Raw genomic sequence first — 144,179 nt, 5'->3', positions numbered from 1 at the left:
TTGGATTCTACAAGACAGGGGCATAGACCTATCTGGCTGTGAGCTTGTGCTTTTCCTAAAGGAAAGGGAAGAAGGACACCAAATTAGATTCTGAGTTCATGAGGACTGCTGCACCCACTTCCAGGGACCCCTGCCCTAGTAGGTTCTGAAGGCAGAGCACCAAACCAAAGAGGAGTTTTCTCAAGCCTTAATATCTGATGGAGTTTGCCTTGCTAGGTTTTGGACTTGCTTAGGACCTGCCACCCTTTCCTTTTTTCCTATTTCTCCCTCCTAGAATGGGAATTCTGTCCTATGCTTGTCCTACCATTATATATTGGAAACACATAACTTGTCTGTTTTCATAGGTTCACAGCTGAAGAGGAATTTTGCATCAGGACGAATCATCTCTCAAGTTTCACCTGTATCTGATTTAGATGATGTTTAAATGAGCCTTTGGAATTTAGAGTTGATGCTGGAATGAGTTAGGACTTATAGGGCTATTGGGATGGAATGAAGGTATTTTGCATGTGAGAAGGACATGAATTTGGGGGTGGGGACCAGGGGCAGAATGTTATGGACTAAATGTTTGTCCCCCACATTCGTATGTTAAAGCCTTAACCTCCAATGTGATGGTATTTGGAGATGGGGCCACTGGGAGGCAGTTAAAGTTAGATAAAGTCATGGGGTTGGGGCCTTCATTATGGGATTAGTGCCATTTTAAGAAGGAGAAGTGGGGAGGGGAGAGAGAGAGAGAGAGAAAGACAGACAGAGACAGAGAATAGCTCTCTCTCTGGGCAAGCACACAGGAAAGGCCATATGAGGATGCAGCAGAGGCAGCTGTCTGCAACCCAAGGAGAGTGAACTCTCACCGGACACTGACCCAGCTGGCACCTTCATCTTGGCTTTCCAGCCTCCAGAACTGTGAGAAGGTTAAGCCATCCAGTCTGTGGTATTTAGTTACGGCAGCCTGAGCTGCTTAAGACAGCTGGTGAGTCTCAGTGGGGAAGAGACAGGACAAGAATGAGGTGGGAGTATACTGAAGGCAGATCTGCTCTCTTGTTTTGTTCCAGGCTGGTTGTGCCTTGGAGCAGGAGATCTTAGATTCAGGCAACCGTGTGAGTTTATCAAAATGTCAGTCCTTCTTACCAATCCTCTCCTCCTCATAAGTTCACCAGGCACAGAGAGGCATGCCCCAGCAGAGAGCCCAGTGCTGATGCTGAAAACTTGGCCTCTGTGCATCGGTGCCAAATTGAATCTCAGAGACAGAGTTTTGGGTAAAGTAGAAAAGAATGGCTTTATTGCTTTGCCAGGCACAGTGGGCTTGTGCCTCTCAAAATTGTGTGTCCCAACCCAGGAGGAGTTGGTGAGGAGTTTTATAGCAATAGTTCAAGGGTGGGGTTGCTGATGAGATCAGGGTGTGTGCAGGGCCTGCACTCCTTTAATCTGGTCTCAGGTAATCGCTTGACAGGTGGTCTCCTCTGGAATGAAGAATGCTGACATCTTCCATTTGTTGGGGGTTTTATTTCTGTAAAGAGCTTAAAGATATTGTTATGTGTATCCCTTGCACTATTGTTTCTTGGCTGCTCTTCCCTTGTCTCTGCTCCCCTCCCTTCCCTGATTAGCAATTGTTCTAATCTGCCCTTTTGGAACTCAAGGAATGTCATGAAGGGTGGGGTCTATTCCCTGGAAACAAGGAATGGGAGACACAGAAAGTCTTCCATGCCCAGGAGCCCCACAGAGTCCTGCTCGGTTTCAGTGCTAGCCAGGAAACAAGGCGACTGAAGCGTCACCTGTCCATATGTCCCTCAAGAGACCAAAATCAAAGTGAATATGTATTTGAAATTCTCTGACGAAGAATAATCATGTTCTTTGACCCACATTCCTGAGTTATGAATGTACCATAAAGTATTTGGAGTTATTGCAACTATGCTTGTTTACTTCTATTGATGGTTGCTCAATGACTTCTTAATACTGGAGAGAGGGTGGGGCGTGGGGAGGGAAAGATCATCACCCCCATATGTTTGTATGGAGAAGAGCAACATCTCCCAAATATGCATCCATTTTCTGTAGTTGTACTTTTCAGCAAACATGAGGGTCCAATGACTTCTTGGTGCTGTGTGTGGGGAAACGCTCTTAGTTTGAATGAGTACCTCAAAGGGGAAGTTTCCTAAGTCACATCTCCATGTTTTGTTGGATTATAAAGAGGCCAATCTGAGGGAGGCCTCCTTTTGTGAGCTCCCTCGAGGTGCGGGGGCAGTTTGGCCCTTGCAGTTTGGCTCTCACTTATCTCTGCAGACCTACCTCCTCATAATCCCCTTCCTTTCTCCGTCCTCCACCCTACACAGCCCCTTGCTGCAACCACATTGAACTACTTACTCCCCCTGCCAAGAAAACTGGGGTCTTTGAAGAGTCTGTGCTTTGCACATGCATTTCCTTGGCCTGGAAGTTCCTCTCGCCTTCTTTGTTTGGCACAATTTCTCCAACCTTCAAACACCCCGATATTTTATGAGCTGTGAGAAACCTTAGACATCACATCACTGGCCTGCAATTAAATGTTAAGAAACAGCTCTTGGGAGAATCAAATTTGGTTTCCCCCCCCCCACCCCCCGGGTCTTTTCTTTAGATAGAAAAGATACCATCTGAATTCTTAACTGAACTTGGTAGAAAAATATACAGGAAAGCATTTTGTAAGAGCAGATTCCCTGAGGGTGGTTGACCTTGAGGACTCTTGTTCTGTTCTGTGAAATGCAGTAAAAGAATCAGGAACTCCTGAGTCTTTGCCATTGCAGGCCTGAGCAGTCAGTTGTCTGCTACAAAGAGATCCTTAGAATGTGCATTCTTCTGACCCAGCTGAGCAAGGGAAATGGTAGAGAAGAAAAAAAAAAAGCACATTACTTTTGCTATTATTCATCTACCTCTGGGTTAAACTGAACAGTGAGATCAAAGTGGTTTGTTTGTTCAACTGGTTTGTTTTTTAGTGAAGTACTTTTTTTTTGTTTTGAGGTAGTTTCTTTGGGGGGGATTAAGGGCAAAGCAGAGTGGAAATGACTTGTTTCTACCGTGTAATCCTGTAATAAGTACAGGTTTGTTATAGTCTTTTGGTTCCCATAAAGGGGTCTGCATCCGTGTGTGTGTGTGTGTAGGGATGTGGGGAGACACGAAGCTGAATACAGGGGAATTGTGCCTTGAGAAAGTAAGAGAAGGAAAACGGGGAATGCTGTGGTGAAAAGTGAAATAAATACAGCAGAACCTGGGTAAAGGGATGAGAAACTCACAAAGGATAGTGGCGAGAAAACATAAAGGTATGTAACACAGTCAGAAGGAATTAGAGCTGAGTTGGCTCTTCAGAAATATTGAATCCATTCTCTTTATTTCACAGATGAGGGAACTGAAGTCCAGGGAGGCTCTATGAATTAATGAATTGGTTAAGGTCTGAGCTAAAACCAGTACCTGGGTCTCCTGCCCCATGAAGTACATGGCTGTGTGCAGGGGGTGGAGGTCGGGGGTGGGGGAGAGCTCTGAGCTAAAGACAGGACAGTGATGTGATTTTCCTGTTCACTATTGTTAGAGAATAGTACTTTTAAGTGGCAAAACCATGCCTCTGATACAAATATAAGATGAACATGCATTATAGATTTTAACTCATCAGTTGTTAAGGGAACCAGTAGGATGTTACAGGCTGAAAGAATTCAAAGTAACACACATATACATAGGCAGATAAGGAATGCTGAAATGAATTAACAAATAAATGCAACATGGCATAGATTTTATTGAACTCATTAATTATTGAGGGAACTTGATAAGAAGTTACAACTGGTTGAAAGGAGAATTCAAAGTACCACACACTTATACAGCAACATAAGGAATGCTGAAATGAATTTTAACATTAACAAACACATGTAATATGGATCTATCCACAGGCAATAATCAATTGCTTCTATCTGACACAACTAATTTGCATTTCTGTGGACAAGAATCGTTTGTATTGTTTTCAGCTTTCTACAAATTATAGAGTTGTATAGCTCAGAAACAGTAAAGGGCAGGTATAATCAGGAAAGGTACAATGAACAGGACACACAATAATCTCCTTACTTTTTTTTTCCAGTCCAAAGTCTTCCGTAATTTCTCCCAACAGAAGTGCATAATGGGAGCTGAAAAAGATGCTCCTTCATCTCTTTCGGCTTGCAAAATTGTTAGCAGTGATGAAACCAAGCTGGTAAAATGGGAGGAGTCAGCACTCCAGCCAAGGTCCTGCTGCTGGCGCTTTGGGTCACGGTGCTGCCGCCGCCACTGCTGCTGACAGACACTTGCCACCAGCATTGCTAGATGCCCCATCTTGGACTACCCCTCAGGATTTAAAGTCTAAGGCAGGGGCATCAAGTTGGCCCAGGTCCCACGCTCTCACTCCCGCTGCCACGGGCTAGGGAGAAGGACTATCTGATCATTTGGTTTTACTCTGGCAAGCCGAGGCTCACAAGTGGGGACTTCTCTCCAAATAGGAAGGATATGTGATATGTTGGATAGTAAAAAAAAAAAAAAAGGCAAATATTTATTGCAATTACTATACTAGGGATACACAAAACAATTGGAGAGGCTCTAAGCTTTTTCTGGAGAAAGATAATACAATGAAGTGACAAGAGCAAGGGTGTTAGACCCAGATGTACCTTGGGTCTATGCTGGGCTCCACCATTTACTAGCTAAGTTATTGTAGGAAAGTTACAAACCACTCTGAATTCCAGTTATCTCATTTACACCACTGTTACTATCTGTCTCACAGATACCCAAGACTCTACATGATCTGGTTAATCGCTGTTTCAGTGACCTTATCTACTACTGCTCTTCCCTTGCTAGCTCTGCTCTAGCCCTGCTGGCTTCCTTGATGTTTTTTGAGCACACAAACACCCACCTGCCTCAGGCCCTTTGCGCATGCTGATTTCATATATCTCCCCACATGACTTGTTTCCTCACCTCTTCATTCAGCTCTATTCTCAAATATCATCTTGGCTACAGGAATGTTTTCTCTGACAACCCTATTGAAAATTTCAAAAATTATAATTCCTTCCACCTAGTACTACCTATCCCTTCTTTTTGCTTTCTTTTTCTCCATGACATTTGTTACTTGTCTGTCTCCCTTCTCTAAACTGTAAGATCCACGAGAGCAGGAAGACAAGTCTGTGTTTACATGGCTCTATCCCCAGCACCTTGAACAATGTCTGGCACATAAAAAAAGTGCTCAATAATATCTGCTGGATGAATGAATGGTTGCAAAGTGCATGGCATACAATAGGCACCAAATATATGCTAGTTATTTTTTTATCAGGCTCTTCTTTCTTTTCCCTTTCCTTGGCCAGCTACCCACAAGCTGACCTGCTTTCCCAGAGGACTTCTGATCTGGTAGTAGAATTTTACCAGTCCAGGACCTTAACCTCCAAATTTCCCAGCTAATCAACGTAAGACAGCCAGAATATTACAGTACTCATTTTAGCAGTGATATTTGGGAGTTCATACTCATTCTGCCCCTTTGTCCGTTAATGTATCTGAACTATGGTGGTGGTACCAAATGGTTTATATGGAAGCTGTGCAAAAGCTTGTAAAATCACCTTGAAAGTGTATTTTGAGGCACCTGAGAGACACAACATCTGAACATTAGGACAGCTCACTTATTAGTCAGGATTCTCCAGAGAAACAGAATCTTTCTTTCCTCCCTCCCTCCCTCCCTTCCTTCCTTCCTTCCTTCCCTCGGTTCCTCTCTCCTTTTCTCTCTCTCTATTTATTATAAAGAATTGGCTCGCATGTTTATGGAAGCTGACAGTCCCAAGATCTACAGGGTGCGTTGACAAGGTGGAGGCCCAGGAGAGCTGATGGTGTAGGTTCCAGTCTGAGTCTGAAGGTGTGAGAACCAGGAGAACCAGTGGTGTAGTTCTAGTCTGAAGGCTGGCAGGCTGGAGACCCAGGAAGAGCTGACATTTCAATTAAAGGCTAAAGGCAGGAAAAAAACTGTTGTCCCAGTTCAAAGGCTGTCGGGCAGGAATTCTTTTCTTAATTGGGAGATGGTCAGCCTTTTTGTTCTTTTCAAGCCTTCAACTGATTGAATGAGGCCCACCCACACTAGGGACACCCACACGAGGGAGGACAATGTACTTCATTCAGTCTACTGGTTTAAATGTTAATCTTGTCCAAAATACTCCCACAGAAACCTCCAGAATAATGTTTGACCAAATATGTGGGCACCCTATAGTCCAGTCAAGTTGACATATAAAATTAACCATCTAAGTCACTCTTTTATATGCACCATTAATTCTTTAGTGTCATGGTACAGCTGTTATAAAGAAACTGTGATGACGACAATATCCCAAGTAAAAAGAGATATAGGTCAGCTACCTTATGTAGGTAACCCTATTTAGTGTATGTGTAAAGGCTCTTAACGTCGAAATTAGCACAGAGAGACTACAAGCAAAATAAAATCAAGATTGCAACAACTTCATTCTAGTTACTAACTAGAGATTTGGTCTTTAGCAATTCATTTCACCTTTTGGGAATTTGCTCTCTTCTTTTGAAAACTAGGTGATTTTTACTTTTTTATTTTTTATTTATTTTAAAAAAATCCCCATTTTATGAATTTATTTCATTTTTTATTTAAAAATTTTTTGTTTTAAAAAAATTTTTTTATTGAAGTATTAGTTGATTTACAATGTTGTGTAAGTTTGAGGAGTGCAGCACAGTGATTCAGTCATACATATATACATGTATATTTATATATATTCTTTTTCCCTTATAGGTTATTACATAACATTGAGTAGAGTTCCCCGTGCTACACAGTAGGTCCTTGTTGGTTATCTATTTTATACATAGTAGTGAGTATATATTAATCCCAGCCTCCTAATTTATCCCTCCCTCCCACCCCTCTAGGTGATTTTTAAAGATCCCCGGCAGCCCCAGGATCTTGGGTTCTTGATGAATGAATAAAAGGGGGAGTCCTGTGTGTTGGCCAGCAGTGTCACACACAGTGACACATCCTTGAAGTTGTGTGCATGGTGTTACCTGTATTTGCAACCAAATGACAAAAATAATTCAGCCTGGCCTTTATTTGTTCCCAGTCAGTAGAAAGTGAACAGTTCATGCTAGGAAATATCATGTCTTCTTTATGAATATCCTCACCCCGAGTCTCTTCCTGCCCCAGTTACCCTGCCCTCACACGGAATCCGAAACGGCTTCCCACCTCACCTGATTAACTTTGATTAAAATGTATTTATGCCGCAGTATTACCTCAGCCAGACTTTGGAAATTTAATCTTGTCATTTCCTTTTTTGAAGTGAAAGACTTAGCCCTGGTCTTTAAGAAAATGTGGAACTCTGCAGTCCCTAAATTCACATTTTATTTAAATCAATGGATCAGGAAGACTTGAATACCAGTTTTACTTTGCAGAATGAGAAGAAGGAAGGTCAGAAGGAATGGGGCATAGCTTTCCCACACTGCTTTCCCCAGCCCTACGGTGAGGATGGGGGTGAGGAGTCAGGTCCAGATTGCTGGTGGGAGCGCAGGAGCGCCACCTGCAGGCCCTGGGAAACCACACCCTGGGGCAATTGAACCACCTCTTTTAACTGACTCTATCCTCCCCTGCCTCTCCCCAGGGTCCTCAGATATGTTCTGTGTTTTCAGAAACAACAAAATTCCTTTAGTTTGAGTTTTAGATGGTAACTTAACTGTTTTAAAAAATACATCCATGGATCTCTTATATTGTTAATCCATTGCTGCATAGTTGGGTCATTGGAACATATTCCCTTTATCAGGAAAAATGTTTTTGCCATATATAGAAAGTCAGTGCTGCTCAATCCGCTAAAGAAGCCTGATTGCTAAGAGGAGTCAGAGTTCAAAATAGAGTAGTGAATTTGTTGAAAAGTTAAAAAATTGGCCGAAAAGTTTACACAGCGTATTAACAGTGGTTGTCTCTGGTATTTTAATTTTCATCTGCATTTATCTTTTCCCCCCCCAGTATGAGCAGGTGTTATTTTTGTAAACAGGAAAAAACAGCATTAAAACATTTACAGAACAAACCATTTTATTTTAAGCAAATGCACTTCAGTGAACACCAGCACAATGAAACCTTCTGGGAAAAAATTCAAGAATAAGTTTGCAGTTGAGAAGACGTTGCACGTCCATTTTCACAGATCTGCTGCCCAAGAATTGTGAAAAATTTTGCCCCCTTGAGTAAAGCTTAGATCTCACCTCAGTGCTGAAAAAGATATTTCCTTATCACATTTGGAATATTATTAATTTTATTACTTTTTTTTTTTTTGCTTTACATAACTCCTTAGAAACTAAATATTGTATTAAGTGGGACTTAGTTTGCAAATTGTTTTCCTTATTAGGAGAAACCCAATTTCCTTGAAATAATAAAGCAATTATCAGGAAAGAGAAGAATATATTATTTCTGACATTACTGTGATATAGTTATCTTCCTTGCTTTGGCTCATTTATTGTAGAATTGTCTAGGTGCCCAGGATTTCCGATGAGTTCAGTTTTACTGTATACCAAATTTCTGAAGATGGTAATAACAACAAGGACATGTGATTACAACAGCAGTAACATGTGCTTAGTGTTTTACAGTTTATGGAGCACTTGTATACATATTCTCAGATGATCCACAATATCGTTATGTCCAGATAAGGAAACTGATTCTGAATGGTCAAAAGGTCAGCCCAGTGTCAGCAATGCATGGTGGGCTGAAAAAAGATCATGCACTTTAGAATCAGACAGACTTAGATTCAAAACCAAGGCCAGGCATGGACTAACTGGCAAACAAACCATTTCTCCACTTAAAGACCCGTTTTCTTCCTTTTTCCTAAGGACGTCTTGAGATAATCAACATTAAGTGCCTACAGTAGACTTCCAGGCACAGAGTGGGTTCTCGATAAATCTTAGTTCTCCTGCCTCTTTCCTTTTACCAACTGCATCCTGGGTTCAGAGCATCATTTGGGAAATGGACCTCTTGGTCATGGAGTGTCTGGCCTCTCTGTTCTTTCTTGTTAATTATACTGAGGGACTCTTGGGCACCTTCATGCTCTGGTAGACCAGGACCCTAGGAGAACCAGGTGCCTACTCTCGGCACCTTGCACAGTACCTAGCACATAGGTCCTTGATACACGTTTGTTGGGTGAATTATTGAGCTATTGAGCCAATGCATGTTTAGCTCCTGGCAACAGCACTTGGGACACCCTAGGGTGCCTGACCCATTTAGGAGTTTGCTCTGGCTGGTTAGTTGCACAGTGGCCTGTGAAACAACCCCACCCTCTTTCTGCCTGCTTTCTGCCTTTCCAGTAGAGGTCAGATAATTTCTGCTCTCCATTCCGTCTCCATTAATTTGAAACTCTGATACTGGTGACAACGGCCCTCTTGCCCATGCCCCAGGGATGGTAGCCCCTGACATGGTGGCAGAGGTGGGATAGATATGAATGTCCTCCATTAGAACAGCCATGAGCAGGAGCTGTAAGAGTAGGGGTTTCTGAGGGTATGTTTCTTCATCCAGGCCTGTTGCCCCTTGTGAGCACTGAGGAAAGGAGAACGTTTTTTGTTGTTAGTTCAATACAAATCTTTCTTCATTTGCCAGTAATCTCCTCCCATTTTCCACTTCAGGACCATTTTATCAGTTTTGAGACCTCTAGTTGAGTTACATCTGCTTTCAGCACAGGGCAAAAGGAGTTGGCACAAATACTGATGGAGTCTTGACAGGGACAGCCCAAGAGAGAGACCACTAAAGAGGACAGGCTTTATACCACTTGTTTCAAGATCCCCCTGTCGATGTCTTAAATCTTGCCTCTCTATTTAAAAAAATTTATTAAGACTTTTGGAACCACTTTTCAGGCTTCTGTATTTAAATATCTATCATAATAACAGATTTCTATAGCACATTATAACTTATAGTGTACTTTCATATATATCATCTTGCTTATTTTTTCACAGCAGCCTTATGTGTTAGGTAAAGCAAATGTTACAAAATCTTCACATCGTAGGTGAACAATCTGAGCTTCAGAGAAGTTGGATTATTACCCAAGCTCATTCCACTATTTTGTAGTAGAGCTTAAATTTGAGTTGAGGTATTTTGCTCCTAGAACCAGGATTACACATCATGCTGTCTCGTGTAGTATATAGTACTCATGATGCATTATCTGTGTTGTTTTGAGATGGCCACCCTTCCTTGTCTTTCTGCCCAAAGTAAAACTAAAGAAAAGTGATAGAACTTTTGAAATCATAGAGAACCTTGTGGAGGAGTTCTGAATCTGGGGGGGCTGAGTATGTGAATGGGAAAAAACTGCAATTTTATATTCACTCACTTCATACTGGACAATAAGCATTTCCTTCAATTATGAATGTAGGCAACACACCTCAGTAGTTAGCCAAACCTATGATTTTGTGTTCAATAGAAATCATGGATATTTTAACGTCATATTACAGTTATTGGTAGATCTTTCAATATATCACCTATAGTCATCACTACTTTGAAGTGATGATTGTTATTTGTCCTGCCACTAGATCTTATTATTTAATGTGTTAATACAGAAGACATATGTTGCCTTATCACAAATTTGTTTTTAAAAAATATTCTGTATTTTAATGTGAATGGTGTTCTTATATTATTTTTTCTTTTTAGGGGGTGCAGAGTTGATCCCTAAACCAGAATTCTACCTCCAAATAATGTTTACTGTCATATATGTGGGTGAGGATATGTGTATGCATTCACATACACAGGCATGTATGTTGTAGCTTTTCTAGTCTCCCTAGAAATACATTCCATGTATTTCAAAACTGCATTTAAGAATATTCTTCACTGGCCTCCCAAAGGGGTGCATGATCCCCAAAAGATTAAGAGCCCCTGCTGCGGTCTGAATGTTTGTGTGACCCTCCAAGTTCATATGTTGAAACCCTAACCCCAATATGATGGTATTTGGAGGTGTAGCCTTTGGGAGGTAACTAGGGTTAGATGAGGCCTAGAGGGTGGATCCCCTGTGATGGAATTATTGCCTTTACAAGAAGAGGAAGATGGCCCTCTCTCTTTCCACCATGTGAGGAAACAGCAAGAAGGTGGCCGTCAGCAAGCCAGGAAGCAACTCTTACCAGACACTGAGTCTGTGGGCGCCTTGATCTTGGACTTCTCAGCTCCAGAACTGTGAGAATTAATTGTTTTTTTTTTTTAGCCACTGAGCCTATGGTATCTTATTATAGGAGCTCAGAGCAAGACAGCCCCTTGCACCAAAAAGAACTAGTCACACAGGTGGAGTTGGTGGCACAGTGTTCATTGGACGAAATATCCTGTGTTCAGGTCTCACAAGATTCTTGTAATACTACTTAGCAACATTTTGATATCAGAATTGTTCCCAACTAGCTATTAGCCCCATATCAGACTCAGCTAGTTCTAAGATATGAGAATTAATAGGTTAAACTATTAAACTATTTAACACAACAAATTAAAGTGCTTTCTTGGGAGCAGGACTCTAGAAAAACTTAACCGAGACCCATTGCCTCATAGGCCTTGGCGTCTTGACAGATAATTCCCCCCTTTGGTAAAGACTCTAAAGTCACAGCGAATGGCTTATGTCTCACTATTTTTATGTCCTGTGGGTTTATGGGGAGGGATGTTTCGTCCTTTAAATGTCATTTTATTTATTTTTTTCTCCACACATAAACATTTCTCTTTGGAGAGATCAAAAGATATAAATTATTATTGATTTATTTACATTGAATGCTTTTATTTGGCCTTGTATGCATGCTGAGTGCTCACAGAAGTTATTAGATTAATGAGTCTGGAGACGAAAGTCTTCTGTTTATCTACGTATTTGGGAAACAGAAGATCTCTAAGACATTTAGTGTAAACTTGCCTGCACTATGTAGCTAATTGCCTCAAACTCGACCCAGGAAACTCTAGAGCTTCATCTATGAGTCTGTCATAGGGCCATAAAAACACTAGCTACCACTCTAAATCATTGTATAAGGAGGCCCTTCCTTTTCCTGTCATCCTTTTACCCTCTCCCCTGGTGTTACCAGGAGGCCACAAATTGGTATTTTGTGACTTTCCCTCTCCCAAATACTTACGGTGGCCATAACCATCTCCTCTCCAGCCCTTCATAAATTCATTTTATTCTTCCCTTTACCTCTTCTCTTAGTCCTTATGTACCTATTTTGCTCTATGTTCATGGTACTTATCAACTGCTTCCTGAACTAAACAGAAAAGTAGATAAGTGCCAGCTTACCCATAAAAATAATAATAAATAGTTAACATATGTTAAAAAAAAAAAGTAGATAAGTGGATTTCCAGTAATCTTCTGTGAAGCTCCTTTCTTCATAATCTGATCCAGGATGAGGAGTCCCTGGTCCTTCTAGCTCCACTTCTACCAGAGACACTTTTATCCATTATATTTGTCTGAACACTCCTAGTAAAACTTCATTTGAACAGAGGGTTCTGTGGGTAAAGGAGTTTAGAAACCATTGAACTAGAGAATGTTCTTAGCAAAGTTTACCACTACACTTTGGCTCTGGCACAGGCTAGGGGAAAACTTTAATTGTCCAGTTATCCAATGATGTACACCATGATAAGTGTGTAGTAATACCTACTATGTTGGCCTCTGAAGCCGCATGTCTATGTGGACAAAAGGACAGAGCTATCTGGTTAGTTATTCGTCTTTGGGGACTGTACTGGGCCGAATAGTGTCCCTCCAAAATCCATGTCCACCAGGAACCTCAGAGTGTTACCTTATTTGGAAATAGGGTTTTACAGGTGTTATCGAGTTAAGATGAGCCCATACTGGATTAGATTGGGCCCTAATCCAACAACTGGCGTCCTGATAAGAAGAGGGGAATTTGGACACAGACACATAGACATACAGAGGGAGAACACCATGAGAAGTAAAGATTTGGGGAAAGAAGAAGGTGGATGGACCTATGAGTGTGGGCACAAAAATCTTTGGACTTATAACGGTGTCTACTAGGAAGCATTTATGGCAGAGAAGGCACCGGGCAGTAAGGTGGACAAAATGATGCATCTGGTGGATGTCAGCCAGACGCTGTTGGTGCTTGTGCACTGGGCCCATGAGTGCAGTGGCCATGTGTTCCAATGATCCTTTGCGATGTAACAAACCACACCAATATTTAAGGGCTTAAAACAACAATGATTGTTTTGGTTTTTAATTTCTCCTGATTCTGTGGATTGCATAGCTGGTTCTTCTGCATGATTGATTCTGGTTGAGCTAGGCCTATTGTCTAGGGAGCTTCGGAGCTCTTCCACAAAGCCCTTTGCCTTAGCCAGCTTGGGCTTCCTCATAGCATGATGTTCTCAGAGTATCTTCTGGCTTTTTACATGGTGGCTGGCTTCTAAGAGAAAGCATTCCCAAGAGCATGAAAATAGAAGCTACTGGCTTCTTGCTGCTAGTAAGTCATCCCAAAACTTAGTGGCTCAAACTAAAAGTGATTTATTGTTTTTTATCATCCTGTGGGTCAGGAATTTGGGCCAAGCTGTGATGGATGGTTCTTCTGCTCCCTGTGGTGTCAGCCATGCACTCTGCTGCATTCAGTGGGAAGCTGGTCTGGTTTTGTGGTCCAAGAAGTCTTACTACTTGTCTGGCACCCCAGTGCTTTGGTGCTTCTCTGTGGCCTCTGTTTTAGTTCAGGCTCATCATTCATTCACCTAGATCAAGTTTTGTTTAGCAGAAGATGGGTTTACATTCCCTGCCATTAGTAGTGTCTTATGACCTACAGTACCTGATTTACTGACATGGATTCTCCATAACATTGCCTTAGACCAAGTGACCTAATCTGGGGGCAAAGGACGTGTGTCCATGGGCTTATGACCATAAGATCCATGAGTACTACAATAGACCACATCACTGGGAAGCAACGGTCTGATAAAATGTTGGAAAAATCTATTAAAGGATCAGATAAGATGAGAGCTTGGAGACAACACCCTGTGGGCTTGGGGCACTGTCCCCCAATTCTGAGATGAATAATACCAGGTTCTTCAGAGGGTCTCCAGCAGGACCAGATCCTAGTTACCTACAGATGTCATGAGCTTAAAACAAACCATTTGCTGACTTTTCTTTTTTAACTTTCCATCTCCTATATTATGTTTCCTAGAGTCACCTGTCAAATAAGCCACTTGTCCAAGTCTGTGTCTCAGGCTTTGTTTTAGAGGGAAGCCATATTCAGACCCTTCTTAAGATGTATTACTTTTTGCTAGCATGAAAAAATGGAAATTGACATTGTTAGTATACAACTTGCTTTTCAGATAATTTTTTGGGTAGATTCCCAGAATTGCAATTGTTGGATCAAGATGTGTAGATTGCACTTAAGGCTCTTGCTATGTCCATTGAAAATAGTGTTATTTCTAGAACAAATTTGATCTGTTATGTCTCGCTTTCCTTGTCAATTTTCATTTCTGAAGTTGCAAGAAAAAAGCTTGGGAAATCACTGGCTTGTTTCAAAAGTCATGAAGTAGGAGTGACTTGAAATAATGGTTCTCAGGGCATGTTTCATTAGTCAAGTCCATTTCTCACTAATTGACAAAATACAGCTAGAAACAGCTAAATACAGTTGTCCTTCACAAAAGAAAATTCTCAGAAAAAAATATGTTCATGTGAAAGGAAATTCTGGGACTCTGAACACTTTCTGATAAATCATTTCAATAAAATTGCTGTGGGTGTTAGGGAAACAAATGAAAGTCTCTTCTCACTTAAAGGCTTTACCAGGTAATAAAGTATCACTTAAACCTTTCATCTTTTGATGGGGGTGGAGTTTATGAAGATAGAAAGCAAAAAATAATAAGCTAAATCAGAAAATTCCTTTCCCCCCTCAGATTTATAGTGTTCATTTATCTCTCTATATAGAAACCACATCCTTTGGCTCAAGAAAAATGGACCTTAAAAATAGTTGACTTTCCTGGTAAGTGATGTTTGTTTGTTCAATGGAAAACTCCACTAACTTTGAAGACTGAGAACTTAATTGATATTAAAGTTGTTTTTAATACGAGTTCATGTAAGAAATAATGTGAACATTTTAAGGGGAAGTTCACAAGTGCCCCAGAAATGTATTATTTTAGTGTGTAACTTAAGCTCTGGTGGCTATGACTAAGGTTAACAAATTATAGGGGACCAGATTGTTTTAAAACCAGTATACCACTCGCATATTTCTGATTACGTAAACATTTGTCATTAAAAGAAAGCAGATTTTGGTTCAAATGGACACTAATTCCTCTTCTTCTCAAAGTTTCAAAATAATAGAAAATATACTTTAGAAAAGAATAAGACCAAAAAAATCACTGGAAAGTGAGGAAAAGTACCATTAGCAGCAAACTGGAAGATCTGGAGAATTCCTGATTGAAAGCAGAAGGTGTTTTATTGATGGAAAAGGCACAACAGAGGAAAACCAGAAAAATGCAGTGGCAAAGAATTTAAGGATATTTATTGGTAGAAAAACCTGGTGAAATGCCCAGTGGGGAGTCAGGGCTGTCTCAATGGGCATGTGACCCGCACAGTGGCAAAGTGCCTATGCTTAGAAGAGACCTCTACTTGGTTTAATGCTCTGACATTGTCTTGAAATCCTTAATAATTTTTAAACAAGGGACCTTGCATTTTTATTTTGCACCAAGACCTGCAAATTATATACTGGGTCCTGTTACTATTGTTCTTCCACCCCCTAAATTGGGGCTGTGAGGAGCAGTTGCTTTACTCTTAGGCCCAAGTTAACAACGGCTTTTACTTAACAATGGGTTTGCATGAGGCCCCTAGAGAGATTATTCAGAACAAAAAGTAGCACAGAATTTAAGATAACTGTTGACTTGTGAAACAAAACAAGAAGAAGAAGAATGAGAAGGAGGAGGAGGTGAAGGAAGGAGTTTTCTAGGGGTAAAATACACTAAAAAGTCCTTCATCATTTGATACTTGAAAGTGTTCTTGGCTCCTCACCCATATTGGCTGCCTGGAAACACCCTTCTGTCCACTTACCTGCTGTCAGATTTCAAGGGAGAGCCCACTGGAGAAAGGGACCCACACAACTAGAGAGAAAAACTGTCTCAGTTCCCTATGTTAACTAATATCATCCACCATTGATCAATATGAACAGATAACAGCTCACCAGACACAGGAGGAAAGCAAACAATGGGCAGTGGAAGACTAAAGTTGAAACAATAACCAATCCTAGAGAAAACAGATAATTCAGGGAACAGAAGAGAATTTTTAAAATTCTAAAGACTATCCTCAGAGATATTTAAGAAAATATTGTGTCTATCAAAACCAGGCTGCTACATAAAAGGAGAAAGCAGAGTTTAAGAAAGAATACATGGAAATTAGAGAAAGAATGCCCCCCCCCCAAAAATGTATGGACTAGCTGAGTTATAAAATTAATGGGGAAAAAGATCACGTTGATAGTTTAAGGATAAAATGAGATAAGCTCTTAGAATTTAGAACCGAAAAGAAAAAGAGATGGAAAATATGAGAAATCTTTTCCTTTAACTCTTATGCCCTGCTTCCTTGAGTAAAATAAAAATATAAGTAAATTATAATTAATACATTTGCCTGAATCTTAAAAGACTCTAGTTTTCAGATGGCAAGGGCTCACAGAGCTCCAAGCAAAGAACAACAACAACAACCAAAACAGAACAGAAAAGAACATTAATCTGTTTTGTTCTCAGCTATATTGCTTGCACTCCTATATCACTTGTTTGGTAAAAACTTGTCTAATGAATGAATGGACAGATGAAAATATCCCCATAAAGCCTCAAAATTCCAAGGGAAAAGAGAAAAATCTCAACTGTGACCAGAGAGAATAAAAGAATATCTTACTTCAAAAGAATAAGCATTTGATTGTTAGTAAATGTCTCTTCAACATCTATGGATACTGATGACACAAGCGATACCTTCAAAATTTTGAGGGAAAAGTATTTTGTACCTAGAATTCATTACACAGCAGAATTATCATTCCAATATGAAGGAAAAATAAAGACATTTCCAATACTTTCAAAAGAAAGACATTTTCTCCCATCTGAAAAAATTACCTAAGGATATTCACTAGGAAAAAAAAAAACAACTTAAGAGGAAGATAGAGAATCCAGAAGCAGTAGAAGCCAAGAGTTCAATGATAAGTGATTGCAGGATGGCACTTGTATAGAGGCTTAGAAAGCAATAATCCATAACAGAACAGGAAGACAGAGGCTCTGTAAAGAACATCTTTAAGAAGAAAACTATTTCTAACCACAACTGGTGTGATTAAAAACACAGAGCATCTTAATATCATGAAAGCATATTTCTCTTCAGCTGTCAAAATAATAAAAGACAATTAGAAGGTAAAATGCTTTATCCCATACATAGTCCAAATATATACCGAAGCAAATTTTACTCCTCTTTTGGTTTGTAGGGCAATTTCTAGATAGTTCTGCCTGGTCCCATCTTGGCTGGAAGATGAGGCTTTCTCATTGTGTTACTGTCATCCCACAAAGTATTAAAGTCTCCAAAGGTTGATGAGCATTATTGCAACTGGATACTCATTGATGATGAATGGTGAATGCTCCTCGGTTCATGGCCTGAGTGAATTCATTTTGCTAATATTTTGTTGAAAAATTTTGCATCTATGTTCATCAGGAATATTGGCCTGTAGCTTTCTTTTCTTGTAATGTCCTTGTCTGGCTTTGATATCAGGTTTTGCTGGCCTCAGAAAATGAGTTTGGAAGTGTTCCCTTCTCTTCAATTTTTTAGAAGAGTTTGAGAAGAATTGGTGTTGATTCTTCAAATGTTTGATAGAATTTCACCAGTGAAACCAGCTGATCCTGAGTTTTCCTTTGTTAGCAGGGTTTTGATTATTGATTCAGGCTCCTTACTTAGTATTGATCTGTTCAGATTTTCTATTTCTTCATGATTCGTTCTTGGTAGGTTGTACGTTTCTAGGAATTTATTCACTTCTCCTAGGTTATCCAGTTTCTTGGTATATAATTATTCATAGTCATCTGTAATGATCCTTCACATTTCTGTTGTATCGGTTGTAATGTCTCCTCTTTCATTTCTTTTTCTTTTTTTTTTGGCCACACTGCAAGGCATTCAGGATCTTAGTTCCCTGACCAGGGATCGAACCCGTGCCCCCTGCAGTGGAAGCATGGATTCTTAACCACTGGACCGCCAGTGAAGTCTCTCCTCTTTCATTTCTGATGTTATCTATTTGAATCTGCCAAAGCTCACTCTCACTGCTTCTGTGAGCATGCACAGGGAGCTGGCCATGGGGTGGAAGGTGCGTGTGTGGGTGAGGTGTGTGGCGTGAGGCATGCTGGGGGTGTCTGAGGGCCACTTGGGGACATCTGAGGCAAGGTGTCCCCAGGTGCTTGTGGGCGGGCTTCCTGAAGGAATCTGTGACATGGGTGGTAGGATCTGCTTCCCTTTCATGCCCTCTGAGAGTGTTATCTGCCTCTCTTTCTGTCACTCCCCACTGCCCCCAGTCGTGCATCTCACGACTCAGTACGCTTTTGGTGTGAGCAGGAAATGGGCCTCTTTGGCAGCATCCTGCACAGCTGGAGAAGCCAGGTGCTCACCCACACATTCCCTCTCCCTGCACCGTCCCCCCCACCCCGCCCCCTTGTGGGAGGAGGCACAGCCGAGGGCTCTCAGGGCCTTAGGCTGTGCTATTTTCGAGGAGGGGTGGTGCAGATAAAGTCAGGCTGTTCCTCTTAATCCTCTCCAATGTGTCCAAACTCGGATTGTTTTTTTTTTTTTTTTGGCTTCAGTGGTGTGCTGGCACTTCTCTGCTGAAAACTTGGACTTCCACGAAGACTCTCCCATCTGTGGGTGGCTGTCGAAGGCAGTGTCCTCCAGGGGCTCCCAGACCGTGGCTGAGAGTAGCTGGAGCTGGTTCATGGGCCACTTCAGGGTCCACAGCTGGGACCAAGATCTACATGCCTATTACCCAATGCAAAGTGGTGGGAGGTGGGGCAAGAGTGTTCCTGGATCCCTTGGCCTATGATGCTGAACCCCACAGCTCCCACAAAAGCGCTTTTGTCTGAGGATGAGTGCTACATTGTTGCTGGAGTAGGCACTAAGAGTGGGGGATGGGTTGTTTGGCAGTCTTGCTGATGTCATTCCTAGTTTGAATACTTTTGGAGAGCTCTGGGGCTTAGGGGCTGTCCCAAGTGGTTTGGTACTTGGCTCTGGGGTAATTAGGGCAAGGAGTTAGCGTCCCTGAGTGCGAGAGCCAGATAAAGGTGGTGGTGGAGTGTGGGCTTGGGATTAGTTGCTTGCGTATGAAAGGTGTGCTTTGCAGGCCAGTTGTTTGCTATTTTAGGAATTAGCTAACTCTAAGAGGGGCAGTAGGAGGAGAATAAAAAACCTCTTTTATTTTACCCAATTAGATTCATCTTGTTTAGTAAACTGATGAATTCATATGGTGTTATTTGAGTCGTGGGCCTGGGTTGGGGAGGAAAGATAGACTTTAATTTTTCCTTTTATACTTTCATAATTATTATCATGTTCATGTATTCCTTTTATAAACCAACAAGTATCATTTCAAGAAAAAAGATAATCTTGCAAAAGAAAGAATAAGAAAGTGAAGAAAAAGGTTGCAGAATCCATATTTTTGGGTTTCCCAATGCAAAAAACTTCATAAAAATTGCTACTGTGTGTCTTGGATGAAAACTTTGCATCTGATCTTTCACCGCTATTTAATTTAGCATTTATCAAACTCTCTGCAGGATGGAAGCTAGTTCATTTCTTTCTCTCTCTCTCTCTCCCTCCCCCCCTCCCCCCCTCCTTCCCTCCCTCCCTCCCTCCCTTCCTTCCTTCCTTCCTTCATTCCTTCCTTCCTTCCTTCCTTCCTACCTTTTCTGCTATTTTTCACTTAAGCGGATTTCCAATGACCTGAGTACCATTGGAAGTAGATCTATCATACCTAGAGTGATAACTAGGGTTATCATTCTTAACCAGGACACATTTGAATGTGAAAACGAGAACTGTTAATTAAGAATTACTCTGGGGCAACAGGCATAAACTGGAATAGTCTTGGTCAAACTGGAACATATGTTCACCCTAAGCAAAGCTCTTCTTCATTGGATCCCCTTGAGTGGAGGAAGAAACTTCAAACTCTGCAGAAAGGCACACAGCCCTGTATGATCTGGCCATAGGCTATCTCTCATGTCACTCCGTGCTTCCAGTGCCTACCTGGGCATCATATAACTGCTTGTAGAGCCATCTCTGACCATGTACCATCCCCACCTGCAAGCTACACTCAACTCTGTGCTTGCTTTGGGACTTTGCCCATGCTGCGCCTCTCCTGGAATGACCTCTCTCTCCCCACCTATGATGCCTTTTCCTACTTTAAGATTTTGTTAATTTCCTTCATAAAAGCTTTGAGTGCCCTCCTCCATGCTACAATGTGCTTATTTATTTATTTATTTTTATTATTGTCTGCCACATTGTTTATACTTGTCTATTTGATTCTTTGTCCCTACACTAGAGTATGAGCTCCTCCAGGGCCACAACTGACTTTGTCTGCTCCTGACACACTATTAGACACTTAAATATTTGTTGAATGAATGAATGAATAATACACTTCAGATGCACTTTCTTAAAAGCACAAGAGTCTTTAGAAGGCAGTGTGACTTATTCTTGCCCAAAAATCCATGGCTGTATCCACCTATAACATCCTTTTTACTTTTTCTTTTGATCTTAATGATATCATTAATGTAAAACATGCTACTCAGATTAAATAATTATTTTGGGAGATTGGATATTGGAAGCATTGAGATTTGAGACCTAGTTTTCAAGATCAGTTCTTTCTTTCATATATCTGTGTTCTTTTCTGGTTTCACTTTTTCTTTTCTTATTTTTTTTTGTTTTTTGTTTTTTGGCCATGCTTCGGGGCATGCAGGATCTTAGTTCCCTGAACAGGGATCGAACCCGGGCCCCCTGCAGTGGAAGTGCAGAGTCCTAACCATTGGACCGCCAGGGAATTCCCTGGTTTCGCTTTTTCTAGAACCCCTTCAAACAGGGTGACTCAGGCTGGGACTTTGAGTTTTAATTGTTATGTTTTTTCCTGACATCTAGCAGTTTGAGTTGCAATATGCTACCCAGAAGCTGAGTTAGCTATGCATATATATGTGGACACTTCCTGGATTTAAAAGAAGAAGGATTAATGATTCTATAACTGCTTATGGAAGTTGTAAATATAGGAAAGGAATTATCATAAGAAGGGTAGAAATAACTACCTTCAGTTTAGAGTAGGGGGAATATTGCCATGTTGCCTAGCCTCTGATTTTATGACTCAGGGAAATTAAAATTCTGACCTGGTAGAGTACACAGTCTCTAGAAAGAACAACAACCTAAATATCCATCAGTAATGTGCTAGCTAAATAAATTATAGTAAATCCATACAGTGGAATATTATGGAGTCATTTAAATCAATAAGCTATATCTTTAAGTGCTGACTTAGAAATAGGTATTAATACAAAATGTATTAAATGGAAAAATGTAGATAATGTAAAGCATGACACAATTTTTGTTAAAAATATATAAATGTGACAAGATACAAACATTCAACTCTTCAAGTTATTTTTGAAACATTTTCATTTTTAGGTTATTGTAGAGTCTTATGCAGTTGTAAGAAATAATAGAGGGGGACCCCATATGCACTTCCTTCCGTCTTCCCCAATGGTAAAATCTTGTATAACTACAGCACAGTATTGAAACCATGACGACATCAATACAATCCATTGACCTTATTCAGATCAAACTATTTAAAATTAATTTCTATTTTAATGAAAATTATACATGTACATTTAAAAAATTGGCATTAAAGACTCGCTACTCTTTAGTACTAAAAGACTTAGGTTCTAGTTATCTATCACTGTATAACAAACTACTCCAATATGTAATAAGTTAAATCAACTAATTTTATTATGTCTCATGATTTTGCCCATCAGAAATTCAAGCAGGGCTTGGCTGGTGAGTTTTCTGTTCCACGTGGCGTTAACTGATTGTGGTCCTCTGGTCTGGGCTGGTCTGGCAGCTTGAAGACAAGCTTCATTCACGTATCTGGTGTCTTGGTGGGGTGGGTAGAAGGCTGGGCTTAGCTGGTTATTTCTCTCTTAATGCCGTCTCAGGACCTCTGTATGTGGCCTCTCGAGGGAGTGGTTGGTCTTCTTACATGTTGGTTCAGGGATTCAAGAGCCACAGTGGAATGTTCTAATCAGTTATAGGCCAGCCCAAATTCATTCATGGGGATGCGAAATAGACTCCACCCCTCCATGGGAAGAGTGTCAAAGAATTTGTGACCATCTTTAATCCACCATAGCTAATAATGAAGAAAAGAAGCTCTCTGCCCCATCCTTTACCTCTCCTGAGACCTGCTCCCCAGAGGCAACCACTTTCAACTTTTTAACTGTTTTTACTAGTATTTAACTCCATATTTTTGAACATTGTGGTTACACTGCATTTCCCTAGATTTGTCAAATTTATACATTATTTTTTGGCTTCTTTTCAGGGTAAATGAGGTTTTACCTCAATCAATCTCCCCACCCCCACCCCGCCCCCATCTTACACACACACACACACACACACACACACACACACACACACACACAAACACACCTATATTTTTCCTTTCTCTGATTACTACAATGGAGCAAGGTCATAATTTGGACAATATTAGATCATCTACTAATTCTGTCTTTTTCCTCTGGAGACAAGACCCCCTTCCCAGAACTTTCTGTCCTCCTACTCTCATCTGGACTGGTTGCTCTAGGCCAGCTGCTGCTCGGCTGTCATCCTGGGACTTCTCTTCATCTTATTCTGGGAAGTCTCTTTGTCTCTCTACTGTGTTGGAGCCTCTGTTTTTCTGGATCCCGCATTTTATTTTTCTTGATTAACCATCTTGTTTTACTAGTGTCAATCTCTCTTGTTCACTAAACTCTCTTAGGTTTATCTTTTCTTTTTGGCATTGGTAGAAGTCATTTGTCTTTCTGGGGTTGGGAGTGTTTGCGTGACCTTCTCCAGCATGGGAAGCAAAGCTCTCTCTTCCCTTCCAGGAATGGGAGATCTGGAAAAACTCTTCCTGCTCCTGAAAAAAAAGAACTGATGCTATGGGACCTAGGTTCAATGGATGATCATGACTCTACCTATTAGCCATTAATACTGTGTTAGAAAAAGAGAAGAGAGAACTTTTTTGTAGTGGCAACAGGAGAAGAGGGAAATAGGTTTAACTGGGAGAGGCTAAGGAAGGGAGAAGAACTATATGGGGGGTGTGGAGGTGAACACAGGACTTGGAGAGCCCTGATCACTGCCAGAGAAGTTCAAGGTCACTCCATCAATGGTCCTGGTCACTGGGGAATTTCATATTGCCGGCCTCAGGTGTCCTGCCCGTAAATCACACAGCCACTGTGGGTGTGGAAGCAATGCCCAGCTGAGTCTCCTCTCCTTGACTCTACAGCACATAGAAGAAGCAACTCTCTTATTTGTACTGTACCTCTGCCTCCAGGACAAATAAAGATCAAAGGAATCCTCGGGCACCCAGTGAGAAGGTTTGTGAGTTGAACTAAGCATGCTTGAGCTTCTCAAGCTGGAACGTTAGGAGGGGACACTTGCACTGTATATACAGAGTATGGTTAAACTGGAATCAATCTAAAGTCACTGTGTGACAAGTTTAGCTTCTCTGTTTCTGTACCTGACTTCATCTTCCTCTGCACCTACTTAAATTGCTGGTGATTGTAGAAAATCATTTTTTAAAGCTTACAATCAGAAAGTAATTTATACTCATATTCAAGCAATTTAAAATTCAAACTCCCTCCTAGAGTTGTTTCTCTTCTGGAGAGTTTCCCTTCCTTCTCCTTATGCCCAAGATGGTGTCTGGGTGCAAAAGGGAGCTTGTTTATCTTCATAGCTTTGGGGAAGGTCTCCTTGCCCAGGTGTTACCGTTCTCTGTTTTCCTGTTGCTCACCAGTTGAGATACAGCCTCACCTCTGCAGGGAGTGACTTCTGTCTTCGCTGCATCCACTACTGAAATGTCCAGCCTTGTCCTCCTGGCTCTCTGGCAGACTCTGTCTCACCTGTGGTCTTCAGTGTCATTGCAACTCTCTCTCTAGTGACCCAAGGGCAAGCTCCCTCATCTTGACTCTTGGCTAGCTTTCATGACATTCTCTGGGAGCAAGTGGAACTTCTGTATCCTTTCTGCACTACATAGGAAAGTATGGGAGACTTGAGGATACTTAGTACAATCCTCTCTCTCTAATAACTCATGCTTATTCCTCCTTTGCTGCAGACACCCATGTTGATTTAGGTCAGCAGACACTCTGTGAGGTGGTCTGTTTATGTGTTCCAAATAGGAGGTGTAATGCGCTGGACCTTTTTCTACATAGGGCACGATTCACCATCCTGAGGCTTCTAGCTTGTCTCTCTTGGCCTGGTTTCTGTCTCCATAATCAACAAACCCCTCAACTGGCTAAGTCTTAGGAGTGTAGGGTAGGAGCATTGAAACCCTAAAGAACCCAGGTGGGATGTGCACATAGTTCCCCCCAGACTTTCCCACTGCTCATCAGAAGAGCGTGTATTCTCCCCACGCTGGTGGATACTTCTCTCATTGTGTCTTCCACATGGATTTTTGTTCTAGATGGTATCTGCCCTCCCTTCCCTTCAGGTGATTAAGACTTAATGGTGGAAGGAGCTTCAGGGACAAAAGAAAAAAAAAATCTGGAATACTAAAAAGGAAAATGTTCTGAGAGGCATTGAAAATGATTTCTCTCATTACCTCTTTTTAAACCCACTCTGTAAGTTCAGTCCTATACCTGTTCTGTTGAAATCTTGGGTCAAGTCCGTAATTTTTTGGGTCACTCTTCAACAGTTAAAAAGCCCTTTGTTAACAGGAACAGGCTCATATCAAAGTAAAAATGAACAGGCCAGTGTAAAAATCAAAACCTTTTTCTTTTTTTTGGCCGCACTATACGGCTTGCGGAATCTTAGTTCCCCGACCAGGGATTGAACCCAGGCCCATGGCAGTGAGAATGCCGAGTCCTAACCACTGGATCGCCAGGGAATTCCTGTACTCTTATCAAATTGTCATTATATAGGTTTTAACTCAAAAATCGTCTCCCCAGAAAGACCTTCTCTGACCATCCTATATTAAAAGTAGACTTAAGGTGGCCTCCTAGCCATTTTTTATTGTTTCACCTTGATTTAATTCATTTAACATATACATACTGGGGGCTTCCTCTGTGCCATCCAGAATTATTCCAGGCACTGGGTATACTACAATAAACAAGATAGACCAGGTCCTTTATCTAATGGAAGGGACTAGACAGTAGACAACCTTAAATGAGCAGGAAAAATATCATTCAGCGATATGTGCTGTGCAGAGAATTAAAACAGAGTGAACGATAGATTGAGTGGGTGACTAATTTACATTGTGCAGTCAGGAAAAATCTCTCTGAGGAAGTGACATTTAAGCTGAAATCAGAATGACAACCTTTTTCTTGTTGCATTCTGTGTAATCAACAGAGGCAAGAGCTTGTAAGATCGTACGTCATGCAGCATAAATTTCAGATGAGAGTACTCGAGGGTTACCACACAGTGTTCCCTGGAGTACTGGGACAACCTGGCAGAATGATGACTAATCCCAAGTGTGGTCAGAAGTTACGCCATTATTTTGCCTGAACCAATTCATTGTTCAGTAGAATAGTAGGTTCCCATGACCCTTCAACTTTTTGATTGAAAGAGACCATGGGATGCTGGGCTGATGACAAAAGCCTGTGGCTGGACCAACTAACTAAGCCCAAGGCATTGTGCAATTTACAGTATAGAGCAATTGCTGAATACCTGCAGGTGATGCGGAATCTGAGAAACAGAGGGTCAACGTGGAAGAAGTACTGAACTCCAGGTTGAATTAATGAATTGTGGAAATGGAGCATTCAGTGGAGTGGGAGAACTTACAAAAAGTCTAGCATTTTATAGATTCTCCATGGATACACAGATGAAGGGGAGGAAAACGTGTTAGACCACTTCAGGGCTTAATCTCCACCAGCCATCCTGACTGATCGATTTGGAAGACTGAGAAAGACTCTTTAATGTGGAACAGCTATGAGATTAGGAAATGTTTGTAAAATAAAGGCTTTAGGGCATAGTTATATGGATAGTATTATTATCCAGCTTAATGAAAATTTATTTTCTCTGATAGATTCTCTGAGAAAGCATGTAATAAAATGATTTTGATTTATCTTGAATATTTATTGCATAACTGTGATGATTAATTTTATGTGTTAATTTTATTTTTACTTGATTGGACTAAGGGATGCTCAGATAGTTGGTAAAATGTTATTTCTGAGTGTGTCTGTGAGAGTGTCCCTGGAAGGGATTAACATTTGGTAGACTGAGTAAAGAAGATTGCTGTCAGCAACGAGGGAGGACATCACCCAATCTGCTGAGGGCTTGAATAGAACAAAAAGATGGAGGAAGGGTGAATTTGTTCTCTCTGCTTGAGCTGAGTGATCCATCTTCTCCTGTTCTTGAACATTGGAGGCCCTGGTACTTGGGCTTTCAGACTCAGGCCAGGACTTATGCAATCCCCCTCGATTCTAGGGGCTTTGCACTTGGACTGAATTACGTGACTGGCTTTCTTGGTTCTCCAGCTTGAAGTTGGTAGATTGTGGGACTTCTCGGCCTCCATAATCATGCAAGCAAATTCCTGTGATATATCTCTTATATGTAGCTATGTATGTATGTTCTATTGGTTCTGTTTCTCTGAAGAACCCTGACTAATACAATTGGTACATTGAAGAAAGTTTAGCACTATCATCACCAAAAACCAAAGATAAATTTTCTCTCTTTCTATGTATATGCTGTTTACAGAGCAACACATGTTCATTACAGGGAAGTCATACAGTTATGGTTTCCACTGGCATCTATGGACAGCCTGGAGTGTGGATGAGATGGTCTGACTCTAGCTATGGGTCAGTCTTCCCTGAGTCCATCTAGCGAGGAGCTGACCTAGCTAGCTGAAGAGTTCATTCAGACAGCGCACTTGGGTGGGTATCTTTCCAGGATGTTCCTGTAAGGTACGATTTAAAAGGGACACTCTTCCACCTATACAAGCAGACCTTTTCTTGTTCTTAATATGGGCAAAGGACATTCATGAATAGAAACTCATAGGAAATCACATGCCTGAAGAAACAGATGTTGTTGATTAGTCAGTGAGGAAGAATCCTTCTTCCTTTCCAAGGCTGCCGTTTGCACCTCCTCTGGGACCTTGATCCATCAGTTATCTTTTTTTCATCCATCTGTGATCTCTTCCTATCACGGGGCTAATTCTACTGTTCTAAAAATGCTGAGGTTGTCTTTCTCTTGAAGAGATAAAAACCTTTCCTTTGGCCCTGCCTTCCTCATGCTGTCATCTTAGCTCTTAGTACTCTCACGGGCAAACCCTTTGAAAGAGTGGCCTGTGCTTGTGACCTGCACTTCCCAACCCACAGCTGACTAATCTTGTTACCCGTCTCATTGATTTCCAGCTTCATAAATGACCTAAACCTTCATTTGGCGGCCACTTGGGAGAGGCACGTTCTTCTAAGGGCAATAGCAGTGGAATTCTAATATGAGGAATGTTTGGATACACAGAATAACTTAACAGCCATGTGCCAAAGAGCCTGAAATGGAGTTCCTAAAGTGGTCAATTGGGCCTTCACAGAAAATGGGACTGAGGCTGAGGAAGTCTGGATTGCCAGTTAGCAGAGAGCTCTCATACACACTCAGCTGCCCCAGACAGAGAAAAACTGAAAGAGTGGTTTCAAATACCAGATGCCATTTAGTTTGCTAAACAACCTGACATGTTCAGTGTCTGCAATTTGCCATTTAAGTTCAGCAGTGAGATAGAAATGTGTGCTGTCTTTGGTCAGGTTCTTCCAGAAGGACACCTTGAGCCAGGGATTTGGGTGTCAGTGGTTTGTTAAAGCACAGCCCCCAGAAGAAACCAGTGAGGGAGTAGAAGAGGCAGGCTGGGGAAAGGGAATAAGCTTCCTCACCTTTCTTAGGGTGAGGTTTCAGGTGAGGCTGCTCTCCGGAGGTGCTTGCTGTTTACCCCACCAGAGACACAAGAGCTGGGCTTTTGCACTCACACACTGGTTAAGTCCTTGGCCACAGGTCATGGGTGGTGATCGAGGTGGATATAAAATTCCCAGGCTCCTCTTCTTCTCCTTCAGGCTAGAGGGCTCCAGTGTCCAAAGGCAGGCCACTGAAAGTTACAGGAGCAAATAGTAGCAAAAACACTGAAGGTGGGGATGGGTGAACAGAGCTGGTATAAAGGATCCAAGAGAATCTGGTCAGTTCTCCAACAGTATCTGCTACAGAGACCTAAAGGTATGTCCCCCTCCAGTGTGATGGCGCCCGTGTAAAGAGGAGCAATTTCAAGGCACCCAGAGCCCTGAAATCTTTAATAATGGATCAATCCAAGACTGGTGGGGCCATTGTGGAGACAATCTGGCAGGATGTATGATTCAGCTGCAATCCTGTTTCTCTTTAATTTTCCTAAAGAAATCACACACGTCTCCATGGAGACTTGTAAAAAGATGTACAGTCAGTGCAGCTTGGTTGTGGTAGCAAAGAACTGGATAAATTAAATGTAAGATATTGAAGTGTAAGACATATATATATAAAATGCCCCATGTAGAGGGATTTCTCCCCTTGCATATATGGATTATTCATTAATTATTGTTTTGTTCTGCAAGGACTTTAAATATATCCTACATCTATTTTATATATTATTTTTTATAATTTGAAGAGCAAAAATTATTTTTAAAGAAAAGAATAAAAATCAAGGAATTAACTGAGCTAAAAATGTGAAAAAGCAGCAGAAAATAAGAAGGAGCAGGATATATGAACAGTATCCTTAAAGATGGAGAAAAGAAGTGGTGCAGCTGTTCTCCTTTCCCCCTTTTTCAAAATTAATTAATAATTAATTAATTTTTGGCTGTGTTGGGTCTTTGTTGCTGCACGGGCTTTCTCTAGTTGTGGCGAGCGGGGGCTACTCTTTGTTGCGGTGCACGGGCTTCTCATTGCGGTGGCTTCTCTTGTAGTGCAGTACGGGCTCTAGGCACGGGGGCTTCAGTAGTTGTGGCACGTGGGCTTCAGTAGTTGTGGCTCGTGGACTCTAGAGCACAGGCTCAGTAGTTGTGGCACACAGGCTTAGTTGCTCCGCGGCATGTGGGATCTTCCCGGACCAGGGCTCGAACCCGTGTCCCCTGCATTGGCAGGCGGATTCTTAACCACTGCACCACCAGGGAAGTCCCTCCTTTCCCCTTACTAAGGCCACATGGGTTTTCCTGTGGGAAGTTACTCCCCCCACCCTGCCCCGACTTCAGCTCCAGGAGTTATCCCTTCTTGGCCTAGGCTGGTCAGCAGAATTCCATCCCTCCCAACAGGGTCTTGATTGAGAGTGAGTGATCCAGGCCTAACCCCATTGGGTTGCCTAAAATAGAGAAAAGACTGGACCTGGGAGATCAAATTTTCATTATGTGCGAATGTTTGCCCTGAAAAGCCTAAAAAGGCACATATGTTCCCCTTACTTGATCACGTTTAGTAGATTTTCTCATTTCAGGATACTTTAAAAAGACAAGAATTTAATTGTAGTGAATCCCAATTGTCATACTCTGAGAGAAACAGAGAGGTATAGGTCATGGAGAAATGGCTTATTCTGTAGAAACTTGTGTAAATGGAGGGAGACGAGCTGTGCCTTGTAGGTGCCTGGGGCCTGTGGTTTGGCTGATCATGTGATACTGCGTAGTCTGGCCAGCATCCGTTACTCTCTCCCATCTGGGACAAATCTGTCACACAACACCAAGCACACAGTTGCATCCACCGTCATGGAATCAAATTCAAATAAAAGATGATCAGTTCCATGTACATAAATTAGGTAAGGAGACTGTGGATTAGGACCAAAAAAGGAAAAATCTGTGGAATTCTCTACATTCCCTTAGGAAGATTCATGACTCTTCTGATTCTATCTAGGGTGGCATTGCTGTTCCTAATTTATTACCTCCCAGGAAGAAACACAGGATCAACTGAATATTACTGATGCTAAAATCTTGGGAAACCATGAGCTATTAGGACTTCCGGCTTCATCAGATCAAAAGTGAACTCTGTTAGCATGCTTCATGGGGAAAGCTGGCTTTGCAGTTACAATGTTATTTTCAGTTCTTGATTATTCCCTGATTCTAAGAGCTGTGGCCTGTCTCCTTTCAGTTTTAGAAACAAAAATGTAGAAGTATCTGTGCTGACCAAATATAGATGCTGGTTTTTCTTTGTTACTACTTAGAGAAGAGTGTGACAGAAGCTTCTCTAATGTAGGATTATTAAGAAACACAGGGATTTTTCAATGTGAAGACTCCATTGGAATTTCAGAAAAGATCAACTGCATGTGGTAGACTTGTACCTTGATTTAACTTTGCTTGTTTGAAGTATGGAGAAAAATCAATAAGTACAGTACTGTGCTAGGTTATGTTATAGACAAAGGAATCAGAATTTCAGGCTTAGAAAGGTTTTGGAAGACTGACTGAATTTTCTTCACTCTACACATATATAGTGTTTAATACACTCTCATGGACTAACAATACTACTAAAAATAACAATAGAGGTAATAGACTAGTGAAAGATTCACATGTGTCTTGGCTGTTTCTTGGACTTAATCTCCAATTTGTTTCACTACTGTAATAATTTAAAATTTCCTGGGTGGGTTTATTTTTGGATGGTGAATAACGTGTATTTACAGACTTTTAAAATCTCCTAATGTAGAGACAATGCTATATTGCTTATTGTAATGCCATTGTCTCAGCAGTGACCTGATTATATTGGCTAAAATAAGAACTGTAGAAGCAAGAGCCCTCACACTGTACTCATTGATGTCACTCGCTGAAGTTTAAAGAATTTTGACTGCTTTTGCCTTTGTGCTATTACTGTCCCCGATGCTGATGGCTACAGATTCACCACTAAGCACTTCAGTGCATGTATTTATTTATACATCCGGTTTCACATTCCCAGCAACTAGCACAGGGTAATATGCTGTTGCTACATCTGTGTTGAGTGAAAAGATAAATCAAGAGGGAGGGGACGAGGGAAGGGAAGGTGGAGCACAGGGGATTTTTAGGGCAGTGAAACTATTCTGAATGATACTATAATGGTAGATTAACTGTCACTCTCCATTTGTCAAAACCCATTGAATGTACAACACAAGGAGCAAACCCTAATGTAAACTATGGACTTCAGTTAATAATATCGTATCAATATCGGTTCATCAAATATACCACACTAATACAAGGGGTAGAGAATAGGGGGGACTGTGTATGAAGAAGCAGGGAAAAGAGGGCATATGGGAACTCTCTGGACTTTCCAATCAATTTTTTTTTGTAAACCTAAAACTACTCTAAAAAACATTGTCTATTAATTTAAACAACAGCAATAAGAAGAGATAAATAAAAATAACTTAGATGAGCTGTTCTTAGACCATGTGATTGTAAGCAACAGAAAACCAAATTTAACTAGCACGGGCACAAAGGTAAATGTGTTCGTTGGCTTACTCAAGTCTTGGAAAAGCATCAGGGCAAACTAGACCCAGGGGCTTAAATGTGCTTTTTCATCTCTGTTACACTCTAGACTGACTTTCTTCACAATGCCCACCCTCCCAGGCTTGCAGCAGTGAGAAAGGGCTCTTTCTTACTTTAGTTGTTAGTAGAAAACTCCCCAGGGGTTGCTGATCAGCCTAGCTTGGAAATGTGGACACCTTTAGACCACTTACGGGGGTTGAGAGAGAGGCTCCAGTTAGAGAGTGGTGCTTCCAAGGCTGGAAACAAGTAGGCATGTAGGGTCTGATTGCAGTTATCCTGGCAAGAGATGTTGGTGGTTCAGAAAAGGGAGGTGGGGTGTGTGTGTGTGTGGCGGGGGGAGAGAGAGAGAGAGAGAAAGAGGGAGGGAGAGGGAGAGTCAGATTCTGGAGATAGTCTGAGGATGCGCCTGTCACAATTTATTGAGGAGTTGGGTATAAGCTGTGAGAGAAAGAAGTGGGACAGGACTTCAAGGCTTTTGTCCTGACACCTCAAAAGATGGGCTGTGATGGTTCATTTTCTGTGTAACTTGCCTGGGCTAAGGGACAGACACCCTGTAGCTAGGAATACATTCTTTCTGGGTGTGTCTGTGAGGATGTTTCTGGAAGAGATTAGCATTTGAATCAGGAGACTAAGTAAAGCAGATCTGCTCTCACCAGCATGGGCAGGCATCACCCATCGGTAGACGGCCTGAAAAGAACAAAAGGAGGAGGAAGAATGAATTTCCTCTGTCTCTTCTTGGGCTGGGACATCCATCTTCTCCTGCCTGTGGACACTGGTGCTCCTGGTTCTCCAGCCTTTGGACCCTGGGACTTACACCAGCGAGCTGTTCACGGTTCTCAGTCTTTTGACCTCAGACTGGGAGTTATACCATCGGCTCTCTTGTTCTTCAGGCTTTAGGATTTGGACTGAATTATATTCCTGGCTTTCCTGGTTCTCTAGCTTGTAGATGGCACATCATGGCATACATATCTCAGCCTCCATAATCATGTGAGCCAATTCTCACAAAGCATCTTCTATGTATGTATGTATGTATCTATCTGTCTATTCATCTATCTATCCTATTGGTTCTGTTTCTCTGGAGAACCTTGACTAATACATGAGCAGAGGAATATTACAGCAGCACAGGTTAGAAGGATATAAGGACCCTAGTTTCAGATATAGTAAGTCTATTAGTCATCCAGCTGGAAATGTCAAATAAGCAGTTGTATGTAGACGAGTCTTTCCTCCAGGTATCCACCTGACGTATTGTTTATTGATCCTAATGGTTTATTGTCCAACTCCTTCTTCTAGAACGCAAGCTCCATGAGAGCAGGCATTTTGCCTGTTTTGTTCCCTGCTATATCCCCAATACCTAGAAGAACTCCTGGTGCATAGTAGATGCTCAGTAAAATTTACAGGAAAGATGAAGGAAGGAATGAATGGGAGAGTTAAGTGTTCAATACAACAAAGTTGGTTGAGAGTAGAGTACAGTTAGGAAGCATCTGTTTGAAAGTAAAACTGCTCACCTGGCTATTACTAGGGAGAGTTTGCAATAGGTAGTGTAACAAACATTTCCTACATAGAACTATATACAAATGAAGAGACACCTGCAAGGCTTCTGTAAACTTTTATTTTATATTTATGGGCCACTGCCAGTGCAGGGCCTTGGCTTCTGGCTCATTTCTACAGATTTACTTGAAAAGATGTGATAAAGGTAGAAATTGGAAATATTCCTACTAGTCAACCACAGTCACTTACTGGTCCATAAACAAAATGCACATGGAAGCCTGTGTGGTTATTCAGAAATCTATGACTTTTTGAACTTGTAAAATGCATTTTTAATATGCAAGAGACAAAGCATCTTTAAAAAAAGACAACTGTCTAAACAAAATGGTGTGAACGTATGGCTTACATTATAGGGATATTATCACTGCATGTGACACACCAGTGGGCTAATAGAATTTGACTGCTAACACGTAAAGGAGCCCTGCAATTGGATGACTGGAACCTGATATCATTTTATACATGACTGTGCTAAAATACAGCCCAAAGGATCAGCTGAGCTAATTTATTATCAGCAATCTTTCTGGCGAAGTCTGATAGAAACATCTGCCCACTTGTCAGTCTCATCACCACGTTGAGTTGGGAATTGGGACAATATCATACTTCAAATGTTAATGACTTTTGCTCCAGCACAGGAAAAAAATATAACCCCAAATACTGCTTTTTTCTAACCAACCAACCAACGAACCAAAACCCCATTGTCTACCCATGGCTCGTCCTTTTTCATGCTGCCTGCCACGTTCCATTTGTAATGGTGACACTGTCACAAGATTTATGAACACAGATAGATTAAAACTGACTGAGGCTGGCGGTCGAGAGGAACATCTACCTAGATTCCACTTAGAGTGTGTGCTTTGGCACAACTGCTGGGCATTAGTATTAGATTACGTGAAGTCCGTACAACCGTCCCACCACGTGCAAATACCACACCCACGAGTGCATTCCATAGAGACAATCACAGAAAAATTGGCTAAAAGAACTGTATGGTTGTTTATATATATATATATATATATGTTTATATACACACAGTAAAAGATTTTCTGCTGTACTCACAGTCTGTAAACATCGTGGAAAATGCCCAGCAGAAATCACTGTGGGCCTTTTGAAATGGTGACTATGTGAGGAGTTGGGTTGAGGGAGGTGTTTAGGTGCATCCTGGAAATCCAGAGAACCTTAAGTTCATGGTGGCAATTATATTTCACTGACATGACAAACTCAGCTGGCCTCTTTGAAATTATGTTTCCTATATTCCTATATGAAAAAGGGAATGACCAAAAAAGTCTTACTGCCAGTTAACATTTTAAAAGCAATCAAGAGACTATGAGGTGACTTGTATACATATATATGTATATATGTATGTACATTTGCATACATATACACACGTATACATGTTACTAAAACCAAAAATAAACCTCAGTGAAATTTTCCAAATCTTCTGAAAATACTCAGTCCTTTTCTCCTGGCTGTGCTGTGGACTTCTGTGCATTGCACTGAAAGTCTTGGGCATAGTTAAATGACACATACATTTAAATTTTAGTATATGGTATTGATTTTACATAACATACTTCCATTAAAAAAATTGGGCTTATGAAAAATAGAACTATTTCATTCAAGCATTATTTTTAAATTTAACATAAAAATATGCACAAGGTCTCCTGTAATGAAACACCATTAAAAAAGAAAATATAGATTCTTAAAAATTGTTTGAATAGCAGCTATTAAACTGCCATATGTGGATATCGGTCTGTGCTTTAAGTTCTTGTAAGCTCTTGCAGCTTGAGAATTTATGTTTTAAAAATAAGCCAGTGACGTGAGAAACATTAACCTAATTGCTCACCTGAAGTCCATTTTATGTCTTCTTCTTTTTGGGGGGCAAAATATGTGTAAATAAGCTCAAGTCATCATTTGTATAGGCAACTATGCAGTTAAAAAATACTGGCACTGAATGACATTTCAAATAAAGGAGACTTAAACCCATACCGTGTTTGGCCAAAAAAAACAAAATTACTTTAAAAAAATAGAAAACCTTGTTATAATTTCTAAGCTTTTCATGGTGACCAGTTCTTACGGAACATTCTACAGAACCGCCACGAAAGCTAGCCACGTACTCGAAAACTCTATTTTCATGCAAAGATAGTATATATCCTTCTGGTTTAACTGAACAATCTCCTTCCCCCCACCAACTCCCACCATTTTTTAGGGCTGAATATAACATGCAGACTATGTAAATTAGATAAATCAAAGTAAGATTCGTTGAATTTGTGGGTATAAACCAGTCAACCCTTCAATGTTTTGGAAAACATTTTTCCAGGGGGTGGTACTGAGTCATGGGAGAAGGATGGAAGAAGAGATTTCTGGAGATGCAGTTGCTGTGTTGATTTTTTTTTTTTTCTCCAATAGGATTTGAAGTATATTGATGAATGTTCCTTAAGATGTTTAGTTTATACTGTCCTTATGGCTGCTCCTCTCTGTGTTATGGTTGTTTTGTTCATGGTTCTTCCATTGGATGCTTGTTCCATTCATGGGGACTGAGGTCATCAGACTCTTGGACTGGTAACAGCAGCAGCAGAGGCAAGACTGGGAGAAGGAATAGACTCGAATTAAGACGAGGCCACCAGGGCTTCCCTGGTGGCGCAGTGGTTAAGAATCCACTTGCCAATGCAGGGGACACGGGTTCGAGCCCTGGTCCGGGAAGGTCCCACATGCCGCGGAGCAACTAAGCCCGTGCGCCACAACTACTGAGCCTGCGCTCTAGAGCCCGCGAGCCACAACTACTGAAGCCCGTGCACCTAGAGCCCGTGCTCCACAACGAGAGAGGTCACTGCAACGAGAAGCCTGCGCACCGCAAAGAAGAGCAGCTCCCGCTCACCGCAACTAGAGAAAGCCCGCGCTCAGCAATGAAGACCCAACGCAGCCAAAAATAATTAAAAATTAAAAAAAAAAAAAAGATGAGGCCACCAACCTATTCCCTGCAGAACCTGGAGGCCTACCAACAAGGGGTGAATGTCTGTAGGCATTTGAGGACAGAGTGTGAGCCTTACTAGTAATGTAGGGTAGAGAGTTTGTAACTTCTAGGGAGAAGTTAAGCAGTTTATTCTAGTGCAAAGCAACAGATCCCTTGTTTCTTGTTTTAATTTATTCACCAAGTCAAAGAGGAAGGGAAGGCAGTGTTGGTGGAGGGAGAGTGTTCAATGATTTGGGGTGGGCATGAGTGGGTGGAAAGGGCTGGGAGGGTCCTGGCATTTCATTTTTTTTTTTTAAGTGTTTTTAAAAATTATTATTATTTAAAAAAAATATCTATTTATTTGGTTGTGCTGGGTCTTAGTTGCGGCACACAGGATCTTTCAGTTGCAGCATATGGGAACTAGCTCCCTGACCAGCGGTCGAACCCAGGCCCCCTGCATTGGGAGTGTGGAGCCTTAGCCACTGGACCACCAGGGAAGTCTCAGGCCTGGCATTTCTTCAGTGTGTACCACCTACTTTGCTCTCTGCATTGGCCACCTCATCTGATGCTCTTAACAACTTTTGGGGGTAGGTGCTATTTTCCTCATTTTATGAATGAGAACAGGGAGGCTTAGAGAGGATAATAAGAGGCAGAACTGAACTTAGAACCCAGGACTCTCTCTATTGGGCTCTTTCCCCTGGGTATGCTGCCTTTTTATGAAGATCAGTCAAAACTGTGTTTAATGTCTGAGAGTTTGCACCTTGATTTTTTCCCTTCTCCTCTAGTTAATATGTAAACTAATTAGCAACTGATATTAACTCCAGATTACATCATGTATTTGTTAATGACCTGCATTTTAGTCAATCTTTCTTAGGGCAGAATCTTTCTTAGGGCATTTCATGACTTGTAAACATGACCCAGTAGACTTCAAAAGTGTGGCAACAAGAACTTCCACACCAGGTTTCATCGATTTCTATGATTTTTTTTTTAGTATTTGTCTGTTTCCTTCTAGATTATAAGTTCCACAAGGGCAGTCGCTTGTGTTTTTTCCTCTCTTCTATCCCTAATAATAAGAAACTCATACTGAGCACTCTCTGTTGTCTCAAGCGCTTAACATATATCAACCCACTGCATTCCACCTTATGAGACAGATACAGTGAGCATCTGACTTTACAGATGAGCAAACTGAGGAAGCAGGAGGGGTACCACTTGGAACTGATAAGACAGTTAGCTAGTGCAGAGCTGTTATCTAAATCAAGATTGTTGGCTTCCAGATCGTGCACCCTTGAACTCTATGCTACTCTTTCTAATACGTACCATAAACTGAAGTTAAACATCCTGGCCAAAGATAACAGAATCCAGTTAGCATTAACTCTATGCTAAAATCATTCTAGGAACTGGAAAAATGACACCTCAATAAGAAGTGCTTGGAGCTTCGGGAGGACATGGGTTGGCTTAGGTACAAGGAGCTTTGAAGAATGGAAGGAAACTGATTTCCAATTAAATTACATTAGTTCAGATTTCCAGAGCCATAAACATTTACTTTCCTTGAAAAGGCTATTATTAAGTGTACTATTAAATAGCATTTAGCAAGAGATTTCTTAACAATGAGTTTTGTTGAGATCATGTAAGGCATGAATAAGTTTTATCTATTCTGTTGGCCTAGAGCTCAAGTTGGAGTATTTCTTTTTAAAGCAGGATACTAAATTGGCATGTTATTAAGTTAGTTCTTTTTGCTTTAACCTCTGAATATGTTGTTGTCTGAATAGATATTGCTTTTCTGTTATGCTGACAATTTGACCCTCTTTCTGGGTAACAAAATGTGATTTTTCACTTCTCTACTGAAAAGTACAGCTAATGAGAGTAATATTTACAACTGGAATGAAACATGCCTGTTGGTTACTTAATATACTCATTTGGTTGTTCTTAAAAAATGCTTGCAAAACGTCTTACCTGGAAACAATTTTTAAATTTCTTGCTCACAAAATATAGAGCTATTGGGTTTATACATGAATTCATGGTTGCCAAGTTAATACCAATGTAATCCATGAGCAGCAAGAAACTAGAGCAAAAGAAAATAGAGGAGATAAATTAGAACATGTTTTCAAATCTGCTAACTAGCATTTATCTCTAGAATAAGCATTTTTCTTGCCCAGAAGCCATTTCTTATAGGTGGCAGTCAGAATTTTTTGTTTAAAGTCTTTGTTTAAATGGTAATTTCAGTTCTGCAGAACATTTACACATATACCCAGCACTTGGTTAACCCAAACTATTATGCACAGCCCCAAGAGGGGAGCAGCAGAATTACTGATATGGCTTGCACAAATTTTTGAGATCAGTTATGGGCTATGTCAGCTAAAGAAAAACAATCAACTTTGCAGTGTTAATTTTCAGGGCTATTGAGAATGTAGAGTAGGTGGTTTTGTAAAAGTCTGATAAATATGAAATCAGAGAAACTCCAATTTCCTCCTGAGTACAGAGGATCATACCTAAGTAATTCACATCGGTTCGTGTCCATTTCATCATACACGGTTTTCTTCAAAATACGGCTTAAATGAAGAGGGAACCAGCACAGAGCGAAAATTACGACCAAACAGAAAACTGTTTTTGCCACTTCTCGACGCTAAAGGAAAGTGAGAAAAAAAAAAGAAAAAGACAATAAGTTTAGTGTTTTCCTACTAGAGGAAAGAGCTGCACAAAAGGAAGTAGTAAATTGGGGAAGAGTAGCTCGAAGAAATGCCAGAGCAGCCTGCCCCTCACCATGCCTCCACCTCTTCAAGATTTGGAGTCCAGGGAATTCCCTGGAGATCCAGTGTTTAGGACTCCGTGCTTCCACTGCAGGGGGCACAGGTTCCATCCCTGGTCGGGGAACTAAGATCCTTCATGCAGCACAGTGTGGCCAGAAAAAAAAAAAAAAAAAGAAGAAAACATTTGGAGTCCAATTTCTAAGCAAGGAGTTGCTAGTGATTCTTTTGGGGCAGCTGCCAGGAAGGATGTTGGTCTCAGGCTGGTCATCAGGGCCAAGACAGAGGTTCGATGGTGGGCAGAGGTGAAGGACTGGCTGGGCTTGAGCCAACACTGTGGCTGGGTCTGTGTGTGTGTGTATGTTGAATATGTGGGGTGAGGGTTAGTTAAAAGTCTCAACAGCAGTTAATTCGCCAGCATTAATGACAGCATGGCAGTCAAGGTGACTGACCCTAGCGTGATAAAGAATGGACAAATCTGGGGAATTCCCTGGTGGTCCAGCGGTTAGGATTGTGTGCTTTCACTGCCGAGGGCTGGGTTCAATCCCTGGTTGGGGAACTAAGATCCCGCAAGCCATGCAGCGTGGGGGAAAGAAAAAAAGGACGAGTCTAAAAAGATATTTGGAAAACAAAACAGGAGTAGGAAACAGAAAAGAAAAAGGAAGAACAACGTGTTTTCTCCATTTCTTGATCTTGGAGAAACCTGGCATTGGGATTTTTTTTGCTTTTAAAATTCTTTCATTAATGACACGGACATGTAGTTTCCAAGGATATATTGTTTGCAAATAGAGGGATGAGGGTAAAGGATTATCAGCAATGACGATTAGAAAAACTGGGACATGTTGACCCTGGCTTGACTCCAATGGCAGGTTTACATGCTTTGGGGTCTGCACAGGATCAGCAAAACCATAGGCTAAGAATTATCTGCAACCAGTCATTTGTGTGCATTGTACTTGAGTATTACAGGGCATGCGTTTGGAAGCCCAACTGGGAACGTAAAATGCAACTTGTCTGTAACTGGAATCACTTAATGTCAAAATAAAACTGATTGAAAACAGGGTTTGGAAGGGTAATGCTGGTTCAACCCGAAGCATATAGCGTTAAGTATGGGAAGCCTACAGTAAACCCACATGATTAATAGAGCCATTTATAAAAATTTCAGGGCAGTTGTCACAAATTGTGGCTGTAGTCCCAAGAACTGGGAGTTCTTTAATCTTTCAGAGTTAGCTGGCTAGTTAGCTGGGCTATGGCTTCAGAGAATGTATAAACTGAACGATGACTGAGAGAAATAAAGGATTCCTTTATTTATTAAGCTACAGGAATGGGGGATCATTTTAAAGGGCCAATTTTGTGTACACAGAAAGACAGTGTGCCCAGAAAAATAGAAAAGGAGGGTACTGGGGAGAGGCTATATCCCCTGTGCACATCCTCAAAGAGGATAACTTTTTAAAAGGTAATATTAATACGTTGCCATGGGCTTCCCTGGTGGCGCAGTGGTTAAGAATCTGCCTGCCAATGCAAGGAACACGGGTTCGAGCCCTGGTCTGGGAAGATCCCACATGCCGCGGAGCAGCTGGGCCCGTGAGCCACAACTACTGAGCCTGCGCGTCTGGAGCCTGTGCTCCGCAACGGGAGAGGCCGCGACGGTGAGAGGCCCGCGCACCGCGATGAAGAGTGGCCCCCGCTCGCCGCAACTGGAGAAAGCCCTCACACAGAAACGAAGACCCAACACAGCCAAAAATAAATATAAATAAATAAATAAATTTATAAAAAAAAAAAACTTAGAAAAAAATACGTTGCCATGACAGTCTGATATTTGGTTAATCAATATCCATTCTTCTGTTTTCCTTATTACTATCAGTCAGATCCTTGATTTTGTCATGGCAGCACGAGAGCCTGGCCTCCTCATCTGCATAGTTCTTACCAATTACATTAAGTAGAAATCGTTGTGTGGAGTTTCTGGAAAAGCTACTTAAAAGTGGGGGATAGGACTTCCCTGGTGGTCCAGTGGTTAAGACTCTCATCTTCCAGTGCATGGGGCACGGGTTCAATCCCTGGTCGGGGAACTAAGATTCCACATGCTGAGGGGCGTGGCCAAAAAAAAAAAAAAAGTAGGGTATACTCCTTTGGTGCACACACACTAATGTGATCTGTGTTCTTCCCTTTCTTGCTGCCTGGATAGAAGATATAATGGTAGAGCTATAGCGGCTGTCTTCCAATAAAAACGGAAAGGTCAGTACACCAGCAGAACCCTGGCTTCTGAGTCCCTTGACCACTGAGCCAATGACATCTGAACTTCTTGCCATGGGAGAAAGATAAACCCCGACTTGGTCTACTCCCTGTTAATTTGGGTTTTCTGCTACCAGCATCCAAACACAATCCCTAACTGATAAAAGGTATTGTTGGTATAATGAAGAGAAATTCGAGAAAACCACACAAGAAGCAAGACCAAAAGCCATATTGGATATTGGACAGGTTGGCAGGGTCTTTCACTCTGAGCTAGCTCCCCTGCCATCCCACTTGAAGGCCTTCCAGCCGGGCTTGCTCTCCTGCTGTTAGAACCTGCTCTAGCTTTGAGTGAGATACGAGGGAATGTCTATTGCATGGGGACCAAGTCTTGGGTTCTAATCTCCATTTGGTTGAGTCAATCTCTTAAACACCTGTATAATAAGGGTAATGCCTGTCCAGCTTATCTCACAGGGTGTTTGGAGGAATCAAATACCAAAAGGACATGGAAATGCTCTTTAAAAACTTTAAAAAACGCTGTGAAAATGCGAAGCAGCAGCATCTTATTACTGCTCCCAAACCCGCTTCAATTATTTTCAGAGCAGTTGCCACTCATACCTTAAATAGGCTCAATCGTGGTGCTAGTGCAAAGTCAACATTTTAAAACACTGTTTTTCACAAATCTATTCTAATTAGTTATCTTCATTGCAGAAATGAGCCATAATAATTGCTTAATATGTTTCACATCTGGAGTACTTGAAACATTCATGCCTGGATGATGTCATACATACTAAAGTGTCTCAAGATAATTTTCCTGTTAAATTATAATAGAAGATAATAGCTACCATTTGTATAAAATGTTAGATTTTATAAAGTATGTGTTTGCACATTAATTCCTTTGATTCTCATAATAACACTGATTCATATATTATTATGTCCAATTTATAGATAGGGAGCTGATGCTCAAAAAAAATCAGTCCTCTAGTTGAAAAGAGTTGCCGATGAAGAATGATGCTTGTTTTATGGTCATCATACAGGGCAGATTTCCAGGCTCCGTCAACAACTCACATTAACTTTTGGTGTGGTTCGTCGTCCTTACATACTTGTCTGTTGAAACTGAAAACTTACCCACAGTCCTAGTTTTACTCTTTGAATTAATATATATCAACATTTTCTGACTAAACTATGAGTTGGGTTCTATTAGACACCGCACATGCATTAGGTCATCCCTTTGATGTATTATTATATACCTTTCATTAAAAATTTTTAAGACTCAAAATTAAGTTGGTATTTATACAGAAAAGTGCAGGTATTATTATATACATTTTCTGAAGAACTAGAAGTTCAGAGAGATTAAGCAATTTGCCCATGTCACAGAGCTAGCAAATATAAGCGTCACAGTTTTATCTGTTCTGTTTCCTGCCTGGGAAGGACCAATAGCATCCTAATGACACTTTCAGGTTTCTTCTAGAACTTTGGGCCCTCCAAAATGTGGCTTCTTATGTACCCAATCCCGTTTCCTATCATGAGTCTTACCTTAGATGTTGCTCTAATGAGGTCCATCTTTTTTTCCAGTTCCCCAAATGCATGGTGCCCATGCTGTGTTCTACTAGACCCCTGTCCACCCACCTGAAATGCCCTCTGTCCTCCTTTTCTTCCCCATGGAACCCATTTATCCTCCATGAACAGTTCAATCCCCCTCATACAATTTCTCCCTGACTTTATCTCATATCCTCCTTGGCTTTCTATAGCAAAGGCTACTTTTTACCACAACTTGTGATTCTATTTTCCAATTTTTTCATGTTTGTGTTTTATTTCCACAACAAGACTGCAAAGCCTGCTAGTGGAGAAAGTCATATACTTCATTTTTGGTCCTGGCACAGTTCCAACCCCAGTTCAACGAACTGCTAATCACAAACACGCATGTTTGATACACTCTTGGCAAAATAAATGAATAGTTTCTCTCTGTTTGGGCCCTGCCCGCAGGGCCACCTGTTTCACAGGTCGGATCCCTACTTCACAGAAGAAATGCCTAATACTCTAAAGAAAACAAGACATACAGACAAACAAGACAGTATTTTTTTTTTAGGAAATCAGGCTAAATCTGCGAAATACAGTATTCATAGGCCTTTTGTTGTCAAGGACAAAACAGTCTTGGCCACATCTTCATGATCTTATTAGATTTACCTGTTTCAGGTGTTCACTGAGGGCGATTCTCAGGCTGCCGTTCCTTCTGTTTAGCATCTCACAAGTCATGAGGGTGTAGAAGATCGCGGTGCACACCAGGGGCATGCAGAAGTAGAACCCAAACAGCCACCAGTCCTTAACATCTTGGTAGAACTGGAAAGAGAAGAGAAGGGAGAGAGGAAGAGGAGCATTATAATGAAAATTAGCTGTACAACGCCTCTGGTGGCTTCAACATTTTCATGCTTGCAGATATGTTTGTATATTCATGCTCTCTGGTTGTGGTAATGGGCTTGGAGGTGGTAGTCAAAACAACTAAATTGGAAACTCCAACATTATCTTGGCGTTATAATAGCACACAAAGAAATTGCATTAAAAATTATCCTGACAAACAGCGCTATTCACCATAGCCAAGACATGGAAACAACCTAAATGTCCATTGACAGATGAATATACAATGGAACATTGCTCAGCCATAAAAAGAATGAAATAAAGCCATTTGCAGCAACAAGGATGGACCTAGAGATTATCATACTAAGTAAAGTAAGTCAGAAAGAGAAAGACAAATATCATATGATCTCACATGTGGAATCTAAAATATGATACAAATGAACTTATCTATGAAACAGAAACAGATTCACAGACATAGAGAACAGACTTGTGGTTATCGGCGGGGGTGGGGAGGGAGGGATGGATTAAGAGTTTGGGATTAGCAGACACAAACTATTATATATAGAATGGATAAACAATAAGGTCCTACTGTATAGCACAGAGAACAATATTCAATATCCTGTGATAAAACATAATGGAAAAGAATATGAAAAAGAATGTATATATATGGATAACTGAATCACTTTGCTGTTCAGCAGAAATTAACACAACATTGTAAATCGACTATACTTCAATAAAATAAATTTACAAAATTATCCCAACAAAGATATTTTGAATAAACTGAAGTTGGTTTTAATGACACAGTGCCAGAGCCCTAATCAATAAAAAGGGTTCCCTTCCAAAGCTCATAAAACATGATTTTGAGACATACAGACTCTTATCTTTGTTGGTGATTCTCAACATTTTGCTAATGCCTGGTTTGCTTCTGACTATTTTGGTTAGAGTGTACTTAATGTGCCTATCTACTTTGGAAACAGTGAGGGTTATGAATGGCTTATCTGTGGAGTTTTGGTTACTGGGAATTAACCCTTTTTCTGGTATGTCTGCTATGTGACCTCGCAGCCAGCCAGTTTGAGCCATCAATAACTGTGCCCTTTCTCGCTCTCTTTTAATACTTACCACCTGGAAACTATTGAGGCAGTGTAGCTTATCTGAAGGCATACTGAGCATTATCTCCCTGAGGACAGGATTTGTAAATACCAGGATTACTCAGTTTTATGTGTTCTTGAAAGAGAAAATATAATACCCAGTAAAAATGGAAATTAGACAATTACATCTAAATTCTTCGTCCCACTAAATTAATCACCAGCTTGGGAAGAAATGCTGTTCCTTTTCTTATGCTGTTTCTCCAGATTGTTTATTTACTAAGGATAATGCAGCCTCCTGTAATATCTCAGTTCCCACAGTAAAAAATAATCACACTGCTCTGTGAAAAACTGGAGAGTTTCTGAATATAGAAAGAGGCCCAGTGGGCTGCATTTATAACATGTCTATTAAAATATTCTTTAAATTGTTCCTGAGGAAAAAAAGTTCTGGGCAGGGGTTCTTAAATATTTTTATGCCATAGATCGCCTTCTGGTGTAGACTGTAATTCTTTCTGAGAATAATACTTTTATGTGCATGAAATAAAATATGCAAGATTACAATGGAAACCAATTACATCAAAACACAGATATCAAAATATGAAAAAGAAAATTCTGATGTAGTAATATATGTGTTTATTAACAAATTAAATCACAGATCTAATGGTGGTTCTAACAGAATGTAGAAGCAATGATGAATGTAAACGATATTTCGAGATTATACAACTGTTATGTGGTATGAAATGTCTGTTATTTCTATTAGTGAAAAAAGCATGGTACCGCTAAATACTACTGTGGTTTGTTGCCTACTTTCATATTAGAAGGAAATGATAAATTTCAGTTAGAAGTTAATGAAAATAAACATGTAATTTCCTTTCCATTCAAGTTTACAAACCTCTGAATTCTAGCCTCAGGTTAACTGCAGACTCCCAAAGGAGTTGGTTTATTCAAATCTGTTTATACAAATATTTTCCTATTCACATCACACTGTAGAAAGATTTTAGTAGTGAACTTAAAAAATCAGAAGGACTCTCTCTTCATTTAAGTGCAACACAAACACTCCTTGGAGGACCCCCTTCCTTTGTACCCCCTTCTTCTGGGTGCATTGCTGGTTGGGTGTGACTGCCTGAAGCAGCTGCGGAGGGCTTGGAAGCTGACCCTACCTGGAGGGGACTGGATGGAGTTCCCTGCCCCTTCCATGGTAGAGGCCTGTCGAGAATGGGGTCACGCATTTCTTTTGAACTGATGTCACCAGCAAGGGTATGGAGGGACCTCCCTCCAGTCTAGGTTAGAGCAAAGTTGAGGAGGAAAGAGTGGAAAAAGAGGGGGAATCACATTAGAACAAGAGAACAGGAGGGGAAAGAGAATCCTAAAACTTTAGACTTGGAATGAAATCTTCAAAATCATCAGTTCAAACTCATACCCTATACTGCAACCCTCCGGGTGCCCACTGGCCACAACACCCCCGCCAGCCTGAAGGGCAGCTACTCTTAGCTTCATGTCTAGAAAGGAGATGCGTCCTTGTGAAGAAACCCATTTCATTTTGTCCAGCTGGAATGGTCAGTAAGTTCTTTTTTTTTTTTTTTTTTTGGCCACACTGTGCGGCTTGCAGGATCTTAGTTGCTTGACCAGGGATTGAACCCATGACTTCCATGAGTCCTAATCACTGGACCACCAGGAAATTCCCAGTGAGTTCCTTCTTATGTTGAGCCTCTTCTCTCTAATGTTTTAGTCAGGGTTTTCTAGATTGCTCATTCACACTGCCCAAATTCTGATAGCCTCCTACTACTTTGCTTTTCACTGTGGAGGCTGACTTCATAAAAAAGTCAGTAGATCAGCAGAAGACTTTAATTTTAAGGTTGCTAGTTTGGCTGTGTTCATGAGCACTTTTAATTTTGAAACAAGAATTTCCAAGCAGGATAACTGGTCAACTGTAAAACCACTAATTTTGTGAATTTCCATGGAAGGAAAACATACCTTAAGATGTCTGTAAATGATTAAATGTGGAATCTGAACTGCATGAAACTTACATCAAAGTACTAAATTATGCTGATTTAAGAGAAATAATTATTCTTGGTTTTCCTCCTCGTTCTACATGTGACTAGTTTTGCAGAGGAAATATGCGTTTTAAATGTGTTTCCTAATACTCTCAGTTATGTAATTAAGCTTTTCAGAAACATTAATGCGGTCAGGTGTATTAAGCAACAATTGAATTTGTTACACTAAAATGCTTTTTAAAAAAGTTCTGCAAATTTGTATTATTTGGGGCTTCCCTGGTGGTGCAGTGGTTAAGAATCCGCCTACCAGTGCAGGGAACACGGGTTTGAGACCTGGTGCAGGAAGATCCCACATGCCGTGGAGCAACTAAGCCTGTGAGCCACAACTACTGAAGCCCACGTGCCACAGCTACTGAAGCCCACGCGCCTAGAGCCCGTGCTCCGCAGCAAGAGAAGCCACTGCAATGAGAAGCCCGCGCACCACAACGCAGAGTAGCCCCTGCTCTCTGCACCTAGAGAAAGCCCGTGCGCGGCAACGAAGACCCAATGCAGCCAAAAATAAATAAATAAATATTTTTAAAAAAGAGAAAAAAATCCAAATAAAATAAAATAAAAAATTTAAAAAATTTATATTATTTGTATATTAGACAGAATCTGTACTAACATAAGCACACATGAGAATGACTTCCTACTTTGAATTAGTAAATCTGTCTTTAAAAACTGTGTGAGCAATGCGCATTTCCCCAAGTAACATCAAATAAGCATCAGCGTGTCTGTCAGATGGAAATTGTGCTGTATTCCTTATTATCAAAACAAATAGCACTACATGCATACACATCAATCTCTCTTTCTTAGTAAATCTGTTTCAGAATTCTGAGTTGTTTGGTGCAGAGCAATAGTTGTGTCTACAGTTGTGCTATAATACAAGAGTCAAAACAAAATAGTTGTTTTATTGAAGAAGCTAAGCCCTGGTTTAACATCTGCTTTTCATGCAATTAAAGAATATTTGACTGAACTAACAGAGTAAACCACACTCGGCAGTGTAGAGATATCAACAAATCTTGGTGATGGTAAATGAAGACCTTCTCCCCTCCCCAATTAATTTCCTTTAAACTTTTCATACCTCCATGAATTTTGACGTGGCATTGAGCATACAGGTTTTGTGCTGTTCACCCTTGTATTCAAAGGGCACCATGACGAAGCCGATTGCTTCGGGGATGGCCAGGATAAAAGAAAGGATCCAGATGGAGACAATCTCAATGGCTGTGACCAAGGGAATCCCAATTCCCTGAACACGACTCCAGGAGGCAACTGCTCTGTACCTAAAAAAAAGGGGGGGGGGTGATGGCACCAAGTGGTTAGGAAATTTTAAGTTTATTTCAATTAAATGAAAATTATAAATGCTGGAAAGATCCTTCCTTTGGCCAGTGACCAACCATTAGCTTTTTAGGAATTTTCTGTGAGTCCTGGTGTGAAAAACAAGTGGGGCTATTAAAAGTTCTACCCATTTGGAGTTCAACTGGCTGGCAGGCCTGAGTCTGAGATCTTCATTTGGGGCCTATCGAAATCTCATGAGAATTTACGATGTGGCAGCAGAGATGGGTGTGCTATGTTTATTAAGCTGGGGGGAAAATTGGATGATGGAAGGGGTAGTGAAAGCTGCTGGTACTTGTTATGGTAATGTCTTATTTCTGTTTCTATATTAAAAAAACTTGAAATATTATCTATGAAGTGGATCTAGATATCCTTAAGTTAATAGTGACCATAGATATTCCATTGTTTTCCCTCTTCCTCTACCCTCAAAATATGATCACAGTGGGCTTGTACCAGGTGGCTGTTTTAGTAAATAAATATTTATAATAATTATATTTGAAAATGTCAAAGAATAACTATATCTCTCCCATATGGCCCTGTGCTAGACTATATAAAACTGAGCTAAAGATAGCTTGGTTCCTAAACTTTAGGGTTTACAGTTTAATAGAAAAGAATGGTTCATACAGAAGCATAGGATATAAATATAACTGAACAATCATGCCAATCAAAGCACTAACTGGCATTAAGAAATTGTGTTTGCCTTATATTTTACATTAATATTTTATGATAATAATCACATTTAAATGTTAAGTCTGAAGAACGTTTGGTTTCAGAAACTCTATGCTCTTTGACCTGAGGTGATGGTCTGGTGCTAACTGCTTTCAGACTTACTATTAAGAAGGGACCTGTGGTACAGTATTTTTGTGACTTCATTCTTGAAATTTTTGCTGCTGTTGTAATGGAAAGGAAACATTCTCTTTTAATAGCTTTCATTAGATAGTGCCAGAAGAAGGCTGTAAAACAGACCGAGGCATTGAGACAGGTGCACATGGGTTTGCAGGCCAGGCAGCTTAATGGGAAAGATTAGTCAGCAACGCCAAGGCAAGATACAAGCTACCTATAGCCACCAAAATGAGCCCCTATCATTTATAGTTAGTGTTCTGTCTCAGTACAACTAAAAGGTACACCTGTGAAAACACAAGTCCTAGGAATTATGCTACCTTGTTCTTCACTGTAGATTAGAACCTATAGTTTTGGTATGCACAATGATGCCACGTGGCATATATACAGCACACTTTGCTGGAGAAATGTTTTGCAAAAGATTTTTAGGGTAAATAAGATTGGTGTACAATAAGAATCTCTGAAAAAGTCCAGATTACTTCAGAATGGAATAAAATACAGCTATGCAAACAGACCAAGAAAATCCTTTTACGATGTAGCCAACATTGCATTTTAAAATTTATGGTTATTACCAGTGGGATGAAGACTGCTATATATTCTGCTTTCTATTTCTGTTTACTTTTCTTTGCTGCCTTATTAGACTGGCAGCCTGATGTCCAGTAAAAGCTAAAAGGAACGGAGACAGAATGTCTATATCCCAAGGCTGGCGGTGAGTTATATCTGTTTCTTCTCCCCTCCTCTTATCAGGAAAGGTGATGTAAATAAAACACGTTATCTCTTAAGAGAGAAAGCCAGATTTCTTAGGCAGGATTGGAGATAAAATGTGGTTTAGAAAGAAAATGTGATCTACATGTTCTAATGATGAATATATTCACAGACCAGCGTCATTTTATAATGTGCCCATGAGTTCCCAGAATATTACATATCTATAATCCAATGTGAATTCAACATTTAAAAATAAATAGAAGTAATTTTTAGTGCCTAGTTGAGCAAATGATTCATAATCAGTCTGCTCCTTCATTAACCCACATGACTGAGAATTAGAATATTTCCCATCTGTAATCACACTGATCTTGATAACATCTCCATGAGATGAGAAAACAACCATAAGAGTGATTAGAAACACTCCCTTGTGATGATGGAGGTGCAGAAAGGTGTGGAAAATAAGAAATACTGGATGTTCCCAAAATGATTTCTATTTGGGTGATAATGACACAACAGATAATACACAATATGTTCTCCTTACTAGGTGTGATTATGAACAGCCTGCCAACAGAAACTTTTCCGGAATTAATCCCTCCTCTTTGAAATGCTTTCCTCACTTGGCTTTGACCACATTCTGCTGATGGGATTGACCACTCCATCTCATCTCCTTGGCTGGATCATGCCCACGCCTTAAATTCTTAGTGTTGGATTTCTCCTTAGTCCTTGCACCTCTTTTCTTTTCTATCTACACCCTCTCTCTTTGTGATCTCATCTAGTCTCATGGCTTTAGTATCATTTAAACTCTCTATATGCTGATAATTAATTCTCAAATTTATAACTCTAGCCTAGAGCCTCACCTCTAACTCTAGACTTGTATATCCACCTGCCTACTTGAGGTTTCCACTTGGATATCTAATAGGCACTGAAACTCACCCAAACCAGACTCCTGGTCTTCTTCCTTGCCCCCTTCCTTGCCTTCTCTCTAGTCTTTACCATCTCAGGCCCAGAACTTTGAAGTTAGCCTTCCCTCCTCTTTTTCTCTTCCACCACACATCCAGTTCTTTAGCACACCTTGCGACATTTTCCTTCAAAATGTATCCAGATGCAACCACTTCTCACCATCTCGCCAGTTACCACCTGCCTGGATTATTGTAATAGCTTCCTAACTGGTCTCCCTGTGTCCACTTCGCCCTCCTGCAGTCTGCCCTGAACACAGCAACCAGAGTGAGCCTGTTAAAATGTAAGCCAATCATGTCACCCCTCTGCTCAGATCCCCCAATGGGTTCCCACCCCAATGGGGATGCCTACAGGTGTCCTCAGAGCTGCCTCCTCACTTCCTTCAGATCTTTACGCAATGGTGTCTTTTCACAGAGGCCTTCCCTGAATACCCTATTTAAAACTGCCAGATTCCCCTCCAGATGTACCCTGTCCCACTCAGCCTGATTATTTTTCTCCATAGCACTTACTACTATCGGACCAATCAAATATTTTACTTATTTATTTTGTTTATGGTCTATGCCCACCTCTCCCTTTTGAATATAAGCTCCATAGGGCAGACATCTTGCATGTTGGTCACAAGACCTACAACAATAGGTGCTGAATAAATATCTGTTGAATTAAGCATCTTTCTTTGTTTGTTTCCTTACCATGCATTTGTCTTTATTGGCCAAAGCCAATATACATTCCAAAGAGTTTCTTATTTTTCAAGCCAGTCCTGAATTAGGCAACAGATAAAGAGCTAATACTTTCAGAATCCTAGAACACAATAATTTAAAACCAAGCAGGACCTCTGGGCTGATCTTTCTCCCTTTGTGTTCTCGTTGGGAACCTGAGGAAGGGTGTGTCACCAAGTCCTCTGCCTGGTCTCCAGTGAATGTGGGGCGCCTGGGCCGGGGCTCTGGTCTGCCAAGTCCCAGGGGAGTCTTTTCCCATGACACCACTGTGAACTCTGTCATGTGACATGCCAAAATACAAGAATAAATTACATGTTTTGTTTATGTAAAGATGTTTGTTACTGTATATGGCTATAAATAGATTTTTACATGTTTTCAAGGCTAGAGGCATTTAATGCATGTCTTTGAATCTTTAAGGTATGATCTGGGAAACTCATTAAACTGAAAATAAATATTGTTGAATGTACTTTAAAACAGTGTAAAAGAAAACTTCAATTCAAAAGATCACTTCAGCAAAATCTATTTTCATTTCTTCTTATTCTTTGACCACTTCTAATCTCATAAGTATCGTTTGAATATAATTATATTATAATCTTGTCAGTTACAATTTTGTTTTTGGCTTTATTTGCTTTTCATGTTTCTACATAGGCATGGCATTTATTAATTTCATGGCTACCCAGTATAACAAGATATTGATACAATTTACCTAAATCTTCCTCCTATGATCACATCATTTCTAGTGTTTCAAGGTTGTGGATAACATGCCTATAAATATGTTTGCACATACAGATTTTTTTTTCTTTTTGAATGATTTTCCTGGGTTAATTATCTTGAGTGACATTACTAAATCAAGGGAATGAAAAAGTAGCTTAAGTACCTTTAAAAAATGTTCCTCCTAAGTGCCTGTCAATGCTTGCCTTCATTAAAATTTATTTTTCTTCAGTTTTGCCACTTCCATAAGGTAAAGTGGCACTTATATCTTTATGTCTGCACATCTTTAACTGAGCAAATGTGACCCTTTGTAATGTTTGTTTATGATTTGTGTCTCCTATGTGTTAGGCAAACCAATTGCCATACAGAGGTGTGGGGGCAAAACGCCAGCAGGAAGAACTTTAAAGAGAAGCCAGGTGAAGTGGATTAAAAGATAGCTGCAGGAAGGAAACCATAAATAAGACGGAAAGACAACCCTCAGAATGGGAGAAAATATCTGCAGACAAAGCAACTGACAAAGGATTAATCTCCAAAATATACAAATAGCTCATGAAGCTCAATATCAAAAAAACAAACAACCCAATCCAAAAGTGGGCAGAAGACCTAAATAGACATTTCTCCAAAGAAAATATACAGATTGACAACAAACACATGAAAGGATGCTCAACATCACTAATCATTAGAGAAATGCAAATCACAACTACAGTGAGGTATCACCTCACACCGGTCAGAATGGCCATCATCAAAAAATCTACAAACAATAAATGCTGGAGAGGGTGTGGAGAAAAGGGAACCCTCTTGCACTGTTGGTAGGAACGTAAATTGATACAGCCACTATGGAGAACAGTATGGAGGTTCCTTAAAAAAGTAAAAATAGAACTACCATATGACCCAGCAATCCCACTACTGGAAATATCCCCTGAGAAAACCATAATTCAAAAAGAGTCATGTACCACAATGTTCATTGCAGCTCTATTTACAATAACCAGGACATGGAAGCAACCTAAGTGTCCATTGACAGATGAATGGATAAAGAAGATGCAGCACATATATACAATGGGATATTACTCAGCCATAAAAAGAAACGAAATTGAGGTATTTGTAGTGAGGTGGATGGACCTGGAGTCTGTCATACGGAGTGAAGTAAGTCAGAAAGAGAAAAACAAATACCGTATGCTAACACATATATATGGAATTAAAAAAAAAAAAAAGGTTCTGAAGAACCTAGGGGCAGGACAGGAATAAAGACGCAGATGCAGAGAATGGACTTGAGGACACGGGGAGGGGGAAGGGTAAGCTGGGATGAAGTGAGAGAGTGGCATGGACATATATCCACTACCAAATGTAAAATAGATAGCTAGTGGGAAGCAGCTGCATAGCACAGGGAGATCAGCTTGGTGCTTTGTGTCCACCTAGAGGGGTGGGATAGGGAGGGTAGGAGGGAGACGCTAGAGGGAGGAGATATGGGGATATATGTATATGTATAGCTGATTCACTTTGTTATACAGCAGAAACTAACACACCATTGTAAAGCAATTATACTCCAATAAAGATGTTAAAAAAAAAAAAGATAGCTGCAGAGAATGAAATAATGCCATTTGCAGCAACATGGATGGACCTAGAGATTACTAAGTGAAGTAAGTCAGAGAAAGACAAATATCATATGATATCATTTATATGTGGAATCTAAAAAAAAATGATACAAATGAATTTATTTACAAAACAGAGACAGACTCACAGACATAGAAAACATATTTATGGTTACCAAAGGGGGAAGGGGGGGAAGGGATAATTTAGGAGCTTGGGATTAGCCGATACAAACTACCATATATAAAATATATAAACAACAAGGTCCTACTGTATAGCACAGGGAACTATATTCAATATCTTGTAATAACCTATAATGGAAAAGAATCTGAAAAAGGATATATATTTATATATGTATAACTGAATCACCTTGCTCTACACCAGAAACTAACACAACATTATAAATCAACTATACTTCAACAACAACAAAAGAAAAATTAATAATAATAAAAAAGAAAGATAGCTGCAGATATTTGGTCATTTCTTCAGTTGGGTCCTTCATCTGGGCTGGCCTGTGGCTCCTTTGACCAGCTGAGCGCAGCTGGAATGATGCTTTGTCAGTTTCATGCCTGGCCTCTGAATGGAGCAGCAGGTCCCACCCTGGAGCCCTGAGCCCGCTGGAGGGGTGTTGAACAGCCCTGGACTTCACGGAGAGGGGGATGGGCTCCGCTGAGCTCAGATGTCCAGCTGTTCTTGCCAAGGGGCCAGTCATGTGAGTCTTGGACCCATGAAGCAAGCTCAGCGGCCAGCTGAACTCCACCGTGAGACCGCAGTCGAAGTAACAAGGAGCGGAAGAACCGCCCAAGTCCCTGACCCACAACATGGTCAGATAATAAGAAAATGGTGGTCATTCTAAACCACTAAGTTTGGGGGTAGTTTGTTATCAAAGAAAAATGAGGTAGCAAGATTAACCAGTCACCTGATCTTGACAATAGAAATAAGAGAAAAGAACGAATAACTATGTGCGACAGGGAACAGACCCCCAAATGAGATCACAAGTTGCCCTACACCCAGCGTGAAAGGAAAATCATAGCACCAGGAGAATAAGGAGAAACCAAGCCCAAGTCTAAGTAAAAATGAAGTTTTTTAGAATATCACTTCCATGCTTTCTTGAGTTAGGATAAACCTTTGAGAATATCATAGAGACCACTAAGCAATTACTGGAAATGAGGGATGAAGAACTGGCTTTGAGTTTGAGGCAAATCAAAGTGCGTTAGTAATGGATCCTTACAACTTTCCCAGGTATCTAATTACACATCATCTGGAGTAGTTGTTAAAAGAGTTATATCTTTTCACAGCCTCTTTCCCTAGGCAACTTTTAAGTACAATCTGGAGCTGTACCCAGACCTTTTTTACTGGTCTGACCCCCATCATTTTCTACTTTAAACATGACTGTTAACCTCACAAAGAATAGCATTGAATTCCTCTTCCCAATCCCTGCCCCTTCTTTTTTCCCCCCTGAAACAAACTCAGAGTAACTTGTAAAGCTTGTCACTTATGGCAGGTAAGAATACCTATTTGCACTATTGGTAATGGCTGGTTATTCATGTTTTGTTGGGAAAAATTCATTCATTTTAGAAGTATACTGCTTTAGCATTAGACAGAACTATTTCACTGATAAAGCTTGGACAGAGGTCAAAATTTGTTTCTAGATTGCCCCAGTCTTTTTCTGAAATTCCTGTTTTATCTTATTCTTAAGTAACTAATGATGTGAAATAAAAATAAATAATAGATTTGAGGAAGAATTAGTGAAAAGCTTTAATAAGACAAGTCCATAGTTGAAATGAACAATGGGAAGTCCCATTCTGGTACAAGGGATGCACTTTCTCTGTCTTGTTTACCTTATTCAGATTAAAAGCCTGGAGTGAGGAAGCTAGACTTTTTCTTTGATCCTAAAGTATTAGTATTCACTGAGCAATCAATGAAGTAATGGAGAAATTGTATAAAACTTGGATGAATAGTTACATTCATTATTTTCCCTCAAAAACAACAACTCTGAAATGAGAGATAATCATCATATTTAAAAAACAAATCCAAAAAAATCACGGGAACTCTTTCTGGGCCGTAATTTGATTCAGCTCATAGAATGAAGGCAGGGATTCCCAAGTTGCAAATCGTTTCGTAACAGGTTCCAATTTCCCTCTTTTTACTCCTTGCTTTGTTTTTGTTTTTGTTTTTTGTTTTTTTTTTAAATAAAAGCATTTTCTTATTTTTAGAAGAATATTATGCAACCGAATCAAGATTCAAAGCAAATTGTATCTTATCTTCAGAAATCAAGTGTGAATGATTCATTCTCTAGTGTGAAAGCTTTTGAAATAGAAATGTCAAAATAGATTCCCTACATACCGGTCCCAAAGTTGAGAGTCAGTACCAAATGAAATGTAAAAATAATAAAGAAAGGACCCAGGGAACAAAGGACGGTGAGTTGATTACCCAGAAAAAACCTCCTGGATTCAGGCAGATTTTGGCGAAAGTGGAATTTTAAAACGGTTCTTCTCCTTGATCTAAAACTGAGGTTAAGTCTTAATGAAATAAATGCTTGACATTCTTTTTTCTTTCTTTCTTTTTTCAAACCAAGAACATTTCATGTGCTACATAACTGACAGCTTGTGATTGAACACTGAGTTAATTTTTCTCCATGCATGAGGTATGGGAGGACGTGGTGTGGGTGAGGTATCCCTACACCAGAAACAGGAATCTGTGACCTAATCCCTCCATTTCTCCATCCCATCATCTCCCACCACCCCCTTCTCCCTGCCTACAGGTAAGGTTTATACTGGGGAGATTGAAGCTCAGCAAGATCGTCCTCTGAGGTTCCCCCAAGGAAGAAAGAGGCAGCAGAACAAGGTGAGCTAGAGAAGGAATGGAGGGTTTTGATGATTTAGGTGGCTGGGGAATCCAACTGCCTGAGCACTTCCCTTCTGCACTTCTTTTTCCCTGGTTCCCAGGTCATTGTCTTCACAACCATGGAAACTCCTAAAGAACAGCAGCCAGGACTGATTCTTCATGTCTGTACATCTTACCCTTCTTGCTGAGTCTCTCTGTTGAACTAAATTATGAATTATGCTTCTTAATCTAGGGATAATTCATGATACAGTATATCACTGAGGAATAAGTGCCCTAAAGTATTTTTCAATCAAGAAAAAAATTTATTAAATAGATTCATACGAACTACAAAAGGGACCACTATACCATGGCACATAACACTATTCAGAGCATATACTCTAATTTTTGTAACAAGAAAATATATTGCAGGGATGAAAAGTTGCCTATATTTCTTATCAAACCAAGCAAATTCTTTCCTCTCCTTGGCCTCTCTTTTCATCAATGCCTCTCTTCTCAGAGGATTATACCCAGCTGCCTTAAAAAAGGTTTTACTATTTATAGGAGCCAAGCATCTTCCTTGTCTTCCTTCTCCTGTTTTTCATTCTTGTTTGTCATGGGCTGTCCTTGTCTGGGTTTGGTTAGATGTTTCCTCGGAGGTGCAGTTTTCTTAGAACACTGAGTGACCCTTTCCTAAAACTCATTATCATCCTATTTTTACCTAAACTTTGGGACAAAGTTTAATTTTTTAAATAAAATGCTGTTTTCCCAAATTTGATGGTGCTTTTGTAAAGGCAAGAGTAGGCATGGAAGTAACTCTGAGCTGGGCATGTACATGTATTTCTCCACACACACACAGGCCTACATATGCTTGTGTTTTAGAGCTACCTAGTCATAGGAAATTAGTGTTAATTTAAAATAAAGGTCATAGGAATGAGCTGGGCAAATGAGAAAAATAAAATGTAGGGAATAGCATGAAGTAAATAAGGAAAATGGGTCACAGAAAATAAAATAAACTTTTATAAGTTGTTTTCTGCTTGCAGAAGAATGTTATGCCTGTTACTCTATCCTTTGACATAACTACTACTACTATTTATCATATTCCTTTCAAGGAATTTTATATTCATATACTTATACATATAAATTGCATTTCATCCCTATCCATTTCCCTAATACAAGACTGCTTTCAACTTTTTCTTTAAATGATCTTGTAAAGCAGGGGTTCACAACACCTGGGCCATGGACGGGTACCAGCCCATGACCAGTTAGGAAGAGGGCTGCACAGCAGGAGGTGAGCGGCAGGTGAGCGAGAAAAGCTTCGTCTGTATTTACAGCCGCTCCCCATTGCTCGTATTACTGCCTGAGCTCTGCCTACTGTCAGATCAGTGGCGGCATTAGATTCTCATAGGAGTGCAAACCCTACTGTGAACTGTGCATGCGAGGGATCTGGGTTGCGTGTTCCTTATGAGAATCTAATGCCTGATGATCTGAGGTGGAGCTGAGGCAGTGATGCTAGCGCTGGGGAGTGCCTGCAAATACAGATTATCATTAGCAGAGAGGTTTGACTGCATAGAAACCATAATAAATCAATTGCTTGCAGACTCATATCAAAACCCTATCAGTGAGTGGCAAGTGAAAACAAGCCCAGGGCTCCCACTGATTCTGCATTATGGTGAGCTGTATAATTATTTCATTATATATTATAATGTAATAATAATAGAAGTAAAGTGCACAATAAATGTAATGCACTTGAATCATCCCGAAACCATCCCCCACCCACCCCGGTCCATGGAAAAATTGTCTTCCATGAAACCGGTCCCTGGTGCCAAAAAGGTTGGGGACCGCTGTTGTAAGGAACATCTTTGTACCTGACTTCTTTGTTCAAACTTTGGATCATTTCCATAGAATTGATCGTAAAAATTGTAATTACGGGGTCAGAAGGCAAAAACATTTGTAGGACTTTAGTTTCTTGAAGGGCTGTTCAATTCCCTACTACCACCAGATTTTGAGAAACATGCCTTTTAATGAGAATTTCTTTGATAACGTGAACATGATTCATATGTTAGTCATTCTAATTTCTTCTTTGGTGATTTTTACACTCATGCCCTTTTTATATGGAAGTAGTAAGATTTTAATTACTATTTGTATGGCTTCTTTAAATACCAAGAATATTAACATGTTGTAGTTTTGCTGCAAATATTTTCCCTGGATTACTGCTTTATTTATTTGTTTTTTAATTTTATGAATGTTTGATATTCACGTTTTAAAATTTTATGTCCTGAAATGCGTTTATAGTTTTATTCAGATTTTCTACCATCCACTTTAGGTTCAAAAAGTCTTCCTTTTCTAGAGATCAGAAACATATTGGTTTATTTTCTTCTATTGCTCTATGGTTTGAGTTTTTGCATGCTTGTGCATAGTGGTTAAGAACACACACTACTTTTATTTGATTATGGCTCCAAAACTTAGTAGCCAAGTGGCCTTGATTAAGCCCTTTCGACCTCAGCTTCCTCATCTGTAAAATGGGGATAATTATAGCACCATCACAGGTGTTGTTATAAGGATTAAATAAAATAATTTCTGGAAAGTATTTTTAACAGGGCCTGGTACATACTAATACTCAATAAATGGTAATAATTATAAATATTATTACTGATATATAGTACAAAATAAGACTTTAACATGTTTTTTCCCCCAGATGGTACATAGTACTGTTTATTGATGAATCTTTCCTTTCCCCATTAAAGTGATTTCAGCCTATATTATGTTCTTGTACACTCTGACACCTGTTTCTGTTTTTCCCATTGATTTGTCAATGTGTTTATGTGTGTGTACCACATTGTTTTAAAACTGTAGCTTTATAACATTTAAGAATATCATATAGGAAGAATATGCGTATAGGAAACATAATTCTTTTTAAAATTGTCATGATTATTTTCTTATTTCTTTTCCCCATATGGGTTTTAGAGTTATATTATAATTTAAAATTTAATTGGATATTATAATGAAAATACCTAGCTACATCTCTAAATATACAACTTGATAAATACAGGTAGGAAAAATTTTTCATGTATTAGTAATATAATAGATATAATTTAATGACTTTAATTTTTAGATAATACAATACTTTAGATACAAGAGGAAATGATATTATTGGGGTGCTAGGAGTGGGAACAGCAGAATGAGAATTCATTAGTGAATAAAATCCAGATTATAAATGCTTGCTCAAGTTTTTAGGACATGGTCACAAGTAGCATAATCTATTATTTGTCAAGTGAAAGTGATACAGTGGCCATCTATTGTATGTAAATATTTTTATGCAGCAGCCCTTAACATCTGATATGATGCAGAAGAAAACTACGTAGACCTCAGGTTTTCCTGGGAATCACTGTGAATCCTACTAATAGGTGATGAAATTATTTCTGATCTTTGTGTTTACCACTGCAGTGGTAGCATTTTTGTCAATAGCATTACTGCAGTTTAAACTACTAATGGAATTTTTTTTGTTTTAATTTCAGCAATAAATTTATTTTTAATAACACTACTAAACATTTTGTTTAGTGTTTCACAATTATTATAACCATAAATTTATAACAAGGATACCATTATAATTCTCTACTACCAATGGAATGAGTATTTTTATGTTTTAACAATAACACTTTTGGTCCTGAAAATTAATTGTTAACGATAAATAATAGAATATCTGTAAACACTAAAATGTTCTTTAAGAAAGTGGGCCTTTTATTTCTATGATGATGGGACTTAGGTGCTCTGATAAAGTGATTGTCAGAGTGTGAAAGGAAAAATGAAAACCTCTTCTAAATTGTAGGTAAACCACCTAAATAGGACATTAAACAGCATTTGCAAAGGATTATTTTCAATATAAAAAAGCACCACAAAACGTGTTATAGAGTTCCTAACTTCATTTTTTATAATTCCTGCTATGAAAATTAGAAGGTATAGAAAATACCTTCTAGAAGTTCATGGAATTCAGAAGGACTTCTTTCTTGACGCCTTGACATCCATGTTTGAGAAGAATTCTGGAAAGACTCTGAGATACTTGATGGTTTTTTTCAGAGTTGGATCAAGGGGTGCTTCTGTTGTCCTCTTTTTAAAAATTAGGAAGCATTTCAGGTATTCAGAAAAGCATAGATTAGAACATAATTCTGAGTACTCACCACTCAGTTCAACTAATCAAGCATTAGAAATACAATTGAACAGTATCTTCTTTTTTCTAATGAGAAATCTACCATTGAAAATACAGAATTTGGATGTCCTAGAATTTCCTTTTCCAACATTCATTCCATCTAACATGTTCCTTTTTCCTTCGTTGCCATAAGGATGTCAAACGGATATAGTTGGTGAAATGCTCTCGGTACAAGTTGCCTGAACCAAAGATGGCTGGTAATCAGCAACTGTGGAAAGCAATTCTAAACAGTAGAGCAAGATTGCTAGTATTTTCATTCCTGGGAACTAATGAACAACTGTCTTGAACACCAATTCTCAAGGCTCCTCGAGTTCTCTTCTTTCTGAGAAAACTGCTTTTCTAAACCCAACAACAGAGTAAAGGGAAAGAACCACGTTACCTGTCAACACTGAGAGCACAGAGATTGAGGACGGTGATCCCCACTGAGGACTTCTGCAAAAAGGGGAACAACTTGCAGAGAAATACGCCAAAGTCATTGTGATCAAAAGGCCAGCGCCCAGCCAGCAGCTGAAAAAAGGAAAGAGCATGGTAAGAAATGGCAGAGCCAGCATAGGATACACGGACACTTATATTTCTAATTAGGCTTCCAAACTTCTAAATTTTATTGTTCACTATGCTTTTCAGTTAGTGTGGTAGCAATAGAGTATTATCATCATTTTTTTTCATATTTTAAAGCCTCAGCAATTTTTTAATCCTGAACAATGTGGAGAGTGATAAATATAATAACAAGAGATAAAACTTTGATCTTATAGGAAGTAGTCACGCCGCCTAATTTTCAAAGAGGAGCAAAATTTGGGGGTTTGGATGACAGCTTAATTGAGAAGCAGGCAGTCATCTCTGATCGAGTCTTACTAAATCCTGAGTAAAATGAATCAGTTTCAGCTAGTGGCATTGGGAGATTATATTATCTCCTGACAATCAGCCAAAGCTCTGAATAAGATGTTCTGGAGAATACTGGGAAAATGAAGTGGTTTAGAATGTACTGGCTTTGCCGGCTGGTTAACAGCTAAAGCCACTTGAAACTCACCTTTTCCTCCATGCTTAACTTGCTGCCCTGCTTCAGCAGGTGTGACACCAGTGGCCTATCTTTATTTAGGCTCAGATTTTCCTTTATCATACAAGAAAATGTGGTTACTGTGACCTGTTTGTAGCATTTGCAGGGACATCTATTCTTCCACGTTGACAATTTGAAATTTTTGTTCCAGGGAGAGGGTGATGACCCTCTAGGGGCTGTGGTGAGTAGCAAGAACATAAATCCTCTGTGAATTGCTGATATCTAATTAGAGATATCTGATTAGGTATCGTACTAGAAGCATGGCCTTAAATAATAGCTCAGCTACCTAAAAGGAGGAAGTCTCTGCTGAATATCTATGATGCCTTTTCAAGAGTAAAAATGGTATTGATGTCCTTTCTTATGTTTGCTTAGTGACTCAGAATTTAAACTTACTCCACTCAATAGGAAATAATATTGTACTAACTTGACAAACTTCTTTGTTTTGCAGAGTACCTATCGCCATAGTAACTCTAAGTTGACCTTCCAATTTCGTTCTACCATTTCTAAAAGAGTAAGGTTTAATTTCATGGTTGGCGTGGTCATTAATATGAGTCCATGGAAAGAGGACAGGAAACTATTACCCGAGAAATACAAAATCAGAACTTATGCATTTTGAGAGTTTAGTAACATAGGGCTATCTATAATTCTATTTTTTATGGCTAAGATCCTGTTTGACTTAAATTCTGATGTTCTCTCTTTTTGGTTTTCAAACATATTTCCCTTCTTCTGAGTAGTTTTCTAAAAGACCTTTTCCTTCAATCCAGCCCTACCGCTGGTCTCTTCTTCCTCTCACTCTAACTGGTCTTGATTGGTGTCTTCTCAGAATTTCCATAAATCCCTTTGTCCAAGGACAACCAGTGGGCTCTTCACAGAAATACTGCCCTAAACTCTGACAGTTCTCATGAAGCTAGAAAATAATTATACCATTGCTGATTGCTAGTTATGAATGCCTGATGCAAGTAAACACATAAAACATTATTTCTGAGATGAATCACCCCCTAAAAAGAAAACCTGAAAATTACTTTTGTACACAGTGAGAGTTTAGTATTTTGTCCCAGAACTGTAATTCTCCACTAAAGACTAGAGAGATGTAATTAAAATGTGTAAGGATTGTTATAGGATAAGTTTTGGAACAGTTGAATTGTTATGGTTGGTTCATTCCCGGAGACAGAGGATCCTGAAATCTATGTGGATGGATTTCCCAATTCACACATCCAACAATGAGAGAAAAGAAAAGGATGTTTCTGGCTTAACAAGGGAGACTCTGAAATCCCGTGCAGGTCTAAGTAACAAGTGCTAAGAAAAATGATCTGGGAGAACCCACGACAGAGCATGTATTGTTTCAGGCCCTTCCAATCTCAATTGAAATATTTTTTTTTTCATGCTTGCTTAAACTTTTAATTAGGATTAGGTGTAAAGGAAGCACTCAAGAGAAAGATATCATGGAATTGGTGAGCACCAAATAGATCACAGAATTGTCTTTCTTTGACACAAATAGATGTTTGGTTATTTTTGTTGTTCTATTTTTTTTTTGTTTTTCTTTGCCAGCATTGATTCTTCTTGGGAATTACTGACAAAGGAGAATGAAAGAAATCATTGGAAAAAAATTTAAGGTACAATCACAGTGTAGACATCCCTGACGTATATCCACTTCATTCTCAAGGGATGTATGGATAGTAACCGTTCTCATGCTGCCAGCAGGAAATTAGGGTCCTACCTGCAGGCAACTTCTCTTTCTGGTTAAAGCTGGCTTCCTCAAAGAGGCCCTGCTTAACTACCCAATCCCAAGTAGGACCTGCTTGTTAACCTCTTTCATGGAACCAATATTGGAGTAATCTTAGATTCAAAGACTCCTTTCAGCCCACTCTGTCTTAGCAAGAAAACATATACAAAAGGAAGACATCAAAGAGACATAGAGTATAGCTCACCTATTCTTCTCTTATTTAGAAGAGGCATTTTGGAGCTTATGAAAGACTACAGGAAATGTATCCTTTCTGTTATTTATTAGCGTTTAAAATGGAAAATACAATATTTAAAATGGTAAAAGTTAAGCTGTATAAAAACTTGTATAATGAAAAGTTAAGTCTCCCTTCTATTCAAGACCCCTTAATTCCCTGCCCAAAGGCAACCACTGTTAATTATAAATTGTGTTTTCTTCCGGAAAACTCCCTATGTACATAAATCCTGTTTGTTTGTTTTTTTAAAAAATCAGAACATTATGGAAATAATACCTTTCAGCAGTCTTTTATGATTTTGTTTCCTAGAGCAGACTTCTGGGAAGCAGTTCTATTGCCTAATTAAAATGTTTTGATTTTTTAAAAGCACGTTGAGGAAAACCACTTAGACTAGGATAGGAAAAGATAAAGAACTGCTTAGCATAAACAGACCATGGTAAAAGAACTAGTTGATTTCATTATTGTTAACAAGCTAATATCAATTCATTGAAAGAAAAACCAACCCAGTCTGACAGACTAACAAGTCGGATTGGTTCAAGGGTAAATCTGGAACCTTGGAGCAGACATAGCTTATTTTTGCCATAAGAGGGTCTGTGCTTTTATGTAACCCTCATATTTATAACTTCCAAGGGCAGCACACAGTACCTCGTATGTAGTAGGTGTTGAACAAATTAACGATTTCAACTCACTAATTCAGGGAAATATTTTCACATTTTGAAATTTGATAGCACCAATTTTCCACAGAAAACACATTCACCTTATAATTTACTTTCTATTTAAAAGTCATTTAACAGTATCTGAAAGTAGTATTTCCACTCTTTATGTTGAAACAAACAATGCACCGTTCAACTAGTTGTTGGAGGAGGTGGGAGAATACAGTTCTGTTGAAAAGTCCACGGTAAAGAGGGGCTGCCAAACACTTTGCTCGGAGAGCCCTCCCTTTGTGCTGAGACTGTCCAGCTTGATAAGAGCCACAGAGCAGGCACCTGAAGATGACGCCCGTCCTATGGTCCAATCGGGTTCTCAAGTGGACCACAGAGGAACAGCCGAGGGCAACCTAGGCAGCAGAGGGTCATCTGCTGAGCATGGATTTTGCTTTAGGACTTTTCTGAGGGGACTTTTCTTCAGCTGAAACGTAATTAAAGTCCTGATCTCCACCTGAAAACTAAAGCACTACTAAATGGCACAAATTAATGTAGAAATTCTGTATTTGTGTGGCTGATTCGGATTGTGGAAAAATCAACATAAAATTGGTAGGCTGCATTTTTAAACCTGTCGAAACAGATTTACCTAAGGACTTGTACCACATGATCCACCAATAAGCACCCTGTTTTTAGAATGACTAGATCCAAAAGCAGGATGTCTGGCCACTACTATATATGGTACAAAGCAATTTCTACTTAGTTGTGATCTTTTATTGATAGTATGTACAACGTACCTGCTTATGTCAGCTTTCTGGAACGTACCTGACAACGAGTAAGCAAAAATGTAAGGCGCCAAATGGTTGCTGTGAAATTTATGCCCTGAAGTTCACGTCCTTGACTTACGGGCGAACGGTCTGAGTCTTCCCCGCAGGTTGATTTGTTTTTACTTTACACCCATTTTTATTGTTCTTTTTAAATGGTTCTGTTATTTGTGCATTGCACATCCAAAGCTACTCATCAATACAAACCCTCCTGAGTAATGGTTCTCAGCCTTGGCTGTACATTAGAATGATTGAGGGAGCTTTTAAAAATACCAATGCCCAGGCCATGACCCTAGATGACTGCTCTTCATTGTGGGGTGCTTTGTCTCCCAGGGAACATTTGGCAACGTCTGGAGACATTTTTCGTTATTACAAATTGTTGAGAGGCTACTAACATCTGGTAGGTAGAGGCCAGGGATGCTGTTAAATATCTTGCAATGCACAGGCCAGGACCTCTAATGAACAATTATCTAGCCCAAAATGTCAGTAGCGCTGAGGTGAAAAACCCTGTCCTAGGCCAATTAAATCAGGATCTCTGGAGTTGGGGCACAAGCCCGGAAGTTTTTAAAGCTTCCAGGTGATTCCAATGTACAGCCAAGGTTGAGAATCACTGCTTTAGCACACTTGTTTTCAAGCTTCAGCAGGTTCAGCGTCATCTGAGGGCCTATTAAACCACACTGCTGCGCGCCCCCTGCCCCGAGCTCCTGATTCGGTAGGTCTGAGGTGGGGCCTGAGACTTTGCACTTGTTTTGGCTGCGTTGGGTCTTTACTGCTATGCGCGGCGGCTAGTCTTTGTTGCGGTGCGCGGGATTCTCATCGCGGTGGCTTCTCTTGTTGCGGAGCACCGGCTCTAGGCGCGCGGGCTTCAGTAGTTGTGGCATGCAGGCTCACCAGTTGTGGCTCGTGGGCTCTAGAGGGCAGGCTCAGTAGTTGTGGCGCATGGGCTTAGTGGCTCCGCGGCATGTGGGATCTTCCCGGACCAGGGCTCGAACCCGTGTCCCCTGCATTGGCAGGCGGAGTCTTAACCACTGCACCACCAGGAAAGCCCATGCCTTTGCACTTCTAAGGAGTTCCCAGGTGATGCTGATGCTGCTAGTCTGCTTTGAGAACCTCTGCTCTAGAGATGCCATGATCAGTAAAAAACTGATAGATAGTTGACAGCCAGATAGTGCAGGATGAGCAGAAAACAGAATATAATATAGACATAAATAAAAAATCATAATGGCTTGGGGCCATGTAGTTTGCACCCCTCTCATGCCGATAGTGCCTAAAGCCATCAATATAGAAAGGTACAGCTCAGTAGCAGGTGACCTAACTGGTATGCACGACTCTCATGTCCCAGGCCTAATGTCCCAGGCCTCACCAGCTTGGCATTATGAAATAAGGCTGTTCTTTCCTTAAAATCAACTTAGACTGTCAATTCATAAGACTTAGGTTCAAATACAAGATTTATCTGTTAGCAACAGTGACCTTGGGTAAGCCACTTACCCATTGTTATGTCTCATTCCTGTATTTGTTAAATGGGGTGGTTCTCATACCTGCCACAATGGTATGATGACCATCTGGGAGGCTCAAATGGGACAATGCTTATGAGAGAATCCACAAACTGAATGTACACCGCACAGACGTTAGTTATTTTGAACTGCTATAGTTTGTGATCATAAACTGAAATGTATCAATTATTCATGACCATGAAGAAAAGGATAATATAAATGAATTTACCCCCTCTTTTTATCCATTCCAGATGCTAATGCCATTACTTGGATATTATCTTTGTTATTGTCATGGCATCTTAATAATGGGATAAGTAAAACCAGCAGTGCATTTTTCTTTGTGCTAATTTTCATTCCAGCCCATCCAGTGAGGATGAGGGCTTCTCCTCCTTCCCTTCATCCCAACCCACCCATCTCAGGAAGGAATGAGGGATTTATGAATATAGTCTGTAATAGCTGGAAACCTCAAAGTAAATAAAATGTTCTCTTCCCCTCAACATGGATTATTGTTGGGTCACTTGAAGCTGGGCATGACGGACCAGGTACCAGTCTTCAGAAAGTGGGGTTCTGAGGTTTTCTTTCTTTCTGGGGCAGGGGCTGGGATGTAGAAGTTGGTACATAGTCGAATCAGCAGTAAAGATGTTCTACGTCTCCTGACAGTACAGACTGGGATGGTAATAAAGCCTGTGATGCCCAGGACAGGCCTTCCATGAGGACATGTTTTCTGGCTGTTGCAAATCTCAAATTGGTTACAATAAAATAAGTCACTTTGCGTGACTGAGAATGAATTTTGCCTTTCCCTTATGCTTTAATTGCTTCCGGATTGAGGCAGAGTTTTCACAGAAATCAAATCAAATAAATAAAACAAAACCCATGGCTTCCACCCTACCCATACACTTCTTCCTTTGACAGGCTCCCCCTGCTTCCCGACCAGCCCAAGAATTTGGAAAGCATGACATCCTTAGAGCAAAGCAGACACTCCACAGATGTTCTCGACTCTGGGTGCCCTCTGTGACCTGGGGGGATGGAGAAGCACTCCTTTTAATGAAAGCAAGTGGCTTGGTGTAGTAAAGAGCGTGGGCCCTGAAGCTCGACTTCCTGGGTTGGACTGAATCCCAGCTCTGCTATGTTTCAGACCATGTGACCTTGGCATGTTGGTTAACCTCGCTGCTTCTCAGTTTCCTCCTCTAGAAAATGGAAATGGTGATGGCAGCTACCTCACAGGGTTACTGTGGGTGACAGAAGAGACAATCCATAGAAAGCAGTTAGCAGAAGTAAGTATCTGGAAATGTGAGCTATTTGCACGGCGTGTGGTTATCAGTCTCTACTTTCTGTCTGTTTTTTCCAGTGAGATTGTGAAGGACGGTCATCCAGGTTACCAGGTCCAGGGGGGTGGCAGACCCCACAGGTACAAAGGGCCCCATTCACAAGGAAATGACTACCCAGAAGATGAACAGATGTGACCCTAAAGAAGCTGCAAGCAACATTCTGTGGGAACTCAGCCAAAGAAGGCTCTGGAACCCAGCTGCCTTGTACCCTACATGACTTACTCAAGTGAACTGTGCCTCAGTGAAAACTGGAGGTGAAAACTATGCCATATGGTTGACGTGAGTGTGAAATGAATTAATCCAGGCAAAGTCCTTAGAACAGGGCCTGACCCATCACAGGTTGCAAATGTTAGTTCCTGTAAGAGATGGGTTTTGAGGAACTGCTCCAGCTACTCTGCACTTAGATTAGAAAACTTGAGGTTGTTGCTACTACCCACTATCCATCTATTTCACCATTGAATATTCAGTGTTTCGGTGTCGGCTGAGGTCTTAACTTCTTAGAATCTGAAATACATAGATGTTAATAACAACCAGGTGAAAGAGAGAAAAAACAAAAAAGAGGAAAAAATACTTTTAATTTTTAAAAAATTTATTTATTATTTATTTTTGGCTGCGTTGGGTCTTTGTTGCTGCGCATGGGCTTTCTTTAGTTTGGCGAGCGGGGGCTACTCTTTGTTGCGGTGCACAAGCTTCTCATTGCAGTGGCTTCTCTTGTTGCGGAGCACGGGCTCTAGGCGACCGGGCTCATTAGTTGTGGCTCGCCGGCTCTAGAGCACAGGCTCAGTAGTTGTGGCTCACAGGCTTAGTTGCTCCGTGGCATGTGGGATCTTCCCAGACCAGGGCTCGAACCCGTGTCCCCTGCATTGGCAGGCAGATTCTTAACCTCTGCACCACCAGGGAAGTCCTGAAAAAATACTTTTTAAAACCAAGTTCCAAACCCAGGAAGGTTATTTCATTAGAGGAAAGATGGTTCACCCAAGATATGGGCTTATTATCCCCAAGAATCTCAGTCACCTGAAGGCTGGGAATGAAAAGAAATGTCTCTGATAAAGCTGCTGTAAGGATGCCAATCTAGAATCAAGGGATTTATGGCTTCTACTTTTTTGGTATGCCTAAAACTACAGGATCATTGGATGGAGAAGAATTAAATGTTTTTAAAAAAGAAAAGTTAGAAGCACTCAGTATCAAAATTGTATAGGTTAGTGCCAAATACATGTGTCAGTATTTTAGGATTTAATTCATAATGGAGAGAAGATTTACGTTGGAAAGAATGAACCTGGCTTTTCCTGGATGGAGAAAAGATAGTTAATTATAGAAAATAAGTGCTCTGACCTGGACACACAATGAGACCCAAAACCCATTGAAAAAATGTTACTGTTTATTTTAATCAGCACTCTCTATGGTAGTACATGCTAGTACTTATTTAAAAGAAACATGCAGGCGAAAACAAAGCAGAACAAAACAAAACAAAAAATAAACTGGTAGAGATTTCCACATGTAGATTTAGGTAGTAGCCCCAAAAAACTTATCAGGAAGGTGGTAATAAGTAGAAAAAAGCAAAAGCCAACAGCATATTTGAAAGCATGCTGCCTATTTAATGATGTAATGTGTGAAATCTTAAGAACTGAGGTTAGTTCTTCATTGTAAAGTACGTCATGTGGTCACAATTATCCTGTGTTGATGGAAACGATGACCCAACTAGGATACGGTATGCGGCATGAAGCAAATGATACCATATGTGTCTTTTGGGGAAAAAAGAACACTATTGATGCTGAAGCTGATGTGTTACAGTAAATAAGGTTGAGGTGATTTTGAATATTTAATAACAGAAATTCATTAGGAAATAAGACAATTTGCAATAGCTGACGTAAAAAGTGAATTAGGAAGACATGCTCAAGATGGCTGAGTTACCAGTCATGTGATGATGCTTCACATAAGAATGACATGCATGTAAACAATTCACCCACTAAAGTTTTAGAAGAAGGAAGGATGTAATATACTGCAGGGAAGTTAGAAATTCTGGCTTCCAGCTCTAGCCCTGTCAGAAATCTTTGGGCTTTGCCTTCCTCCTCTGCCATATAATCTCGTTCTGGCCCAACATTTCTTATCTCTAAATTCTCTGCCAGCTCTTAAATTGCATGATTTTTTTTTTTTTTTCATATCAGAACTCCAGTCTGTAGCTGGTTTCTCTGAAACTATTATCAACTCCATTTATCCCTAAACTCGCTTAACCTCAATCCCTCCCTTCATTTTATATGAATAATTTTGTCTTCCCAATTTCTCTTTTATTCTTCCCAACTATGAGTATTTTAGTCCTTTTTGCCTTTCTTTTTTCTACCCAAAAGGATGAAGGATGTTAGTACCTGTGGAATCCCATAGATGAAGTCTTGAGACTATTTATTTACCTCGAATGTATGAACAGTATTTTATTCCTCTCCAGGGAGAAGCTAAAATATACAGAAAATTTGCCCAGTGAGCTATAAGCACCATACTGTAAATCCTGACTATAAGTAAAATGCAGGAAAAAACAGTAGGTAAGTGGCTATTTTAAGCTTCCAGTCAAGGGTCTGTTATAAATCATAGTGTAAAATTAAGAATTAAAAAATCTGAAAATTAGTTTGATCCTACTTTGTCTTATTTCCAGTCATTTGGAAATGAGATAACATTAAATTGTATAAGTCAAGAATAATAGATTTTAACCTAGTTTTACTTCTCAGTCTTGATATTCGACACATACTATATCTCCATTATATGTATTTTGTTTTAGTGCTACCTAGAACAGAAAACATACAAATTTGGGGTCTAATGTAATTAGCCTACTAATTAGCTGGGCTTCCTTTGCTAGACACTTGAGTATTGAGAGAGACTTGTACCATTTCCTTGAGATTAGGGCCAATGTTCTATTTCCTTTTCATCTCTCTCAGGACACTTGGTACATTGTTGCAATTGTCCAAGGAATATTGACTGCCATGAAAATCAGCGACTTAAGCAAATGTTATTAAGACAAGTTTGGTAAACGACATTTATCTTAGATCTGAAAAATTATAGCATTTTAGACTTTGGACAGGTGCTTAGAGACCATCTAGATCAGTGGTTCTCTAAGTGCTGCCTGAGGACCCCTGGAAATCCCTTTTCATGGTTCAGGAGAACCTTTCATAGGACCTGCAAGATCAAGATAACACTGAGATGACTGCCTTTTCTACTGGTTGACATTTGCACTATTGGTGCAAAAGCAACAGTGGTTAAAACTACCAGTGCCTTAGCATGAATCAAGCAGTGGCACAAAACTCTTCTAAGTCATTGCATTCTTCGCCATCACACACTAGCTGTGGAAAAAAGTTGATGCTGCAAGAGTAATGGTGAGGACTTCAGCAAGGTCATAGGGTACAAAAGCAATATACAAACATTGGTTGCATTTGTATATACTAGAAATGAAAAATACAAAAATGAAATTGAGACAATTCCATTCAAAATAGCATCAAAAAAAGAATAAAATACTTAGGAATAAATTTAACTAAAGAAGTATAAGACATGTTTGCTGAAAGCTACCAAATACTGGAGAAATCAAAGACCTAAATAAATGTTTTTGCATTGGAAGGATGAGTATTGTTAAGATGGCAATTTTCTCTAAATTCATCCAAAGAGCCAATACAATTCCTATGTAAATTCAAGGAAATTAGCAAGTTGATCTTAAAATTTATATAGAAATGTAAAGGACCCAGAATAGCCAAAATTTTTTTGAAAAAAAAAATCCAACAAAGTAGGACTTATAGTACCTGTTTAAAAACTTACTATAAACTACAGTAATCAAGGCAGAATGGTATTGGCATAACAATAGACACATAAGTCATTGGACTAGAAAAGAAAAGACAGAAATAAACCCTTATATTTATCATCAATTAAGTTTTAACAAAGGTGCCAAGGCAGTTCTTTGAGGAGACGATAGTCTTTTCAATAAATGGTGTTGGGACAATTGGATATGTGTATGCAAAAAAGTGAACTTAGATGCTTACCTCATATACTACACAAAAATTAATTGTGATCGTAGATCTAAATGTAAGGGCTAAATTTATAAAACTGTTAAAAAATAAGAGAATTTTTTTGTGATTTTGGCTTAGGCAAAGATTTCATAGATATGACACAGAAACATGTCCATAAAAGAAAAAAATTTGATAAATTGGATTTCATCAAAATTTTAAAATTTTGCTCTTCAAAAGACACCATTTAGAAAATGAAAAGAAAAGCTACGGAGTGGGAAAAAATATTTGCAAATCATATATCTGATGAAGGATTTCCATCCAGAATACGTAAAGAACTCCTACAATTAAAAAATATAAAGGGAAATAACATAATTAAAAAGAGTAAAAGATTTAAATAGACATTTCACCAAAGTAGAAATACAAATAACTAAGTACATGAAAATGAAAAATGCTCAGTATCATTCATCATTAAGGGAAAAGCACATTAAAGCCACAGTGAGCTATCGCTACACATCATTAGAATAGCTATAATAAAAAAGACTGACAATAATAGGTTGGTGAGGATGTGGAGAAATTGGAACCCTCATATAATGCTGGTGGGAATGTAAACTGGTACAACCATTTCTTTGACATTGATATGATCCAGTGATATTATTCAGATTTCTCCCGTGTTACGCATTGATTTGTTTGTATTTATGCAATTTTATCACATGTGTAGGTTTGTGTATTGACCTCCAGGCAAGACATGGAATAGGTCCATCACCACAAGGACCCCTTAACCACACTACCTTCCCTTCTCCCTTGAACTCCCTAGCCCCTGGCAACCATTAATCTGTCCTCCATCTCAATAACTCTGTCAGTTCAAGGATGTTATATAAATGGAATTATAGTATGTAATCTTTTGAGATAGGCTTTTTTTTTTTTCCCACTCACCATGATTCCCTTGAGATTCATCCAAGTTGTTGTGTGTATCAATAGCTTGTTCCTTTTTGTCACTGAGTAGTACTCTATGGAATGGATGTACCATAGTTTATTTAACCACTCACCCACTAAAGAACATCTGGGTTGCTTCCAGGTTCAGGCTATTACAAATATAGCTACTATGAACATGCCTGAACAGGTTTTTGCATGAACATAATTTTCATTTCTTTGGCATAAATGCCCAAGATTGCAATTGCTGGGTCTTACGGTAATTGCATGTTTAGTTTTATAATAAACTTCCAAAGTCTTTTCTAGAGTGCTTCTACAATTTCTCAGTCTCACCAGTGATGTATGATGATCCAGTTTCTTCTCATCCTTGTCAGTATTAAGTGTTGTCACTATTTTTTAATTTTACCCATTCTGATAGGTGTGTAGTGATATCTTACCGAGGTTTCAGTTCTGCATTTCGCTAGTGGCTAATAATGATGGAACATCTTTTCATGTGTTTATCGACCAGCTTTATATCCACTTCAGCAAAATTTCTGTTCATGGTTTTTTGCCCATTTTCTGCCTGGATTGTTTGGTTTTTTTGCTGTTGAATTTTGAGAGTTTTTAATATGTTCTAGAAACTACTCCTTTGGTTAGACATGTTGATTGCAAATATTTTCTCCCAATCTGTAGCTTGTTTTTTCATCCTGTTGATTGCAAATACTTTCTCACAGTCTGTAGCATGTTTTTTCATCCTCTTAAGAGGGTCCTTTGCAGAGTAAAAGTTTTAAATTTTGATGAGGTCCTATTTATCAGTTTTCTATAGATTGCGCTTTTGGTGTCAAGTGTAAGAACTCTTTACTTAGTCCTAGATCCCAAAGATTTTCTCCCTTTTTGTTGCTAAAGTTTTATACTTCTACATTTTCATTTAAGTGCAAAGTTTAAGATTTAAAAAAATTTCAACTGTGGTAAAGTATACATAACATAAAATTTACCACCTTAACCATTAGTCATGGACCATGTATGTCTTTAGCAAAGAAGAAGTAGTCTAAACAGAATGTGGAGATCCACTGAGGGTCACAGAACCTAAAAAGTGATCAAATAATAGATATTAAGCCCTAAGGCACTTGCTTCTCTCCAGTTGTTCAATTATCCAAAGTTTCTGGCTAAGAAATAATACTTTATTAGACATGTTCAATTCTAGTACCAGCTTTTTCTTCTGGGCCATTTCCACAAACCAAATATTTATCACTTCATGAGAGTTAATCAGAGTTATGGCAAACAAGTAAAAATTTCCAAACCACAGTAGAGGTAGAATCGGGTCTATCAGCTGAGAGACTGCCTTTATTATATCAGCCTGCAAGCAGGGCCGATTTGAATTAGTGTCTCTGTAAAATTATAAATAGCTCCAAGTTCTGGTTCACATAACTGGAACTACAAATGTTGACTCCTCACATTCTGAGAGTCTAGGTTCCCTCCCTCTCTCCCTTCCTCCTTCCTTCCCTTCCCCCCCTTTCTTGAATATATATGAACTGTCTTGGGTGTGCCTGCTGAATTACAGAGTGGCTAAAAGTAGAGTCCCAAGGATGGATCTCCATCACCCAACTTTGTCTTCTTTCTCCCATCCCTGCAGCTCCCCCTTCCTTCACCAACAATTTTAAAAGGTCTGATGTATACAAGTAATACCTGTGCCACAAAATCACATACACACATACACATACTGTTAAAAAAGAAGGAACATGGACTATCTCATATTTTTCCCCACCTCCCCCTTTGTCTATGACATGGCCTTTCTGTCCATTACCAAATATATATTCCTTGAATTTTATAGCCCAGAGATAAAAATTCATCTATCTTTAGTTACGACTGTATAATTTAATTGGTCTGTCAGAGAAATATAAAATGCAGTGATTTTCTGGTCAAATAATTTCAAGTATGTAAATCTTTTATCTTTAAGATCTCTGGGGAGTACCTCTATTTTTTTTTTCTTTTGTTTGGGATTTCCCTAAAATAAATGGAAATGTCATCTTTACCTTGTTCTTTTTCTTGTTTAACTGCAACATGAATGGCTGCTCAAAGATCTAACCTCCTGGTTCAGTGCTGCTATTAATTGCTTGAAAGACAATGTTATGGGTGTCTCTAAGCACACGACAAAGAATTTAAAACTTCTTCCATTTTGATCAGAAAATGCATGATTTTGTCCAGCAGGTTTCAAGGATACCCAGTTGCTACGACCTTCAAGGAGGCCAAGTTCGGATGTTTGCTAACATAAATGCAGAAGACAGAGGGAGGGTAATAGCCCTGGGCTGTTCATCTCATTTATGTCAGCAGTTACCTCAGGAACAGGCTTACTATGTGTCACTGTGCCTAATGGGATTCCATGAGATGGCCCTTCTTTATTTTTTCATACAAAGATAATGACTTGAAAGATCAAGTGATTTATTCAAAATCAGTCGCAAACCATTTTTAAAAAGAAGCATACTTTGATTTCTTGGGATTATGCCCATTTACTATCTTGGGCGTTGTGGGTATAAGCCACTTAAGAACAATGAAGGTTATGAAGCCTTATTCATATTTTTGAAGCTCAGATCTTGAGCTCTGACCTCCTATAGGACAAAATAGAGGAGAATGAGAGGCGAGGATGAAAAGCAGGGCCAGGGGACTTCCCTGGTGGCACAGTGGTTAAGAATCCACCTGCCAATGCAGCGGACACGGGTTCGAGCCCTGATCCGGGAAAATCCCACGTGCCGCGGAGCAACTACGCCCGTGCGCCACAACTACTGAGCCTGCGCTCTAGAGCCAGCGGGCCACAACTACTGAAGCCCAAACGCCTAGAGCCCGTGCTCCGCAACAAGAGAAGCCACTGTGATGAGAAGCCCGCACACCTCAATGAAGAGTAGCCCCTGCTCGCCGCAACTAGACAAAGCCAGCACACAGCAACGAAGACCCAAGGCAGCCAAAAATAAATAAATAAATAATAAATAAACTTAAAAAAAAAAAAAAGTAAAGCAGGGCCAGGGCAGCGGGTGAGATGCCAAAGGGGTGGATAAACTTTTTCTGTAAATGGCCAGATAGTAAATATTTTGGGCTTTGCAGACCATCTGGTATCTGTCGAAACCATTTATGTAAGCAATGGGTATGGCTGTGTTCCAATAGAACTTCATTTATAAAAATAGGCTTTGGGCCAGATTTGGCTCATGGCTGTAGTTTGCCCACCCCTGGGTCAGAGAATCAGACAGGATCAAGCCGAAGTGGTGAGTACTCAGTGCTTGCAAATTAGGCCCTGGAATATTACCTTAATGTGCACAACTTCCGCCTGGATTTACTTCGCCTCCTTTACGGTAAGCCTGGAGCTGGAGGCATTTTAAGGTCACACCACGAAACCAATAAAAATATTACTGTGAAGGTAACTATTTCCTCAGAACAAAAAGCAGGAAAAATTTCAACAAATCCTCTAAGTTTAAAGGCACAATCATAAGACTGCAAAGTCCAGTGTTCACACATTTCACAAAGTTCTGAATACCTTCTTGGCAGTATGTATTCAGGGCCTTGTAAGACCGCCATTGAATTCCATTTAAAATCTACTCAGTGGTTTTGATACATAAAATTTCTTTTTAGTGATGTTGCAGTGCAAATTTTGGTGTTGATGTTAGGAAGGATTTTCTTTTAGATCTGTCTTCATATGCTACAATTTGGTAAATTTCTATAACAACCCTCCCTTACCATTTTGTCTTAGAATAATGTAGTAACCAGATTACAACTAAACCTCCAAGTTTTACCTAGCAACTGGCATCCCAAAATATGCCATTTAACAAAAATAACCTCAGAGAGATTGTCTGGAAAATTTCATCAATCCAACTTAAACTCTCAGAACATTTACTGTCTGAAATCAGTGCTTTTTAATCGGTGTTTCATGGGGTGTTTTAAAGTTTTAAAATAAATGGCCATTTACTGCGGCAGTAATGGAAAATGCTGAAACCTAATTTTATTTCTGTGTCTCTTGAAATTAATTTGATTAATTTTGGTTTAGCTGTATATATTACTTTAGGAGAAGGAGACATGACAGTTTTTCTGTTTTTAAAGAAAATGTTAATAGGTGTTTTACATTGAAAATGTTATTTTTTTCAGTAAAATTGTGTTCAATGGTCTCAAAAATTTCAACAGAACACTGGACTATAAAATTCCCCTGGCATTCAGGCTAACTTGATGGAATATATGTATCCTCACACAGAATGCAAGCCACTCAGAGGCACCGCTGTCCTAGATTTCTTTGTGTTTTCTATAGACACTTAGTAAATGTGTGAGTTGATTTGGGAATTATCCAATATGAAGGCAGATAATAGATTTGCTTGAAAGGCCAAGAAGAATTATAATGAACAAAGTTCAGACATATGCCACACAAGCCTTTAGAGCTTTTAGAAAAGAATTCCGTCTAGGAAATTCTGCCTAGTTCCCAGTACTGTACCATGCCCTGGTGGTTCTCCAAAATTACTGATCAAAATATGAAAGGATTATGATCAAGATTTATGTTAAAAGCATATATTTAGTATATAAATATATATGTTGATATTTAAGTATTCATGATCAAGATTTATATTGAAAGCATTTATTTAGTATATAGGTATATATGTTGATATTTAAGTGTTATATATATTTATATATACATGTTAAGTTTTATATATCTGTATATATTTATTTTTTTCAGCAATATATATGCACACAAAAAGATGCATGTGAGAATGTCCATAGGTGCACTATTCATATGAGCTCAAAATTGGAAACTATTTAAATGCCTACCTAAGTAGAATGAATAAACACATTGTGGCATATTCAGACAGTGAAGTGCTATACAATAATGAGAATGAATAAGCTACAACTAAACTCAACAGCATGGGTTACTCTCACAAACATAGTGCTGATCAAAGGAAGCCAGACAGAAAAGATTATATGTCATATGGTTCCATTTACATAAAACACAAAAGTAGGCAAACAAATTCATGCTGTTAGAAGTCAGGAAAGTGGTTGCCTTGGGAGTTTGGGTAATTAGTGACTGAGGGACTTCTGGGTGCAGGTAATGTTCTGATTCTTGATCCTGGTTACACAGATGTGTTCATTTGGTGAAAATTCATAGAGCTGACACTTAACGTACATTTTTTTTTGCGTGCATATTACACCTCAATAAAATGTCGAAAATGTTTACAAAGTATTATGGTTCTTAAATGTTGTAACACTACCCTAAATTTTCATAGATTTAGCTTCTATAAGAACATCAAATTGGTGGAAACAAAGGAAATAGGCACAGAAACACAGCATTTGTGACATATATGACATCATTTTGAAAGAGAAACGCTGGAGTATTCTAAACATTTTTGTTTTGTGAAACTAAGCTAAAAGTTCACAGTGGCCAGATTTTTAAAAATATACAGACATTCTACAGAATTACTTTATCTGACATAAAACTCATGTGGGATGGGGCATAGTATGTTATTCAATATTTGGCAAAGAGATGTGTGCCCATTACCTTTTATATTTTGAAAGGAATGATTTTGGATATTTTGAACATGCTCAATATGTTTGCTTTTAAAATTAGGGATATTCGGGACTTCCCTGGTGGTCCAGTGGTTAAGACTCCATGCTTCCAATGCAGGGGGCATGGGTTTGACCCCTGGTCGGGGAACTAAGATCACACATGCCGTGTGGCATGGCCAAAAAAAAAAAAAAAATTAGGGATGTTAATAAAGTTCCTTATTCAAATAGCTTCAGATTTAATGAAACCATTTCATTAAATTTCATTGTAAATTTTTTTTAAATTGAGGATTTCTAGCTTATTTTATTTTATTGAAGTATAGTTAATTTACAATATCACATTGGTTTAAGGTGTACAGCATAGTGATTCAGTATTTTTATAGATTATACTCCATTAAAAGTTATTACAAAATAATAGCTATAATTCCCTGTGCTATACAATATATCCTTGTTGCTTATCTATTTTATACATAGTAGTTTGTATCTCTTAATCCAATGCCCCTATCTCCCCCCAAACCACTGATGACCACTAGTTTGTTTTCTGTATCAGTGAGCCTGTTTCTGTTTTGCTATATACATTCATTTGTTTTATTTTTTAGATTCCACAAATAAGTGATATCATACAGTATTTGCCTTTCTCTGTCTTACTTCACAAAGCATAATATTCTCTAGGTCCATCCATGTTGCCGCAAATGGCAGAATCTCATTCTTTGTTTATTGCTGAGTAATAATCCATTGTATATATACATATAACATCTTTTTTATCCATTTATCTGCTTCCATAACTTGGCTATTGTAAATAGTGCTGCTATGAACATTGGGGTTGCATGTATCTTTTCAAATTAGTATTTTCATTGTTTCCAGATATAAACCCAGGGATGGATCAAATGGTAGTTCTATTTTTAGGTTTTTGAGGAACCTCTATACTGTTTTCCATAGTGGCTGCACCAATTTACATTCCCACCAACAGTGCACAAGTGTTCCCTTTCCTCCACATCCTTGCCAGTATTTGTTATGTGTAGACTTTTTGATGATGGCCATTCTGACAGGTGTGAGGTGATCTCATTGTTGTTTTGATTTGCATTTCTCTAATAATTAGCGAAGCTGAATATCTTTTTATGTGCCTGTTAACGTATGTATGTTGTCTTCAGAAAAATGTCTATTCAGGTCTTTGGCCCATTTTTTGACTGGGTGGTTTATTTTTTTGATATTGAGTTGTACAAACTGTTTATATATTTTGAATATTAACCGCTTGTTAGTCATATCATTTGCAACTCTTTTGTCCCATTTCGTAGGTTGTCTTTTCATTTTGCTGATAGTTTCCTTTGCTGCGCAAAAGCTTTTAAGTTTAATTGATCTCATTTATTTATTTTTGCTTTTATTTCTTTTGCCTTAGGAGATAAATCCAAAAACATATTGCTATGATTTATGTCAAAGAATATTCTATGTTCTATTCTAGGAATTTTATGGTTTCAGGTCTTACATTTAGGTCTTTAATCCATTTTGAGTTTATTTTTGTATATGGTGTGAGGATATGTCCTAATCTCATTGTTTTACATATATTAATAGCTGCCCAGTTTTCTCAGCACCACTTATTGAAGAGACTGTCTTTTTCCCACTTTATACTCTTGCCTCCTCCTTTGTCAAAGATTAATTGACTGAATATGTGTGTGGGTTTATTTCTGGGCTCTCTATCCTGTTCCACTGATTTGTATCTCTGTTTTTGTGCCAGTACCATACTGTTTTGATTACTGTAGCTTTGTACAATAGTATAGTCTGCAGTCAGGGAGGGTGATACCTCCAGCTTTGCTCTTTTTTCTCAAAATTGTTTTGGCAATTCAGGGTCTTTTGTGGTTCCATATAAATTTTAGAATTATTTGTCCTACTTCTGTGAGAAATGTCATGAGTATTTAGATAGGGATTACATTAAATCTGTAGATCGCTTTGGGTAGTATGACCATTTTAACAATATTAATTCTTCCAATCCAAGAGCATGGGGTATCTTTCCCTTTCTTTATATCATCTTAAGTTTCCTTCATCAGTGTTTTATAGTTTTCAGAGTATAGGTCTTTCACCTCCTTGGTTAAGTTTATTCCTAGGTATTTTATTTCTTGCTTCTTTTTAAATATCATTTGAGACATATTCCCAAATGTCATCCATTATGCTTTCACATTACCCTTTTAATTCCTATGCATCTGGTCAACTCCTAAGGAGGAAGATCTAGAAATGCAACATTTAGTTTTATCAATAAAACCAGGTGTTTGTACCCCAACTGAAACCTTGGGATAGCCATAGGCACTCATTTTTCTGTCTCATGCCAACAAATTGCCTAGCCTTTCCAATGATAACTGGATGAGACACCAGTTTGGCAAAAAGTGTTCCTCTGAGCAGATAAGTAGATGTATATGTCTAGGCAATCAGTCCATCAAAGAACTTAACATTTCTTTTCATTTTTTAAAAACTTTATTTTCTGGCTCCCTTCTGTCAGTTGATCTCACCAACATGACAATGAGTATGGAATACAAAAATCTGTTTGACAGATGTTCCCATGCAATCTTCAAGACTTACAACATAAATGCTATTCTGGAGAACAACCTCTGTTTCATACACATCTTCCTTTATAGTGTGTCACTTCTGTCTTAAATAAGCAACTAAAGAAGTATTGGGTTTAATGCAGGAGAGAAAAGGGGATGACAATTTTTGAACACAGTCTTTGAAAATATATTTCTGTACTAGGGAGGACATCTGGATGACTATCAAGTTTGCCTTATGAGGCATATGGAAGAGAAGCAGTGTGGCAGCTTAGCTAACAGCATGGCCTCTGGGATCAGACTGGATCCAAATCCTGGCTCTGCAACTCACTAACTGTGTAGCCTTGAGGACATTCCTTAAACACCATGCCTCAGTTTATTCATTTTCAGGCAACAGTCATATAGGATAAGTTTACTGTGAGGATCAAATGAGTTAGCTTGGTACAGAGTAAACACTAATCAGGCTTTAGGTCATGTTAAAAATTGGTATACATAACATACTTTAAGACTGCATATTTTTCCTTCATCGATTCAGGAAATGCTTCTCAGAACAGTAGCCAGCATGTTTTTGTTAAAATGTAAACCAGATCATGTCACTCATCTCCCCATAACCTTCTTTTTAAAAAAATTAATTAATTTATTTTTGGCTGCTTTGGGTCTTCATTGCTGCACGCAGGCTTTCTCTAGTTGTGGCGAGCAGGTGCTACTCTTCATTGTGGTGCACAGGCTTCTCATTGTGGTGGCTTCTCATTGCGGAGCACGGGCTCTAGGCACGTGGGCTCAGTAGTTGTGGCACGTGGGCTCAGTAGTTGTGGCTCACGGACTCTAGAGTGCAGGCTCAGTAGTTGTGGCACACAGGCTTAGTTGCTCCACGGCATGTGGGATCTTCCCAGACCAGGGCTCGAACCTGTGTCCCCTGCATTGGCAGGTGGATTCTTGACCACTGCGCCACCAGGGTAGTCCTGCTCATAACCTTCTAAAAGCTTCCTATCTCACTCAGAGAAAAAGGCTAAAGGCTTTATAAAGGTGTATACATAGGGTGACCATGCTTCCTATTTTTTCTGGGAGTCTTGGTTTATGCCTATTGTCCAGATGCAATTATTGATAGTGTCTACTTTCACTCTCAAAGCATCTTGGTTTGGACAATAAATTATATGGTCACCTATTGTTAGGCCCCATGTTTCTGCTTCTCCCCATCACCTGCCCTACCCTCAGTATCCCTGTGACCTCATCTGTTACTATTCTCTTCCTTCCACTCAACCACCATGGTTTCCTTGCTGCTCCTTTAACCCTCCAGGCACATTCCTGCCCCTGGGCCTTTGCACTTGCCAATTTCCTCTGGCTGGATCTCTCACTTTGGATAGTAGCATGTTTGCTCCTTTTTAAGTTCTAGTTTTTATTCAACGTCACCTTGTACTGAGTTCTTCTTCAGCCACTCACACTAAGATGAATACCCTCTTCCTCTTCTTTTATTTCTCTTCCCTATTTTACTTTTCTCCTTAGCAGTTATCTCACATGCTATATATTTAGTTATTAACTTGCCTGTTGTCTTGTTCTTCTACTAGAATGCAAACTCCACGAAGACAAGGATGATTGTTTTTCTTCACTGCTATTTCCCCAGTAACTGGTATATAGTAGGAGCTCAATAAATATTTATGAATGAATAAATGAAGAACATTCGGAGAAGAGAGACCTGATGTAACTGAGTAACCAAATGGCCAATCAGTTGACCATCTGCATTACTTTCTAGTATAAAATTTGATCTAAAAAATATTGGGTTGGCCAAAAAGTTCAGTTGGGTTTTTCCGTGAGATGTTATGAAAAACTAAAATGAACTTTTTGGCCAACCCAATAATAGGACTCCCGTGTTTAAGATAAGTGTTATGAGAAGCATGATTTGAGTAGATTCTGTTTATCTATCCTAGTCTCCAAGTAAGGTCGTGATGGCAAAAAAATGTGGATGAAACTTTTAGAGAAGTTTAAATTATACAAAGTAACCTCTAAATTTGCACATCCACAAAAATGGTATTAAATCTGAGGGCACACTTGATTTTTTCTTCTTGAGGTCAAGAACACTGGGGATTTATCAAACCTTCCAATTTAAATAAACATTTTAGAGCATGTGGTTTTGTAAAATCTTTGATGTTCAAATTTAAAAATAAGGCTATCAAATATTAACATTGAATGATACGTTCAGTTCTATTATTGAGTTTAATTTCAACTATTAACTTTATATTGTAGGAAAGTTTTTCCAAGAAAAACTAGACCTAGTTAAAAATAAAACTGTAGCTATAGAAAGCAGTTACTCTAGCTCTCAAGAGAATACGGTAGCCCCAGAAAGCAGTTGTAGAATTTCTGGCTGTATATCAAATTTATTTTGACAGAATTTCTTAGAACATTCCTTATCTAACCACTCTAGTCTTCAAATCAACTTCAGAGACAGTAAACTTCATACCTCTTTCATTTTAGTTCACACACGCTTTATACGAACTGTATAAACTTTGTATGATAATAAAAAAATAACACTCACATGCTAGCAACTCAAAAGATAAAGACACTACAGAAATATTTCAGAATAAAATAGCCAGGACATCTGCTTTTACTGCACAGAATGCTGGAATTACTGCAACATTACACACACACACACAGTGTATATGTGAAAATTCTTTTCTCAAAAGTAAAACATTTACGCATCACTATTTAAGTGAAGTTTAGAATACAGCAACCTCTTCTGTGATCTGAACTGTTTGATGGAGGAATATCATCAGCCATGATGCTTTATACAGCCCAACACCTTCCTAATGAGAAGGCGACTGAAACCATCTCTCCCTCCTCAGCCATGGGAACGATCTTGCAGTTACGGATGGTTTCCATCCCCCATCACTGAAACGGGAATAACTGTGCTGTGAACCAAATGCTGAGGGTTAGCCCAGTAACCTCACATGAGAATAATTACTTAACAGGACCATGAGAGAAAGCAATGAGGTTCCCAGACACAGGAAACGAAAAGTCAGAGGGGAGGTAGAGTTGGAGAGGGTTCTGAAGCCTTTCCAGACAGCAACTTCCTTATAACAAACAGCAAGTTGGGTAATAAATGTATCACTCTGTTATTTTATATGTACATATATCCTTAAGTCAGCTGGTTAGCATAATGAACTTTTGCAATGTGCTTGTGTTTTAGCCATGCTAGAAAATCAACTTATTTCCTGTTCTCTAAAGAGTAACTAAAATCTTTTGTGATATGAATGCTCATTTTGATATTCCAAATCACTTGTAGGTTTAATATTTCAATCAAAACCACAATTACAACTATGCTCAAAGAATGCATATTGCACAGAAATCTTGAAAAGTGACTCTTCAATTGGTTATATGTACCAGAGAGAGAGGAAATTAAACAATATAATTCCGGAACCATAGAACAAGAACTCTTGACTTCTAAAGACAAAGGGACAAGGGGAAAACAATCCTGTTATGTGTCACTGTAGGTTGACAGATTTTTCACAGATTTATGGACCCTGAGACATCCCTGGTTTGCAGGAAAAAAGTAGAGATTCAGTAAATTCAAAAAGCAAGTCTGCCTTTAGATCTGGAATTGCATGGGAGAAAAACATTCTTATAGAGGCAAATAGAGTATTTGAGCAAAATGAGCATTTTGCTCATGCATCAAATATTTTGAAAGCTGGGCACAGTGCTGGATGTGGAGATACAATGATAAATGAGAATCATGGCAGCGTGCCTCAGGGGACTTGCAGTCTAGTGGGGCAGACAGGCAAGCGAATTGGCAGGGACAACAGAGCGTGTGTTAGATGCTCTTACGGGGTTACTAGAGTGTGTCATGGGAGCACATGAGAAAGGCACTGACCTAGTCTACGTTAGGGATACTTGCCAGACAAAGAGATGCTTCAGCTGAGATCTGAAGAATAAAGTGGAATAAGCCAGAGAAGGCATGAGGGAAAATATTCAAGGTAGAAGGATCATCTTGGTACTCTTGGTTAGCTGGAGTGAAGAGGGGTAGATGAAAAACATGAAGAGAGAGGTGCCTGGAGATGAGGCAGGGTCAGAGCTATCTAACAAGACACGATGAGCTGGAGTGCAATGCACCTTCAAGGGACAGAGAGCTTGGTGAAGGGACACATTTTCTCTCTTAAAATTCAGGGAATACAGTTTCTATACCTAATTTTACGATTATAGTGCTATTACTGGAATACCTGAGAAAGGCCTGTTTTTATTTGCTTGATGATGAGTAAAAGGCAAGTATCTATCACATATGCAATGGTGTGTAATTGGATCAGCTTGGGGGAGTAGTATATGCAGACCACAGATAATACCCTGTGCCTTGTCTGTAAACAAAGAATCCCTCTGACAAATCAACATCATCATCATCATCAATATTTTAATTTGAAGGTCTCAGAAAAATCTGATTACAAGTATATTTTAGTGCTCCCTTCAGGAGCATATATACTAAAATTGGAATGATACAGAGAAGATTGGCATGGCTCCTGGGCAAGGATGACATGCAAATTTGTGAAGTGTTCCCATATTTTTTACTTATCTATGAAACAGAAACAGACTTACAGACATAGAGGACAGACTTGTGGTTGCCAAGGGGGAGGGTGAGTGGGGGAGGGATGCACCGGGAGTTTGGGGTTAGCAGATGCAAACTATTATATACAGAATGAGATAAACAAGGTTCTACTGTATAGCACAGGGAACTATATTCAATATCCTGTAATAACCTATAATGGAAAAGAATATGAAAAAGAATATATATATATAAATGAATCACTTTTCCGTACACCAGAAACTAACACAACATTGTAAATCAACTCTACTTCAATTAAAAGAAAGAAGTTAATTTTAATCATATCCTTTCGATATGATTTTATTAAATCATATCAAAAAGCATTAATTGAACAGCTACTATGTTTGAGGCATACAACTGATATGTTGTGATTTGATGTGTCAAGAAACAACTTTTGTATGGCTGCCCCAACAGGATGGATCCCAGTTGCACAAGATGTCAAAGGCTGTGTGAATATGGAGATAAACTGGCTTTGTGTGAATGTCTCTGGTTTCCACATTGCTCAGATCCTCTGCCAGAGCAACATATTGGGAATCTTGGCTTTTCTTTGCAAAATATTCCTGATAATTTCATACAGAAATTTTGTTTATTTTTCATTGTTGTCCTCAGGAAGAGGTGGTTGCTTAGAGTGGACTAAAGTAGTCAACAGCTGATTACTGGATGTATCACTGGCTGCTTCGTTTGTTCTCAGAGATCTGCTTTACCCCACACACTAAGTGGAGACATTATTCATCTACAGTATTATCTATGACGTCACTGGTTCCAACTCCCTGCTGTGCTGACATTTCTATGCCAAGTCATTGGACTCAACTGCCTCTCTTTTCCCATGGCCATCATTCTCATCCTCTCCATTCTACTTCTCTCCTACATATATTTCTCCACACTTCTGTTTCTACTTAAGAGGCTAAGGTGCAGTGGTTTATGGGCATATCCGTGTGCACATCTGGGTGACGGTTATCTTGAAAGCACATGACACCAAGCTTTGGCCCACCCATGCACAAACATCACTTTTAGGGTTTCCACCCTATTCAAAATTAAAACCCATCTCCCTATAGATGACACTCTAGGGCATAAATAAATCATTAAAGAATATGATTATTAAATTCTATACTTCTAATCTATATTGGCATTTAGTCATTGGGGGGCATTTTTGGATTCTAAACACAGATACAATGCTTTAATTATTTTGCCATTGTAATGAGTGTAAATATTTTATATACAGATTAATCTACTTGCCTAACTTTTTGCATTCCTTGAAAATTCAGGATATCAGATAGTGTAATTTCTTGACAAACTGAATCTATCATCAGTTTAGGTTACAAGTGTGAACATTTGAAAGGGTCTACTAACTCCTTTTCCTTCCTCTCTCCTGGTTTTGTCAGTCTGCTCATGAAATTAATGATATGTTTTTTGCACAATTCCAAATTAGAGTAATCCTTTGATAAATAATACCATTTCTTTAACATTGCCATTTGAAAACCAAGAAGGTAATTGGCATTTATTTGCATCTTTTGGTTCCTTCTGTTTTACATTTTATTGTCTCAGACTGTCCGATTTTTATCACCAGGTAGTGTATGTGTGTGTGTGTGTGTGTGTGTGTGTGTGTGCATGTGCACAAGTGTAAGCAAGGGCTAGAGGAATTTCTCTCCACTTTCTGGGTTATTTCTTCTCTATGAAATGTATATAACTCCAGACCTAATTCATTTTTAAATTTAGGATCTGTACATGCTTCAGCAGCAGCAATTCAGTGTCTATATCCAGCCTCTCTGAGAATGACATTTAGGGCAGAGAATGTTACTTAGGGGTAGTGATGACATTCGGACAAGAGCTGCACATGCGTGTTAGGAACCAGTAAGAAGCAGGAGCTCTTGGGGGTTTCTGAGCAGAGCAGCACTCGATAAGTACAAGCAAAGTCCAGTACAGCCTGGCAGAAGAAATCCTGAAGCTATAGAGATCAACTAGGAAACTTGGAAATTCAGATGTGTAGTGAACCCCTCTTCCATGCCCACAGACGATCCAAAGCTACCTAGCACTAGCTGCATGGGATAATGACAGAACAGAAACAGCCTAGCCGTCTGATATACTTGCTGCATTGATTTTCAGTTGTGTTTTACAGCATATCAATATATGAAACAGTTTCAGTACAACTCTTTCAAAGTGAGAGAAAGATAATAAAATGTGAATAGAAAGAACACTTTATCATGTGCTCTCTTTTTTCTTGTAATATTACTACAGTCCAATCAACAAGTCTCACTTGCCCCAAGATGCAATCTTCACACTACTTTCACTCACTCTGACTCTAACCTAGCTCAGTGCAACGTTCTCCCTCTGGAGACACCTTAAAACTGAGTCTAAAAGCAATTGATAGAATTGTTAAACACAACGACCTGAAAACTTATCTTTCTTTGACGAACATAGTAGATCCTTTAAACCATTCTTCTTTCAACCTAATTCTAATAATAGGGGAAATAAAGAAGCTTCATGCATCCCTTTAATAGAATGTTCTTCAAGTCTATGCATTTTTCATCAGTACCTAAACATAATGGTAAAGTGAGACTGGATGGCTACTACTTTGCCCTGCAATGCAGAGGTAGCTTGACATGGTCAGAGGAATCCACAGGTCTGATATATGAGACTCCAAAGCATCAGACTCTTAGAGCAGGAGGCAGCTGTGCAGAAAAGGCATGAGGACCTAGAGCACACATTGCTTAGAAGGATTTCTCTTGACTCTCCTGGGCAGAAGTCAGAGAAACAGTAACATCTTATGGTTTCCTAACCTAGAGGAATGGACTGCCAGAAGGAAGTAGAAATAACGCTCAAATATTGTGAGGCTTTTCTGTTCGCTCCAATGCTTTTCTCTTTTCCTCTGGAAGAAGATTGAAATGACTAAACAGTATTTCTTTTTTTAACCCCAAAGGTTTACTTTCTAAAATTAATGTTGGTTAAAGGACTCATTACATGAGTTTTAGAAAAACAGGAATTATACAAATGTACTCCCACTATGAAAAAACACATCAAACTGTGAACATTGTTGAGAACTACAACAAGGTATATAAAGTATTGGATTCCCAAGACGGAAGAATCGTAAGGTCAAATAAGGAAGTGTCAGTTTTTGCCCATTGCTGCATGAATGTAAAACAAAGTTTTATTGGAATTTTCACCGAATTTGGAGATATTTCAGATGATCTGACTTAAAATGTTGCTACAGAATAGAAACGAAGTTTAGTCTCATGAATAGCAGGTAGCACCTCAAAGAGATAAGCAAGTCTCCTTCTCAGCAGATATGGTTATGTCAAAAGCTGCTTTTGCACATGGCCAAATGGGAATTATTAATCAGAGATGGTTATGTTATTTTCCTGAGCCATAATGGGTTGGTTAACTAGTTGTGTAAGTGTAAACAATCAATGTTTAATACTCTGCACCGTGATTGTGAATGAGTCATGTCAACATTTTCAAATCTCTTATTAAAGAGAGATGTCCCAAGGAAGTTGTGTTGAGTATGTGTAATATTTCACAAAGAGAAAATCAAAAATTTTTGAAAAGAAAAAAAGTTCTGTAGCATATGCTAAATATTTAAAATTATTTACATATTTTCAATTTTGCCTCCTAATTTGGTTCTGAAATCCTGCTTTGAGTTCAAATAGAAAACACATGTATTCATGCTCTTCTGTGGAAAGAGATGGTATGTGATTTAAAAATTTTTTCTTTTTAAAAAATTTTTGGCCATACTGCACGGCATGTGGGATCTTAGTTCACCGACCAGGGAATGAACTCATGCCCCCTGCATTGGAAGGTGGAATCTTAACCACTGGACCGCCGGGGAAGTCCCTTAAATTTTTATTTGTTGTCTAATTTCCCCAATTTTGCAAACAGTGTACTGGACTAATTTTGAGATGATTTTTCCTTGTAATGTTGAAAATTTTCATCATTGTTTTCATCTTTATGGTTAGACCACTGCTTTTTCTGGTAGGCTAGTATCATTTCACCACAGTTGGAGTGTATCTACTTGAAACCAAGATGCTATTATTTCACTTAAAACTAATCATGTCTTCAACTGACAAACTTTCCATTTCAAGTCATATTTCAGAATATTTTTGCTCAGAATAGTTTTGTTTCTACAGATAATACATAGAAGACAAAAAACTAAAGGCTGAGGAAAGTGCTTTCCCTGGGCTAGGAATAAAGACATTCTAAAACATCTGACGCAGATGATGAAATTTCATTTGAATTTTAGCTCACTTGAATTCTTGCAGCAATTTCCCCCACACAACCACTAGACCAAATATGGAATAACTAATTCCTTTTGGTTTTAGTTGTTTTGGTACTAACTAGTCCCTAGAGCAAGGTGATCACACCAACAGTGGGTGAGTTCTCTTCCTCTCCCACTCAGGCTCTAACTTTGATTGTCTTTGGATCCTTGTTGCCTAGCTCTGCAGCAGGCACACAGTAGGTGCTCCATGAATGTACGCTGAAGCAATGAGGGAGGCAACGGTAAACTGATGCCCGTTTTAAACAGTTTTAGTAATGCTGCTCAATGAGGTCACCACTGGCCTGCCATCTCATGCACCCGTTATCCCTAAGTTGCAGTTGCCCTAACTGCGGAAGCCAGCATGACCTTTGCCTTCAATCATCCAGACAGTCGAAATAAAATAAGCCCTTCTCATTTCAAGCCATACTATGGATATCGGGCTTCCGAAGAGCATCACATTGAAAAGGTAACCGAAACTGAAGATAAATTTATTTTAAGTATTTTTTGGGCTCAGCAGGTCTTACCCTGGAAATGGAATGTCTGAAAAATCCAGTGATCTTCCCCCAGATTGCCCATCTACCCAGCAAGCTCACGGCTGGCACGAGAATCCCATTCATGCAAGACCATGACTTTGAAGAGTCATCCCTGAAATACTGTTTTGTTAACAATTAAGTTAGAAAATCAGTGTCACATTTAACAAACAATAAACATTTCAGATGTCACCCACTTTTAAGAGAGCAGAAATGGCTCTCAGTCAAAACACAGACTGAAATTCCAAAGGACAGAAAAGTCTGCAGCACCTCTCTCAACTGTGGAATCAGAGCGTATGTTCCAACCTGCAAATGCATTTGTGGTTACTTCCTACCTTAAATACATTGATAGGGAGATCAATGACCACATAGATAAGGTCTCCGAGGGCAAGGCTGGCTATCAGTGCGTTGGGGCCATTCCTCATGCACTTGTTCTGGTAAATGATCCTCAGCAGGGTGGCATTCCCCACCATTCCCACGATGAAAATAGTACACGATATCACAGTGTTAATGTATTTGAAAGCTGAAGTAATCTTAGTCTGCTGTGGGCAATAGTTGTGCATTGAGCCATTGTTGGGGAGGGCCAGATTCGTGGGTCTATGTGTGGTAACCACAAAGCTGAGTTCTGTCCCACGAAAAGTGGTGAAATCGTCCACATGGGTGCTGAGATTTGTGCTGTAGCTCTCAGGATTATCACTGATGACACATCCAACCAGCGCCAACCCAAACAACACCCTGAGGCAAAAGGTTTCCATCTTGACGCAAATTTGAGGAAAGGTCTCTTATTCTTTGGCTTTGACACCCTCTTTTTTTTTTTTTTTCTACCTGAAAAGAGAAAAGAGAAAAAATAATTTTGGTTACAAAATCCAGCTGCCAATAAGATTGTAGTCAATGATAATTACTGCTTCAATTAAAAAGCAGGATGTATCTGGTAATTAGATAAGATATATCTGTGTCAGGTTACCCCATGGCAGAACAAAAGAAGAAAAGATCAAAGCTCTACTAGGGCAAGTTATATCTCTGTATCCTGCCTCTGTCTCTGTCTCTGTCTCTCTCACTTTTGTCCATAGCTATACTTACATCTAGATTATAATATGAGGACATGGCAGTTTTTCCTTCAAGTAGTAGAGAAGAAGTTACATTACACTTAGGCTGATAGCCTGAATTACAAAATATCTTCACGAGTTGAGATAACAATATTTTAGTTTTTTTTTTTTCTCCATTACACCTAGGCCAATAGCCTGAATTACAAAAAATCTTCACGAGTTGAGATAACAATATTTTAGTTATTAATGGAAGAGAAAAAACATTATATGCTGAGTGAAAGTTATATAGTATTAAGGCATAAAATCACCAAATTCTGTAATTAACAATTCAGTATTCCAACATGTGTGCTGTTTTGCCAATGGCAAATAATGAACATGAGAATAACATGCAGCTCAGGCAGCCATTTGAAGTGTCATGAAATGTTCATTTAAAAACAGAACTCTGATTAACACCATCAATACATTTAATAGTCTTAGTCATTTAAAATTGAGATAGTTGATAAAGACAAAATATTTATTTTATTGAAAACCTGGATGATTACTGTGTACAATCAACATCTTCTGACAGGAGTTTTTTTGCTTTTCCATTCGTCAGAAATTATTATCAGGATATTTGCCAATGAATGAAACTAGGAGTAATAGACTTTCTCAGGCCAGGCATACTATTTGGTTTTCCAAACATCCTTTAAACATCCTTTATAGCTGCGTTGATTATGACCAGTCACCGTGCTGAGCACTTCACATGCGTGATGCCCTCTAATCAAGCAGATACATGGTTCCATTATAAACACAGGGAAACACAAGGTCAAGTAGCTTGTCAAGGCCATAGCTGGTGTGGTGCTGCTGTGATTCAAAGGCAGGTTAGTCTGACTTTGAGCCTGAGCTCTTAACCACTAGACCGTACTGTCTCTCATTCTCATGACTTCTTAGCATCTAAAGTGTTTTAACAATGTTTCCAGCATTTTGAAGAAGCAATAGACTTTGGAGGTTGGTTAGATATTTTCAGAAGACCATTTCATTGTTTTGTTTTGTTTTGTTTTAGTCACTTGCAGAGAGCAAGTGGTCCTTCTCGTTCAGGAAGTCTAGGTTTCTACTTGAAGAAAAGATGCTGGGAAAATGAGGGAGGTTGGTGGTAACACAACAATTAAAGGTAAATAAAAATGGCTCTTCCCATGTTAATATTTTGTATATTTTCTGTGAATTTTTGTGAATCTTTAAATGAAGGCCATAAGCTCATTTATGACGTAGTGTGTGTGTATGATGAATACACCCAGGTCACAATTTAAGTTTTAAGAATTGTGTCCTTTTGAGTCTATTCACAGTTGATATGAATTTTGATATGAACTTTTAGGAATTTTGACAGTTATCTTGGTTATCAACAAAGTTTAGGGCTTAGTCGATATATGGATGAAATAAGATTTATTCAAGTTGTACAGAAGGTCTAAAATAAATATAAGGTGCAAATACTGCATACTTCTACCTTCCCCAGAGATTTCCCCCCAGGAACCTGAATTAATAATAACATTTTACGTATAGTAGTAATCTATTATATACAGTATTTGTTGTCTGACTTGAGCTTTACAGCTCTAGGTAGGCAGGGACAATATCATGAGGAAACTGAGCCTTGAAGAAGTTGTCACATTTTTGTGGCCAAGAAATGGCAGGACAGGTAAAACACCTCACTCTACTTTGCTCATAAGACTTGACTCAGTCAAGTCTTAAAATATCAATTTTTCTAAGCTAGGGGCATACTGGGCATACAGTTCTGCCTAGACTTAATTATAAATAGTTTGCGGTTTTTTGTTTTTTTTTTTCTGCTTCTTACAGTTTGGAGTATTTGACCAAATGTTGACAGACCTACGAAATGCCGCTATTTCCATTCCGCCGTGGAGACCAGAACTCTAAGAACAAAGCATATTGTCATCCTCCCCTTCAGATCAGAGATGGGAAAAAGGAAATCCTTCAGTGTTTTGTGCTGTTTAATGACTAAAGCCTCCCAGTTGCCCAACAGGAATGAACCTTCAGAAAGAGTTTTCTTAAAAGTAAAAGAGAGAAGGCCTTTTCCAGAAATGGAATGGCTCTTTGCCCATCAGAGTCTGCTAGGAGGCTATTTCGTGAACTGACCTGGCTATCTACGGTGCGTTGACACCACTCACAAAAGTACCACTCGGTGTTTGAACGTCAGCACATTGGTTTGCTTGGTGAGCTGATTACCGCAGGAGCTGAGAAGTCTTATCAAATCTGTGGGTTCTTATCAAAGTGTGCGCCAGCTACCATGAAAACCACTTTCTTTCTCCTCCAACAATGACGCCACCACAGAAATCATTTCTGAAGACATCTCTTTCAGCTCTCTACACATATGAAGCTGCAGAACTAAGGGATACCTGGCAAAGGCACGTGGCTGCCATGTCATCATTGGGTGAAAAATACAAAACCAAAGGAAAAAACCCTTTCAAATGCATGTTCCTCCAAGGACGAGTCTGTAGCTCATTTCTCTAAGTCACGCTGTGCTTCAGACCATCAGTCATAATCAGTCATAGCTCTAGTGAAGCACGTCAGGTTCAGACCTGAAGGACATGGTTTATAGATTCAGCATTCTTCATATTTGGGGTCTAAGGATTTGCTGGAGTTCAAAAGCTATCATTAAGGGCTTCCCTGGTGGCGCAGTGGTTGAGAATCTGCCTGCCAATGCTGGGGACACAGGTTCGAGCCCTGGTCCGGGAAGATCCCACATGCCACGGAGCAACTAAGCCCGTGTACCGCAACTACTGAGCCTGTACTCTAGAGCCGAAGAGCCACAACTCCTGAGCCCGCGTGCTGCAACTACTGAAGCCCGCATGCTGCAACTCCTGAAACCTGCGTGCCTAGAGCCCGTGCTCTGCAACAAGAGAACCCACCGCAATGAGAAGCCTGCACCACAGTGAAGAGTAGCCCCCCCACCTGCCTGTACGCAGCAACAAAGACCCAATACAGCCAAAAATAAATAAATTTATTTTTTAAAAAAGCTATTATTAAGCAAGAGGACTGAATCCTTTGTGCTTTAACAGTTTAACATCTCAGACTCTCAGGATCAAAGTTCACTCGTAATTAGCAATTTGGAAATTCCGACCTTACCCACAAGGCAAGAGTTTAGAGCAGGTAATTTACATGAAATGACTGCCAAGGTGTTTCTCAATTACTTAATACAAAACAGAGGGAGTGGGAGGAGTCATAAATATCTACAAGAGGAGAAAAAAACCAAATAAACTAGGAACTTCGAAATAAGTTTTTTTGGTGGGTTTTGCTCGGTGGGTAAGAAATTAGTAACTCTCCTGACTGACAACGCCTGACTTTAATATGCCTCTCAGCTCACCCCCCTCCGCCGTCAGGTCTATCCTGGAACGCCATTAGGATGGTGTAAACGGAGGCTGATTATCGGGAAACAGCTCTTGTTCTCGGCACGTGAAGGGCAACAAGTGTTCACGAAAGGAGGGCACAGAACAAAACGCCCAGACCTCCACGGGCAGGTTTCCAAACTAGCTGCCCTGGGGTTTTTCCAGACACATCTGTTCCTCACACCCAGTGCCCTTGGCTACCCTTGGCGTGCCCTTGGCTACCCTTGGCATGCCCCGGGCGTGCGGGAGGAGAAGCAGTCTGCGGGGCAAACTTCACAAGTAGGCTCTTGAGCCAACAACAAGGGCGTGAGGTTCCACAAAGTTCTCGCAAGCCTGGGGGAAAGGGAGACCCGCGGAGAACTGCTGGTCTTCTTTTGACTAAAAATCCGACGCCCGCCTGGGGAGGCTGAGGCGCTTTGGATCAGTTTCCCAAACCCCCAACGTGCCCGCAGCGCACCCCGCCCAGGAAGGCGCCCGCGCCGCCTCGCGCCCTCGGGCAGGTGATGCCAGCCCCGGTGCAGGAGGTGCAGGCGCCGGGCTACAGCGCTCCAGGCTCGCCTCTCCTCCCGACCGAAGGGCCCGCCGGCGTCTCCCCTACCCAGCTCGGGACCCCTAAAGGAAAAGAGTTGCACCGACCGTGGAGCTCGGCGGGCGCGGACGGCTGCCCGGTCCGCGCGCGGCGCCTGGGCGAGAGGAAGCCGAGACGGCGAGGGTGGGTGGCGAGTGTCCCGGGCTCCGGCGCGGCAGCGGCCCCGGCTGCACCGCTGCCTCCGCTTCGCAAAACTTCCTGGGCACGGCTTCTCCGGGGAGGTCCTCCCCGAGTCGCCCGCCTCCGGCCACCCGGTGGGATGGAGCGTCTCCACCTCCCGTCCGCAATCGCCAGACCAAAGGGGTGACTGTGCGCGCGCACGAGGGCTCGCAAGAAAAGGAAAACTCCGGCGGAACACGCCTCCCGTCTGTCCTCCCCTTCTCCCAAAGCTCCCAGACCTTCTACTCCACTCTAGGGCGGCAAGAATGTCCAAACCTTCCAGCCCTCCAGGGATACCGCCACTATAAAGCACTAGGCTGCCGCCCCCTCCCAGGCCCTGAAGGGCAGGAGTCTTTTTAACTATTTCCTTCCTGAAATGAAAGTGGTGGTGAGGGGACGGTGATCGAGGAGGAGGGTAGTTTAACAGACAAGACTCAGAACTGAGGAAGGTCTTGCAGAGAAAACTTTCCTTTCCCAGTTAAGTGCAGGCAGGTTTGATCCGGAGGGAGCGACTGCAGAGTCAGGGTCCGAGCGCGGTTTCTGCTCTGCGTTCCCTGCCCCTTTGCTTGTCTTGTACGTTCCCTCTTAAGCTTATAGCAAGTGAAAGAGCCAACGTGGACAGCAGTTTACTGGATCAAGGACGTTTTGTTTCTATCTTGTCCCTTGAAGCCAGCACCCCAGGGCTACCTACTACTGGCCCAGGGCAAAGCAGGAGCCCCTGGAGAGACTGTGGAAGGGTCCAGTATGTGGCTCTGAGAAACCTATGATTCCTCAAGAAATCCAAACAGGGAGGGTGCAGGTGCTGCAGAAGGTGGGTTTCAGCATGTCTATACCATAGAGAGTTTATCCTAAATGGGGTCGTGGGAGAGGAGATGAGGGACAAAGGCCATTGCCTGTGACAGGTGAGAAAAATTCAAGGCTCCTTGAAAAGGAAACCCTTGTACACTGTCGGTGGGAATGTAAATTGGTGCAGCCACTGTGGAAAACAGTATGGAGGTTCCTCAGAAAACGAAAAAATAGAACTACCATATGATCCAGCAATCCCACTCCTGGGTATATATCTGAAGAAAACGGAAAACACTAATTCGAAAAGATACATGCACCCCAGTGTTCATAGCAGTGTTACTTACAGTCACCAAGATATGGAAGCAACCCAGTGTCCATCAATAGATGAATGGATAAAGAAGATGTGGTATATATATATATTATGGAATACTACTCAGCCATAAACAAGAACAAAAATTTGCCATTTGCAACATGGATGGACTTGGAGGGTATTATGCTTAGTGAAATAAGTCAGACAGAGAAAGACAAATACTGTAGGTAATCACTTATATGTAGAATCTAAAAAATAAAAAAAACTAATGAATATAACAAAAAGGAAACACACGGAAATAGAGAACAAACTAGTGCTTACCAGTGGGGAGAGAGAAGAGGGGAGGGACAAGATAGAGGTAGGGGATTAAGTATAAACTACTACGTATAAAATAAATAAGCTACAAGGATATATTATATAGCACAGGGAATATAGCCAGTATTTTATAATAACTTTAAATGGAGTATAATCTTTAAAAATTGTGAATCACTATGTTGCACGCCTCTAACTTATATAATATTGTAAATTAACTATACCTTGATAAAATCACAATATGAGACAATATTTAATAACCTGAGTAAATGTTCAATATCAAGAAAAGAATAAAAATAAAACATTCTATGGAAAAATATAATCAAGGGCTCCTTAGAGAAGGCCTTGCCCGGGAGTCCTTCAATGCATTGTTAGTATGAGGCATATTGTGGAAATGCGAATTTGGAGCACTGGTCACATTATATTACAGACTGTTCTGATTATCAGCTGCAGCTAAAGAAAATCACCCTAAAATGGTAGTGGTTTAAAACAACATACCTTAGTCATCAATCTGCAATTTGGGCGGGACTTGGCTGGGACAGCTCGTCATCTTTGCTGGGCCTGGAGGCTCCACTTCCAAGATAGTTTGCTTTCCTGGTAATGAGTGTTGGGTTTTCTCTATGTGTGTCTGCCTACAAAGTGGTTTATGTTTCCTCACAGCATGGTGGCTGGGTTCCAAGAAGGAGTGTCCCAAGAGACAGGAAATGGTAGCTGCCAGTTTCTTAAAGTCTGGGCCTAGAAACTGATATAGTGTCACTTCTGCGAATTCTATTAGTGAAGCAGTCACAGATCCTAGATTCAAGGTGAGGGGATACAGACTTCACCTGTCAATGCAAGGCGTGTCAGAGGATTGGAGGGGCATTTTGTAATACTATCAAAGAGATCCACAGACTACCACTGTTGAAAGGGACCTTAATAGTCACCTAGTCCAATGGACTGGGTATTACCCTGTGCATTAATCTGTTCTATCTACAGCTTCCTCACGTTGAAGAGTCAGCCAGAATAATTAATAGCTTTTATAAGTGCCTTTGTTTGCATTTAAAAAAAGGTGCCCCTTTAGGCACATGGCTTGGCAAGCTGACAATATTTTCAGGGAAGAAAAAGTCCTACACCAGGGTTCAAACCTTGGCATGTGAAACATGTGCTGGTTTTTAGCCCCCATTCACCCTATGACCAGACACACTTGGACAGTACAACTTGCACAATTGAACATGGCAGTCTATTCAGTCTTTGGTAGAGCACATCCATCAGCCTCTACCTCCTGGGACAGCCCATCCCACTGTGGTGCAGGTCTAATTATTCAAAGTCTTTCCTTCACACTCATTAGGATGGCTATTATCAAAAAGCAGAAAACGAGTGCTGGTAAGGATGTGGAGAAATTGGAACCCATGTGTGTCGCCGGTGGGAATGTAAAATAGTGCGGCAGCTGTGGAAAACAGTTTGGCAGTTCCTCAAAAAATTAAACAGAAAATTACTGTGTGATCCAGCAGTTCCATTTTTGAGTATATACCCAAAATAACTGAATGCAGGGACTTGAACAGATATTCATATACTCATATTCATAGCAGCATTATTTACAATAGCCAAAAGGTGGAAACAACCCAAATGTCCATCTATGGATGAATGGACAAATAAAATGTGGTATATATATGTAACCTGAAATATTATTCAGCCTTATAAAGGAAAAAAATTCTGATACACGGTACAACATAGGTGAAACTTGAAGACATTATGCTAGGTAAAGTAAGCCAGACACAAAAGGAGAGCTATTGTATGAGTCCACTTATATGAGGTAGTTAGAATAATAGTCAATATCTTAGAGACAGAAAGTAGAATGATGGTTACCAGGGACTTGAGGGAGGGAGGAATGAGGGTATATTGTTTAATGGGTTTCAGAATTTCAGCTGGGGGTGATGAAAAAGTTCTGGAGGTGGATGATAAGGATGGTTGCACAACAATGTGAATGTACTTACTGTCACAACCATACACTGAAAAATGGTTAAAATAATAAGTTTATTTTAAGTATATTTTACCACAATAAAAGATATTCTTCCTGACATTAAGATGAAATCTGCCTCCCCATAATATTACCTTTTGATCGGCCCTATAAGTTCATAAAAACAGTTTTCTGTCTCTTCTGAGAAAGATCTTCAGACATAAACAAATATGTTTATGTGCATCACCAGCATAGATCTGCCTTTGTAAGACATTGGGGTTGCCTCATTCTAGGTGAGAACAACATGAACTTTAGTTGTTGAAGATTTATTTTCTCATCTTCTCCGCTTTACTTTTGGGAAAATGACTCCAGCGGATTTAAACCAGTTGTCATTCAAATTAACTACCTCCAGTAACCCCTCTCCCTATAGCCAAGACTTTAAATACTTGCCTCACTATTGTATTCCCTGCTTTGTACTTTTAATGAACATATAATTCACATATTTGACTAAGTTTCTCAACTCAGCTTCCAAAGTTTATTTCGTTTCCCTGAAAGGTGGGTTGGAAGCAATCTGCAGGTCTTCTGGGTTTCAGGGAGACTTTCTCAATCACACTTGACTTCTAGCTCCTGCAGCTCATTAAGTGGAGCATTACTGTAATGGTACTTACAATGGTTTTTCTCAGCATCACATTATCATTATTGATTTCCTGAACAATAATTGCAGAAGATTAAGAAGTACTCAAGATACCACTCAAAAGCCAACTTTTCATGTGTCCTTGGGGGTAAATGTTCTTATGAATTTAAGTTTCTTCATTCAAATGTGCAGATCCATTTCACAATCGCTAATTCCTTAGCTCCTCATATCTGAACTGCAATAAAGGATCTGAATCGCACAGTATTTGCTAGGAATGTTGTGTTCACTTTAAGGCTCCCTGGGGGCAATAAAACATGCCGGGTTCAGGGAAGAACCACAGAGATAAAGAAAGACTGGACAGTCGGTTGTGAGAAGAAAGGTGGAGAGATTGGGGAAGTGTACACCAAATCCTGAACCTGTCACTGCAGCACTGGGCAGTATCATGGCTGAGACTCACTATTGGCAGAGAACATCACTGACCTGGAGGAGAAAAAGCAAGCCTTGTGATTTGAAGGTCCATTTTTAATTAAAATTCACCATAGGCAGTTTGTTTCCAAAAGGAAGTATTCCAAAATGCTAGGTTGTAGAGGGGTTGCTGAAGATTCTAAAAGTTTTCTCACTGCAACAATGTTGCACCTGGTGGTCAAGACTGCAGGGTATCTCATCAAAATATGCCGAAGGCATAACTATGTAGCCCAGTGTTTTGTAAACTGCTGGTGGCCTCATAGGAGGGCTGAAAAATCAGTCAATCTTAGCATCACTAATGACTGGATGAGCAGATATTAGGTGTCCTCTGATGACATATTCCATCTGGCCCAAAATGTTTAACTTGAATCAAGACTTTAGCTATTCTTGTTTCCAGGAAAGATAGGAGATAAACACACAAGTTGAACAAATACCGTGAAGAAGCAAACAGATAAATCCAGAAAGTATGACATTTTACTCTTCAGTGAATTAATCAATAAAAAAGGGATATTTTTCTGGATTATAAGAGACTTAAAGGAGCACGACAACCAGTTACACCATCCTGGATTGGATCCTGGTTTGGAGAAACCAATTATAAAGGACATTTTTTTTGAGAACTGGGAAAATTTAGATTTGGACTAGGTATTAGATGTTATTAAGAAATTACTAATTTAATTAAATGTCATTATTTGGGGCATATAGAAGAATGGTTTTATCTTTTTGAGATTCTTTTAGGGGAGGTATAATTTACTTTTAACTACCAAAGCAGAAACAAAAATGACAGGAGTTAAAAATAAAGAGTAAAAAAGTACCTGAAGTCTTGGCACATAACAGGAGCTCAGTAAATGATAGATCTTTTCACTTTCATTTCTTCCTTTCTTGTTTGTCTGTGAGGTGACTGGTAAAGCAGAATAAGCAGCATGACGTGACAACCCGGCTGACTTCAGGAAGGTGTCATAGCAGTAGGGCTAAGGCCAAGGAGACCAGTGGCATCCGAGGAGCTACAAGGTAAAAGCTGGAAGGGGATCTGATGCCTTGCATTGGCCCAGAGGAGACCAACCATCCACAGCAGAGTTTAATGTCAATGCTGCAGCAGGAATCCTTAACAGGATGGAAGGGGCCTGGGACTTCCCTGGCAGTCCAGTGGTTAAGACTCTGTGCTGCCACTGTAGGGGGTGCGGGTTCGATCCCTGGCTGGGGAACTGAGATCCTGCACACTGTGTGGTGAGGCAAAAAAAAAAAAAAAAAAAAAAAGGAAGGGGCCTGAGGGTTCCAGAGTTTGTTAGTGAAGACAGGCCAAAACGGGTACTATCATGAGGTCATTATGACTCTGACTCTTGAATGTTCCTTAGGCTGATGTGGGCTTGGGAACTGTGGGTTGCACTTGCAATCAAAGAAGACAAACAAACAAAAAGCCTGATCTTGAATGAAGGAGACAGTGAAAGGGGTGCATTGGGCTGCTCCCCCCAGGCCTGCAAGCCCTGTACTTGCCCAGCCTTGAGACCGAAGACAGCCTGGAGTCAGCGACAGAGACATCAATAGTTTAATAGATGGGAATTTTACATGTCTGAGCAAAAGGGTCTTGGAGTGATACGCCACCGTGGACAGCAGGCAGCAGGCAGGACATGGCAGCAATCTTCACTCCTGGGAGGAATAGGGAGACTACTACTTATAGGGGGAATTGACTCATCGATTACCAGGTAAATCAGCAGAGGGGCATGGCCCTCTTAGACCCTCGGGCTATGTACCTTCATGGGCAGAGGTCTTCCTTTTGATAAACTTTTTAAAATTTTTTAAATATTTATTTATTTATCTATTTGGCTGTGTCGGGTCTTAGTTGAAGCACATGGGATCTTCATTGCAGGATTCGGGATCCTTTCTTGCAGTGCAAGGGTTCCTTATTGCGGGGCGAGGGCTTCTGTCTAGTTGTGGTGAGGGCTCTAGAACGCAGGCTCAGTAGTTGTGGCACATGGGCTTAGTTGCTCTGCGGCATGTGGGATCTTAGTTCCCCAACTAGGGATTGAACCTGTGTCTCCTGCATTGGAAGGCAGAGTCTTAACCACTGGACCACCAGGGAAGTCCCTTGGTAAACTACTGTAGGGGAGCCATTCTGATCTAAAGACTAGAACAGTCACTAGCTCAGGCTGGGGGCAAGTATGTAGGTATTTACTGATTAGGCTCTATGATTAAGAGAGAAGTTCAGTTATGTGAGTAGAGTGTAAATGAAACAGGGATGGGTCGAGCAGGGGATGTACAGAGAGCAAGAGAACAGCCATCTTGAATGGCCTGGCCATACAAGGTGACAGCAGGTCTCATGTGTAGTAACTTCAGATCAGGAGAGGGAAAGGCAATTAGCTTATAACTTTTGTTTAGATATGTCAGGGAAACATGATAGACCTTGACATTGGCAGGAAAGATTGGTAGGTGTCCTGTCTAGTGCACTCTTCTGCGTTATCTATGCCTTTCCTCATCTTTGAGCTATTTTATGACTCTGTTAATTGTAGAAAACTGACAGAAATGCAAGTGGTTCTTGTCTGTAGAAATGAAAATTAATTTTGACTGGTAGAGATGTAAGTGATTCTTGTCTTGTGGATGTTGATGTTGTCAGCTGGGCTGCCACAATAAAATACCCACAAACTGGGTGGCTAAAACAACAGAAATTTATTTTGTCACAGTTTTGGAGACCTGGAAGTCTGAAATCAGGGGACCATTATGCTCAAGATGTGGTGAGAGCCCTCTTCCTGGCTTACAGATTGCTGCCTTCTTGCTGTGCCCTCACATGGCAGAGGGAAGAAAAATGAGATAGATAGATAGAGTATTCTGGTATCTCGTCTTTTTTTTTTTTTAAATAAATTTATTTATTTATTTTTGGCAGCATTGGGTCTTCGTTGCTGTGTGAGGGCTTTCTCTAGTTGCAGAGAGTGGGGGCTACTCTTCGTTGCGATGCGTGGGCTTCTCATTGCAGTGGCTTCTCTTGTTGCAGAGCATGGGTTCTAGGCACATGGACTTCAGTAGTTGTGGCACACGGGCTCCAGTTGTGGCTCGCGAGCTCAGCCGCTCCACGCCATGTGGGATCTTCCTGGACCAGTGCTTGAACCTGTATCCTCTGCATTGGCAGGTGGATTCCCTACCACTGTGCCACCAGGGAAGCCCTGGTGTCTCTTCTTATGAGGACACTAATTCCATCCTCAGGGTCCCACCCTCACGACCTCATCTAATCTGAATTACCTCCCAAAGTGCCATCTGCAAATACCATTACATAGGAGGTTAAGGCTATAACATATGAATATGGGGGTGACACAGACATAAAGCTCATATCATTCCACCCCAAAATTCATGTTCTTCTCACATGCAAAATACATTCCTTCCATTCCAACAGCCCCCAAAGTCTTAACTCATTCCAGCATCAATTCGAAAGTCTAAGGTCCAAAGTTTCACTTAAAAGTTATCTAAATCAGATATGGGTGAGACTTAAGGTATGATTTGCCCTGAGACAAAATTCCTCTCCTGCTGTGAATGTGTGAAACCAGACAAGGTATGTATTTCCAAAATACAGTGGGGAGATAGGCATAGGATAGACAGTTTACTCATATGTAAAGGGAAGTTGTAAGATCATATTAACTATAGGCTTTTTTTAATGCTTTATGATTCTATGATTATCTTATAATGATTTTAGGATCAAAATGGATATTTAGGATATAAAATGGACTTTATATTTAGGAAATAAGATGTCTTTATTTACCATTGATCAGGATATGTGAAAGAAAAGTTTTTGGAAGATTAATTTGGCAGAAGTGTTTCACATATCTGAATAGTAACTAGTGGCAAGAAGACAGGTTAGGTTGGTGTATTATTTTAGTATGAAGCATGCGGTAGAGAATAAAGTGGTGATGAACACTGCTTTGGTGGTTTGGGGGTAATGTTTAAGGCACAAATCCTAGAAACATTTAAAATGCAGAAGACTGATGTAGCAGCTAGCTTATGCTGTATAACAAATCACTCCAAAACAACATGTTGGTTTAAAACAACAATTTTTTACTAGCTCATGATTTTGTAGGTCAGCAATTTGGGCTAGGCTCATCTGGGTGGGCTTTTTGCTGGTCTTAGCCAGGCTCATTCATGCAGTAGAGTGTCCTCACGTATCTGCAGTCACCCAGCATTCTATGGCCTTGCTAACATATTTGGCTCTTGGCTGGAGTAAGGGATTAGTTATCAGTGTCATGTGTCTTTCATCATCCAGCATGTTATCCTGGCTCATTCGCCTGGTGGTATCAGTGTTTCAAGTGCAGCAAGAAAGGGCAAGCCCCAATGATCATGTACTTTTCAAGTACTGGCATCATGTTTGCTATTATCCTGTTGGCCAAAGCAAGTAACATGGTCAAGCCCAGAGTCAGTATTGGTGGAGACTAGCCAAGGGCATGAAAAGAGACAGAGACAATTATTGCAATCATTTGTGCAAACAATCTAATGCAACCCAGAATTTTTTTTTTTTTGCGGGGGGTGGGGGGGGTGTGAGGAACAGATTGGATCTATGGGATGAAGTTAGAAGAGACTAAAAAATGACTCTAAAATTTCCTGGAGTGAGCTCAGAACGGTTCATCAATATTTATTTAGTAAAACCTGTGTATCAGGTTCTGTGCTAGGAATAGAGATTTGAAAAAGCAACAACAAATAAGACATGACCCTATCCTAAAGAAGCCTCGAGTCTAATGGGGAAAAGATAATCAAGAGCTTAAAAACAACATAGTAAGTGTTAGGCTAGACCTATTTGCTAGATAAGGGGCTGGGAAACATTTTCTGTAAAGGGATATCTAGTAAGTATTTTTGGCTCTGTGGACCCTACAGCCTCTATCACAACCAGTGAACTCTGCTGTGATCGCACAAAAGGAGCCCTAGACAATATGTAAGCAAAGTGACCAGGTGAGAAAGATGGGCAGTGAATCCGTTAGAGTGCCTAGAAAGGGAAGCCAGGTTTGGGGGGCAAGAGGGGTTTATGTGGGAAGAAGAAGAATTCAGTTTTTAAATAGCTTGAATCTAAGGGCACATGAGGGCTTCAGGCTTGAAATTAAAGCATGTAGAGATCAGTAACTGAAGCCAAGAGTTGGATGCATTTCATTTGGAGACAGAATGTGAAAAAGAAAAGGGCAAAGAAACGAGGATGAGCTTTGTACAAAGCATTCAGTTAGAAGCTTGTCAAACAGAGAGAATCATCTGAGAAAGGACCAGAGAAGAAGGGCAGTGTCTGTGACACAAAGAAAGAAGAGAGTTTCAGGAATGAATGAATGGTCAAGAGAGGTCAAAGGGAATGAAGAGTGGGAATGGGTCACGGAGATCGGCAATAAGGGGGATATTGTTCTAAGGCTGTCAAGCTGAGCCTTTAGGCAAACTTTTCTGCTTTACACACATTCAAAATAGCTTAGTAATTAGAAACAGTGCAAAAAGACATGCAGAAACATTGCTAAGTAGTGAGTATAAATCTTTTTGCTAAGTTTACTTTCATAATAGGTGGAAGAAAAATCAACACCATCTCTAATTAGCATGTGCTACATTAGCCTTTTTTTCAAGATCTCTTGGTAACTTTTGGAAAAGGAAAATTAGTTTCTTGGGAAATAATTCTATTTCTATTTTTATATGGAGGTGAACAATGACAAGGAAGCTTGCATGTCAGGTAAAGCCTTTTATTGATGCTAATTTCTAATTTACATTTTTAAAAGGTGAATATGTTTTCCATGGCTTTATCTGAATGCTAAGTTAAAACAACCTACATGTCCATCAACAGATGAATGGATAAAGAAGATGTGGTACATCTATACAATGGAATATTAATCAGCCATAAAAGAAGAATGAAATAATGCCATTTGCAGTAACATGGATGGACCTAGAGATTATCATACTCAGTGAAGTAAATCAGACAAAGACATATCATATGATATCACTTATATGTGGAATCTAAAAAAAGGATACAAATGAACTTATTTACAAAACAGAAACAGAGCCATGGACTAAGAAAACAAATTTATGGTTACCAAAGGGGAAAGGTGGGGGGGGGGAGGCATAAATTAGGAGTTTGGGCTGAACATGTACACACTACTGTATATGAAATAGATAATCAACAAGGACCTCCTGAATAGCACATAGGGAACTCTACTCAATATCCTGTGACAACCTAAATGGGAAAAGAATTTGAAAAAGAAGTTATATACGTATATGTACAACTGAATCACTTTGCTATACACCTGACACTAACACAACATGGTAAATCAATTATACTCCAATATAAAATTAAAAATTAAAAAAAAGAGAAAGAAACAATAACTGAGAGAGGGAGAAGGCCAGCAGGCAGAGGCGGGAGAAGCAGCCAAAGAAGGTGGGAAGGCTGGGGCCCCAGCGGTGATGAGAAAGGGCCCTGGGAGAGCCACAGGGATGCCCTGATCGAAAGAGGACGCAAGGTCCGGACCTGCACGGGCTTCAGGGAGCCAGAGGGACGCGCGTGCGCGGTTGAGCAGGGAAGCGGCTCTCCCTCGTCCCTTCCCCACGCACCGTCTCCTCGGGTTTCCCTCCATTTCTCGCATCTCCTTTCCGTTTCCGGCTCCTCCCGCTTTCTTCTGTGAGGGCTCCAATGGAGGTTCTGCCACCACCCCTGCTTGCCCTCGTGCCAGACTGCAGATTTCATGGGTTCTGAAGTCTGCCACCCACCGTCAGCCCAGAGGAACCCGCCAGGTCAGGACCAGAGCTCAGGCGTGAATCCTTCCCTGTGCTGCCCTCTCCAAATCTCCAAAGTGTGACCTCAAGTTCAGGGCCCCGGTGGGTAACAGGGTGAACCATCTGTCTGTAGGCTGTAAACCAGAGTTGTAAGACAGGTCCTAGTCTTTGAGAACCTCACTTATATGCCAAGGGCTGAAAGAAGGTTTCAACCCTCAGAAAAGGAGGTGGGAGAACTGGACACCCTGCCTTCCCCGACGTGTGTTTGGTGCCTTGGTTGGATTTTGATTCTCAGTGTAACGTGCAGCTGGGGCTTGTTCCCAGCCAGCACGCCCCACCAAGGTTAACAGTTTCAGTCTCTAGTTATGATTAGAAAGGCAACTGAGATAGGACCTTTTTTGTTGAAATTTGATGCTGAATCTGGCCTCTATACCCCGACATGGAAATAAATCTCTGAGACAGAGTTTTGGGTGAAGTAGAAAAGGATAGCTTTATTGCTTTGCCAGGCAAAGGGGGCCACACCAGGCTAGTGCCCTCAAAACTGTGTGTCCCTACCTGGAGGGGGTAGTGAGGAGTTTTATAGTAATGGTTCAAAAAGGAAGGTATGATCAGCTCATGGACATTCTTCTGATTGGTTGGTGGGGAGGTAGGTGGGAGTCAGCATCATCAACCTGCTGGTTCCAACTGGTCTGGGGGCTACGTGCCTGTGGGCCGCATACCGTTACTTCTCTTACCTGGTAGTGGTTTCAGTATCTGCAAAACAGCTCAAAGATATTATGTGTATCCCTTGAGGGGGAACCAGGGCCTTGCCCCAAGGCTGCACTATTGTTTCTTGACTGTTCCTCCCGTGTCTCCTCATCTCCTCCCTTCCCTGATTAGCAACTGTTTGAACCTGCACATTGGAATGCAGGGAAGGTCATGGAGGCTGAATGAAGCCTATTTCCTGTAATCAAGAAATGGGGGGGTGGGATTCCCTGGTGGTCCAGTGGTTAGGACTCAGTGCTTTCACTGGGGGGCCTGGGTTCAATCCCTGCTTAGGGAACTAAGATCCCACAAGCTGTACAGAGTAGGAAAAAGAAAGAAAGAAAGAAAGAAAAAATGGGGGACACAGAAAGACTTTTGTGCCCAGGAACCCCACAGGGTCCTGCTTGGTTTCAAAATGAGAAAAAAGGAGCCATTAGATGGGACAGTGAGTTGGGTTATGGAGTGTTAATGGCTGGATCAAATAGATGTGGGAGATTTACCAGTGAACAGAATATAGAATCCAGAAATTGCTGTGTATGTGTAAGTGTTTAATATAATCATAGTAGCTCACATTTGCTGAGTGCTTATGTGTCAGCTACTGGAGCCATTTCTCAGGTTATCTTATTTAAGTCTCTGTAAGTTAGGCACGATGACTATCTTGATTTTACAGCATTACCCAGAGCCATTACTGGTAAGTGTTGAAGCCAGGCAGTCTGACTCCAGAAGTCTCAGTGGTATCAATAAATTATCTGCTACAAATCATTGGTCAGTGGGCAAAAGACTAACTGAGGAATGACTAAACACTGGGGACATTCTTTACATCTATTTCATTTGTTAAATAAATACTGGATGAATCAAGAGTTTAAATGTAAAGAATGAAACCATAAAAAATACTACAAGAAAAAAACCAATAATTGAGACTTCTTTGAGGCTTTCATGTATATTTATTGATGACATTTAAGTAATCTTTAATGCAGAGTGTATTCTGTCACAAAGCTTTCCAATTTTTTTCATCTTAATTTGTCAATCAAGGCTTTAGGACTACTAGTTAGAAATAGATGTCCAAAACTGGGTGATGGGTTTTGTGCCGTAAAGAATTTAGAATTCAGATTTCAGAATTCTCTCAATGTGCCATTACCAACAGCTCAGTCATCTCTCATGGATGAGGTCTCCTTCTCAGGCACTCTTGTTATCCCTCAACTGGAAGACTTAGAGGTGGCTTTACCTAAAGGAGGGTGGATGGATTAGACAGCATCTCAAGGACGTTTGTTGACAGCTTTCTGATTTGAATGTTTTTGGGCGGACATCTGTATTTGTTTGCTAGGGCTGCAATAACAAAATACCGCAGACTGGGTGGCTTCAGCAACAGAAATTTATTTCTCACAGTTCAGGAAGCTGCTAGTCTGAGATCAAGGTCTTGGTAGGTTTGGTTTCCTCTGAGGCCTCTCTCTTTGGCTTGCAGATGGCAGCCTTCTTGCTGTCTTCACATGGTCTTTCCTTCTGTGAGTATGTGTATGTCTTAGTCTTATCTTCCTACAAGGACACTGGTCCTATTGGATAAGGGCCCACCATATGATCTCATTTTGCCTTAATTACCTCTTTAAAGGCCCTATCTCCAAATACAGTTGTTGGGGGTTAGGAGTTCAACATATGAATTTTAGAGGGGACAAAATTCAGCCCATAAATACATCTAATGCTTGCACTTCGTGTCTTGGAATGGCAGCATGATTTTGCAGCCATGGAACCCCTACATTCCAGGCCTTGCTCCCACTTGCTGCTTCATGTACTGCCCTTTGGGTTTGAGTGATTTAAAGAAAAATGTTCACAGTTTGCTTTATGTGCTTCACAAATGTATATATTTCTGTGGAAGTATTTTAAATTATAGACATCATAACCTTCACTTCTAAATATTTGATTATCTCAACTATAAGAATCCTTTCCTATTATTGGAAGAATTTATTTGCAATTTTATTAAATGTTTATTTCTTCTCAAACATATGAATTCAATTTTGATATTTTCCTGATGCACTTATTTTTTGCTGTCCCCTTTTAGTCAAGTGTGCAGAGTATCTTCTAGGTTGGTGTTTCATCAACATTTTATCATTGGCAAAGTGTTCTGTGGTTAAGTCGCATTCAGAAATGCTGGTGTTAGGTGAGTCTCAAGGATGCGGTGATGTCATTAGTCACCATTTTAGTCATACTATGTTGCTGGTAGTCACTACAGGGAAAGTTTATTCATGCTATAATTTTGTGATTTCTGTCCGTGTGAGATTTTAAAAAAATTATGCCTTGAGGATATTGCATTTTAGACATTGCTTTCTAAAACAGCATTTTAAGCTCTTTTATATTGAGCCCTTGCCTACTTTATTCCTTGGAGATAATCTTTTGTTTTTCATTTCTGGGCTGTGGTAATATTTCCCCAGAACATTAAAAAAATTTTTTTGATACCTGGTAGGAAATAACTTAAGAGTCATATAGGGCTTCCCTGGTGGTGCAGTGGTTGAGAATCTGCCTGCCAATGCAGGGGACACGGGTTCGAGCCCTGGTTTGGGAAGATCCCACATGCCACGGAGCGGCTAGGCCCGTGAGCCACAACTACTGAGCCTGCGCGTCTGGAGCCTGTGCTCCGCAACAAGAGAGGCCGCGATAGTGAGAGGCCCACGCACCGCGATGAAGAGTGGCCCCCGCTTGCCACAACTAGAGAAAGCTCTCACACAGAAACGAAGATCCAACACAGCCAAGAATGAATAAATAGATAAATAAATTAAAAAAAAAAAGAGTCATATAAACGACTCCACCCCATCCCCTCTTCCTGTTTTTATTCAGAGCCAGCTCTACATCCTTAGACCCACATATAGTTAACTTCCATCTACACTCTCATCCCAGGACCCTGTGAGGATTTTCACTATCTTCTACCTTGAACTACGAGAAACGAAAACACCTTATCTCTTGTCTTATCTCTCCATAGCATTGTAAATTGAAATCCCACTAGTCTGTATTTATCATTTGTTACAGGTCAGACCCTAACTTTTTTTCTTTTTTCTTTTTTTTAACATTTATTATTTATTTTAAACCATTTCTTAAAAATTGAAGTATAGTTGATTTACAATGTTGTGCTATTTTCAGGTGTACAGCAAATTGATTCAGTTATACGTTATATCTATATCTATATCTATATATATATTCTTTTTCAGATTCTTTCCCCTTATAGGTTATTAACAAAACATTGAGTAGAGTTCCTTGTGCTATACAGTAGGTCCTTGTTGGTTATCTGTTTTACATATAGTAGTGTGTATATGTTAATCCCAAACTCCTAATGTATCTCTTCCCTCCCTTACTTCATCTTTCCCCTTTGGTCACCATAAGTTTGTTTTCTATGTCTGTGAGTCTGTTTTGTAAATAAATTCATTTTTTAATATCCCACATATAAGTGATATCATATGATATTTGTCTTTCTCTGTCTGACTTACTTCACTTAATATGATAAACCCTGGGCCCTACTTTTGAGCCTACATGTTCTCTGAATTTCGTCAGACAAATATATTTGACAACTCTCAAGCAAGGCTCTCCATTTCCGCCCTCTCTTGCTGTCTAGCCTTGGCACTTACCAGCCACTCTGACTAGAGTGCCCTCCCGGGTCCTTTCAGAAGCACCCTCATTCTTCCACTGCAACCTCTGACTCACCTCACCCGTGAGCACTTTCCACATGTGGCCAGCTGAGTCCACTTACACTTACTACTGCAGGGGTTAGAATGTATCCATTTTCTCTGTCTTCTAGATTACTTAAATGCTTATTTATTGCCCCCCCCTTTTTTTGGTTTTTCTTATTTAGGCTTTATAATGGAAAAGAATATAACAGATACAGTCCCTGGTCCCACAAATTTTATTTCATTTCATTTTATTTATTTATTTATTTATTTTAACATCTTTATTGGAGTATAACTGCTTTACATTGTTGTCTTACTTACTGCTGTATAACAAAGTGAATCAGCTATACGTATACATATATCCCCATATCCCCTCCCTCATGCATCTCCCTCCCACCTTCCCTATCCCACCCTCTAGGTGGTCACAAAGCACCAAGCTGATCTCCCTGTGCTATGCGGCTGCTTCCCCCAGCTATCTATTTTATATTTGGTAGTGTATATATGTCCATGCCACTCTCACTTTGTCCTAGCTTACCCTTCCCCCTCCACGTGGCCTCAAGTGCATTCTCTACGTCTGCATCTTTATTCCTGTCCTGCCCCTAGGTTCTTCAGAACCTTTTTTCCTTTTTTTTAGATTCCATATATATGTGTTAGCATACGGTATTTGTTTTTCTCTTTCTGACTTACTTCACTCTGTATGACAGATTCTAGTCCATCCACCTCACTACAAATAACTCAATTTCGTTTCTTTTTATGGCTGAGTAATATTCAATTGTATATATGTGCCACATCTTCTTTATCCATTCATCTGTTGGTGGACACTTAGGTTGCTTGCATGTCCTGGCTATTGTAAATAGAGCTGCAATGAACATTGTGGTACATGACTCTTTTTGAATTATGGTTTTCTCAGGGTATATGCCCAGTAGTGGGATTGCTGGGTCATATGGTAGTTCTATTTTTACTTTTTTAAGGAACCTCCATACTGTTCTCCATAGTGGCTGTATCAATTTACATTCCTTCCAACAGTGCAAGAGGGTGCCCTTCTCTCCACACCACTCCAGCATTTATTGTTTGTAGATTTTTTGATGATGGCCATTCTGACCAGTGTGAGGTGATACCTCATTGTAGTTTTGATTTGCATTTCTCTAATGATTAGTGATGTTGAGCATCCTTTCATGTGTTTGATGGCAATCTGTATATGTTCTTTGGAGAAATGTCTATTTAGGTCTTCTGCCCATTTTTGGATTGGGTTGTTTGTTTTGTTGATATTGAGCTGCGTGAGCTGCTTGTATATTTTGGAGATTAATCCTTTGTCAGTTGATTCATTTGCAAACATTTTCTCCCATTCTGAAGGTTGTCTTTTTGTCTTGTTTATGGTTTCCTTTGCTGTGCAAAAGCTTTTAAGTTTCATTAGGTCCCATTTGTTTATTTTTGTTTTTATTTCCATTTCTCTAGGAGGTGGGTCAAAAAGGATCTTGCTGTGATTTGTGTCATAGAGTGTTCTTCCTATGTTTTCCTCTAAGAGTTTTATAGTGTCTGGCCTTACATGTAGGTCTTTAATCTATTTTGAGTTTATTTTTGTGTATGGTGTTAGGAAGTGTTCTAATTTAATTCTTTTACATGTAGCTGTTCAGTTTTCCGAGCACCACTTATTGAAGAGGCTGTCTTTTCTCCGTTGTATATTCTTGCCTCCTTTATCAAAGATAAGGTGACCATATGTGCGTGGGTTTATCTCTGGGCTTTCTATCCTGTTCCATTGATCTATATTTCTGTTTTTGTGCCAGTACCATACTGTCTTGATTACTGTAGCTTTGTAGTATAGTCTGAAGTCAGAGAGCCTGATTCCTCCAGCTCCGTTTTTCTTTCTCAAGATTGCTTTGGCTATTCGGGGTCTTCTTTGTTTCCATAAATATTGTGAAATTTTTTGTTCTAGTTCTGCGAAAAATGCCAGTGGTAGTTTGATAGGGATTCCATTGAATCTGTAGATTGCTTTGGCTAGTATAGTCATCTTCACAATGTTGATCTTCCCAATCCAAGAACATGGTATATCTCTCCCTCTCTTTGTATCATCTTTAGTTTCTTTCATCAATGTCTTATAGTTTTCTGCATACAGGTCTTTTGTCTCCTTAGGTAGGTTTATTCCTAGATATTTTATTCTTTCTGTTTCAGTGGTAAATGGGAGTGTTTCTTTAATTTCTCTTTCAGATTTGTCATCATTAGTGTATAGGAATGCAAGAGATTTCTGTGCATTAATTTTGTATCCTGCTACTTTACCAAATTCATTGATTAGCTCTAGTAGTTTTCTGGTATCATCTTTAGGATTCTCTATGAATAGTATCATGTCATCTGCAAACAGTGACAGTTTTACTTCTTCCTGTCTGATTTGGATTCCTTTTATTTCTTTTTCTTCTCTGATTGCTGTGGCTAAAACTTCCAAAACTATGTTGAATAATAGTAGTGAGAGTGGGCAAGCTTGTCTTGTTCCTGATCTTAGTGGAAATAGTTTCAGTTTTTCACCATTGAGAATGATGTTGGCTGTGGTTTTGTCATATATGGCCTTTATTGTGTTGAGATAAGTTCCCTCTATGCCTACTTTCTGGAGAGTTTTTATCATAAATTGGTGTTGAATGTTGTCAAAAGCTTTCTCTGCATCTATTGAGAGGATCATATGGTTTTTATCCTTCAATTTGTTAATATGGTGTATCACACTGATTGATTTGTATATATTGAAGAATCCTTGCATTCCTGGGATAAACCCCACTTGATCATGGTGTATGATCTTTTTAATGTGCTGTTGGATTCTGTTTGCTAGTATTTTGTTGAGGATTTTTGCATCTATGTTCATCAGTGAGATTGGCCTGTAGTTTTCTTTTTTTGTGACATCTTTGTCTCGTTTTGGTATCAGGGTGATGGTGGCCTCGTAGAATGAGTTTGGGAGTGTTACTCCCTCTGCTATATTTTGGAAGAGTTTGAGAAGGATAGATATTAGCTCTTCCCTAAATGTTTGATAGAATTCACCTGTGAAGCCATCTTTCCTGGGCTTTTGTTTTTTGGAAGACTTTTAATCACAGTCTCAATTTCAGTGCTTGTGATTGGTCTGTTTATATTTTCTATTTCTTCCTGGTTCAGTCTCAGAAGGTTGTGCTTTTTGTAAAATTTGTCCATTTATTCCAGGTTGTCCATTTTATTGGCAGATAGCTGCTTGTAGTAATCTCTCACGATCCTTTGTATTTCTGCAGTGTCCATTGTTACTTCTCCTTTTTCATTTCTAATTCTATCGATCTGAGTCTTTTCCCTTTTTTTCTTGATGAGTCTGGCTAATGGCTTATCAATTTTGTTTATCTTCTCAAAGAACCATCTTTAGTTTTATTGATCTTTGCTATTGTTTCCTTCATTTCTTTTTCATTTATTTCTGATCTGATCTTTATGATTTCTTTCCTTCTGCTAACTTTGGGGTTTTTTTGTTCTTCTTTCTCTAATTGCTTTAGGTGTAAGGTTAGGTTGTTTATTTGAGATGTTTCTTGTTTCTTGAGGTAGGATTGTATTGCTATAAACTCCCCTCTTAGAACTGCTTTTGCTGCATCCCATAGGTTTTGTGTCATTGTGTTTTCATTGTCATTTGTTTCCAGGTATTTTTTGATTTCCTCTTTGATTTCTTCAGTGATCTCTTGGTTATTAAGTAGTGTATTGTTTAGCCTCCATGTGTTTGTGTTTCTTACAGATTTTTTCCTGTAGTAGATACGTAGTCTCATAGCATTGTGCTCAGAAAAGATACTTGATATGATTTCAATTTTCTTAAATTTACCAAGGCTTGATTTGTGACCCAGGATATGATCTATCCTGGAGAATGTTCCATGAGCACTTGAGAAGAAAGTGTATTTTGTTGTTTTTGGATGGAATGTCCTATAAATGTCAATTAAGTTCATCTTGTTTAATGTATCATTTAAGCTTGTGTTTCCTTATTTATTTTCATTTTGGTTGATGTGTCCATTGGTGAAAGTGGGGTGTTAAAGTCCCCTACTATTATTTTGTTACTGTCGATTTCCCCTTTTATGGCTGTTAGCATTTGCCTTATGTATTGAGGTGCCTTTATGTTGGGTGCATAAATATTTAGTTGTTATATCTTCTTCTTGGATCGATCCCTTGATCATTATATAGTGTCCTTCTTTGTCTCTTGTAATAGTCTTTATTTTAAAGTCTATTTCATCTGATATGAGAATTACTACTCCAGCTTTCTTTTGATTTCCATTTGCATAGAATATCTTTTTCCATCCCCTCACTTTCAGTCTGTATGTGTCCCTAGGTCTGAAGTGGGTCTCTTCTGGACAGCATATATATGGGTCTTGTTTTTGTATCCATTCAGCCAGTCTATGTCTTTTGGTGGGAGCATTTAATCCATTTACATTTAAGGTAATTATCGATATGTATGTTCCTATGACCATTTTCTTAATTGTTTTGTGTTTGTTATTGTAGGTCTTTTCCTTCTCTAGTGTTTCCTGCGTAGAGAAGTTCCTTTAGCATTTGTTGTAAAGCTGGTTTGGTGGTGCTGAATTCTCTTAGCTTTTTCTTGTCTGTAAAGGTTTTTCATTTCTTTGTCAAATCTGAATGAGATCCTTGCTGGGTAGAGTAGTCTTGGTTGTAGGTGTTTCCCTATCATCACTTTAAATATGTCCTGCCATTCCCTTCTGCCTTGCAGAGTTTCTGGTGAAAGATCAGCTGTTAACCTTTTGGGGATTCCCTTGTATGTTGTTGCTTTTCCCTTGCTGATTTTAATATTTTTTTTGTATTTAATTTTTGATACTTTGATTAATATGTTTCTTGGCGTGTTTCTCCTTAGACTTATCCTGTATGGGACTCTCTGCACTTCCTGGACTTGATTGACTATTTCCTTTCCCATATTAGGGAAGTTTTCAACTATAATCTCTTCAAATATTTTCTCAGTCCCTTTCTTTTTCTCTTCTTCTTCTGGGACCCCTATAATTCGAATGTTGGTGCATTTAATGTTGTCCGAGAGGTCTCTGATACTGGCCTCAATTCTTTTCATTCTTTTCTGTTTATTCTGCTCTGTGGTAGTTATTTCCACTATTTTATCTTCCAGGTCACTTACCCATTCTTCTGCCTCAGTTATTCTGCTATTGATTCCTTCCAGAGAATTTTCAATTTCATTTATTGTGTTGTTCATCATTGTTTGTTTGCTCTTTAGTTCTTCTAGTTCCTTGTTAAACGTTTCTTTTATTTTCTCCATTGTATTTCCAAGATTTTGGATCATCTTTACTATCATTATTCTGAATTCTTTTTCAGGTACACTGCCTATTTTCTCCTCATTTGTTTGGTCTGGTGAGTTTTTTAACTTGCTTCTTCATCTGCTGCATATTTCTCTGTCTTCTCATTTTGCTTAACTTACTGTGTTTGGGGTCTCCTTTCTGCAGGCTGTAGGTTCATAGTTCCCATTGTTTTTGGTGTCTGCCCCTAGTGGGTAAGGTTGGTTCAGTGGGTTGTGTACGCTTCCTGGTGGAGGGGACTGGTACCTGTGTTCTGATGAATGAGGCTGGATCTTGTCTTTGTGGTGGGCAGGACTGCGTCCAGTGGTGTGTTTTGGGGTGTCTGTGAACTTATTATGATTTTAGGCAGCCTCTCTGCTAATGGGTGGCATTGTGTTCCTGTCCTTTTTTTAAAAAAAAAAAATAATAATTAATTTATTTATTTTTGGCTGCATTGGGTCTTTTTTGCTGCACACAGGCTTTGTCTAGTTGCAGCCAGCGGGGGCTACTCTTCGTTGTAGAGTGCCGGCTTCCCACTGCGGTGGCTTCTCTTCTTATGGAGCACGGGCTCTAGGCACGGGCTTCAGTAGTTGTGGCATGTGTGCTCAGTAGTTGTGGCTTGTGGGCTCTAGAGCACAGGTCAGTAGTTGTGGTACATGGGCTTAGTTGCTCCACGGCATGTGGGATCTTCCCAGACCACGGCTCGAACCCGTGTCCCCTGCATTGGCAGGTGGATTCTTAACCACTGCGCCACCAGGGAATCCCCGTGTTCCTGTCTTGCTTATTTTCCAGCATGTGGTGTCTGGCACGGGAACTTGTTTGCCGTTGTTTGGAGCTGGGTGTTTGTTAGCTTTGAAATGGAGATCTCTGGGAGAGCTCTTGCCAACTGATATTACATGGGGCCAGGAGGTCTCTGTCTGTCCAATGTCCTGAACTCGGCTCTCCTGCCTCAGAGGCTCAGGCCTGACACCTGGTCGGAGCACCAAGACCATGTCAGCCACACAGCTCAGAAGGAAAGGAAAAAAAGAAAGAAAGAAAGAAAGAAAGAAAAATAAAATAAATAAATTTATTTAAAAAATATATGATTAAAATAAAAAAGTAATTAAAAAAAAGAGAGCAACGAAACCAATAAATAAATCCACCAATGAAAACAAGCGCTAAAAACTAAACTAAGATAAACATATAAATCAGAAAGTAGTCAGTCGCACTACAAGCAACTCTATGTCAATAAAATGGACAACCTGGAAGAAATGGACAAATTCTTAGAAAGGTATAACCTTCCAAGACTGAACCAGGAAGAAACAGAAAATATGAACAGACCAATCACAAGGAATGAAATTGAAACTGTGATTAAAAATCTTCCAACAAACAGAAGTCCAGGACCAGATGGCTTCACAGGTGAATTCTATCAAATATTTAGAGAAGAGCTAACACCCATCCTTCTCAAACTCTTCCAAAAAATTGCAGAGGAAGGAACACTCCCAAACTCATTCTATGAGGCCACCATCACCCTGATACCAAAACCAGACAAAGATACTACAAAAAAAGAAAATTACAGACCAATATCACTGATGACTATAGATACAAAAATCCTCAACAAAATACTAGGAAACAGAATCCAACAACACATTAAAAGGATCATACCCCACGATCAAGTGGGATTTATCCTAGGGATGCAAGGATTCTTCAATATACGCAAATCAATCAATGTGATACACCATATTAACAAATTGAAGAATAAAAACCATATGATCCTCTCAATAGATGCAGAAAAAGCTTTTGACAAAATTCAACACCCATTTATGATAAAAAACTCTCTAGAAAGTGGGCATAGAGGGAACCTACCTCAACATAATAAAGGCCATATAAGACAAACCCACAGCAACCATCATTCTCAACGGTGCAAAACTGAAAGCATTTCCTCTAAGATCAGGAACAAGACAAGGATGTCCACTCTCACCACTATTATTCAACATAGTTTTGGAAGTCCTAGCCATGGCAATCAGAAAAGAAAAAGAAATAAAAGGAATACGAATTGGAAAAGAAGAAGTAAAACTGTCACTGTTTGCAGATGACATGATACTATACATAGAGAATCCTAAAAATGCCACCAGAAAACTACTAGAGCTAATCAATTTGGTAAAGTTGCAGGATACAAAATTAATGCACAGAAATCTCTTGCATTCCTATACACTAATGATGAAAAATCTGAAAGAGAAATTAAGGAAACACTCCCATTTACCATTGCAACAAAAAGAATAAAATATCTAGGAATAAACCTACCTAGGGAGACAAAGGACCTGTATGCAGAAAACTATAAGACACTGATGAAAGAAATTAAAGATGATACCAATAGATGGAGAGATATACCATGTTCTTGGACTGGAAGAATCAATATTGTGAAAATGACTATACTACCCAAAGCAATCTACAGATTCAATGCAATCCCTATCAAATTATCAATGGCATTTTTTACGGAACTAGAACAAATCATCTTAAAATTTGTATGGAGACACAAAAGACCCCGAATAGCCAAAACAGTCTTGAGGGAAAAAAACGGAGCTGGAGGAATAAGACTCTCTGACTTCAGACTATACTACAAAGCTACAGTAATCAAGACAATATGGTACTGGCACAAAAACAGAAACATAGATCAATGGAACAAGATAGAAAGCCCAGAGATAAACCCACGCACCTATGGTCAACTAATCTATGACAAAGGAGGCAAAGATATACAATGGAGAAAAGACAGTCTCTTCAATAAGTGGTGCTGGGAAAACTGGACAGCTACAAGTAAAATAATGAAATTAGAATACTCCCTAACACCATACACAAAAATAAACTCAAAATGAATTTGAGACCTAAATGTAAGACTGGACACTATAAAACTCATAGAGGAAAACATAGGAAGAACACTCTATGACACAAATCACAGCAAGATCCTTTTTGATCCACCTCGTAGAGTAATGGAAATAAAAACAAAAATAAACAAATGGGACATAATGAAACTTAAAAGCTTTTGCACAGCAAAGGAAACCATAAACAAGACGAAAAGACAACCCTCAGAATGGAAGAAAATATTTGCAAATGAATCAACGGACAAAGGATTAATCTCCAAAATATATAAACAGCTCATGCAGCTCAATATTAAAGAAACAAACAACCCAATCCAAAAATGGGCAGAAGACCTAAACAGACATTTCTCCAAAGAAGACATACAGATGGCCAAGAAGCACATGAAAAGCTGCTCAACATCACTAATTATTAGAGAAATGCAAATCAAAACTACAATGAGGTATCACCTCACACCAGTTAGAATGGGCATCATCAGAAAATCTACAAGCAACAAATGCTGGAGAGGGTGTGGAGAAAAGGGAACCCTCTTGCACTGTTGGTGGGAATGTAAATTGGTACAGCGACTATGGAGAACAATATGGAGGTTCCTTATAAAACTAAAAATAGAATTACCATATGATCCAGCAATCCCCTACTGGGCATATACCCAGAGAAAACCATAATTCAAAAAGACACATGCACCCCAATGTTCATTGCAGCACTATTTACAATAGCCAGGTCATGGAAGCAACCTAAATGCCCATCGACAGACGAATGGATAAAGAAGATGTGGTACATATATACAATGGAATATTACTCAGCCAAAGAAAGGAATGAAATTGAGTCATTTGTTGAGACATGGATGGATCTAGAGACTGTCATACAGAGTGAAGTAAGTCAGAAAGAGAAAAACAAATATCGTATATTAACGCATGTATGTGGAACCTAGAAAAATGGGACAGATGAACCGGTTTGCAGGGCAGAAGTTGAGACACAGATGTAGAGAACAAACGTATGGACACCAAGGGGGGAAAACCGCGGTGGGGTGGGGATGGTGGTGTGCTGAATTGGGCAATTGGGATTGACATGTATACACTGATGTGTATAAAATTGATGAGTGATTGAAAAAAAAAAAAAAAAAGGAAGTAGTCAGTCACATACAGCATACCCTAAGTCTACAGTTGCTCCCAAAGTCCACAGCCTCAATTTTGGGATGATACGTTGTCTATTCAAGTATTCCACAGATGTAGGGTACATCAAGTTGATTGTGGAGATTTAATCCGCTGCTCCTGAAGCTGCTGGGAGAAATTTCCCTTTTTCTTCTTTGTTTGCACAGTTCCTGGGGTTCAGCTTTGGATTTGGTCCCGCCTCTACATGTAGGTCGCCCTCTGGCGTCTCTTCTTTGCCCCGACAGGAGGGGGTTAAAGTAGCAGCTGATTAGGGGGCTCTGGCTCACTCTGGCTGGGGGGAGGGAGGGATACGGATTGCAGGGCGAGCCTGCGGCGGCAGAGGCCAGCGTGATGTTGCAACAGCCTGAGGTGTGCTGTGTGTTCTCACGAGGAAGGTGTCCCTGGATCACGGGATCCTGGCAGTGGAAGTCTGCACAGGCTCCCGGGAGGGGAGGTGTGGATAGTGACCTGTGCTCGCACACAGGATTCTTGGTGGCGGCAGCAGCAGCCTTAGCATCTCATGCCCGTCTCTGGGGTCCGCGCTGATAGCCGCGGCTCGCGCCCATCTCTGGAGCTCGTTCAGGCAGTGGAGAGGAATCCCCTCTCCTCGCTCACCCCAAAACAATGGTCTCGACTCTTAGGCAGTTCCAGACTTTTTCCCAGATTCCCTTCCGGCTAGCTGTGGCTCACTAGCCTCCTTCAGGCTGTGTTCACGCAGCCAACCCCAGTCCTCTCCCTGGGATCTGACCTGAGCCTCATTTCCCAGCCCCACCTGCCCCGACGGGTGAGCAGACAAGCGTCTCAGGCTGGTGAGTGCTGGTCGGCACTGATCCTCTGTGTGGGAGTCTCTCCACTTTGCCCTCTGCACCCCTGTTGCTGCGCTCTCCTCCATGGCTCCAAAGCTCCCCCCCCCCATCCCATGCCCCCGTCTCCATCAATGAAGGGGCTTCCTAGTGTGTGGAAACCTTTCCTCCTTCACAGCTCCCTCCCAGAGGTGCAGGTCCTATCCCTATTCTTTTGTCTCTGTTTTTTCTTTTTTCTTTTACCCTACCCAGGTACGTGGGGAGTTTCTTGCCTTTTGGGAAGTCTGACGTCTTCTGCCAGCCTTCCGTAGGTGTTTTGTAGGAGTTGTTCCACATGTAGATGTATTTTTGATGTATTTGTGGAGAGGAAGGTGATCTCCACGTCTTACTCCTCCGCCATCTTGAAGGTCCTCCCCCACACACATTTTAAAAGCTAAAAGGATGACCATGCATAACAATCATGCTGCCTACCTTAGGATGGAATATTTCCAGGGTAGGGATTGGAATTTTTTTTTTTTTAGAGGAGTAATAGTTTGCATTGAATTCACTTAACTTTTTCAAATTGCATTTATAGCCAACATTTTAAAAGCCTCATAGCATTCTTATAAGAAAAGTAGGGCAGGTATAGGCAAATCTTATTTTCTTACCAGAGTTTCTCTGGAAACTGCATCATAAGATGAATCATTGTAAGGACATTCTATTTCCCCAAAAAAGAAAATGTTAACTTTTGAGATTGTTTACCTTACTAAAGACTCCCACATATCTTAGAGCTATTCTAAAAACCATATAGTAGGTTCTCAATAAAAATCCTGACAAAATGCTTTCATATTTTTTTCTCACTGAACTGTTCTTAAAAATAACACCCAGTGACTTTCACCTTTACTCTCTTCAACTTCCTCAATTTATTCAAAGTTATAAGTGTGGTTGCTTGATACCAGATGGTGGAGGCATCCATCCTTGAGAAACACTGGACCTCCTAACACTTCATTGACAGCTATCAGATATCAAGACTCCTCACACTTTATTGATATCTATAAATACTGTTACCAGGCTATAAGATCAGAAATAAAAAATAGAACATTATCACAGCAGTACTACAACTGGAATAAGATAGTATCTTGAGGACTTCCCTGGCAGACTAGTGGTTAAGAATTCTCTGTTTTAATTAATATGGTTTTATAGTTTGTTTTAATAGTTGCTAGGGAATAGTCTCTCATAATTATTCTTTTTCAATGTTAAGCTCTTTTTCTGGTCACATTTACTTTACAAATAAACTTTAAAATTGATTTTTCAAGTGTCATTGAAAATAGTTTGGATTTTTGTCAGAATCATACTGAATTTGTAGCTATCAATTTGGCCAAAACGGATACATTTACCAATAGAATATTCCTATGTGTAAAAGAATAAATTATTTTGATATTGATTCAGATTTTTCAAAAAGTTTTTCATAAATATTTAATAATTTTCTTACACCTTTTGGTTTGGCTATTCTTAAAAATAAGAATAAATGTAAGAATATGATTTTTTATTTCATTTAATAGTATTATTGATTTATGGCAATGTAATTATTTTGGTATATCTATCTTATATTTTGATCCTTCAGGAAACTCTCTCATTAGTTCCAATAATTTTTAATTGATTATCTTGAACTATAACTATTCAAAGCATTGTCTATTTTCTTTCTAATATTTCTGCTTCATTTCCTTTCTTGTCTTATTGCATTATCTAGGAACTTCAAAATAAGTTTGAATAATAGTGAAGATTTGTCTTTTTCTTAATTCTTATCTTTTACCCTTAAGAACATCATTTGCTTTATGTTTCAGATACATTCTCTTTATCAAATTAATAGTTTCCAAATAGTTTCCTTCTATTCTTAGCTTACTAAGAGTTACAAAAGAATCAGGAATGGATATAAAGTATGTGTGTGTGTGTGTGTGTGCGTGTGTGTGTGTGTGTGTCCATCTATCAAATGGTTCTTTAATATGTTAACATACTGAATTCTGTGAATTAATTTTCTAATGATAAACCAGTCCTTATATAAGCCATATTTAATTATGATGCTTTGTTCTTTTAAATCTATGCTAGATTTGATTCGCTAATATTTTGGTAAGAATTTAAAAATTTACATTCACAAGTGAAATTGGTTTATGGTTTATGGTAAGAGCTGTAATCTCAGATGCCTAGAGGAGCCAAATTTGTCTAAAAAAATTGAGTAGATGAGGCTCACAAAGAGAAGTGGAGACTGTGTTAATAGGAGAATGGATGTTGGGTCTCATAACATGTGTATTCAGCATTAAAAAATGCTATCTAAACATGATCATTGGCAAGACAGGTATGGCCCATAGAACTCAGCTAGTAGCATTTAGTATTTGTGTATGTGTTTGTGCTAGCTTTACAGAATGAGTTAGGAGGCTTTTTAAAAAATGTATAGAAACAATTTGAATTAAATAGAGTTTATTGGTTTTATTGAGACAAATTCACCCATAAAATGGTCTGGACCCAGGGCCCTTTTGGGGGCAAACACATTTATTTAATTTGTCCTAAAGTTATTATCTAATTTGTGTTTACAACTTCTTCTGGAACTCTGTATATTTATGTTTTCTAGGAACATAGTGTTTCATCTAGAATTTTAAAATTTCTGTGTAAGCAGACATGCTTTCTTTTAGACTAAGTTAGCTGGGAGCAGCTGTGCAAGCTGAGACCCCAGGCTTGCCAGTGCAAGAAATGTTTGGGTGAGGAAGTTGCTCCCTTTCCTGGGAGTGTGTGTGTGTGTGTGTGTGTGTGTGTGTGTGTGTTGATTCTGGGTGTCTGGAGTTACCTCAGCCTTGGCTGTGCTTCTGTTTCTTGCCCTATGCAAATAGTCCTGCTCAGTTAGATCTTCTGGAAGCAAATATCCAGCCAGAAGATTTCCATAGACAGGGAGATTCAGGGACAGAGCTGGCTCAGGTATTCTATACGTATTTCTTTAATTGCTTACCTTGATAATCTCCTCATCATCCACTCTGCCCCTCACATTTGTGGATTCAGAACTTACAATTTCTCTGTGACGAGGCCTTAGAGATGAATGTCTCTTTCATGGTTGTTTTTCCCACACCTATTTTGTGTTTCAGTTTTCTCTGGTTTGGATTTCTATCAGTCTGATCTCATCTGCTTTTTATTTCCTCAAAGTTTCTGGTCTACTGATTGTATTTTTTCTTGTTTCCAGCGTTGTTAGGGGTTTATTCTTTAAAAAAAAATCTTTTTATATTTTCAAATGGGTTTTGGGAAGGAATGAAAAGTAAACATATGTGTTTCTTCTGTCACCTTGAACTGAAAGCTTTGTGAGCTCTGTATAATTGCTTATTACTTTATTAGACTCTTATTCAGTCTCTTTTCTAACAAACATACACTTTTTTTCTCTAACTGTTGGGAAGTTAATATTAGATAGAGTTTTTTTTACGGTTTAACATTATGGTGTGAATGAAGTATTGACTAGAGATATTTCTTTTAATCACTTCTAAATCTTTAGACTCCTTATTATGTTTGAACCATGAATTTATTTGAGCAATACAAGTTTTGTGGTTTAAACATTTTTTAAAAAAAATTATAAATGCTATGGTCTTTGCAGTAGTCCATTCAGTAAGGCCAGTGTGGAATTCAATTACTAAATCAGCTGAGAGAGGATTGATATATAACCCATTGGAAACAGGGACTGTACAGGTGGATCCACTGTTTCTGCTCAGATACACAAAGGGGACATAAGTGATGTCATGAAAGGCTGTTGAGTTGGTGTTTGAAGTCATATAATTGGGTTTTGCCTCTAGCATTCTGAATTTTGGGACCTCGAGCAAGTCCCTTAAATTTCTGAACCTCAGTTTCCCCATCTGCAAAATGGTAACGATAATATCTGCTCATCCTTATCTCGAAGGTTTTGAGAAAATGAAGGTGAAGCTCCTTTAAGAAAACAAAGTTAAGTAAATGTGAGTCAGTTATTAAGTGTTCTTATACCTTACCAATGACTAGCTTCAAAGATGTTTTTTAAAATCAATAGAATTCTTGACTTCCTTCGAGGTAAGGACAACTTGAATTCAAACATTTATTATTTTTTATTATGAAAATGAGACCTTTTTTCTGGGAAAAAGACAAATGCAGAATAGTAAGTTTTTTGTTTAATAAAGTAGAACAATTCATTAGATCTGCTGAAAAATAGAGGTTTCATTTCTAATAGAGGTTTCATCAGTGTTTCAAAATTATGTTTCCCAAAAGGAACCAATTTGGAGATGTTTTCATAGAAACATCTGGATAGTGGGTTAGAAATGTTTAGAATGTGCCTTGTCTAAGTGTACTTAATTTATTTTGGCTGGCTAAGCCTTTTCTCTCGAATAGATATTTAGGACTCACCTTTCCTTGGTTAGTTTCTCCTAATAACTAGTGTCATCTGAAAAGACTCATTGTTTTAATCAGAATGCCCAGTCTGGCAGCCCATGTGAGTCAGTCTTCAATTTGAGAATTCTGCCAGGCAGAGACTTGTAAAAGAAAAAGAATTGAAGTCAGGCCATGAAAACTCAAGATTCATTTGTACCCAGCTAATTCACCAGGGAAAATAACCTTGGGGTATATTTATTGTAGAAGAAAATTAAGCATTCTAATGGATCAGGATCAAGCCTTTGGAAAAAGAGAGGGGTTCATTAACAAAAAGTCCCTCTCTCCTATCCAACCTTCCTGTGACCTGAAGTTATGGAAACAAAATGCTCCAAAGAACAAATACTGTTGAAAGTTTGTTTGTGGTGGTTGAAGGGGAATGGTATGCCACAGAAATGGAACAATAACAGATGCCTTATGGAAAGTCCAAGACTGTCCTCTTTCTCAGTGGCTAAAATGTTAAAAGTTTAAAAACTGATTTTATTGGTCTAAATAAACTTCTTAATTTGCCGAACTCTTTGGGATAATAAATAGATTGCATAGGTGCACATTCAAATGTAGAAAATAATAGATTAAGAATGTGAATTAACTTAGAACACCTTCATGCGTTTTTGAGCATCACAAGCTCTCAATTTTTTTTTCTTTGCGATACTTTTAATGTATTGGGGGAATTTTTTTTTTTAAAAGGAAAAAAAGGAGGATTACTTTATTGACTAATCAGAAAGAATGCAATAACCTTTCTTGACTTAACTCCCCCAGCACCCCCCAATCATAGCCCTAAATCTCTGTTCCATTTACAAAATGTCTTGAAAGAATTGTCTGTACTCACTGTCTCCAATTTCTCTTTCTCTATTCTCTCTTAAATCCACATAATGTGAACTAGCCCAGACTAATTGGTTATATATGATGATTCGCTTCTTTTTGGGACATAATGGCAACCATCAAGACAGGCAAGAAGGGTTTTGCATTCCTCCACCACCTCACTACCAGGTTACAATGAAAACAAATTTCAGAACAAATCCTAACACATGTGCAACATTTATTAGCAAGCAGGCACAAAAAGGGTACATAAATCTCAAATCTTTGTCCACTTTTAGGTGTTCTGATCACAGCTTGTTTGGAAATATCATTAAAGCAAACACGACAGTCTTCTAGAGGTACTGTTCAGACAACTAGAATCCCCTGAACTCAAAGCTGGACACAGGACCAATTAGAGATCTTGGCGAGGGTAATATCCTGAAGTGTACAGGCTACAGGGCATGCCAGACTTTTATACCAGCATTCCCCAACCTTATTGGCACCAGGGACCTGTTTCGTGGAAGACAGTTTTTCCATGGACCGGGTGGGGGGATGGTTTTGGGATGATTCAAGCCCATTACATTTATTGTGCACTTTATTTCTATTATTATTACATTGTAATACATAATGAAATAATTATACAATTCACCATAATGCAGAATCAGTGGGAGCCCCGAGCTTGTTTTCCTGCAACTAGATGGTCCCATCCGGGGGCAATGGGAGACAGTGACTCCCGAGGTGTCTTGCTTATGTCCAGTCTACTCCATAATCTCGTTTTGGTTGCTGTCACTGCAGAAAACCCTGCTTCACAAAGATAGGATGTTGGAAATGGAAGCAAGCTTTTCAGTGCCTTTGTGTCAATCTCAGGATATTCCGCCCTGACTTTAATCCAGAATGTATGGAGATTTGAAGTTGTCTCAGACATACTTTTAAGGCCACCGTCATTTGCGATCTCAAGTGGTTGATCCTCTTCTAGCACAGACAAAGTCTATTCAGCTGGGTTATTCACAAATGGGTCGTGGATCCATTCCTTCCCAGTTCGGGGGTCTTTTGTGGTTGGGAAGTAATGCTCAAACTCTTTTGAAAGCTGAGATAGGTGATCATGCACCAGCTGGGAGAAAAAAGGCCCTGGCTCAGTCTCTTTCAAAATCTCTGCTAATGTTTGAAACATGTCAAAAATCCCAATGTTCACTCGTCGCCCCCATAATTCCAGTTTGGCTTTGAATGCAGCCACTTTATCTGCCGACTTGAACACAGTTGTCGTTCTCCCCTGAAGTGACAGATTGAGTTCATTGAGCAGGTTCACTATGTCACGCAAATAAGCAAGTTTTGCAACCCATTCTGTGTCACTGAAATGTGCTGCCAGTGGTGACTGTTTTTCTAAAAGAAACCTCTGGAGTGTCTCTCATGACTCAAAAACTCTGGCCAGTGATCTACCTTTAGAAAGCCATCTTACTCTGTGTATAAGACAAGACGTGTGTGCTCTGCGTCCATCTCCTCACAGAGCTGAGCAAACAGGCATGAGTTAAGGGCATGTACTTTAATGGGGTTGATAATTTTAATTACATCCTGCAAAATGTTGTTGAGTTCAGGTGACATTTTTTGACATTTCTCTATGGATGACATAGTGCATAGACACATTCAGATGCGACCTCTTTGACCTGAGTAGTGAGACCAGAAAGCCGTCCAGTCATGGCAGCCTCTCTGACTGTAATATACTGACACAAAATAATCAATTCAGTTTTCCTGATGTGTAATCATTCAAAGACTTGAATAGTTCTGCAGCTGTGGTGTTGGCTGGCAACAAAAGTGCACATAACATATCCTCATGCACATCCTCCTGAAAAATATATCGCACAAAAACAAGCATTGTTGCCTTGTTGTCAACTTTGGTAGACTCGTCAAACTGGATTGCGTACCACGGGGACTCATTAATTCTCTATAACAATTGTGCCTCAATATCCTCTGCTATTTCATCAATTTGTCTAGTTATGGTGCTAGACGAAAGAGGAACACGTGCCACCTTTTGAACTGCAGCCTCTGCTAAAAGTTCACAACAAATGTCCTTAGCAGCAGGAAGGATCAACTCTTCACCAATAGTAAAGGGCTTCTTAGCTTTAGCAATGTGGTTAGCCACTAAGAATGATGCTCTCAGTACAGACATATTTGATGAAGTGGTGGCCTTCAATAATTGCATCTGTTCTTCATGTTCACATTTTTTTTTTCTTTTGAAAAACTCCAAAGGCTTGTGTTTTAATGCAGGGTGCTTGGTCTCCATGCAGTGAAGCAGTTTTGAAGGTTTCATGGATTCGTTGGATAGCTGGTCACCACATATTATACAAAGTGGGCTTGGAGAATGTGAATCACCTGTTGCAATGAACCAATAACAAGTAGAACTCTTGGTATTTTCTTTTAAATGCAACTTTCTTTTTGTTGGCAGTCTTAGAGTCTTCTGCTGTCTCATCATCACTGGGTCTTTCCCCCTTTTCAAAGAAGCTCTCCAGCGATGTTTATTTTTTATTCATTTTGGCTAGGGTTAGCTTGTGGGCTTACCAAAACCGTGACTGAGATAAGTGCACAGTGCAGAAAAGAGGTGTGGATGGATGTGGTAAATAAAATAATGGACAGGCCACACGTGGGCTAAAATAAGTGTTGGATTCTGACTTAAAGCCTCCACCACATGCAGCTGTACAATTGAAGTACATCAACTCACTTGCCACTATAAAGCCTGCCACCAGATGCAGCTTAATTGTCACTTGCCACTCACTGATAGGGTTTTAATATGAGTCTGCAAGCAACTGATTCATTATGGTCTCTGTGCAGTCAAACCTCTCTGCTAATGATAATCTGTATTTGCAGCCGCTCCCCAGCACTAGCACCGCCTCAGCTCCACCTCAGATCATCAGGCATTAGATTCTCATAAGCAGCACGCAACCCAGATCCCTCACATGTGCAGTTCACAGTAGGGTTTGTGCTCCTATGAGAATCTAATGCCGTTGCTGATCTGACAGGAGGCGGAGCTCAGGCAGTAATGCGAGCGATGGGGAGCGGCTCTAAATACAGATGAAGCTTCGCCTGCTTGCCCACCACTCACCTCCTGCTGTGCGGCCCGGTTCCTAACAGGCCACGGACCGGGGGTTGGGGACCACTCTTTTATACCATCTTCATGCAAAGTGGGAGCAAGATATTTTGTGCAACCCACATTATCATGACTATTGCTAATTTCACCTACGAAAACCTATCCAAACCTTCATGATGATCATAAGCAAGCTCTCTGGTGTTAATCAGGGATAAAAATAACTGAAATGATTTTAGTAGCTTCCTTTGTAGTGTGGGCTTTATAGTTTTAGCTGCATCAGAATCACCTGGAGAATTTGTTAAAACACAGTTTCCTAGGCCCCGCCCTAAGTTTCTGATTCAGCAAGTATGTGTGTAGTCCGAGAATTTGCATTTCTAACAAGTTCCCAAGTGATGTTATTTCTGGTCTGGGGTTCTCAGTTTGAGAACCCTTGATATTATGTTTGCAAGTCTATTCCATTTCAGTATTTCTTCTCAAGTTCATTTGGTAAACTTAGAAAATGGTATATTTCATCTATCTTTGGAATCTCAATTCATTAACTTAATCCCAATCTTTTCTAACATACATATTTAAGATTATAATTGCCACTTTAAGTATCACTTTATTGGCATTGTGCAAGTTTTATATGTAGTATTTTTGTCAACATTCAGTTCTAAGTATTCTGCAATTTCCAGTAAACTTTGTATTTCTTCAATTAATTATTTAGAAGTATGGTTTTTAGTTTCTCATTGTATTTTTTACAGGCTTTTTGTTATTAATTTTTAACTTTGTTGCATTCCTGTCAGAGAATACTATCTCTGTAATATCAATTCTTTTGTACTAGATGAAACTTCCTTTGTAGTATAGGGCATGGTTAATTAAGATTTCCATGAGATCCTGGAAACATTTAAGGCCTCCAGACATCTTCTCTACTTAGGTCCTTTCTTTCTGTCTATTCTATGAGATTCTTGACCAGTGGTTCTCAAATTTTAGTGTACATCTGCACCACTTGGATGACTTGTTAAAACACATATTGCTGGGCCCCAATGCAGAGTTTTGCATTCAGTAGGTCATGTGTGGTTGAGAACCTTGCATTTTTAAGTTTCCAGGTGATGCTGAAGCTGCTGGTCTCGGGACCACACTCACAGAACTGTTGGTACAGACCATAATGCCTCCTCTATTTCTCATTACTTTGTTGTCCACTACCCCTGATGTTCAGCTGACAACTCATTTTTGATGTTTGCTATACTAACAACTCCACGTGTTTGCTGGGACTGTTTCACCCAAGAAACTGAGCTCTGTGCTACAACCTGACTCCAACTTCTGATTGTTCCGTTCCCTTTTTCCAGACCTTGAGCTGTAGCTCTGCTGATCAATCTCATCATGGGTTAGTAATTTCCAACCCTCATTTCACAATAGAAAGACCTTTCCAAAGATATATGTTCAGATTCTCTCCTAGAGATTCTGGGGTGTGGACTGGACATGTGTGAATATTAAATGCTTCATAGTTCATTCTAATGTGTAGCAAGGATCAAGATTCACTGACCATATGGTTTGGCAGTAAAGGCTTGCATTTTTGGCTTTGTTGCCTGCTGTGCCATTACTTTACTTATCGGTGAACATATTAATATGTGATGTCTCAAGTGTCTCCAAGTGGAAATCTTAGCCCATTAGAGGAGATGTTGAAGTCAGGAGACAGACTGAGGCTGGATATAGATGTGGAATTAAGGAATTATGAACATACAAATTAACATTGAAGCTATGAGAATGGATGAGCTGTCTGTAGGGTAAAGGATGGAAAAGAAGAAAAGAGGGTCAAAGACTAAGCCTTGGGAAATAGAAACATGGAGTGTTGGAGACAGAAGTAATACAACGAAGAAATCATTTGTGTAGGAGAACCAGTGACTTCAGGCAAATGGTCAATTTAATTCATCATTGTCTTTGTAAAATCAACTCTCCAATTTGTCACTATGACACCATATTCCTACTTGTCCAGGTTGAGTTCAGAGTCATCTTTTGTTCTTCATTTTTTTTCTGACCCCTCAGGTTCATTCAGTGAGATCTGACACTTCTTTTTGTAATGTTTCTCATTCATTTCTTCCTTCTCATTACTGCTTGTCCAAGTCTTTATATCTGCAAACCTGACTTATAATGAAGGTCTGCTAACTAGTCCTTTAGCTGTTTGAATCCATCTTGCACATAATTGTCAGTCATCTTTCTAAAATGTCATTTTGATTTTTCTGTTTCTTGCTTAAAAGTCTCAGAGGTTTTGTTGTTGTTACTAATAGCTAATCTTTCCAGTCTTATATTTCTCCACTTCTGGCAAACTGTGACTTTTCTCACCTTTCTGCTTTTGCTCATCCCTTTCCCCACCAATCTCCTCTCCATTTAGTGAAATCTTATCAGTCCTTCAAGACCCAGATGAAACCTTACTTTCTTTGGGTTTGTACTTTGAAGCCAGAATGTGTGGATTCAAATCTCAGCTTTGGTATAGTACTTACTAATTGTGTGATCTTGGACAAGTCACTTAACTTTTCTGAGCTTCAATTTCCTCAGCTGTAAATGAGGATAATATCACCTGTCTCACAAGTTGTTGTAAATATTAAATGAGTTAATATGTATGAAGTACTTAAACTAGCCAGTGCACATGATAAACACTTTTCACATGTTAGATATATATATGGTGGTGATGGCGAGTTTGATGAGGATGACGATGACACGATGACAAACAAGTCTTCTTTGAGCATCTTACGTCACCCCTCTTAACTCAGCATTTACTGACTAAATTACTCATTTAGTAATTGGCAGAATGATGTCTTTTCTTGTGTTGGTAATTATCTTTTAAACTATTTAAGTATTATCTCCTCTTTTAGATGCTAAACTCCTTCAAGAAAATGGGAGAATCTGCCTGACACTACTCTGTAAAGATTTAAAAGGGTCTAAAAACATCTTATAGCTAGTGTTTGAGGACTGAAAGGAGATTGATAGTGGTCACCAAGTGAAAAGTCAAGAAATCTGGTTAAAAAGTAGAATCAAGTACCTCTGCCATTTTCCTAAGTAGACCTTGGGGCATATGCTGATGTCAAAAATAAACATAAACCAAAATCCCGTTCCAGGTATTTTTTAGTGACTTTTAGTGACTTTTTAGTTTGAACTTTGAAACAATGAAAGAAAGAACTGAAACATATTCTTATATTCCCTGCAAGTATTCAACAATAGGCCTCATTGGCTGGAACATATAATTTTTTTTTTTCACAAAAAAAGGTTTGTTTTTTTTTTTTTTCATTTGAGAAATACACTTCCTGGCTGCAATTTAAAAATAACAACCAAGAGTATAAGGCATTGAAAAGGATCTACGTTATTATAGCTGCTAGGATTTGGCTAGAATAAGGGAAAATGTATCAAGAAGCACTGGTTGCCAGGAACTAATGATTCTGGTATTAATTGTCATGTCTGGGCTAAATTGTCTTCAGAGACAGTGGTTACAGTAACAAAGAGGTAATACTTATTTACTTCAAAGAGTAACATGCTCAGTCTTGGCAGTCTTATAATGAGTAAAATGTTCAAGAGATTCTTTAGGTTTATATTTAAATAGAATCTGAAACACTATTCCTTACATTTAGGAGAAAGTCTTCAAGTGACTAGGCCAAAAACAAGTAAAAAATTCAGGTAATACATTTTGGAAATTTAGGTCAGCCAGGGCTGTGCTTATCCCCTGTTTATGGTTATAAGTAATCACCCAGCCTTGCCTGACATGAATTTTCTTTTCTAAAATGACTGTAATAGATTTTTTTGGTTTTTTTTCCAGAGAAGAGGCCTATTGCAAACACACAGTGTGGTCTTGAGTTTGAACCACTTTGGGCCTCAGTTTAACTATCTATAAAACTGGAGTTGAATTCAATAATTTCTGAGGGGCATGGCTACTCTGTTATACTACGTCCAATAGTATATAACAGCAGGGGCTTTCTTTGCTATTTTATTTGGCTATCTATATTTCTTTTCGAGCTCCCTAAGTAGAGATTCCTTTCTTTCTTTGCTTCCTTCCTTCTGTCCCCTTGTCTTTCTTTGTTTCTTTCTCTCCCTTTCTTTGTTTCTTTCTTTCCCTTTCTCTCTTTCTTTCCTTCCCTTCCCTCCCTCCTTTCCTTCCTCCCTTCCTTCCTCCCTCTCTTTCTTCTCCATCACTCCTCTCTCCCCCCACCCTTCCTTCCTTTTTTCCTTCTCTAACTCTTTCTCTGTCCTCCCTGACCCCCAGTCCCTGTAAATGCATCAGTAGTCTTTTTTTTTTTTAATATTTATTTATTTGGCTGCACCAGGTCTTAGTCGCAGCACGCGGGATCTAGTTGCCTGACCAGGGATCGAACCCAGGCCCCATGCATTGGGAGCATGGAGTCTTAACCACTGGACCAACAGTGAAGTCCCTGCCTCAGTAGTCTTTGTGGAAGGCACTGTGCTAGGTATTTTTTCGTATTATGCCACTTACCTCTCCTTAGAACTCTGTTGTTATCCTTATTTTACGAATGAGGAACGTGAAGCTTGGAAAAGTTTTGTAACTTGTCCCATATCACAGAACAGTGAGTGGTAAAAGGGGATTCACATCCAAGTGTGTCCAACTCCAAATCCAGGCTCTTTCTATCTGCTTTTCTATGCTGCTGCTCTGCATGTTGTCTTTCTCTCTTCTTTCCTTATTTCTGTACCGAATCACCTATCCTGTCTATCCCTTTTGTTTCTACTTTGGCTGTGTTAGCAATAGTCACAGGCTTTAAATCCTCATGTGGATGTAATTATTCCTGTTCTTACACAACACACACTTGATCTATTATATAGTCTAGAATTATGCCCCTAAACTCTAAGTAACCCCTTGGATCTCCAGAATATCTGTAGTCTTTGTAAGTTTTTCTTCCTATTGGTTCTTGAGTTCTGCTTTTAAAGCAGGATTTTCAGCAACTTTCATTTCTAAAATTTACCTTTTCCTTGAAAATCTACCTGCATATGTTTCTTGTGTCCCTCATAGCTGTCACCCTTTCCCTTGATATCTGCACTCCCTTGTTTTGTCTCTTGCTATAAGCCTTTATTTTTCACTTCTTAATCTTTTCTATAATGCTTTTCCATGTGCCAGTGTTAGGCTTTGATGGAGACACTTTTCTCCATCATTCCAAGGAAGAAGAGTAAAACCATTCCTCTACTTCTGACATTAAAATGGAAACAAACCCACTGTACTCCAAAAAGCTTTGGACTGTAGTAAAATATCTAAGCTATTTTAAAATTCCATTGGAACTATTATTCTCTGGAGAATGCTCACTTATTTATGAAGCTAGAGATGGTTCCTTGTATCCCTTAGTAGATTTGAAGATGAAAACCAGTTCTGCCAGGTGCCACCATGGACTGGCATCTGGCTTTGATTAAAATGGTAAAGTTTGCTTATAAAAAACTAAGAGAAGGAAAGATTTTAAGATATTGTCCACGTTCTTATACACTTTTCTACAATAATACAATTGTAGCATCAGTCACAGACATGTTAACCTCTCATAAGTAAGAAATGAATTATACATTTATGCCAAGATAAAAAAATAGCACTCTTTCAGAAATACAAATGCAGGCTCCTTCCACGAGACCTCAACTGTTATCAATTATTGTTTAATCTAGCGACGAATGCCTTTTGGAAAATTTATTACCAGAAACAAAGGTTTTCTCCCTTGAAGCATTTGTATGCTTTCTTTCATTGGCCTTGTATAAATCACTGTGTTTTCCTTTTGGTCTTGACTGCCAAGAAGCTTGGGGCCAGGCGTGGAGTTCAATCACAGTAACTGTATTATCCTTTGTGGTTAGGATATTTGTTTCCTTCTCCTTTTCTGGTTTTAATTTCTATTCCAACAGTATTTATGCCCGACTTTAACAAAAAGCTATATCAAATCCCCCCACCCTCTTTTGACTAGGTAAGAAGTAATAATACATAAATAATAATGGATTTACCTCTTCAGATAAAATACAGTCCATTTGGATTTTTCTTTCAGAGTCAAAACTGTGCTTCTACGTTCTACGTGTCTGACAGTCATTTAGAACTTGATTTAACTTTGCAGTATAACACACATATGCACACACTATACAGCAACCCTGTAACCAAGTCTTAAGTTTCTTCTTCTTGATCAGGAAAGGAGGAAGAGGTTTTTCTGTTTAGCTCTTTGAATTAGCCATGGCCTCTAACTTTTCAAAGACCCCTCTTCTGAGTTGAAGGGTGACGCTCTTTTCTGCTTCACTTCCTAGTGGCTGACATCTGGGGGTGGTGGGTATGCGAGTGGGTGAGGGCAAGTTCCCTCTTTCAATCTTTCCCTTTAGCTATCTTTCTGGACCAGCCAGGAGAAAATTCCCCTATCAGCGTAGTCATTTATTCTTCCCAAAATTTGTTTCTTTAGCTAAATTATTATTCTGTTTAGCCTAGTGAACCCAAAGTTCACAACCTGCTTACAATCTCTGAGTCTTCGCCAGTATTCTTAAAGAAAAGTATATATATATATACTTTTATATTTTATTATACATAATATACAAAATGCATATAATATAGGTGTAATTATATATATTACACACACACTTATACATATTCACACATACATATTCCAAACAATATTAGAATTATTTAAACTTAAAAAGTGTTCCCAGTCCTACCATCTCAGTAGATTATACTATATTTCAATATTTCTATTTAAAAAGCCAAACTTTTTGCATACTTTAAACCTACTGAAGCAAAATGGAATTATATTTAAATAAGTTTATCAAATAGTATTCTTACAATCTATGTTAAAGAGTAAAATCTTTTTCTGATGACCAGATGTTCATATTTATAGAGCCTTGCTTTTTTTCTGTCTCAGTTTTCACCCCTTTCCGTCATCTTGGTTAGCTATTTTTCTCTCTTGTTATCAGCTGTATCATTTACATTTGTTCCACGTTGGCTTAATGTATATGTTAATGTTGGCTTCATACCAAATGCCAAAGTCAAAAAGTTTTGATAAATAACCTTGCCTTGCATTGTGGAACACCTTTCCTACCCAGCCTATCACTAGCAGATAACCGTGGTATTGGGCTAATTCCCATCAAATGACACAACATTGAATTTGGCATCCTTGTCAGCAGCTCTTTTCCACAAGAAGTGTCTGCTGGCTGTGGCTGACTGTCGTGGACCTTAGTCAAGGAGATACTTGCACTCTCTCTCAAGATCGAATGTCTCAAGATTGCATATTTTGAGAGATCAAGGGACCCCGACCTTTTCTTTCTTCTTGAGAAGTGGACAGTCCCTTTTCCTCCCTCTCTGGAGCAATGACTCCTGGATGGGTCCCAGGAGCTCTCTCATTTCAGCCCACCAGCTGGAATAGAGTCCTTTACTTTAACTTGACTTGGATAATTTTGATGACTGATTCTCTTTAAAGGGTTTATCTTAACTTAAAAGAACAAAGTTTCTGCTTCTAGAGGAAAAGATCCAACAGACTATCTGAACTTCCCTGATAGAATAAACCCAAATCTCGGGGCTCACCCTCTTCCCTCCTCCCCCCTTCTTGCCTTGCCTAAGCCTTTCCTGCTTCCACAGCTGGAGCTGCTTGCTCCTCTCTGCAACCCCCAAATGTTCAGTGGTAGTCAAGGCTTGGAAATCTTACTTCTACAAAAGTGGGAGTGTAGACAGCACCTCCAATTCTAAAACAGGGATAAAGGAGCCCTGACTTACAGTCCCTGTTCTGCCATAAACTACTTATGGAACCTCAGGAAAATTACTGAATCTCTGAGATTCTCTTTCTTCATCTATAAAATGAGTAAGAACTACCCTCACAAGGTACATAAGAATGGAATGTGGAAGTGTGTGCAGAAGAGCTTTAAACTCAATTTATTCTTTTATTATAGTCTGTGATGGGACAGGTGGGGACTCATAGTTGACCACTGCACTTGGCTGGGGAAGATTCAGTGGCAGAGTTAGGAGATTCTTCTTGCAAGAATAAGGAATTTGAGGCAATTCCGGGAGAGTGAGTACACCTTGGTTCTTGCTAAATTATCCCCTTCACTGAACCCCTGCCCTTTTCTACTTCTCTATGTCATTTCTCTAAGGACATTTTCTCCCTGGTCTTTAGGGTCCCATGGGCTAATGACATTGTGCTATGCTACGGAATCCCTGAGCCTTCAGAAAAGTTGTTTTAGCAACTTAACCTGGGCTTGTGAAACTGTCCTTCTTTGGAGCTATTGCCTTTTCCATCCCATGACATCTTAAACATTTATTTGGGCATGGGGCATTAGGTGTTGAAAAAAACCGACACAGTAAATTTTTTGAATCAGAGCTCACAAATAATGAGAAAGATACAAGGAACCCCAATCTGAAATGTGATAAAGGCTCTAATTTGGGTAAAGACAGTGCATTCTGAGAGTACAGAGGAGGAGAGATTAAATTCTCAGTGATTAGAGACATAATAGGGAAATGATCTAGAAGGCTTATGGAAGATATGGGATTTCAGTGGTAAGTACATAGCAGACAGGACTTTTGATGGGTCTAAAAATGGGAATGGGTTGGATTAATTCAAAGGGAAGGATGAATTTGAGAGTGTAGGTGAAGGTAGCAGGAGATAAGTCTAGAATATAGAAAGGTGGATAGAGGGCCAAGTTGTAGCATGGGCATATTCTATTTTTTTTCACCCCATATGAATGAATTTACTACTTGTTTCATTTCAGTGAATTTACATTGACCATTGGAAACTAAGTCCCTTTAATCATATACAATTCTTATACTTCCTATGAAACCCAATTATGGTGGCATTTGGTCCATGGAATCTTTCAAAGTCTGCATGGAGTGGAAACAAACCGATGCTTTTATGATTTTAAATAATTGTGCTTTTGCTAATCTTTTCTCATTAGCAACTGAGGGTAACTGGTAATCATGGATTTTAGTGGTGTCTTGTGGAATAAGCAGATGCAAGGAGTGTGGCTTGTAATATTCCAAGTGAGGCTGTGTCTCTGACCAAAATGCTTAGAAAAAAAAAACGCCCCAAGGATTATGCCAAGGCATGGCAAAAAACCTGCAGTTGGATTGCAAGTTGGATATTAGAACCTGTGATTCACAAAGTTTATGGTTAGACTTTGAAATAAGCGGTAAAGGAAATCAGTCCAGAAACCTGCTCCCTCAATATTTAATATCATCGTGAGGAGGAAGGATTTCTATAGATTTATAACTTAATTTCCTCTTCTCAGATAATACCACTGCAGTCTATATATACATCAGTTCTGAATAAAATATTAGGAATAAAGGCAGAAGGAACTTTGTAGTGGGAGTATAAACTTATATCTTTCATAGACCATGAATTCCATGGTCTGAAAGAATTATTTTTTTTTCTAGAAGATGAGCAAATTCCCTTCTCTTCCATATACCAAAGCCAGGGAAAAATTCAAGTTTAGCAGGCTGGAAAGGCTCTTCTAATGAAAACCCTTTTTTCCTTTCATCAGGGCTTGTTTTTTGAGATGCTCAGAGTAGTTGACAAACATTTATTTTCCAGATTTCCCAAGTGATCATATAATCAGCAAAATGTAATTTCAATTTTCAGTGTCTCGGGTGGGCTTTGGCAAGGGAGAGTCTGGGGAAAGGAGAAAGGCCAACACTTTGCATTCTCCCCTTGTCCTAGAGCAGTCTCAGTGCTGACATCAGGTGTCCCCACCTGAAAGCTCATGGCGACTTTGCGATTGCCCACAAACTGAACTGGACAGGTGACAGGCGGCCCCCAGAGCTGAGTCTGCCTTGATTACAGCATCACTATCATTACAGTTTCCACTGGTGTTGCTGTTGAGTTGGAGAAAAGAAGCAAGAAAGGGAGCTGGTAGGGAAGCCTCAAATGCTAGGCACCCAGAGCTAAAGATTTTATATAACCTCTGTGCCCCTGTACTGGTTAATTTTCTGTGTCAACTTGGCTAGGCTATGGTGCCCAGTTGTTTGGTCAAACACCAGTCTAGATATTTCTTTGAAGATATGTTTTACATAGGACATTTAAATCAATAGCTTTTGAGTCAAGTAGATTTCTCCATAATGTGGGTGGGCCTCATCAAATCAGTTGAAGGTCTTAAGAGTAGAGCCTGAGGCTTGCCACAGAGGAAGGAATTTTGCCTTCAGACTGCCTGCAGACTCAAAGCTACAATATCACCTCTCCCTGGGGTTCTAGCCTGCTGGCCTACCTTGTGGATTCAGACATGCTAGTCCACACCATCACATGCACCAACTCCTCAAAAGAAATCCCCTCTCTCTAATAATAAATCAATTATTAATTAATACATATTAGAATATAAAATTTAAATTTCATATATATAATTCTAGTTCCCTATATATCTATCTATCTATCTCCTATTTGTTCTGTTTCTCTGGAGAACCCTGACTAATACAGTCTTTTTTTTTTTTTTTTTTGGTGGTTGTTACTTGTATTAAATAGTCAAGAGTTAGTATTTCAGAGAGAGCTGAACATAATGTGGTGCTCCACATACCTAGACTTTTTTTCTCACTGGTATTAGTTTCCTCATCAGGTCATGAGATAGACTGATAAAAGTTAAGGGTAATGAGAACGGCTTTGGAATGAAGCATGCAGAGTATGGGGCCTATTCTGTTAAGCTTCAGCTGCTCTCTGTTACCCATCTTTCCCTTTTAGCTCATGAATGTCACGTTCCATTTGAGGTTGAGCTGTACTGCTCTTTGCTGGGAAGAAAGAATGTAAGCTGCTTTTATTAATGGGTATCATGTTGTCCTGACCTATCCTTCCTTTTTTTTTTTTTTTTCTGAGCAAAGGTGGCTGGACTTTTACAGATGACAGTTCAAGATTTCACTTTTTGATTTGTTTTAAAGTGGAGTAAACTTTATAGTTTATTCTTTAAATTTTTTCTTGGTCACTGAACCATCTCACTGTTTGATAGAACTTTCTATGGTAATGGAAATATACTTCCATGCTCTCTGATATGGTAGCCACTAGCCATATGTGGCTGTTGAGTACTTAAAATGTGGCTAATGTGGCTGAGGAAATAAAATTTAAATTTTATTTCATTTAAAGTCATTTAAATTTAAAGTGAAATAGCCACACAAGGCTAGAAGTTACCATATTGCACAGCACAAATCCAATTGAGTCTTCATACATCAATTTCCAGGATTTTTTTTTAAAGAAAGAATTGGAAAATTTTATTTGAGCCAAATTTGAGGATTATAACCAGGGAAGAGCATCTTGGAAAGCTGTGAGATCCAGTTTTTTTTTAAATTAATTTTTTAAAAGTGGAGTATAGTTGATTTACAATGTTGTGTTAGTTTCTGCTGTACAGCAAGGTGAGTCAGTTATACATACAAGACTCAGTTTGTTTTTACTCAAGTGTATTAGTTAGGGTTCTCCAGAGAAAGAGAACCAATAGGAGATATAGAGATAGAGATAGAGATGGATACAAGTAAGAGGAGATTATTATAGGAATTGGCTCATGTGGTTATGGAGGCTGAGAAGTCTCATAATCTGCTGTCTGCAAGCTGGAGAACCAGGAAAGCCAGTCTGAGTCCAAAGACCTGGGAATTGAGAGGCTGATGTCCAAGGGCAGGAGAATATGGATGTCCCAGCATAAGCAGAGAGAGCAAATTTGTCCTTCCTCCACCTTTTTGTTCTATCCAAGCCCTCAGTGGATTGGATGATGCCCACCTGCTAGGGGTGAGGGGTGATCTTCACTCTGTCTTACTGCTTCAAATGATAATCACTTCTGGAAAAATTCCCACAGACACACCCCACAGTAATGTTTTTCTAGCTTTCTGGACATCCCTTTGTCCAGTCAAGTTGACACATAAAATTAACCATCATACCAACTAAAATCAAGTCTCCTTCTACATATCAAATTATTGACAAAAATATAATAAATAGCCTTACTCCTGTAATTGAGGTCCTCGGACCAGCAGTGTCAGCACCATCTATCAGTTTCTGTAAGTGTAGAATCTTAAGCCCCACCCTAGACCTTCTGAATCAGAATCTGCATTTTAACGAGACCCTCAGTTTATGAGCTCATTAAAGTTTGAGAATTACTGATTTAAACCAACCACATAGTCTTAGTTCACAGATGGAGGTGGGGGGAAAGTGGTGAATATTTTACCCAAATCATTTGTGTGACTTCTTCTGAGGACCCTCTCTACATTCCTCCCAAACTCGATTTTGGAGTTCAGGCACCTCCAACCCTGGTTCTGGCATGACCTTTTAAGGGGAAGTATTAGAATCTCTCTACACATGTTTTTGATTTTTCAAGATGCTACACCTGCTCACAAACATCTTTTTTTCTTGCTGTCTTGGAGTAGGGAGTGGGTAGCATGTTTGAATCTTAGGACTTTCCTAAAGTGAAAAATCATTGCTTCTGAATAAGTTCCTACTTGTGCTATGTGATCTCTTATGCAATGTATCAATAGTTCATTGATAAAAGAACTCTCCAAAGTACAAATCAACATCTGCATTGGTTTTCTGTTTACTCTCAATCAAATCAATTATATCTTATTAATAGCATTACATACAATACATGTTGAATGCTATATGTTTGTACTCTTCTATCATTATTTTGGGGAGTGAAAATTATAGCATATAATCGAGGCTGGAGGTGGTGAATTTAACATTTACTTGATTTTAAACTAAATCTTTATCCGCTGTAGGCACTGGTAACCACAGCCAGCGTGATAGAAAAGTCGGATAACTGCTGTTATGAGTCCCGCACGGTCTTTTGGTCCACAAGCCATGTTAATGTATTAGTTAGGTTCTAAAAGCTATTCTGAACCACTAAACTTTTCTGACCTATGATGGGTGTCATGTAAAGCAACTTATACCAAAGCTGTCCTGTCTTTTTAGGACATAACGAGATACTAGGTAGTAAATCATGCTGACTTCGAGTTTTACTGGCACAACTCTAAAACGCCACTGTAAGTTTATAAAAGAACGCATGCCCAAGCACGTAGAAGGATGTTGTGCTGTGATTTTGTCCTGGCCTCAATCTTGGTACCTTTTTGTGTCCCTACCTGTGTTCACTTTTCTTTCTCATCTACTTCTAATTCATATTATTTTGCTACACTTTATGCATCTTTGTAAGCTATTTTTTGGTAACAGAGTGGGGCTAAAAATTAACAAATGATAGTTTGGATTACAAGTCAAGATTTAGTTAATTTGGATGAAAATTAGGATTTGCCATCAGGCCCATGGCTTCATCCACTCCATTAGGTTAAGCACACTCTGTATGCAAATATTAGTACAATGCTTTCCTTCCATAATCTTAATAGGGAGCAGATGGGGAGAAGACTGAAAGCCTAGGTTAAAATTTAGCCTGAGGTTTGCAGTCTGACATTTTGAATCCCGGGTTGTTCATGTATTTTTACAGACGAGATAACAACACTGACTCAGAAGTAGCTGTCTCTCAGAAAGGATGAGGTCTCCTATTCTCCTCCTAGGAGGTGGCTTGGCAGGTTAGAAGCGCCCACAATGTAAGATTCTGATTATTGCAGCCACATTCAAGGTGAAATGTTATGATTCGGGGGTGATCTGGCCCCAGATGTTTCTTTTCTTTATTTTTTAACATCTTTATTGGAGTAAATTGCTTTACAATGGTGTGCTAGTTTCTGCTTTCAGATGTTTCATATAAACACTTATCAGTGGCAGGTGTTGTGGGTGATATTCTTTAATAGGCCCAATTCCAAAACGACTTAACACACGGAAGGAGCTTAAAAAGACTCACCTGTGCTCTGACTGGGGGTCCAGTATGTATCTGACTCCCCTGAAGTACCTGTAGATTTCCTTGTGAGCTCCTTTCCTTGAGAATTTCAGTGATATAGGTTCTTTAACTGTAGTGTGGTTCTACTCATACCCACAAAACTTCTCCCAGCGCTTGCACCTGTGGTGGCCTTCAATGTGCCATGATTCAAATATGCAGTGGCTGCCCAGACCAAGAACTGGCCCAGAGAGCCTGACCTGGAATGTGAGTAACCTCTATGCCTCTTAGTATCAACTGATTTCAGCATACTTATCCTAGGCGCTTGACAACTATGCAGCAGAAAATTGAAGTTATCTAAAATGCCACTACTCAGAGATAATGGTTTAAATTTTTGTGTATTTAATTTCAAAGGTCTTTGGGGGGGGGCGTTTACACATATACACACACATATTCACTTCCATATGAATTATATTGGTATTTACCAATATTCTACTCTTTAGTATGAGAAATAAAGTAATATGGGATAATGAATGTTATTAAATATTTTCTGAAAACAGGATTTTTAATGGCTGTATTCTTTCCTATTAGATGGATGTTGCATTACCTTGTGAACCATCTTCTTATTGTTGGACTTGGGGTTTTTCAATTTGTTGCATTATAAATAGTACTTCATTGCTACTGTTTCACATGATATGAATTCTTTCTTGATACATATTGCTAAATTCAATTCCTGAAAGGCTGTGTCAATAATGTTCCCAGTGGCAGTAGCTGAAAATAGCATCCCAGGACCCTAGCAAGCACTGAGGATTAACATTTAAAAGATGCCCATTTGGTGAAAAAGATGAATTGTTTTAACTGATGAATTGTTTTAGTTGATTGTTTTAGTTTGTACTTTTTTCTTTTTTTTAACTGGAGTGTAATTGGTATCTAACTTTATATTAGTTTCAGGTGTCGAGCACAGTGATTCAATATTTGTATATATTGCAAAGTGTTCACCAAAATAAGTCTGGTTAACATCTGTCACCAAAGTTACAAAACAATTTGTACTTCTTTGCATGGTCACGTGGGAATTTATTTTTAAATATTGCAGTGTTGAAGTTTTTGTTTAAATAGAGTTGTCTATTTCCCATAATCAGAGTTACAAATGTTCATTGCAGAAAATCAGAAAACGCAGAAAACAACATAGAAGAAAATAAGTCACTTATAATCCACTCACTCAGGAGTAACTTCAGTTGACACTAATGCCTAGAAGGCCCTTCATATTCTTTTCTGTGCCGACATAAACCCATGCCGCAACCATCTCCACTTTCTTTTCTGTCACCAAAATGGAAGCAGGTACTGTTTTTGTAATCTGATCTTTCTCACAGAAAAATATATTGTGGGAAAAACCGACAGCCTGGTGTGGTTAGGAACCTGGCTTTGGAAGTTCAACTCACTGGGTTGGCATCTCAGTTTTGCCACTTATAAGCT

General features: G+C 39.6%; 1 protein-coding gene, 1 long non-coding RNA gene and 1 other non-coding gene across 3 annotated transcripts; 2 read left to right on the top strand and 1 right to left on the bottom strand.

Annotated features, from left to right (window-relative positions):
• Nucleotides 1-34,072: 34,072 nt before the first annotated feature.
• Nucleotides 34,073-95,392, bottom strand: EDNRA (endothelin receptor type A). Its single transcript, XM_036853736.1, has 8 exons — nucleotides 95,033-95,392; nucleotides 90,312-90,801; nucleotides 60,754-60,881; nucleotides 47,578-47,776; nucleotides 43,208-43,360; nucleotides 38,540-38,673; nucleotides 38,004-38,112; nucleotides 34,073-35,683 (listed from the first exon to the last, which is right to left on the bottom strand). Exons 2-8 carry the CDS (start codon nucleotides 90,729-90,731, stop codon nucleotides 35,543-35,545), a joined length of 1,284 nt encoding a protein of 427 aa, XP_036709631.1. The 5' UTR covers nucleotides 90,732-90,801; nucleotides 95,033-95,392; the 3' UTR covers nucleotides 34,073-35,542.
• Nucleotides 85,053-85,159, top strand: LOC118896254. Its single transcript, XR_005020160.1, has one exon. It is a non-coding gene; the product is annotated as a U6 spliceosomal RNA (small nuclear RNA).
• LOC118896036 lies at nucleotides 91,852-93,722 on the top strand. The gene is made up of 3 exons (XR_005020072.1): nucleotides 91,852-91,882; nucleotides 92,065-92,172; nucleotides 92,850-93,722. It is a non-coding gene; the product is annotated as an uncharacterized LOC118896036 (long non-coding RNA).
• Nucleotides 95,393-144,179: the final 48,787 nt, after the last annotated feature.

Source organism: Balaenoptera musculus, chromosome 5 (assembly GCF_009873245.2).
Source record: "Balaenoptera musculus isolate JJ_BM4_2016_0621 chromosome 5, mBalMus1.pri.v3, whole genome shotgun sequence".
Classification (NCBI taxonomy): Eukaryota; Metazoa; Chordata; class Mammalia; order Artiodactyla; family Balaenopteridae; genus Balaenoptera; species Balaenoptera musculus.
The sequence above is the reverse complement of the archived record's forward strand: the minus strand, read 5'-3'. Positions and strand labels throughout refer to the sequence as shown.

Coding starts and splice junctions, on each gene's coding strand:
- EDNRA (XM_036853736.1), bottom strand. CDS start 90,731: ATGGAAACCTTTTGCCTCAGGGTGTTGTTTGGGTTGGCGCTGGTTGGA. Junction 47,777..60,753: donor TGTGCTCTCAGTGTTGACAG/GTAACGTGGTTC, acceptor CCTTTTTTTTAG/GTACAGAGCAGTTGCCTCCT. Junction 38,674..43,207: donor TCAGTGAACACCTGAAACAG/GTAAATCTAATA, acceptor ACTTTCCTTTAG/CGTCGAGAAGTGGCAAAAAC.